The sequence below is a fragment of the Neoarius graeffei genome, chromosome 4 (assembly GCF_027579695.1).
Source record: "Neoarius graeffei isolate fNeoGra1 chromosome 4, fNeoGra1.pri, whole genome shotgun sequence".
Lineage (NCBI taxonomy): Eukaryota > Metazoa > Chordata > Actinopteri > Siluriformes > Ariidae > Neoarius > Neoarius graeffei.
The window spans coordinates 86,009,575-86,153,753 of record NC_083572.1 but is presented as its reverse complement, the minus strand read 5'-3'; the positions used below and the strand labels follow the sequence as shown (position 1 = coordinate 86,153,753).

At 41.7% G+C, this 144,179-nt stretch overlaps 2 protein-coding genes across 4 annotated transcripts in view; one reads left to right on the top strand and one right to left on the bottom strand.

The window, feature by feature from the left end:
- The window catches only part of raver2 (ribonucleoprotein, PTB-binding 2), a 271,860-nt gene extending 248,375 nt beyond the window's left edge, over positions 1 to 23,485 (top strand). For all 3 annotated transcript variants that reach the window (XM_060919929.1, XM_060919928.1, XM_060919927.1), the window contains 4 exons: positions 4,887 to 4,988; positions 9,732 to 9,854; positions 15,630 to 15,821; positions 19,984 to 23,485. In XM_060919929.1, coding sequence (XP_060775912.1) covers positions 4,887 to 4,988; positions 9,732 to 9,854; positions 15,630 to 15,821; positions 19,984 to 20,115 — 549 coding nt within the window. In that variant the 3' untranslated portion in view covers positions 20,116 to 23,485. The remainder of the gene's footprint in view (positions 1 to 4,886; positions 4,989 to 9,731; positions 9,855 to 15,629; positions 15,822 to 19,983) is intronic.
- A 6,013-nt stretch (positions 23,486 to 29,498) lies between these two features.
- jak1 (Janus kinase 1) lies at positions 29,499 to 142,341 on the bottom strand. The gene is made up of 24 exons (XM_060919926.1): positions 142,118 to 142,341; positions 125,058 to 125,263; positions 107,441 to 107,564; positions 96,065 to 96,206; positions 95,550 to 95,713; positions 82,093 to 82,441; positions 80,911 to 81,093; positions 80,517 to 80,674; positions 80,247 to 80,361; positions 75,841 to 76,039; positions 70,855 to 70,964; positions 67,302 to 67,457; positions 67,118 to 67,205; positions 65,902 to 66,029; positions 63,242 to 63,377; positions 53,728 to 53,879; positions 53,464 to 53,614; positions 50,800 to 50,888; positions 50,527 to 50,719; positions 49,063 to 49,187; positions 47,662 to 47,834; positions 41,009 to 41,126; positions 35,655 to 35,765; positions 29,499 to 30,938 (listed from the first exon to the last, which is right to left on the bottom strand). Exons 2-24 carry the CDS (start codon positions 125,254 to 125,256, stop codon positions 30,834 to 30,836), a joined length of 3,468 nt encoding a protein of 1,155 aa, XP_060775909.1. The 5' UTR covers positions 125,257 to 125,263; positions 142,118 to 142,341; the 3' UTR covers positions 29,499 to 30,833.
- Between the last annotated feature and the right edge of the window lie 1,838 nt (positions 142,342 to 144,179).

The following is a 144,179-nucleotide window of genomic DNA, read 5'->3' as shown; positions in this document are numbered from 1 at the left end:
TGGCTGGAAGTGGGTGGACACATTGGGTGGAGTTAGCGAAAGTGGGTGGACGTCAGGTGATGTCATTAAGCAGCGCAAACAGTGACATCAGTGAGCTTTTAAGCGGTAGTCTCACGACCCGGATAGTAAACAATAAACATGGAGGACATGGAGTCGTTAGTGTTGCTGGTCTTGGTTCTGTGGCTTGTTGTCACCGACAACGCCAACAGATACTGGCAAGAGCGTATAGATGAGGCGAGGCGCATAAGGCTTCATAATTCTCGTAATTCTCCTTCTTCCGGGTTTGCGGTGTTTACAGATCCCAGCGTGCTCGCGGGGCGTGTGTGGGCATGTGAGGACACTCCTCCTCACCAATCAGTGCACAGGGGAGTGTCTGCTCACGCCCCCAACCTCACTCGGCTCGGTTTGGCTCGCTTCAGCCCCACTCCAAAACCGTGCGAGTTTTGGGGGCTAAGCAGGGCTGAAGCGAGCTGAGTCGTGCTGTTTTTTGGTAGTCGAAACGCGAGCCGTGTCGGGCTGAAGTGAGCTGAAAAAGGGTAGTGGAAAAGGGCCATTAGATATCAGTTCATATACCATGAGTAGAGAAAAAGAAAAATGGCAGAGCGTGTTGCTGAATCAACCGAGCACGAAATAAAAACTCTACTCAAAAATAAAACCCCCAAAATACAAAAAAGCAACAAAATATGGAATTAAAGTATTTGATGGTAAGAATGTATATCTTTTTATTTTTCAAGAATTATTATCGCATTTTTCACAAATTTCAACTGTCATTTCGCTGGTTTGTTTACATTCTAAGCGGAAATTATTTTGTAAGACGTTCTGTATAAAGTTTTTATTTATCGAATTTGCAAAAAATAAAAATGCCCTGTTTTCTCAAAATCCAGTGAATGTTGATAAAATAAAACAGTTATTCCACTCAATCTCATCGTACATGGCTTATAGCCAACTCGGTGCTACGTGCCTCGTCAGCTATCAGCTCATGTACGACTCGATTTCGTGAAATAACTGTTAAGTGTCCTACAAGAACTCTTGAGTTTAACAAAGTAAGTTTTTGTGTAAGCAAGCTCGTTAATGTCAACCTCAACTGATCAGCTTCAAGCTGCATACATGACAATGAATTATTGCAAATTTGAAAATATAGATTATTTGGTCAGGTTTAAATTGCTTATTTATTTCAATTACACACAACCACACACATTTAATGAGAAACTTAGTAATTAGCAATCCAAAAGAAATCCATAAATTAAAACGAATAAGTCTATTAGTTGTTCAAATAAAACAAAAACAAAGAGAGAGTCATCCTATAAAAGGAGTTACTGTGTGTGTGTGTCTCTCGTAGCTGATGTGCTGCCATGACTGAGCTGCATTATATCGGGATCAGACTACATGACATTTTTTGTCTTTCATGATGGTCACCATGTCAGAATGGCGCCATAAATTCTTGCCGTGTCTTGGTTGAGACACTGGCAACACCTATAAGTTTGACCTTAACCAATTATCGTTCATGTCCTCACGTGTCGTTGGGGAGGAGGGTCAAGAAATTGTCAATCAAGCTATCAAGGAACATGTTGTAGGAATTATCAAAAATATAAAAAAATATCTGACATGCTAGACTTTTCGTCAGGGTGTTGTGGGGTGCCCCAGATGCCACATCGCTGTTCTTTGATTGTGTCGCATTCCAAGGCCTGTATGTAGTTCCTAACATTCACGTTCAGGCTCGATACTGGAAATTTGCCTGTCATGACAAAATCATGGAGTCTGATCCCAGCATTAAAGCGAGATGGCCTTTCGATTTCATAAAATCTGTGAAATTTAGTTCCCTCTGAAATTTGGTCATTGGGATATATGATTATTTCTGTAATATCTCACAAAATATCAGGCCATTCTGTGGCTGGGAAGTTATTTAATTTGAGGAGATTCCTGAGTAAATAATGTGCATGAAATTGCGTGCTTTGCGCAGTTGGGCAGACAGAGGAAGTCCATGTGCGCATGCGCAGGTTTACTTTGACTGTGCACTGACACATCATTCTGTCGCTAAACGAACAGCTGATCACACCGAGGTGCTCGCTGACCGCCGATATTTATTAGTTTGGTCCTGCGTTTCTTTTCCTTCACAACATAATGTCTTTTCTTCTCGCTTTCCGTTACTGTAGTCGGTCTTTCACATTTCATTCGCACACTCACGTCCTCCATTTTTTTTTTCAAATTTGTATCCCACAATGCCTTGTGTGAACGGGGAAAGCCCATCAAGTAATGTATGACGTAGTATCTTGAATTGGGTCATGGTGAAGCAGGAAAAAATAGTGGCGAATTTAGGGCCACGTGGCCCTAAATTCATTAATTGTTCTATTTTGAAAAAAATAATAAAATTGGAAGTCTGTGATTTGAATTCAGTAACTTTCGGTCCACTAAACAAAAATAATTGGGTGTCGGGGAAAATTCTTTTTATGGACTAGACTTGGAAAAATCTGAAAGGCAGTCAAGCTTTAAAATAAGATTTATCTAAACTAAATCTGTCGATGAGATTTAGTTTTGTGGCTGAATCTAAGTGTAAATCAGCTGTGCCACATGTTGATAAATGTCCAAACATAGTAATTTATGGTAAATTGGCATTCATCAACATTTGCAAACGAGTACAAAGAAAACTCACAAACAATGCATTGTACAAAGATGTACCACCTCTTAGTGAAACCATCCGCAAGTGTAGATTGAGATTTGCAGGTCACTGTTGGAGAAAAAAGGATGACGTAGTTCACAAACTGGGTCGGCACGGTGGTATAGTGGTTAGCACTGTCACCTCACAGCAAGAAGGTCCGGGTTCGAGCCCCGTGGCCGGCGAGGGCCTTTCTGTGTGGAGTTTGCATGTTCTCCCCGTGTCCGCGTGGGTTTCCTCTGGGTGCTCCGGTTTCCCCCACAGTCCAAAGACATGCAGGTTAGGCTAACTGGTGACTCTAAATTGACCGTAGGTGTGAATGTGAGTGTGAATGGTTGTCTATGTGTCAGCCCTGTGATGACCTGGCGACTTGTGCAGGGTGTACCCCGCCTTTCGCCCATAGTCAGCTGGGATAGGCTCCAGCTTGCCTGCGACCCTGTAGAACAGGATAAAGCGGCTAGAGATAATGAGATGAGATGAGATATGACCTAAAACAACATCAGATTTTCACACAAGTCCTAAAAGTAGATAAAGAGAACCCAGTTAAACAAATGAGACAAGAATATTATACTTGGTCATTTATTTATTGAGGAAAATGATCCAATATTACATATCTGTGAGTGGCAAAAGTATGTGAACCTTTGCTTTCAGTATCTGGTGTGACCCCCTTGTGCAGCAATAACTGCAACTAAACGTTTCCGGTAACTGTTGATCAGTCCTGCACACCAGCTTGGAGGAATTTTAGCCCATTCCTCCGTACAGAACAGCTTCAACTCTGGGATGTTGGTGGGTTTCCTCACATGAACTGCTTGCTTCAGGTCCTTCCACAACATTTCCATTGGATTAAGGTCAGGACTTTGACTTGGCCATTCCAAAACATTAACTTTATTCTTCTTTAACCATTTTTGGTAGAACGACTTGTGTGCTTAGGGTCATCGTCTTGCTGCATTACCCACCTTTTCTTGAGATTCAGTTCATGGACAAATGTCCTGACATTTTCCTTTAGAATTCGCTGGTATAATTCAGAATTCATTGTTCCATCAATGATGGCAAGCCGTCCTGGCCCAGATGCAGCAAAACAGGCCCAAACCATGATACTACCACCACCATGTTTCACAGATGGGATAAGATTCTTATGCTGGAATGCAGTGTTTTCCTTTCTCCAAACATAATGCTTCTCATTTAAACCAAAAAGTTCTATTTTGGTCTCATCCGTCCACAAAACATTTTTCCAATAGCCTTCTGGCTTGTCCATGTGATCTTTAGCAAACCAGATGAGCAGCAATGTTCTTTTTGGAGAGCAGTGGCTTTCTCCTTGCAACCCTGCCATGCACACCATTGTTGTTCAGTGTTCTCCTGATGGTGGACTCATGAACATTAACATTAGCCAATGTGAGAGAGGCCTTCAGTTGCTTAGAAGTTACCCTGCGGTCCTTTGTGACCTCGCCAACTATTACACACCTTGCTCTTGGAGTGATCTTTGTTGGTCAACCACTCCTGTGGAGGGTAACAATGGTCTTGAATTTCCTCCATTTGTACACAATCTGTCTGACTGTGGATTGGTGGAATCCAAACTCTTTAGAGATGGTTTTGTAACCTTTTCCAGCCTGATGAGCATCAACGACACTTTTTCTGAGGTCCTCAGAAATCTCCTTTGTTCGTGCCGTGATACACTTCCACAAACGTGTTGTAAAGATCAGACTTTGATAGATCCCTGTTCTTTAAATAAAACAGGGTGCCCACTCACACCTGATTGTCATCCCATTGATTGAAAACACCTGACTCTAATTTCACCTTCAAATGAACTGCTAATCCTAGAGGTTCACATACTTTTGCCACTCACAGATATGTAATATTGGATCATTTTCCTGAATAAATAAATAAGCAAGTATAATGTTTTTGTCTCATTTGTTTAACTGGGTTCTCTTTATCTACTTTTAGAACTTGTGTGAAAATCTGATGTTGTTTTAGGTCATATTTATGCAGAAATATAGAAAATTCTAAAGGGTTCACAAGCTTTCAAGCGCCACTGTACTTGCAAGGTGGGGTACAAAGAAAATCATGTTTCTGAAATTTTTGTGAATCTGGTGGGAATTTTTAGTTTGTAGCAGCCTATGAAACAATTTACACACAACTTCACTAAAAGACTGATAAATGAGGCCCAGTGACCATGATGCTGCGGTGAGTGTGTAATTCACCTGGTGGCTTTGGTGTGTGTGTGTGTGTGTGGTAGGAGGCCATGCAGCAGTGGTACCAACATTATCAGGCACAGGGCTACAGTAACACTAACCAGGAGAGTACTGCAGCGACAGAGTACAACAAGGAACAAGCTCAGGTGAGCGCACGCACACACACACACACACACACAATATTAAAATTTTGTGCATGTGTTGTTGTTTTTTTGTGTGTGTGACTTGTTACCTCTTCCAACTTGTATTTTTGCCTTTGTTTGTTTGTTTTTGTCTGTTCCCAACGTAACTCAAAAAGTAGTGAAGGGATTTTGATGAAAATTTGAGGAATGGTGGTCCATGGGCCAGGGATTAGATTTTAATGCAAATCTGAATATGTGGCTTGGTGGAGGGATGCATTCTACTGAGTGTCCTAGTTTACTTGTGTTTGTATTATTGTAGCTACTGCTACACCTTCTCTTAACACAAATTTTGGCTCTTTTCTTTTTTAATTCTTTTCTCATGTGGAACTGTCAAATAGCATAAAGGAAAATACTGGTCCCCATAAATAAAACATGACCACACACACGTAGTCATTCTGGAATATTTGTTTTTCGTAGTTTTACTGGCGCTAAACACTGTAACCATGTTATTTCACCTCTCTCTCTTTATATACACTACTGTTCAAAAGTTTGGGGTCACTTTGAAATGTCCTTATTTTTGAAAGAAAAGCACTGTTCTTTTCAATGAAGATCACTTTAAACTAATCAGAAATCCACTCTATACATTGCTAATGTGGTAAATGACTATTCTAGCTGCAAATGTCTGGTTTTTGGTGCAATATCTCCATAGGTGTATAGAGGCCCATTTCCAGCAACTATCACTCCAGTGTTCTAATGGTACAATGTGTTTGCTCATTGCCTCAGAAGGCTAATGGAGGATTAGAAAACCCTTGTACAATCATGTTAGCACAGCTGAAAACAGTTGAGCTCTTTAGAGAAGCTATAAAACTGACCTTCCTTTGAGCAGATTGAGTTTCTGGAGCATCACATTTGTGGGGTCGATTAAATGCTCAAAATGGCCAGAAAAATGTCTTGACTATATTTTCTATTCATTTTACAACTTATGGTGGGAGATAAAAGTGTGACTTTTCATGGAAAACACAAAATTGTCTGGGTGACCGCAAACTTTTGAACGGTAGTGTGTGTGTGTGTATATATATATATAAAACCCAGTTTCCTCATGGGGACCAGCCAGATATCTCCACATGATGAAAAATTATCACATTCCTAGCATTTTAGGGGAATATCGGTCCCCACCAACACATGCAGACATACAAGTTCCAGCTCTGTTTTATTCTCATTTGAAGTGATGTCTCTAATAGAAAGAGTGTGGGATATGAATATTCTGTGAACACATTGCTGGCGGACTGATGCTTGTCTGAGACTTTCTTCCACTTCAGCTGATCTTTAGGATATGTTGCAGTGTTGTGTGCTCAGGTTGTAATTCTGTTCAGGAGTTTAGAACCTGTGATGGACTTTATAGCTGCCATTGAGACAAACTCTTGAGTCCTGACTTACAAAAGGTTTTGTGTTTGAATACATACAGTTTCGACAATACTCAAGGAATATGCAAGTTACAGACAGGGTCTATTGAGGGTTGTGTCTTTCAAATTAGAAAAACATAATAAATGCAGTTTGTGTGTTTGCCTTAATGAATAGGCTATTCATGCAAATAAATGATGCGCCTGTAGTCTGATTTATAGTAGCTGTGTGTGGAAATAATTTCAGCCGAAGAGCAGGTATTAAACTTGCTTAAGCCCATTTCTGCCATTTGAGATAACATATAACTTGATAAAGACTGTGACTAAAGTCACAGTAATTTGCGCTAGCTGTTACAAGCAAAGATGTCTAGTCACTGTATCCTATAGATCCAGAACGGTAAGAGATAGAGAATGACGCTTAGTGAGGAAAAGTTGTTCCCTGCCGCCCTGAACAAAATTTAAAAAAAAAAAAAACTGATTGAAAAAATCGACAGTTATAAGTGATTGAAAAAAAACCTGTTTTTCATGGATCATTCTGGATCAGTGATCCAGATCTGCACCAAAAGTCATAACAACATAATTCAGCCCAGAGGTATTCTTCATGTGAAATTTGGTGATTGGTTGAAAACTGAGGGAGAAATATCGTCCTAAAAACATTAGGATAATAATAATAATAATAATAATAATAATAATAACTAAATAGACACTGTGATTAAAGTCACAGTGATTTGTGCTAGCTCTTACAAACTGGGACATCTGGTCACCGTACCCTAGAGATCCGGAATGGTAAGAGATAGAGAATGATGCTTAGTGAGGAAAAAGTCCCGTTTTTCATAGGTCATTCCAGTTCGGTGATCCAGATCAGCACCAAAAGTCAGAGCAGCGTAATTCAGCCCAGAGATATTCTGCATGTGAAATTTGTTTATGATTGGTTGAAAACTGAGGGAAAATAGTGTCCTAAAAACAGGAGGATAATAATAAAGTATAAAGATCCTGAGTGAGAGCTACAATTTGCGCCAGCACTGCTTGCACAAATTAATGATTATTTTGTCAATATTTCTTGAAATTATGTCTCAGAATCACAATATTTCTCAAAGTACTTGACTTAATGTTACAGCAGTAATGTTGGTTTGGGTGGTACAATGGTGCATCAGGTAACGTTGCCACGACACAGGTCCGGAGTCCCCAGTTAAATTGTTAGCTCTGATTACTGCCTCTGCGGTGTTTTACATGTTCACATGGGCTTTCTCTGGGTTCTCCGGCTTCCTCCAGGTTTTCTGACTCCCTTCTACTCTACAAATACAGTGGTGCTTGAAAGTTTGTGAACCCTTTAGAATTTTCTATATTTCTGCATAAATATGACCTAAAACATCATCAGATTTTCACACAAGTCCTAAAAGTAGATAAAGAGAACCCAGTTAAACAAATGAGACAAAAATATTATACTGGGTCATTTATTTATTGAGGAAAATGATCCAATATTACATATCTGTGAGTGGCAAAAGTATGTGAACCTTTGTTTTCAGTATCTGGTGTGACCCCCTTGTGCAGCAATAACTGCAACTAAACGTTTCCGGTAACTGTTGATCAGTCCTGCACACCGGCTTGGAGGAATTTTAGCCCATTCCTCCGTACAGAACAGTTTCAACTCTGGGATGTTGGTGGGTTTCCTCACATGAACTGCTCGCTTCAGGTCCTTCCACAACATTTCGATTGGATTAAGGTCAGGACTTTGACTTGGCCATTCCAAAACATTAACTTTATTCTTCTTTAACCATTCTTTGGTAGAACGGCTTGTGCACTTAGGGTCGTTGTCTTGCTGCATGACCCACCTTCTCTTGAGATTCAGTTCATGGACAGATGTCCTGACATTTTCCTTTAGAATTCGCTGCTATAATTCAGAATTCATTGTTCGATCAATGATGGCAAGCCGTCTTGGCCCAGATGCAGCAAAACAGGCCCAAACCATGATACTACCACCACCATGTTTCACAGATGGGATAAGGTTCTTATGCAGGAATGCAGTGTTTTCCTTTTTCCAAACATAACGCTTCTCATTTAAACCAAAAAGTTCTATTGTGGTTTCATCTGTCCACAAAACATTTTTCCAATAGCCTTCCGGCTTGTCCACGTTATCTTTAGCAAACTGCAGACGAGCAGCAATGTTCTTTTTGGAGAGCAGTGGCTTTCTTCTTGCAACCCTGCCATGCACACCATTGTTGTTCAGTGTTCTCCTGATGGTGGACTCATGAACATTAACATTAGCCACTGTGAGAGAGGCCTTCAGTTGCTTAGAAGTTACCCTGGGGTCCTTTGTGACCTCGCCAACTATTATATGCCATGCTCTTGAAGTGATCTTTGTTGGTTGACCACTCCTGGGGAGGGTAACAATGGTCTTGAATTTCCTCCATTTGTACACAATCTGTCTGACTGTGGATTGTTGGAGTCCGAACTCTTTAGAGATGGTTTTGTAACCTTTTCCAGCCTGATGAGCATCAACAACGCTTTTTCTGAGGTCCTCAGAAATCTCCTTTGTTCGTGCCATGATACACTTCCACAAACATGTGTTGTGAAGATCAGACTTTGATAGATCCCTGTTCTTTAAATAAAACAGGGCACCCACTCACACCTGATTGTCATCCCATTGATTGAAAACACCTGACTCTAATTTCACCTTCAAATTAACTGCTAATCCTAGAGGTTCACATACTTTTGCCACTCACAGATATGTAATATTGGATCATTTTCCTCAATAAATAAATGACCAAGGATAATATTTTTGTCTCATTTGTTTAACTGGGCTCTCTTTATCTACTTTTAGAACTTGTGTGAAAATCTGATGATGTTTTAGGTCATATTTATGCAGAAATATAGAAAATTCTAAAGCGTTCGCAAACTTTCAAGCACCACTGCACTTGCAAACAGATTGGCTAGGCTAAATTGCCCCAGGTGTGTGTATGCGCATGGTGCCCTGTGATGGACTAACGTCCTGTCTGGGGTGAATTCTCTCATCTTGCACCCAGTGTTACATGGTTAGGCTCTACTGAGCCCTACAGCACTCTACTGCGACCCTGACACTGATGATGAATGAAGGATTGGTTTTGTGTTGGTTTCAAATTACATACAGTATAATAGCATTCAAAGAACCTGTGAAAACGTTTACTTTCAGTGCCACGTGGAGGCCGCAAGCAGTCAGGGACACCACTGTGGAGGGGGGGGACAGTGACTATCCAGGAGCACTAAGTGAAGGGGGTCCTAAATTGCAGAAATCCGACCAACTCATAGACTGTTCTGCCTATAGTGCCTGCTTATCAAACAATTCACAGGAGAATAGAGTCAAGTCTAAACCTCTCTCTCTCTCTCTCAGGCTGTGGTCACGTCTTCATATGGAGACTACACTTCTTACATGCAGGCTGTCACTCAGTACTATTCTCAGACTCAGATAAGCCAAGCTGCTGCACCCGGATACCAGCAGAGAGACCTCAGCAAGGTATATTTTATATATACACACGCACAACACACACTGTACTGCATCCCACTATAGCCTAAAGCAAAATAGCTCCTCGCACTAGAAGTAGTTTGCTCAGATATGAGAATGGTAGAGAAGATCAGTGCGCATTCTGCAAAACTAAAAAGCTTTAGTGATTACAGTTCCACACGTCCTGTGTTCTGTATGAGCTCTCAACAAATTGCAAGTCTACTAGAGCCTGTGAAGCACAGCCAGGAGGTCCTGATTTTTATTTTTTTATTTTTTTATTTTGTGGCAGGAAAACACAGTCCAGCGTTATCAAAGTTATTACATTTATGATTGGGCTCTTCTAGTTTTATACACTGATTAGCCATAACATTAAAACCACCTGCCTAATATTGTGTAACCCTTGTGCCACCAAAATAGCTCTGATCCGTTGAGGCATGGACCACAAGACCTCTGAAACTGTGCTGGGGTATCTGGAACCAGCTGATCCTTTAAGTCCTGTAAGTTGTGAAGTGGGGCCTCCATGGATCGGACTTGTTTGTCCAGTACATCCTACAGATGCTCCATTGGATTGAGATCTGGGTAATTTGGAGGCCAGGTCAACACCACCTTAAACCATTCTTGAACATTTTTTGCAGTGTGGCAGGACGCATTTATCCTGCTGAAAGACACCACTGGCATTACTGTATGTTGACATGGTGTACTTAGTCTGCAACAATGTTTAGGTGGGTGGTATGTGTCAAAGTAACATCCATATGAATGCCAGGACCCAAGGTTTCCCAGCAGAACATTGCCCAGAGCATCATACTGCCTCCGACGACTTGCCTTCTTCCCATCGTGTATCATCTCTTCCCCAGGGAAGCGCTGCACATGCTCATCCACATGATGTAAAAGAAAACATGATTCATCAGACCAGGCCACCTTCTTCCATTGCTCCATGGTCCAGTTCTGATGCCCATGTGCCCAATGTAGGCACTCTCAACAGTGGGCATGGGCACTCTGACTGGTCTGCAGCTACTCCGCCCCATACGTAGCAAGCTATGATGCACTGTGTGTTCTGACACTTTTCTATCATAGCCAGCTTTAACTTTTTCAGCACTTTGTGCTATGGTAGCTCTTTTGTGGGATTGGATCAGACAGGCTAGCCTTCACTCCCAATGCACATCAGTGAGCCTTGGGCGCCCATGACCCTGTCACTCATTCACCGGTTGTCCTTCCTTGGACCACTTTTGGTAGGTACTAACCTCTGCATACCAGGAACACCCCATAAGACGTGCTGTTTTGGAGATGCACTGACCCAGTCATCTAATCATCACAATTTGGCACTTGTCAGAGTTGCTCAGATCCTTATGCTTGCCCATTTTTCCTGCTTTCAACACATCAAATTTGAGAGCTGACTTGCTGCTGCCTAAGATATACACACACACAGGATATGAGCAATCGCACACTCTGATTGGCTACTCTACTACTAGGCTATCAGCTCATATACAGTGGTGCTTGAAAGTTTGTGAACCCTTTAGAATAGTCTACATTTCTGCATAAATATGACCCAAAACATCATCAGATTTTCACACAAGTCCTAAAAGTAGATAAAGAGAACCCAGTTAAACAAATGAGACAAAAATATTATCCTTGGTCATTTATTTATTGAGGAAAATGATCCAATATTACATATCTGTGAGTGGCAAAAGTATGTGAACCTCTAGGATTAGCAGTTAATTTGAAGGTGAAATTAGAGTCAGGTGTTTTCAATCAATGGGATGACAATCAGGTGTGAGTGGGCACCCTGTTTTATTTAAAGAACAGGGATCTATCAAAGTCTGATCTTCACAACACGTGTTTGTGGAAGTGTATCATGGCACGAACAAAGGAGATTTCTGAGGACCTCAGAAAAAGCGTTGTTGATGCTCATCAGGCTGGAAAAGGTTACAAAACCATCTCTAAAGAGTTTGGACTCCACCAATCCACAGTCAGACAGCTTGTGTACAAATGGAGGAAATTCAAGACCATTGTTACCCTCCCCAGGAGTGGTTGACCAACAAAGATCACTCCAAGAACAAGGTGTGTAATAGTTGGCGAGGTCACAAAGGACCCCAGGGTAACTTCTAAGCAACTGAAGGCCTCTCTCACATTGGCTAATGTTAATGTTCATGAGTCCACCATCAGGAGAACACTGAACAACAATGGTGTGTATGGCAGGGTTGCAAGGAGAAAGCCACTGCTCTCCAAAAAGAACATTGCTGCTCATCTGCAGTTTGCTAAAGATCACGTGGACAAGCCAGAAGGCTATTGGAAAAATGTTTTATGGACAGATGAGACAAAAATAGAACTTTTTGGTTTAAATGAGAAGTGTTATGTTTGGAGAAAGGAAAACACTGCATTCCAGCATAAGAACCTTATCCCATCTGTGAAACATCATGGTTTGGGCCTGTTTTGCTGCATCTGGGCCAGGACAGCTTGCCCTCATTGATGGAACAATGAACTCTGAATTATACCAGCGAATTCTAAAGGAAAATGTCAGGACATCTGTCCATGAACTGAATCTCAAGAGAAGGTGGGTCATGCAGCAAGACAACGACCCAAAGCACACAAGTCATTCTACCAAAGAATAGTTAAAGAAGAATAAAGTTAATGTTTTGGAATGGCCAAGTCAAAGTCCTGATCTTAATCCAATGGAAATGTTGTGGAAGGACCTGAAGCGAGCAGTTCATATGAGGAAACCCACCAACATCCCAGAGTTGTAGCTGTTCTGTACGGAGGAATGGGCTAAAATTCCTCCAAGCTGGTGTGCAGGACTGATCAACAGTTACAAGAAATGTTTAGTTGCAGTTATTGCTGCACAAGGGGGTCACACCAGATACTGAAAGCAAAGGTTCACATACTTTTGCCACTCACAGATATGTAATATTGGATCATTTTCTTCAATAAATAAATGACCAAGTATAATATTTTTGTCTCATTTGTTTCACTGGGTTCTCTTTATCTACTTTTAGGACTTGTGTGAAAATCTGATGATGTTTTAGGTCATATTTACGCAGAAATATAGAAAATTCTAAAGGGTTCACAAACTTTCAAGCACCACTGTACCGTGAGTAGAGAAAAATAAAATGGCATAGCACATCAAGTCAGATATATCACTTTGTTTTCAAGTATTTAAAAGAAACAGAAATAGCTAAAAGAAAATGTCCTTGCAGTTGTTATTTCTGTTTCTATTTTAAACACCTGGTGACAAATAGAAGGACAGAAAACTGTATAGATGCTGATATGTCTGACAATGAATCACTATCTTTATTTTGTAACGAGGTCGGCCGACTGGTTGTTAAAGGAAGAAAATTAAGCTCATGTTTGAAGTTTAAATGTTAAGTGCTCTTGAAAAGAGACCTAAGACATTAAGACCTTTTGATGTCCTTGCACTGTGTGTGTGTGTGTGTGTGTGTGTGTGTGTGTGTGTGTGTGTGTGTGTGTGTGTGTGTGTGTGTGTGTGTGTGTGTGATACACCTGATAACATAGAAAGGAAAAAAGAAAAACATTTATACTTTTTTTCTTACACTGGAAGTCGCCCAAGCCCCCAGCAGAACATGCTTGGCAAACTGATCTTATGTCATTCTTTAACGGAGAACTGAAATTTTTAAACTTGTTTTCTTTCTTAATTAACGTGTTATTCAATTACGTTTTCAGTTTTAGTAACCTTATATCGTGACTCATATTGGCAACTAATTGCAATTAAATATTATACTTATCGGCCTATTCGGTTTTTAGCCATGTTGAATTGAGTTCGTTTGGTCCACGGCAGGCGTCGCTTATCCGCGCGATCTTCACGAGACTTGTGCGAGACTTTGAAACGTGAAGTGTCAGCCAGGTGTCAGTGCCGCCATTTTGAAAACTGTTTTCCAAACGAAATATTGCACAAAAACGAGTTTAAATGACGATTACTGCCTACTTTTTTCAAACTTTCCTGATTGCTATCAAAACAAACAAAACTTCCGGCTTGATTACATCAGCATTCGAAAGAGGGCGCGCGCGTCTTTTGACAACGTTGGCAGATGTCGGTCACTTTCCCTGTGTCTGACATCGCTCCCTACTCACTATATAGGGCACTATATAGTGAGGACGCCATTTTGTAGTGCTGTCCGAAACCTTATTGTGCACTAAAAGTATCCCACAATGCATCACGAAAAGTAGTGTACAACCGATGGTCACTAACCAAAGCAATATATCCCATCATGCATTGCGGTCACGCTGAAAGAAATCAAATTAAAAGCCTCAAATTTGATTTAATAAAAGGTCGCGGCAAAGAAGAAAGTATTCAGCCTTGATTTAAAAAAACTGAAAGATGCAGGTACTTTGTATTGATTAATGTGGGACATACGCTCAGTATAATATGGATTTATCACAAAAATACATGCACATATTTATTATTCTGAAAACCCACCAGCTGCCTGATCCGGCACGTTTTAATTGTGTGACAGTAATGACGTAAATGCCAGCGCGACGGACTAGTGTCCGAAAGCGTTTTTTCGTTTTACCGATGAGCTCACGATATAGTCCTCTATATAGTAATTCCCTATATAGGGAGTAGTGAACGAGTGAGCGATTTCAGACACAGGGTTTGATTTCCGCTGTACGTTTTACTTCTGCCCTACGAAGTCTCGCACAGGTCTCGGTGACTCTCGTTTACGGCCATCGCTTTGACATATGGACTGATATATTACAGAGCATATTTCAAACACTCATAACTTGCTATAGCAGTGACACAATAGCTATCAAGTCTCATCTCATCTCATTATCTCTAGCTGCTTTATCCTGTTCTACAGGGTCGCAGGCAAGCTGGAGCCTATCCCAGCTGACTACGGGCGAAAGGCGGGGTACACCCTGGACAAGTCGCCAGGTCATCACAGGGCTGACACATAGACACAGACAACCATTCACACTCACATTCACACCTACGGTCAATTTAGAGTCACCAGTTAACCTAACCTGCATGTCTGGGGAGAACATGCAAACTCCGCACAGAAAGGCCCTCGCCGGCCACGGGGCTCGAACCCGGACCTTCTTGCTGTGAGGCAACAGCGCTAACCACTACACCACCGTGCTGCCCTAGCTATCAAGTATGCATTCCTATATTTAATAAAATGAAAGAAATAGAATTTTGATAATAAAAAAATTGCCTTCAGTTCTCCTTTAAACTGGAAAAGATCACATTTTCTCTTAGAGGGTCGACTGAGAAGTTTTGCATGATGTGGCAGCCTCTCCTCTCCTATTGTGATAAAAGATCTACAGCTCCCATCAGTTAGGGGGAAACATTTCCATCATTTTTTTGTATCCAGCTGAACATTTACATGAGCAGAATTATTTAAGGAACCAGAAATTATATATGCTGACTACAGGATATGCTTTGCATGCTTTGACACGTTAATTCATAAAAGTGGACCAGCCTGGGTTGTGAGAGAGGGTGGGTTTTCATTTTCGGTGTTATTTTTTTTATTGTCTCTCTGTTTTGCATAAATGTAAAACTGGACATGATTATACTTGCCGTGAGATGCTTTGTGATATGAAGTGATGTCCTAATAAAACAAATTTATTAAAAAAAAAAAGAAAAGAAAGGAGTTAAATGCACTTTGTTCTTTGTAAAATATTTCAGACTATATGACGCATTCTACAGGCAACTGGATATTGCGTAAGACAGCACTGGGAAAAAGCTTTTTACATTTTTTAAAATTCTTTTCAAAATCGCTTGACGTGAATTGTAGAGTTTTCTCTCTCTCTCTCTCTCTCTCTCTCTCTCTCTAGGAGCTGGAGGTCATAAAGCCACCCATGGTTTCACCTCTGACTCTGAATGGTGCTGCCCCGCCCATCCTGCCCACCTACAGTGCCCTGCCAATCATGCCTGGCTTCATCACCCCTACACACGCTCACGCACCGAGCGCCGTCACACACACACACAGTGCGCACAGCATGACAGACTGGAGCCAGTATTACTATGTGAGTGTGTGCATGCGTGTGCCGACCCTCACGCTCTGCCAACACGTCTGTAGGGTTAATTGTCAGGGTTGTAGAGACGGTGCAGTGAGACAGAGAGACATTGAGAAGACATTCTATGGAGGACTAAAGCTGATTCGTTCGTCTGAAACAGGCTCCTGAAAGATCTCGACGTGTTTGTGCACAATTTTTTTCAGTGTGTAAGTTTCTCTCGTCTTTGCGCTTTTGCATTAAAGCAGCTCAGCAGGAGTCTGGAGCTAGTTCAGGTCGGGGGGGATTTGTTTCCTAAATCTCTTCACGACATCTTTGTCTTATTTGTGATATCTTTCCATCACTCTGTCCATCTCTGTCCCTATCACTCCCTCTCTCTCCATCACTCCTTCTATTCCTGTCCATCACTGCGTCTGTCATTCTCTGCCACTCCCTCTCTCTCCGTCACCCCTCGATTTCTGTCCATCACTGCGTCTGTCATTCTCTGCCACTCCCTCTCTCTCCGTCACCCCCTCGATTTCTGTCCATCACTGCGTCTGTCATTCTCTGCCATTCCCTCTCTCTCCATCACCCCTTCGATTTCTGTCCATCACTGCATCTGTCATTCTCTGCCACTCCCTCTCTCTCATCACCCCCTCGATTTCTGTCCATCACTGCATCTGTCATTCTCTGCCACTCCCTCTCTCTCCGTCACCCCTTCGATTTCTGTCCATCACTGCATCTGTCATTCTCTGCCACTCCCTCTCTCTCCGTCACCCCCTCGATTTCTGTCCATCACTGCGTCTGTCATTCTCTGCCACTCCCTCTCTCTCATCACCCCCTCGATTTCTGTCCATCACTGCGTCTGTCATTCTCTGCCACTCCCTCTCTCTCCATCACCCCCTCGATTTCTGTCCATCACTGCGTCTGTCATTCTCTGCCACTCCCTCTCTCTCTGTCACCCCTCGATTTCTGTCCATCACTGCGTCTGTCATTCTCTGCCACTCCCTCTCTCTCCGTCACCCCCTCGATTTCTGTCCATCACTGCGTCTGTCATTCTCTGCCACTCCCTCTCTCTCCGTCACCCCCTCGATTTCTGTCCATCACTGCGTCTGTCATTCTCTGCCACTCCCTCTCTCTCCGTCACCCCCTCGATTTCTGTCCATCACTGCGTCTGTCATTCTCTGCCACTCCCTCTCTCTCCGTCACCCCCTCGATTTCTGTCCATCACTGCGTCTGTCATTCTCTGCCACTCCCTCTCTCTCCTTCACCCCTCGATTTCTGTCCATCACTGCGTCTGTCATTCTCTACCACTCCCTCTCTCTCCTTCACCCCCTCGATTTCTGTCCATCACTGCGTCTGTCATTCTCTGCCACTCCCTCTCTCTCCATCACCCCTCGATTTCTGTCCATCACTGCGTCTGTCATTCTCTGCCACTCCCTCTCTCTCCATCACCCCCTCGATTTCTGTCCATCACTGCGTCTATCTTTCTCTGCCACTCCCTCTCTCTCCATCACCCCCTCGATTTCTGTCCATCACTGCGTCTGTCATTCTCTGCCACTCCCTCTCTCTCCATCACCCCTCGATTTCTGTCCATCACTGCGTCTGTCATTCTCTGCCACTCCCTCTCTCTCCGTCACCCCTCGATTTCTGTCCATCACTGCGTCTGTCATTCTCTGCCACTCCCTCTCTCTCCGTCACCCCCTCGATTTCTGTCCATCACTGCGTCTGTCATTCTCTGCCACTCCCTCTCTCTCCGTCACCCCCTCGATTTCTGTCCATCACTGTGTCTGTCATTCTCTGCCACTCCCTCTCTCTCCGTCACCCCCTCGATTTCTGTCCATCACTGCGTCTGTCATTCTCTGCCACTCCCTCTCTCTCATCACCCCCTCGATTTCTGTCCATCACTGCGTCTGTCATTCTCTGCCACTCCCTCTCTCTCCATCACCCCTCGATTTCTGTCCATCACTGCGTCTGTCATTCTCTGCCACTCCCTCTCTCTCCATCACCCCCTCGATTTCTGTCCATCACTGCGTCTATCTTTCTCTGCCACTCCCTCTCTCTCCATCACCCCCTCGATTTCTGTCCATCACTGCGTCTGTCATTCTCTGCCACTCCCTCTCTCTCCGTCACCCCTCGATTTCTGTCCATCACTGCGTCTGTCATTCTCTGCCACTCCCTCTCTCTCCTTCACCCCCTCGATTTCTGTCCATCACTGCGTCTGTCATTCTCTGCCACTCCCTCTCTCTCCTTCACCCCCTCGATTTCTGTCCATCACTGCATCTGTCATTCTCTGCCACTCCCTCTCTCTCCATCACCCCTCGATTTCTGTCCATCACTGCATCTGTCATTCTCTACCACTCCCTCTCTCTCCTTCACCCCCTCGATTTCTGTCCATCACTGCGTCTGTCATTCTCTGCCACTCCCTCTCTCTCCGTCACCCCCTCGATTTCTGTCCATCACTGCGTCTGTCATTCTCTACCACTCCCTCTCTCTTCTTCACCCCCTCGATTTCTGTCCATCACTGCGTCTGTCATTCTCTGCCACTCCCTCTCTCTCCATCACCCCCTCGATTTCTGTCCATCACTCTATCATTCTCTACCACTCCCTCTATCTCTGTCCATCACTCCGTCTATCATTATCTACCACTCCTTCTGTCTCTCCATCAGTCTGTCCCCATCACTCCCTCTATCATTATATACCACTCCCTTTATCTGTCCATCACTCCCTCTATGTCTGTCCCCATCCCTCTCTCTACCTTTCTCCATCACTCCCTCTATATCTCTCTATCACTGTCTATCTCTCTCCATCATTCCCTCTATCTCTGTCCCATCACTCCCTCTATCATTCTCTATCACTCCCTCTATCTCTCTCCATCATTCCATCTATCATTCTTGACCACTCCCTCTATCTCTCCATCACTCCCTTTATTCCTGTCCATCACGCCGTCTATCATTATCTACCACTCCCTGTATCTCTCCATCACTCCCTTTATTTCTGTCCATCACTCCATCATTCTCTACCACTCCCTCTATCTCTCCATCACTCCCTTTATTCCTGTCCATCACTCCCTTTATCTCTCCATCACTCCCTTTATTCCTGTCCATCACCCCGTCTATCATTATCTACCACTCCCTCTATCTCTCCATCACTCCCTTTATTCCTGTCCATCACTCCATCTATCATTATCTACCATTCCCTCTATCTCTCCATCACCCCCTCTGTCCCCATCCCTCTATCTTTCTCCATCACTCCCTCTATATCTCTCCATCACTATCCATCTCTGTCCCCATCTCCCTGTCATTCTCCATCACTCTATTTCTCTCCATCATTCCCTTTATCTCTGTCCCATCACTCCCTTTATCATTCTCTATCACTCTATCTCTCTCCATCATTTCATCTATCATTCTTGACCACTCCCTCTCTCTCCATCACTCCCTCTATTTCTCTCCAACAGTCTATCTCTGTCCCCATCACTCCCTCTATCACTGTCCCCATCACTCCCTCTATCTCTGTCCCCATCACTCCCTCCATCACTTCCTCTATCTCTGTCCCCATCACTCCCTCTATCACTTCCTCTATCTCTGTCCCCATCACTCCCTCCATCACTTCCTCTATCTCTGTCCCCATCACTCCCTCTATCACTTCCTCTATCTCTGTCCCATCACTCCCTCTATCACTTCCTCTATCTCTGTCCCATCACTCCCTCTATCACTTCCTCTATCTCTGTCCCATCACTCCCTCTATCACTCCCTCTATCACTTCCTCTATCTCTGTTCCCATCACTCCCCCTCGCTCCCTCCCTCTGTCTGTGTATCTCTTGCTCAGTAATGAGGTTTCTAATGCAGTAGTCATTGTTTGCATAAAACAGCTGGAAACAGGGAAGAATACAGTGAGCAGGTTTGTGTGTTAAACCCTGATCCTGGAACAGCACTTTATTCCGGACGAGCAGAAATACATTTTACTACAGAAATAAATGCACGAGATTCAGATCTTACCAGGATGCACTTCGGATACGACACGATGCATGACATAACCTAATGTAAATGAGGTGTGTGTGTGTGTGTGTGTGTATAAAAAACCCACTTTATCTCTCCATCTATCTCTATATCCATCTCTCTTCTTACTGCCTCTCTGTCTTCCTGTGTCCCTCTCCCTCTTTGTTTTTCTGTCTCATTCTCTCTGTCTCTCTCAGGCTCGAGGACAGAAGCGAGAATATCCCACGCTGGCAGTACAGGAAGTGACGTCAGAGGGGCCTTACGTAGGCCAGCACTCGCAGGGTCTGGGTGGCCAATATGCTGACTACTTCAAAAAGAAGAGGATTTAGAACACACACACACACACACACAATATTACAGAGTGTTTTTGTAGTGCATTGTTGTTGTCCAGTCGAAGCCTTAACTCTGCACTCTGTGTGTAAGAGTGCTGACATTTAACGTGTGCGAACGTTAAAGGTCTGGATGTTCTCAGGCCTGTTTTATTCTGGGCTGCAGACCAGGCGCCTTTTTTGTAACTCACACACACACACACACACACACACACACACAAAGGCCAGTGTAACAAGAGGCCGCTGTGCTTTAATAATAGTGAACCGTTCTGACTTTGCTCTTCTTATCACCTTGTCTTTCCCCCAGATGAAGCACTTCGCTGCTCCTGGGCGTGCACGTGTGTGTGTTGTGTGTGCAAGAGGTTAAGGGCTGAAAAAGACAGAGCTGTCCTCAGAGGATTCGCCTTTCAAAATGGATGTCGCTTCAAATAGTTAGACCTGTTTGGTACAGATGTACAAATGTGATCTATTGTAAATACTTCTCTCTCTCAGTCTGTTCTGGTTAACAAAGGGGCCAAAAATTCACAAACACACGGCTCTACTAGGGTCAGAAACGAAAAGTTCTCTGGGCTGTTCGGGTTTCTAGGAATGATTTCTGTACAGAAATATGTATTAATATCACAATGTTCACTTTTACAGTTGTGTGCAAAAGTTTGGGCATCCCTCGCTACACAAATGTTATTGATTTATTTTTTTGAAGTAAACACAAACTCTGTAGCAAGCAAATTATTTCAATCACATTCTGCAAAGGTTAATGCACATTTACTTTATATTTGATGATTTTAAAAAAATTGAATAGTAATTGTGGTATACAGGTTTGGACTATCTACTAAAGCAACACCCCATTTGGCAGCCAGCACAGTTTACAAACACTTTTTGTCACCAGCTGGTGGTCTTTCTGTTCTTACTGTTGGAATTTTCACCCACTCTTCCTTGCAGAACTCTTCTACGTCTGAGATATGCTTGGGCCATGTTGCTTGCACGGCATGTTGAAGATCTTCCCACAGCTTTTCAATGATCGAAGAGATACATACGCTTCAGTTTGCATTTCTTGAAGAAGGTCATGGTTGTACATTTTGGATCTTTGTTTTCTTTGCAGAGATTTACTGGAATCCGTTCTTCCATCTACATTCACAATGTTTCCTGTGCTACGCAACACCAAACCATAAGAGATCCACCCTAGTGCTTAATAATGCTTGTGATTTGTTTCCAAAATGCCTCTGACATATCATTATGTTGTTTTGCGTACTTCAGACCTTCACTTTTGCAGCGAGGTCACAGGTAAGGTTTCTGATGACTCTTCCGTGCAGATCATGTTTGTCCAAGTTATTTCATGCATTTCTTCCCAGAATATGGGCAGCCCTTTCTAAAAGGTGTCGTCTTCTAACAGATCTTACCTTGACTTCCTTTTAACTGACATTGCTTTTGGACATGTCAGTAGAACTTGGAGCTGGAAGCACTGTGCTCTCATTGTACAGTATATCGGCATCAATTCGATTCATTTTCAAATTCTCAGTCAGCCGCTTAGAGCAGCCCGTGGTTATTGAGTGTTAGCACAAGGATCGAAGAATCAGAGGATTTATTATTAATGAGTCAGTTAATGAGTCCAGTAAGTTCTGACAGGGGCGTAGCTAGGATTTTTCAAAGGGGGGTGCGTGTCACACACTGACTGGCAGCCTGAGTACATATCCGCAGGTTTGTAAATGAAAAAATATATTGAATACATTTGAGAAACTAGCGCGGTCTTTGCATCGTTCTTTCATCTCATGTTGCGAGCTGTTGAGATGTCGGACAATGATTAGGCCAAATCAGCTTTATCCGGCAGTGTATGGATAGCGGCTCGACATCTTACCCTAGTCAACCGATTCAGATCTCTCTATTCTTGTTGTCTTACTGCCAGTGGTGTGCACAGACATTTTGGGGGGCAAGTGCTCTGGGGGGAAAAAAGGGCACTTTTTTGCGCATGTGGAACACCTTATTATAAAAGTCTGAGATTTAACCCTCCTCTTGTGTTCAGGTCGCCACTGACCCGTTTTAGTTTTTAAAGGTGTAAAACAACCACTTAATGTTAATTTATTACATCAAGGCTTTTTGACTTTGCCAGGAATCTCTAGTTGAACAAAATAGAAAAAGAAATTTTTGTTTTCCTAAATCTGAAAATGGTCTAGCAAAAAATATAATACTTATGTGCAGTTGTTTCTGTATGCGACGGGCTACTTCACGACAAAATAATTACAGCTTGGGCTTAGAGGGCAAACAATACATTTTCACTCGATTCATGTGTTACCTGGCTGGTGGGGCAGGGGAAGAGCTGACTGACTGCCCGATGTGTTGTCTGCGCTACGACAAGGCCGTGGCTTCCAGGACGCTATGCTGCTGCAACCTCACATTGAATGCACTGCACGCTTGTTCACGTGACAGAGCAAGAGAGACAGAGGTCCGGTGTGTGCGGAGGGGGCACACATCGGGACATTATTTTCACACGCTTTTAATGCCGCGGCTTTTCTAAAAGATCATGTCGACATTGGCCTCAGTAAACTGTAAAAAAAAAAAAAAAAAATTCAAAAGGGCACTTTTTTGGGGGGGCGTCATGGCTCAGGTGGATAAGGCGCCATACCATAAATCCGGGGACCCGGGTTCGATTCCGACCTGAGGTCATTTCCCGATCCCTCCCCGTCTCTCTTTCCCACTCATTTCCTGTCTCTACACTGTCCTATCCAATAAAGGTGCAAAAAGCCCAAAAAATATCTTTAAAAAAAAAAAAAAGGCACTTTTTTGGACAGAGGGCAGAGGGGCAGGTGCTTGAGCACCACCTCATGTCTATCTGTGCACGCCACTGCTTACTGCTCATCGACCAAAATGTTTCTAAGTAAAAGGCGTCAATGTCGATCGCTCTGCCATAGTGCATTCTTCCACGTTTTCTTGATGTTGTGTTCTAGAAACGGCACACGAAAACTAGCTTCAAAGCCACAAAATGCAACTTTGATGGAAAAAAATCTATAATAAATTGCTTACCTCTCTTCACGTCGAAAGAAGGAGGAAAGTTTCGCTTGTTTTGACATGGCGAATTATTAACACGAGGAAATACTCGCAATAATTTGCAACTAAAAAGACTGCAGCTGGGCGGCATGGTGGTGTAGTGGTTAGCGCTGTCGCCTCACAGCAAGAAGGTCCGGGTTCGAGCCCCGTGGCCGGCGAGGGCCTTTCTGTGCGGAGTTTGCATGTTCTCCCCATGTCCGCGTGGGTTTCCTCCGGGTGCTCCGGTTTCCCCCACAGTCCAGAGACATGCAGGTTAGGTTAACTGGTGACTCTAAATTGACCGTAGGTGTGAATGTGAGTGTGAATGGTTGTCTGTGTCTATGTGTCAGCCCTGTGATGACCTGGCGACTTGTCCAGGGTGTACCCCGCCTTTCGCCCGTAGTCAGCTGGGATAGGCTCCAGCTTGCCTGCGGCCCTGTAGAACAGGATAAAGCGGCTAGAGATAATGAGATGAGATGACGACTGCAGCTACACTGGCAGCTTGACCATGCTTTCTCGTGCAATCATGTTGCGTTTGTGCAGAACTGGGTTTTTGCACCCAAACCACAGGAAGGTTAGAGAAACCCTAATGAGGCTGAGGTGACAATCTATTTTTTTTTTAAATGTTAGAAAAATTTCAGTGCCCGCTTTTCTAATATTCTTATGTGGCTATTGAAAAAATGTATGGTCTGAAGGGGGGGGAGGCAGGGATGCCCAAATCTTTTCATACAACTATATTCCTATATTGTCTCATAAAGGTATTTCAAGAAAAAAAAATACATATTCTAGGCAGAATAAAGTCTTAAATTCAAAATCATTATTCGGTCTTGTAGTACCATAAAAAAAAAAAAAAAAGCCCAAGCAAACCTTAAAAGCCATAATTAAAATGAAAATTTATCGTTGCAGTTTTTTTTTCTTCTTGAAAGCACTATTTGTTGCTGATTCATTCATCTGGACTAATCCTTACCTAAAAGAAATGTCTGGGTCACTGTATATAGTGCTGTAAATATAGGAAAAATCAGCCATTTTACTGAGGAGCCTTAATACAGGCCGAGCTCACATTCGAGCAGATAACTAAAACACAGCCTCAACACGGGCCGTGCCCCAGGTTAAAGGCAATAAAGTGTAAGATCTTTCTGTTGAGCTGTGTGTATGTGTATATGTACATGTGTACACTCTGCTCTCTGCAGGCTCCAGTTCCAGGGTGGACTTTTTTTTTTTTTCTTGTCCCACTGAGACGGAAATCTTTACCTGCCATTCTCTGACACAGCAATAGGAATATTGCTCATAGTATCAACTGTAATAATGATGTGATGCTGCTGGGAGAGTGTGTGTGTGTGTGTGTGTGTGTGTGTGTGTAATGGGTATTAGTTCAGTAGCTTTGATATAGTGTACTTGCTCTCGCGCTGATACCTTAATGCTGTGTAAAGGGCAGTGCATACATCTGTGTGTGTGTGAGAGAGAGAGAGAGAGAGAGAGAAAGAGATATTACTGTACCATATGAGTGTAATAATAACACTGATTGGGGATAAGTGCTTCTCTTTACAGCTCCTTCATTGGGAGAATTGTTTTTGTAAATTATATTTAACCACATTTGAACGTCTCAAAGCCATAGTGCTTTTCAGTGTGTGGGTGTGTGTGGGGGTGTGTAGGTGTGTGGATTGTCTGCTAAAGGCAATGCTCAGAAATGGTTCACCTTTTTGTTGCATAACATGGAGTGTACAGGCTTTTCCTGCTTTAGTCAGCCATGTAGAATAAGGCTGTGTATTTTATTTATACTCAGTGATTGGATTGACTCGCTCAATGTCCTCACCCTCTCCGGAAGCCATTGTGTGTGTGTGTGTGTGTGTGTGAGAGAGAGAGACAATGAATATGTGCACTCTGTGCAATGAGTAGTGCTAAAACCTGCTGAGGATGGTAACACATGCTGGCTTTGGACAGCGCAGAGTTGTGAAACAGTTGTTAAGCTTGATATGATTTTTTTTTCCCCCTTCCCTTCATGTTCAGTATCTGTAGCATATAATCACATTTACGCTCGATTATGTGCATTAAAGTTCCCTTAACTAGCAACATTAATTAAAGCTAGACGGCCTTTCGTTTTCATAAAATCGGTGAAATTTAGTTCCGTCTGAAATGTGGTCATTGTGATGTATGTTTATTTCTGTAATATTTCACAAAATATCAGGCCATTCTGTGGCTGGGAAGTGATTTAATTTGAGGAGATTCCCGAGCAAATAATGCGCATGAAATCGCTCGCGTCGCGCAGTCAAGCAGACAGAGGAAGTCCGTGTGTCTGCGCATGCGCAGGTTTACCTTGACCGTGCACTGACAGTTCCATCATTCTGTCGCTAAACGAACAGCTGATCGCACCGAGGTGCTCGCTGACCGCCGAGATTTATTAGTTTGGTCCTGCGTTTCCTTTCCTTCGCAACATAACGTCTTTTCTTCTCACTTTCCGTTACTGTAGTCGGTCTTTCACGTTTCATTCGCACACTCACGTGTGCCATTTTTCTCTCCTGTTTCAAATTTCTATCCCACAATGCCTTGCGTGAACAGGGAAAGCCCACCATGTGATGCATGATGTAGTATCTTGAGTTGGGTCATGGTGAAGCAGGAAAAAATAGCTGAGAATTTAGAGCCATGTGGCCTTAAATTCATAATTTTTTCTATTTAAAAATAATAATAAAATTGGAAGTCTGTGATTTGAATTCAGTAGCTTTCGGTCCACTAAACAAAAATAATTGGGTGTCAGGGAGAATTCTTTTTATGCCCTAGACTTGAAAAATCTGAAAGGCGGTCTAGCTTTAAAACTAACAAACCATGAACATCAGTACATTACTTGAAGCTTGTTTAAATGTTAATGAAATCCACATACATTGGCTAACATTTATTCAGGCTATGACTCATAAATCTACATCCATTATTTAAAAAAAATCTTAGTTACAGAACGATCCTAAATGTTGCTAAAATTCCCGAATGCTGGTCTCCAGGTGTAAATATTGGTGCTTGCTTTAGCCTCCGTTCATTGCCATATGATAAAGGTGACATTAAAGGTGACATATGATCCCCCAGCTGACACAGTTCCCTGAAGTCGTAATGAAATGTCTGTAACATGCTTTGGTTAAAATACCACAAGGATAAAACGCCACAGCACCTTCTCACCCTGTCTAAACAGCCCTGTTCAGGACGGCCGACTTGAGTCCTGATCCTTTAAGTGATAATGAACCATTGCAGACTCCATCCCCCCTCCGCCGGCCAATCACGTAGCACTTTCCTCATGAATATTCATTTGCAAAAGCATTTCTCAGTCCATGAGTGAAGATACTCAGATGAAAGGGCAGTATAATTCTAATGAATAGACATAATGCTTGTGATATAGAAAGGGGAGCCGAACCTGAATGGCTCATGTTTCCTGAAATATGCAGCCCAAAACAAAAGTGACTGGGTGTTTTATTTCAGAGTTTGTGGGTCGGTAGGCTCCAGATACCTAAATGTATACGCACAAGCACTGAAAAAGTGAGTTTTTCATTATATGTCCCCTTTAAGATGTTCACATTGATTGTTACGGGCTTCATTTCACGTATCGTACTAATATATAAACTGCGAGTTGGCCTAGTGGTTAGCGTGTCCACCTTTCGATCAGGAGATCGCGAGTTCTACTCATGGTCGGGTCATATCATCATCAAAATGGTATCTGGCAAGGCACATATATGTAATACAGATGTGAGTGGGGAGTCAAACTCTCGCGGTTACCAGAGAACCAGCCCCCCACTGTAACGCTAGCTGTATGGAGCACTTGCATGTGACGTCACAGCCGATCCAGATTGTGACAGACGCCATCTTGTCGGTCAAACGCCATATTCCGCCTTCTACTTCTGGTTCTACTTCTACCTTTTCTTCTGGAAAACCCTACTATATACAATTCTACTACAACGGCTGCGACTACAAGCTCTCGCTACCTGTGCACGTTTTTTGTGTGTATTTTTGCGTGTTGTTCGTCTGTACCGGACTTCAATATCGACTACAACCGTATGGACTTACTGGACATTGGTTTCCAGCAGAAAATGACGGTTTGTAGCGATTTCTATCGCATGCACAACATTCCGGACGAGAAAAAAAAAAAAACATTCCGGACGAGATAGTGAGACCAGCGGGGCCTCCGTGGATTGTTATCGGAAGCAAAGCGAAGGAGGCGGCGCCAGGAGCGGAAGCCAAAGCGAGGCTGCAGAGCCGGCCTGTTGACTAAGCTCAGAAAACAGCCACTCAAATCTCCACTGCTAAGCCTCTACCTCTCCAACGCCAGATCCATGTAAACAAGACGGACGATTTGGAATTATAGCTGGAATTACCTTATTCTATTCTATAATCGGCTGGTCAGTGCTATACTCAATACTTAAGTGAATACTTAAGAACCCATCCAATGAGGATTCTTGTTTACAAGATGCCACATCTGAGTCGCTGACAAATCCTGAATTTCTGTAAAGAAAACTGTCCAGAGATTTATAAGCACGCAGTGCTTCACCACTGAACAGCGAGGGAAAATTAATGAGGTAATTATACACGTCTGGGTATTCCGCTGGCAGTTCAAAATCCGGTCGTGAAAACTCCGTCCGGTAAGCCATAAGGGTCACAAATCTGTAGGTCGTTTATTTTAGACATATATCTAGTTATCTGTTCATTAGAAAAATGAGCCGTGTAGTCCGTCAGTTGAAATTGATCCATTCTGTACACGAGTGCAGCAGTATTCAGCGGTGTTTTTGACCGACAAGATGGCGGTTGTGTACTTTCCGGTCACGTGACTGCAAGATCTCTATAGGCGCAAGGCCGAGGGCTGTAGAAGCGGGGTTCGGTGCCGCCCAGTGCACCTAAGGGCCTGGATAGTACTGGGACGGGAAACTGCCTGGGAAGACCAGGTCCTGGAACGGGAAAGACTTTGACTTTTTGACTAATATATAAATCTAACTAATAGAAACATTAATGTGTTCTTGCGTAAGTTCATGGTTTTGTTCAGTGTAATGTCAGTTAAGGGAACCTTCATGTCAAAGTTTTCAATCATTTCCCAGCCCTACTCAGTATACAGAACAGTACTGAATCATTTGGAAGAAAAGAAAACTTCAGGATTCCTTTAAGGACGAAAGGGAAAGCGATTTTTTTTTCCTTGGCATGTTTCTACGTAAGAATTTATACCACAGTGCTGTTGAATTCTCTAATCTGATTGGTGTAGATTCATTTTTAACGTGGCTTAAATCACAGGTTTATATCTTGGTGTTAAAACAAGCGTGTTATCATTTCTCCAGTAGGATACAATACAGTCTAACGTGTTGCCATTTTACAAAGAAAAATATTTATTTGTTGATATAGTGACGCACCTGTAAGAAAAAATATTGTTTATTTACGGAAGGAGCCTCCAGTGCCAGTGTGCTTTATAATACTCAGTCAGTGTCACGAGAAAGGCTTTGCTCGTTTCAGTAAGCTGTGTTTTTTTCTTATCTCTTAAAAAACAGAGCGATAGTGGTGAGGGAACGACTGTTTATAATTCCTTTAACACAAGCGATAACAGGAAGTAACTCTAAATGGTTAAAAAGTACGTTGTATTATTAATTAATACATAGAAATTTGTACTCGTGAGGCAAGAAACACTTCAGGAAGGGCTGTTGTGGGAAAATAAGCATCACACCACTTAGTCTTTGATTACTTTCCTAGAACAGCGCACCCTGACGTTTTCAGACTTCTATAGTTGCTTGTCCGGTCTGTATTTTCAGTGTTCAGCTCACTCGTGCGTTCCAGTCTCTGACGGCTTTGTCTCCAACCCGAGCACTGCTGATCCCACCTCGGCAGGAATTATTAAAGCACACTTACTGTACTTACCTCGTCACAGAGCTTACTTACTGGTTACGCTGCCATTCTCACACACTACACCTGCTGTCAGCACCAGTGCGTGAAGGCTTTACAGTCGGCCCCTGCGCTTTAGAAGTCTAGTTGAGGTTGTTGATTAGTAGATGAGGGGGTTTCTGCTGTGCCTGTTCATGTTGAATGTAAAGTTCATCCATTAGACTTGTTGTATTTCTTATCATTTTGAGATATATTATATATATATATATATATATATATATATATATATATAAAAATTCAGTAATTAATTTTTTCTCACCTGGAATTCAGATTTTGCAATATTTTATATCCAAATTATATTGATATTGCTTTCTGTGACTAAGCTATTTTTAGGTACGGTGGAATTTAAGCATGCCTTTACTCCTCTGTACCTTTTAAATCCTTTTTTCCACCCTTTTTAGTAGGTCTGAGCTGTGTGTGTTATACGTTTTAAATAGTAGTAAAGAAAATAAGTCAATTTAACTTATAGTCTATTTATGTACATTTTTTTCTTTATTGGATACTATGTCTTATTCTGGAGAAAAAAAAATAGTTTTTCCTTTCTTTTTTTTTGAGCATAAAGAATTGTTTTACATTCCGCAATAAAGAGAAGGAGCTGTGCTGCCTGTCTGTTCCCTGCTGAGTTTCTCTCCCACACTACGCCATCTTGTTGCCTTTCACGCAGCCCTGTACTGTTGCCTTGCAGTGTGTCAGCGTTAGCAGAAAGGACAAACTGAATGAATATTTACACAATGCACTCTAACAACAGAAAATAAAAACGAAACATTTACCCAGAAGATGAGAAAATAGTTCACTTACAACGAGAATACATCTTTAACAATGCATACTGGCCCTGATATATATTTTGCTTTTAATTTCTGTAGATACAAATGATTGATAAAATATTCAGGCTCATCCGTTTCCAGATTTAAAACGCTCTTTTAGTTTATGTAAGATTTGAGCAAGAATACATGTCTTACTAGATATACGGTAAATAAGGTGACATTCTGTAATCTCTACTGTCCTCTAGTGCCTACTGTAGGCGTTTAATGTCCCTCAAAAAATACTGCTTTCCGCATTCCAAGCTTCATGTCCTTTTCATTGGCTGAAGAGAAAAGGGAACTGCCTGAGAAATAAAAATCATATGAAACCACAGGACCAAGTGCTGTTCCAGAACGTTCCGTGGAAAAGGAGGAACGTTCTCCCAACCCTGTGTCTCCGTGCAGAAGTGCCAGCTGCAAAACTGACTTCGCAAATCTACCTTGTGGCAGCGCTCACTTCCTGTAGCTGTTCTTTCTCTCGCTGGACATGTGACATGCACTGACACACTTCAGCAAACAACATCCTGCATTGCATGAATACGCGAACTCGCACTGCGGAAACTGTAGAACAAATAGCTGTGTATGCACGATAGTTTCAAAAAGTACATTAAGAATATAAAATGGCATTTGAACACAAATAAATTCGGCGCAGACACTGATCTGGGTAGAGGATTTGGTGCAGGGTTACGTTTAACAGAACAGACAGCCTGGAGGTGTAGGCTCATGCTTGCAAAGTCGTCGCGAGTGATGTAGGTGCTGCTTCGTGCCCTGTGGTTGACTGATGATGTCACTTTGCATCGTGACGGCACTCTGTGGTAATACCGTGGCGCGCGCACAGTATGTGAGGAAAACAACAGAACACAACGTGTGAAAGCTCCTTCTGGACAAATCGGTGGAAAATGTTCTCCTCAAGTCTGCTTTGCATTAAAAAAAAAGTTGACCGTTGCGATCCCTTGCACTGTCTCTGGTTCAGGCAGGTGGAGTGTGTAATGCAGCCGATTTCCATGGTTACATGCCGTCACCGAGCATTTGCTGAAAAGCAGCGATGAGACCTTTGAAGTCGATCCTTTTGTCAGGTGTGCTCTCCCAGCACCGCCTCATTAAAGCGTACACCTGAAACAAAAAAGAGATGTAAGGGGTAATTCTTCAGCAGAGAGGCCAAAATTAAGAAATTATTAACATTGCCTGAACTTGTCAGCTCAGTGATAATGCTAAAGCATAGAATCCAAGGCAAAATGGACTGAAAACCATATTTAAAAATCATCAATTATAGCGACGTCGCTTCAGAAAAATCTTGGTTTAAATTTTAAGAAATGAAAGTTCAGTTTCTTTTCTGACGCAATTCCGTTACTGGTTTTTCTTTCCTTGTAAAAGGTTTTGCGTTCAGAGTTAAACATGGTCAATTTTTCGATGCTTTTTTTTTAAAGGGGTACCAAATATAATATATACAGTTGTTGATGTGACAAAGTAACGTATTCTTAAGTATTCCATCAAATTTATATACTAGAAAACAACGAAATATCTTGGTAATTGTAAATATAATACTTTATACGCTAAACCGCACAAGAGTCGCCATTTTTAAAAGACCGTGACGTCAGCGCTACCCACTGCACTAGCGGAACTCTCCGAAATAGAGGAGAGAAGCGTGTAATCATGGCGTCGGGCGCATCAAGTGAAAGCGACAGCTCTGTCGAATCATACGAAGAGATCCCACAAGACACACTGCAAGCAGGTTATGGCTTAGAAGGGTACCAGTTTGAACCTAGGAGAGGTACTCTCGACTCCGGTGATGAAATAAGAGAAGAAAACTCGGATGACGGCAAGGATGAGACCAGGCCCGGCGCCAGGAACAGTTTACTAAGGGGGCAATTAGAAATCGCAAGGGGGCAAATATTTTTCATATAGTGTGTAGTAGTGATGGCGGTCTGACAACGTGTTTCTTTTTTTTAAAGATATTTTTGGGGGCTTTTTTCACCTTTATTGGATAGGACAGTGTAGAGACAGGGACAGGAAATGAGTGGGAGAGAGAGACGGGGAGGGATCGGGAAATGACTTCGGGTCGGAATCGAACCCGGGTCCCCGGATTTATGGTATGGCGCCTTATCCACCTGAGCCACGACGCCCCCCTGACAACGTGTTTCAAACAATTAACTGCGCCAACCACAAAACCACGGCCCCGAAGGTTGCTTTAGTCCGGGAAAATCATGTGACATATTACCAGGGCAGTTGCGCTTTATCAACCCCCGTGCCCACCTGTTAACCCTCCCCTCCGATTTTCTCACAGACACGCGTTACAACCGGAAAGATGCCAAACATAAAACAACACACACAAACCTACAGGCAAGTCCTTTACATTTAAAATACATACAAATAGCTCCGCGGCATGAAAACAAAACGTCAATGCAAGTCTAAGGTACTTGGCTCGGCAGCCAAAATCATAATTTAAAAAAATCAACAGACCCCGCGGCTGCACCAGTAATAGCCTTCCTGACTCGCACCGAGTCAACGCTAACCACTTAATCCGCGATCCCAGTTTAGGCGTGTAGGGGACAAAACACTCTGAAGTGATGAATTTTCGCCCCCGCTGCATGGAGGGTGACGTCAACGACACATATTCTTACGCTATTTGTGCACAAAGCGGACCATATATGAACACATACACCGACATAAACGGAGATAAACTTAGCCTACAAAGAAAGAAAATGGATTCACAATATTGTGATTGAATTCGTTTAATTCGGTGGGGGAAAGACTACTCCCGTAAACTGACTGCATATTGCAGAGACAGTGCACTTGTAAGTGTAGACTACATGTAAACCCCCCGCCCGCCCGCCCGCACGACCCCTCCCCCTGTCCTTATCACAGGTCTGTGTGTGCGCGGCTGTGTCAGCATTTCACACATACACCCACAATAACAATTAAGAAAACAATTAAGTGATCTGAGTCTCCATTGAGGGGGCGGGGCTGTAGCCACGAGAGGGCGACGCCCCCATTCGCCCCCCCCACGGTGCCAGGCCTGGATGAGACTGATGCTGACCATGGGCATGGCGAGCGTGGGGCAGAGCGTCTGCGTGCAGGTGACACGGCGTGGTGCTCGTGCGGAAAATGTAACGTGGAGTTGCTCACGAGTCCAGCAGAATTTATTTGCTGCAATGAGATAGGCGCCACCCGTGGACTTGTGAAATCGTCGCAAGAGGCAGAAACAGGTATTTCACACGTGCTATTCCCAACCTCAATGAGCCAACACAACTGGGCACATACATACGTCATGAGTGTTACGCAGAGAAAATGAACGTGCATTCTGATTGGATAAAATTAATATCATGGCGGGCTGTTCAAACTGCGGAAATAGTTTGCTCGAGCTACTTTCAAAACACTATAACTTTCCAACCTTAGAACAAAAAACTTTTGCAAGTCTTGAATAAGGTTCGTTAATGTGTTTTATTGTTATATTTACTCGATATATTGCCCTCTGTTCCCCTTTAAGGTCAAAAGACACCCCATACAGTGTGGAAAATTTGTATTTAAAGCTAGACGGCCTTTCGAGTTCATAAAATCGGTGAAATTTAGTTCCGTCTGAAATTTGGTCATTGTGATGATATATGTTAATTTCTGTAATATCTCACAAAATATCAGGCCATTCTGTGGCCGGGACGTTATTTAATTTGAGGAGATTCCCGAGCAAATAATGTGCATGAAATCGCTCACTTTGCGCAGTCAGGCAGACAGAGGAAGTCCGTGTGTCTGTGCATGCGCACGTTTACTTTTGACCGTGCACTGACAGTTCCATCATTCCGTCGCTAAACGAACAGCTGATCGCACCGAGGTGCTCGCTGACTGCCTATTATTTATTAGTTTGGTCCTGCGTTTCCTTTCCTTCGTATAAAACATAACGTCTTTTCTTCTCGCTTTCCGTTACTGTAGTCGGTCTTTCACGTTTCATTCGCACACTCACGTCCTCTGTTGTTCTCTCCTGTTTCAGATTTGTACCCCACAATGCCTTGTGCGAACAGGGAAAGCCCACCACATCATGCATGACGTAGTATCTTGTATTGGGTCATGGTGAAGCAGGAAAAAATAGCGGAGCATTTCAGGCCATGTGGCCCTAAATTCATTAATTGTTCTATTTTTTTTAAAAGCCCTAATAAAATTGGAAGTCTGTGATTTGAATTCAGTAGCTTTCGCTCCACTAAACAAAAATAATTGGGTGTCGGGGAAAATTCTTTTTATGACCTAGACTTGAAAAATCTGAAAGGTGGTCTAGCTTTAATACCATTATCTTGAGTACTGCAACTAAAAAAGTTACTACATTTTACTGAGTGTAATTTCATTACCGAAGAACTACCCTTATCAAAAATCTGATGCATTAAAATAAAATATAATAAAATGATCTTTAATCTGCAGGTTGTCTGAAAAATCAGGGACCAATGACTGACAGGAAAACTACATATACTGTACATAACTGTGTATTTATTATTTACAGCATATGTGCTACATGTTCACCCTTACGCTCCGTGCAGCTTCTCAGCCGCTGCGCTTGTTTGGGGGGATTTTACTGAACATAATGCATCGGTTTCTGACTTTTTGGACACCATGTATAAACTAACTGAAATAAAAAGTTGTTTTTTTTTTAAAAAAAAAAAAAGAAAAAAAAGAAAATGTGTGTGTGTTATTTTTCTGTGCCACATTTCTATGACTGTGTTGTAATTTACACAGAAGATTGCACTTTGGTACAACTGAAGGCCATTCACCCTCAAACACATGACACAATGGTGTTAAATATTTGCACAACTTTCGTCTTTTTTTTTTCCCCCACATCACAGCCCTTTACACTAAGCCAGATGGCTATTTCTGGCAATGTATCATAAATAAATTAAATAAAATATACGTTTTTAAAAGGGCTCAGCACTGACAATTTCCTTTATGCTGTTTTTCATCCAGAGCTTTTTGGGCTTTGACACTTGACCTGACGTTGAACTGTCCTTAGTGTGAGTTATAAAAAAAAAAAAAAAAAAAAAACTCAATTTCACAAGGTTTCCACTGCATCAGGGGAAAAAAAAAAAAACAAAAATTCAGAGCATCACTGCAGGATGCTGTGATGAGCAGCAGTCTTGATGAATTTCCTTTTTAAAAATCTAACTGTTTTTTTTTTCCATTTAAAATATCTTGGTCATTGTGAACACTTAAAAAGTGCATGTCTGGTTTGTAAGAATGACTTACTGTGTGCTGTGGAATGAGAATGAAATACTAAATAATAATCTCTTCAAAAATAAAAATTATTACTTTTTTAAACTGTTATTTTTAATTGCAGACGGCACGGTGGTGTAGTGGTTAGCGCTGTCGCCTCACAGCAAGAAGGTCCGGGTTCGATCCCCGTGGCCGGCGAGGGCCTTTCTGTGCGGAGTTTGCATGTTCTCCCCGTGTCCGCGTGGGTTTCCTCTGGGTGCTCCGGTTTCCCCCACAGTCCAAAGACATGCAGGTTAGGTTAACTGGTGACTCTAAATTGACCGTAGGTGTGAATGTGAGTGTGAATGGTTGTCTGTGTCTATGTGTCAGCCCTGTGATGACCTGGCGACTTGTCCAGGGTGTACCCCGCCTTTCGCCCGTAGTCAGCTGGGATAGGCTCCAGCTTGCCTGCGACCCTGTAGAACAGGATAAAGCGGCTAGAGATAATGAGATGAGATGAGATTTTTAATTGCAAAATATACACACATTGCCATCTGACTGATCCGAAGCAACAGAGACACGACTGAGGACGTCTCTCTTTCAACATTTCTGCATTTCATAGTCCTCCTACACCGGCTGATCTGTGTGTGGTAAATGTTTTACCTTGTCTGAGCAGATCTCTGGCTTAGGCAATCGTTTCCCCTCCTCCAGAACCCTGACCAATCTGGTGACGGTCATCTGGCCTTGGGTTGGTCCAATCATTTTGAGGAAGACCTGATAGGGACAGAACAGAACTTTAGCTGGGTGTCAAATGATAAACGAGACTTCATCTGTCTGCCAGCTTTGCTGCACTTTTTCAATAATCAATATTATTTTCAGAAACAAAACACTCTCCATACTTTCTCCAGAGGGGATTGTGTGGGTACCACTGCGAACACACTTTGGGCAAGACATCTGCCACCTTGGGCACAGACTGGTACCATCTGGCAGAGAGCGAGTGAGCCTCCGCTCGGTCTCGCTGAACAACAAGCTCTTTCATTAGCAATGGACAGTAGAGCAGTGTTTCACTCCATGAAAGGCCGAGTTCAACCAAATCTCTACATAACTCTCACACCTTTCATTCGATCAAAGCTTAGATTCTTTACTGGACAGTTCGTTACTGAGAAAAGGAATAAAATGTGGGCCTTTGGGTGATTGTTTCTTTACAGACACAGGAAATGTGGCTTGACAAGTTGCACTGAAGTTCCAATAACATCACATCGCTAAGTGTTTTATCCCTCTTATATCACAGCAATTCGGCAATATGGGTGGTGTAGTGGTTAGTAGGGGTGTGCAAAAATATCGATACGGCGATATATCGCGATACTTTGTCTTCCGATTCAATATCGATACTCAAAATTTGAATATCGATATTTTTTCAAATAATAAAATCATGTTTCAGACGGGTTGTAAATCCAGTACGACTTCCGCACCTCCGCTCCGCGAGGTGTCGCTGTGCCGCTACCTCACTGCAAGGCACTCTTCGTCTTCTCTTTTTTCCCCGGCGGTTGCAGTGAGGGAAAAAAAACAGGCAAGCATGGCTGTTAACATAAACCTAGAGACGCCGCCGAACTTTAAGGCAGATGTTTGGAGGCACTTTGGATTCCAAAGGAAAGGAGAAAAAAAAACAGTGAGCCGGACAAAGAGAATGCACTTTGCAAAACCTGTTTCGCTCCAATTAAATTAAGATGCTCCAATTAAGATGCCCACTGCACTTTTCAATGTGTTTCAGACAGTGTGTTGTTCCTGCAAAATAAGCACAAGTTAAATGTTCTCAGGTATATGTTCTCAAGTTTACAAAGAACAAATTGATATTAGTGTTAGCACTGAAATGCATGTGCAGTCTGCAGTGCAAGTTTTAAGTTTTCATAAAACAATTTGATTCTGCTTGTTAAGCAGCACTGATGTGTCCATGCTTACAGAAAAGTTGATAATACTAGCACAGAAATGGGAATTTTCTGTATGTTGTAGTGAAGCAACTCTTGGTTTTGCCAGCAGTGGAATAGAGACAAATATATGTCTGGCAAGAGTGTGTAGTTATGTATGTGAAATGTAATTTTACAGTGGTCAATTAATTCTGATTTTCTTCAGTGACACAGATATCGTGATGTGGTTGAAATTTCTTGCAATATATCGATTATCGCAGAATCGCTGTACCGTGATAATATTGTTATCGTGAGCAAAATATCGCCATAGTATCGTATCGTGAGGTATCTGGTGATATCCAGCCCTAGTGGTTAGCACTGTCGCCTCACAGCAAGGAGGTTCTGGGTTCGAGCCCGGCGACCGGTGAGGGCTTTTCTGTGTGGAGTTTGCATGTTCTCGCCGTGTCTGTGTGGGTTTCCTCCACAGTCCAAAGACATGCGGTTAGGTTAATACAGGATGGCCTTGGGCTGAGGTGCGCTTGAGCGAGGCACCTAACTCCCAACTGCTCCCCGGGCGCTGTTAGCACGGCTGCCCACTGCTCTGGGTATGTGTGTGCGCTCATTGCTCACGTGTGTGTGTGTTCACTGCTACAGATGGGTTAAATGCAGAGAGGAATTTCACAAGCGTGTGATGAATAAAGTTGTTCTTCTTCAATGATGATTATTTTTTATTAAAGAACTAGACACATTTTTGTCCTTTAATAGTTCTCTTCTTTCAGCTGCTCTCATTAGGTGTCGCCACAGTGGATCATTTGGATCTGCGTATTTGATTTGGCACTGGATGCCTTTAATAGTTTACATTTAATGTTGTAAATCATTCCCGTCATCAATTATGCTATAACATTTACAAACAGCCGGCACTACTGTCAAAACTGTGATGTTATAGAAAATAAGTCCAAACCTTCCGGGCAATCAGATTTGAAAATTAAACAGTACTGTGGTACAAAAAAAGTGTGTCTATGAGACAGGTGTCAGTCAGGTGAAATTTCCCAATAATGTTTTCAGAGTGAAACCTACAAACAAAACTGCCTTAAAATATCACTGGCTGCAAAACCTCTCCAAAAGTGCATATGTAGGCTGTTTTAAGGCTGGTCACAACAACATGACTGGCATTATGCTTCCAATACTCCATTACTCAGATTTCTGAGTGAGATGAAAGTGGAGCAAAGAAAAAAACCCTGAACTTTTGAAAGTCAAACTAAGATATTGGGAGGGGGCAACGTCCCCCGAAAATATTTTAATAACATAACACGCAAAACCCTGCATTCTAGTGCTTATTTTCACTAAAACAAGTTATAACTTTTAAGCCTTTTTCTTTCATGTACATTCATGATTAACATGTCAAAAATATCAAATTTAATTCCCCTAGTTAATGAGTAATTTTCAGGAGCGCATTTAGAAAACGCAGTGATTTTCCTGCTACACAGTTCATTACTTTGAAAAAAATCAGACAGTTGAAGGTAAACTCAGCAAAATCCGTTAAAAAGTAAAGGTCTGTAAGAGTTTCTAAAGCTTTCAGGTTTCAATATTGGGGACATCGAGCCTCGTTTATCAATCTTTTAGTAGAGTTGTGCGTTTGCAGAAGCTAAAGTGAACTAAACATTTCCAATTCAGATTTATGCGAGTTGAAGACAATTGTTTACATTAGTTCGTATTGTCTGTAAATTTAAACACACCAATGAATAACAAATTTCTCATGTAAATCAGGGGTGTAGGGTGTGTGTGTGTGTCACACACTGACTGGCAGCCTGAGTACATCATGTAACAAAAAATAAATTACCATTGCTAGTTTTAGGCAGCTTAGAAACCGGCTCTTCCATTATTGCTGTTTCTCCCACGTTTTCTTGATGTTGTGTTCTAGAAACGGCACTAAAACTTAGCTTCGAAGCCACAAAATGCAACTTTGATGAAAAAAATATATATATAATAAATTGCTGACCTCTCTTCACGTCAAAAGAAGGAGGAAAGTTTTGCTTGTTTTGACATGGCGAATTATTAACACAAGAGGAAATACTCGTAACTCGCAACTAAAAAGACTGCAGCTACGCTGGCAGCTTGAACATGCTTTCTAGTGCGATTGTGTTGCGCTTGCGCAGAACGGTGTCAGTCCTGCACGCCTTAGCTCGTGCACCTGAAGGCGCGCCTTGCGTGCGCACCTAACGAGCTCCGGCACGCGTGCCGTTAACAAAGAACACCTGTCTTTAATCAATGAACTATGTTTGGGCTATTTAAGGACCGCGCCCAGGCAAGGACGATGCGAAGTATCACGCCGCGTCTAGGAACGCGAAAAATCCCAAAAATAAATTTCTCCATTCGGGAAACCGGAGATTTTCAAGAGTTTTGTCAAATATCCGGATTTCCGGGTAAATCCGGAAGACTTTCATCTCTGCTGAGTGTCTTTCAGTCGTCATTTAGGTCATGTCTGCATAAATATGTGCACACTGAAATATAGAGTGCAATATATATATATATATATATATATATATATATATATATATATACATACACACACACACACACACACACACACACATGGATTAAAGCAAAAAAAAATTATTTGACTGAAAATTTACGGGGGGGGGGGTGTTTTGGGTGGATTTCGATGAAATTCTGAGAATGGTTAACTTAGAACTGATAACTTTATTATCAATTAATTAATGGATTAATATATTCAATTTATTGCACTCTCTTTCCATTGCTTCCATATATTATTTTTTGTGGCAAACCACACAAATGCAAGCGCCTGGAATGTTTAGTTTTTTGCACCATGAACTAAATGGCTTTCCGTTTTCACCTATTTCGTACAGCCAAGCCCACCTCCACTTGTTTTTTACACCTTTATCGATGGCAGACACATCAGTGCCTTCTTTCATGTAAAGCGCATCCATGCTGCCGAAACCAGAATGACATGCTCCTCTATGCTCGACGTCAATACAGAAAAAAGTTTGGATCTTCGCTTATATTAAAATTAAAATTATAATTTGACCTTACTTTGTGTTGAATACGACTTCAAAAACAATTCAAGATTTTATTAAGAGAAATATTGTGGCCAACACGAGTGTTAAGTTACCTAAAAGATCGCATGAAGTTGGCTGCTATCTACTTTGCATTCATTCTCATTTTCCTCCATCATTTCATAGGCCAGAAACAGATGTTTTGACGTAATTTAACTTAGTAGGCTATGATTATTATTTAACCGTAGTCTTCTAGACATTTTGACTGTTTGGGGCATTGAACGCTGGTGTATGATTTTCAGGGAATAAAGTTTAGCGCATGTCGGAACATCATTGCGCTCGCAGCCTCCAACTCCTCAAACGTCCTTTAAATTGTGATATAACGTAGGCTATAAGGCACGGCTCTAACATACCTTACACATTGGCCTAACGAAAATAATAATTGTTGGGGCGTCTGCTGATTTGTTAGCTATAAATTTAGGTCTAATTACTTCTGACAGTCTGCAAGCATTGCACCGTCGGGTCTTCAAGTCTGGCTGAAGCAGAGGAGCGGGCTTTCCGGGGTTTATTTTTTAACATGCTCTATTTCTATATGTCCAGGTTTGAACTAAGTCATTTTGGCAAGATTTAATTTAATACAAAACAGAAATGGTCAGACACAAGCACGCCAAGCACATGGGAATGTATTTTGCCAATTTTGACAGCGCATGTTTTTTTAATGCCGCACCGTAGACAGCGAACGTTTAAACATGATCAAACATAGGAAATGAACGACACAAAGCATGGCTCAAAAACAAAAAAAGAAGTTAAATAAACCCTGCTGATAGTTGATGGTGTTGCAACACATCAGTGTTATAACCCAATCTCTACCCAACCACCCGGCATTTTAATTCTCCTCGGATCAGCACCGACCTCACATTTGGCCTTGGGAGAGTTCAGCTGACGGAAATCCGTCACACGACGGAAAACTTTTATATATATATATATATATATTCAAAATGTTGGGATGTAAAATCTGGACTTCACTCTTCACCCCTAATGAGCTCATGGGCTGTGAATCCTTCAACCTGGGCACATCAAAGTTTAACAGACTGCTTACCGACATGGGGCTGCATGAGGTATCGCAGTAGGTCAGGAGCTCGTACATGGTGACTCCAAATGACCAGACATCTGACGCTCTGTAGAATTTACAGTGGACCAGGCATTCTGGAGCATACCTAAAACATGCAGAGAGAGACATACTGTAACACACACGATCACTGCTAATACGCCATGACAGACAGCTCCAACAGTGTGAGCCGTATGGCCACAACCCTAATCAATCAGAAGCTTAAACACTCCGTACACACACGGAACACGCAAACTGAAAAGGCTTTCACAGAAATCTGTCAGAGGTAGACAGACTGTGCATACAAGGGGTGGTTTAGTTAAATAAAGTTAATTTTATATCTAAATATTTTTTAGATATTTTGTAGTTATTGAGTGCGTTTCAATAAGCATAGCAGCAGTTCAGTTATTTTAATCTTGAATTAGCAATACATTTGGGTGAAGGACTGGTCCTGCACTTTCTTGACTGCTATTATAGTATCCCTGTGGGTAAATTAAACTAAATTGATCAATATAATATTAATATAATGATAATAGTTCATCTAATATATTTTAACGCCCAGGAAATAATTAAAATGGTTATGATTATACAAGTATTTGGATCAATTATTATTGTTTTATCAGGGCACTTGGTTAAAGTGCATATCACGGGTAAATTCAGGAGCAAGATCAGTGTAATTCTCCTATTTTATATTAAACTTTGGTCAAATATCTGTCACATTTTGCATTTTGTGCAAATTTTTTACCCTGCGCAATACCAGAAAAATTCAGTTGAAATCAAGCCATTTTTTTTTTTTTTTTTTTTTTTAGATATTTTTTTTGGGCTTTTTGCACCTTTATTGGATAGGACAGTGTAGAGACAGGAAATGAGCGGGAGAGAGACGGGAAGGGATCGGGAAATGACCTCGGGCCGGAATCGAACCCGGGTCGCCCGCATTCATGGTATGGCGCCTTAACCACCTGAGCCACGACGCCCCCGAAATCAAGCCATTTGAGGAGAATTTGTCCGCCTCTGAAAAAGCTTGGCATTTGGATTTCCCGGCAAACACTGATTTTCGTGACGTTGTGACATATCGCTTGGGCAGTGACATCCCCGTGGTTGTTGCTAAAACCGGTGACGTTCCTTTCCGTCCCGGGTTTTAGTAATTGCCTGAGTCGAGCAGTAATGGCGGAGTACTCCGTATGGAGAAAATGGAGAATGAGTGGAGCAGCCATCTGATTTCTCCACTGGATATTGCTGCCATCTCGCCCTTACGTGGAAGAAGCGAATGAACAGAGAACTGAACGAACAACTGAAAGTCAGATTGTTTTGAAACAATCAGCCACAAGATCGGCCTTCAAGAAGTGAGAACACAGACGGGTAAGCTCCGACTCTCATTTGGATACAAAACAACAAAAACTCGTTGTTTACCTGCATTTAGATCAATACATGTAGCTTGTATTGTGTGTTTAAGTTACCGGTATAAGATTATTTAATTCGCTTCAGAATGTGATTGTCTCAGTTCATCTGATTATTTAATTAGCCTTTTACGTTTTATCAGTGAAAATGCATGCATGTACATGTGTGTTGCATACGTTATAACACCTATCCTGTTTTAATGAGAGTCAACCCACAATCATCTCATTATCTCTAGCTGCTTTATCCTGTTCTACAGGGTCGCAGGCGAGCTGGAGCCTATCCCAGCTGACTACGGGCGAAAGGCGGGGTACACCCTGGACAAGTCGCCAGGTCATCACAGGGCTGACACATAGACACAGACAACCATTCACACTCACATTCACACCTACGGTCAATTTAGAGTCACCAGTTAACCTAACCTGCATGTCTTTGGACTGTGGGGGAAACCCGAGCACCCGGAGGAAACCCACGCGGACACGGGGAGAACATGCAAACTCCGCACAGAAAGGCCCTCGCCGGCCACGGGGCTCGAACCCGGACCTTCTTGCTGTGAGGCGACAGCGCTAACCACTACACCACCGTGCCGCCCAACCCACAATCAATGAAGTCAAATCAGTCTTAGTTGAGCAAGCCGGTAACGGTATTTCTTACTTTCACCATAAATTTTTATTTATATGACTTTGGTCTATAGCTGTCAAAGTCCTCGGTCTTAAAACCGGTTACCGCTGTGATGTCACACACTCAGGGCTGGCTGGCTCAGCGGGGCAGCTCGAACGCCAACTTTGTGGTTGATTTTAACTCTCGCAAATATATTTTTTATTCCCATTTATGCAGCATACAAGAGTCAAGGACGGAGATACTATCCACTCAGAAATGTATTTAAAAATAAAAGTTCTGCGTATCTCCTTTAAGACTTCAGTCCTGATGTACACCTAAAACTTACACACCACAACACACAGTGCTGCTTTCTGAAACAAAAATCCCCAGGCATGACATTTTTTTTTTTTTCACTGACTTTATGTGGACACAGGGAGTAGTGCATACCCAAGCCACAATTTCACTATTCAAATAACCTGTGCACATTCCTCATATGTACACATGGCAATTATATGTACTTATTGACTGAGTGGGAGGAACAGACAGGAAAATATTTGGCTCGAGGTCATGCCATACAGACCGAGCGCAGTGAGGTCCGTACAAATAAGCAAGAGCCAAATATTTTCCCATTCTGGTACGACCGAACCCAGCCATTAAGCATTTTATCATATGACCTTTTTTTTTTTTTTTTAAACTAACATACACCATGTTAAACAATGAACAACGGTGTGCGGATGTTTATCTTACTGTTGTTGTCGTGGTAGTGTTGAATAGCAGTGTGAAACGTAAGACTGTCAGACGAAAGAACTCTCTCTTTCCCGCCACCATCAGACTCCTGAACAGCTGACAGGAGTCTATAACCATGGACTACATCCCTGTAAACTGTCCTTGACTATTTACATCTGTTTGCACATATTTGCACATAACTGCCCTTTTTTGCTGCTACATCCAATCATTGCCTTATTTTTGTATCATGCTGCCTATTTTGCACTACATTTACCTTTATTTTATACTATACTGTGGGGTTTTTCTTTTGCTTTTACTTTGCACTACATTGCCTTTACTTTGTATTATTTCTTCCGCCTATTTACAGTACCAGTCAAAAGTTTGGAAACACCTTCAGATTCGATGTTTTTTTCTTTATTTTAATTAACTAAAAGACACTTCGTGTCTTAAAGGTCTGATGACACGTTTTTGACATCTTTGGAGATGTTTTATAACATACCGTAAAAAGTAATTCCCGATGATTCATATATTAATTCACGAAGGCGCCTATTTTACAAGTTATGATAAAAAACGCGGCTATTTGAGCAAATTTGACGGGGCTGCAGCACCCAGGAGACAAATGAGGAGGAGGGGCTATATGACGTCAGCGAAAGAATCTTCCTCCTCACTTACCAGTTTGTTGTTGATGCGACAGGTGTTCAGTTTGTCATTATTAGTATTATTATTATACTATATATACATATAGTTATTATGCCTTCGCGTTGTGTTGCCGGCTTTTGCTCCAAAACCCACAAGGATGGGGTAAGTTTATTCAAGTTTCCCAGAGATCCCGAGCTGCATGCGAAGTGGGTGAAGCAAGTCAGGCGCACTCGTGACAAGTGGGAGCCCTCACCAACATCCATCCTGTGCTCTGAACACTTCGATTTGGATTGTTTTGACACCCTTCCCAGATTAAAAGAATCTCTTGGGTGTGCAGTTCAGCACAAACGTGTGTTACTACCATCAGCAGTGCCTACAGTATTCCGGAGGGGGTCTACTAGTAGCTATGCCGGATCCAGCAGTCGCCTGGGACAAGGCGACTCCTCCAAAGACAGTCCAACTGTCAGAACATGTGTTGAGAAACGACATAAGATAAAGGTACGTAGAGCTATAGAGTGCTCCGACATGATGCTAAAAATAGTAACACTGCGGTCTGCGCGGCCATCTTGGAAGTGACTCGCTCCAGAGCGCTCAGAGAGTACACATCATAGAGTACACATTCATGATAATCATAAATGTAATCATAAAGTCGGCGTGATATCAGTCATGTATTTGCTTGTGAAAGCTTGTGGCTTTCATGTAACTGCCGCCTAGCAACGAGAGGCAAAGGGTAAAGAGGGTAGGCTATCATAGATTCTATTCGGAAGAGATCAATACATGATTGCTTAAAAATTAGGTATTTTAACAATTTGCATCTGTTTTGTGATTATCGTGACACTTGTGTGTTCTATAGAACTGTATGTCTTATCAGCACATCGAGGATCTTCCACCGGAGGCTTTAGCAAGTACTCGTAGCAACACTGCACTTTACCCTTTGCCGTGCGTTGTTAGGGAACGGTAGCAAGTACCCCGATGACCGACTTCAAGAATATGTAGAAAAAATTTAGAAATGATACTTTCCAAAAGTCATTTGAGCTTAGTGTATTGCATTTCCATTTATATTGTAGGTTCTTGCTGATGTTTTTGCGGAGTATGACGCAGCTGCTGAATCAGAAGCTGCAGAGTTTGTATGTACTAGTTGTGAACATTCACATTATTATCAATCTCATTTATTTAAAATCAGATAAAATCATGCCATCATGATCACTGCTTAAAGTACCAGTATTTGGTTGTTCTTTTGTTCAGAGGAAGAGCTAGCACTAGAGAGTTCACCGGCGTTTTCATGCGCCATTTCCATTGAGTAGAACCAGAGTAGAACAGCCGGTGAACCGCAGCGTGTTCTTCCGCTGACGTCACAGCATGGCCGCGAACCACGGACCCAGTTTTCTTGCGCTGTGCAATTAAAAGTTGGATATTCGCGTAACAACAGCTTCTTTTCACGTAATTATAACAGAAATCTAACATGTTTGCCATGTTGTATAGTTTATTTAAGAAATTGCATAGAGTCATGTTCGTGTCATCAGACCTTTAAAGTAATGACTGACTTATTTCTCTTTACTTAGTTGAGTGGTTCTTGACATAATATGGATTACTACAGTTGTCGAACAGGGCTATTTGTTGTATTTTTATTATTTACTCTTTACTGATTGATGGTGTCAAATGCATTAAGGCGGCAAGAAATTCCATTTTTGACAAGACACACCTGTTAATTGAGAAGCATTCCAGGTGACTACCTCATGAAGCTGGTTCAGATAATGCCAATAGTGTGCAAAGCTGTTATCAAGGTAAATAGTGACGACTTTGAAAAATCTAAAAGATGAAACGTTGGTTTTTTAACACTTTTTTGTTTGCCATATAATTCCATATGTTCCATATGTTATTTCATAGTTTTGATGAGTTCAGTATTATTCTACAATGCAGGAAAGAAACTTAAAAAATAAAAACATTGAATTTGAAGGCGTTTCCAAACTTTTGACTGGTACTGTATTTATTTGTATTTGTAATTGGCATTCATGGTGGACAGCAAACTACGAATTTCATTGTGCAAGAGGACATGTCCTTACTGTAGATATGACAGTAAACACTTTGAACTTGAATACTGCGCAAAAAGGAAGACAAAGCATCAGGTTTGGAGTCTAAATTTCCTTTTTTCTTCGCTTGTATATAGAAACTACATAGCAAGTTGTCTAGCTCCTTAGAGGGGATAACTTATGTCTCTTTCCTCCTTAACTTCATCAAGAAATCTTTTGAAAATGTTCATGTCGTATTTATTTATTTATTTATTTATTTATTTACAGTGTTTTCTTTTTGTTGTCCTTGTCTCATGGATGCAAACGGCACACCTTTTGGTGGATGCTGCCTTTTTCACGGCTGTCTGGGGGACTTGTGTGAATCGTGCAGATCCGATGAGTTTTTTTTCTTTGGGGGGGGGCGGCGTTGGAGTGTCTGATTATAATTTCATCAGAGTAAATTCTGTATTAAAATTACTAAATAAGCAAATGCCGTTAGTCCATGAAACATAGGAAGTATAAGTATGAGAAGAAAACAGTAAATCAGAAAGCTGCGCACGTAAAGCCAATTACGTAACTTACGTTGGACTGATGGAAATCCTTGCGCGTGCAGTGAAGTGCAGCCAGCAGCAGATAATAGCGCGCAGCCAATTGGCATTACGTGAGCAGCTTTCTGATTTACTGTTTTCTTCTCATACTTATACTTCCTATGTTTCATGGATTGTAACGGCATTTGCTTATTTAGTAATTTTAATACAGAATTTACTCTGATGAAATTATAATCAGACACTCCAATCCCCCCCCCCAAAAAAAATCATTGGATCTGCACGATTCACACAAGTCCCCCAGACAGCCGTGAAAAAGGCGGCATCCGCCAAAAGGCGTGCCGTTTGCATCCATGTTGTCTAAACAAGTGAATTTCTTCACTCGAAAATACCTTTTTCTTTTTTCATTTTTTTTAACAATTTCAGCTTGTTCAGTTAGGTCTGTCTGATAAATCATCTGGATAATAAAATTCACTTTCACTGTGCTCAGCTGAGTTGCTCATTTTTCAAAGTAACAATTCAGAGCAAAATGAAAACGGCGGAAGTGAGAGAAAAGGGTCCGGGGCCGCATATGGCTTTTTCAGGACCGGATTCAAAAATCCGTATCTGCCCAGTCGTGTGGCTTTTCCCAATGGTTTCATTAAGAGAGAGCGCGCGTGCGGGTCCGCATGAGTCGTATGATAAATGACTTTATGGCCCATGATTTTTCCGTATCATCATAAGAGCTTACCAAAACACAGGGCTGTCCAGGTCATCTTTCACTGTGTAGTAGCCTTCGTTGTCTTTAATGCTTTTAGTCAGGCCAAAGTCTCCAATCTTCACTGTGCTCTCGTTCTCCACCAGGACGTTCCGAGCAGCCAGGTCTCGGTGGATGTAGTTCCGAGAGCCCAGATAATCCATACCCTGAATTAGACAAAGGCAAGTTAGGAAAAAGGTTAAGGTGTCAGTAGAAAATGTTTTAAGACTGTTATAGCCTAGTAGATTTGACTGGTAGTATATGTACTATATACTAGCTACACTGTACTACTAAACTGTGACCTGATTTACATTACTTCATTAGTTTGTATTCCTTTGTAGTAATTTCCAAATACAGGAAACGTGCTCAGTTAAAAGTTGACTGCCATCAGATTCTATTCTGACTGTTGCACCGAATGACTTTTTGCCCAAAAATCTGTTTTCACAAATTGTGACTTCCAGCTCCAAAAGATAGAACTCACAAACACACTAAGAGGCTGTCCACACGGCAACGGATTCAGGTGACTCTGATAAAATTGTTTATCGTTTCGGCCTGGCGTCCACACGGCACCGGCGATCTGGGTGCCCCAAAACGATATTTTTTGAGAACGGGTTCCAGAGTGGAAAAATCTGTCAACGGTGCCGTTGCGAAGTCGTCTGGATGAGTAGAACGGATTTGTTTACGATGACGTCACAAGCACATGACTAGAACAAGCAGCACTCTCGCTGTTTTGTATGAACCACTGCATTGCATTCACTTTTGTATACAGCTTTTCTTTTAAATAAACAAGTAACTGAACCATTTCTTGAATTTCTTTTTTTATTGGATAAGACTGCTTTTCAAAATGTTCACACACAATATAAAAAGTTATATAAATTATATAAAAATGCTTTTCAAAATGTTCACACACAATAAGAAAATTAAGTTATATAAAACTATGCACACTAATAAAACTAATTTGTACACACAGAAGGCACGATTTCCTCGCGTAGTCGCAGCCATCTTCTTCTTCTTGTTGTTGTGTGCTTGTTCCTGTGAGTGCTTCACGCCGGGTAGAGGAAGGGGTTTATGCGCATGCGTCCTGCTTCTTCTATTGTTCTGGTGTCTCCGATGGGACCGTCTTACAGCGCACGTAGAGGTGTGGCATGTGTATTGCATCGTTTTCAGCAAGCGTTGCGTTGCCATATGTACCTGATATTTTACTGATCCGTTGCCCATGTGGACGCGATTTTTTTTTAATAAAATCTCGTTGCCGTTGTCGTGTGGATGTAGCCTAAATATGGTCATGTGGCCTGAAGAAACCATAACTGTGGCTTAACATTAATTCCCACAGTGGATGTGGCACTCTAGAAGGTTAAACAGCTCTCGTGTCTGAGAGGTATTAGAGTCCCTGACCTGGCAGATTTGGACAGCGTAGCTTAGCAGGGTCTTCAGATTGGTCTGCAGTTTGTTTCTGGGCAAATATTCCTTCAGACTGCCTGCTGGTAAATACTCCATAATGAGTTTGATGGATCTGCCACCTAAAACAAAGCAAAGGCGTAAAGAAAGGCTTCATAAACTTCATGCACTTTATGCTTTTATACAATGGTTTTTCACGTTTAACAATTAGAGATGAAAGTGGAGCAAAGAAAAAAACCCTGAACTTTTGAAAGTCAAACTAAGATATTGGGAGGGGGGCAACGTCCCCAGAAAATATTTTAATAACATAACACGCAAAACCCTGCATTCTAGTGCTTATTTTCACTAAAACAAGTTATAACTTTTAAGCCTTTTTCTTTCATGTACATTCATGATTAACATGTCAAAAATATCAAATTTAATTCCCCTAGTTAATGAGTAATTTTCAGGAGCGCATTTAGAAAACGCGGTGATTTTCCTGCTACACAGTTCATTACTTTGAAAAAAATCAGACAGTTGAAGGTAAACTCAGCAAAATCCGTTAAAAAGTAAAGGTCTGTTAGAGTTTCTAAAGCTTTCAGGTTTCAATGTTGGGGACATCGAGCCTCGTTTATCAATCTTTTAGTAGAGTTGTGCGTTTGCAGAAGCTAAAGTGAACTAAACATTTCCAATTCAGATTTATGCGAGTTGAAGACAATTATTTACATTAGTTCGTATTGTCTGTAAATTTAAACACACCAATGAATAACAAATTTCTCATGTAAATCAGGGCCGTAGCTAGGGTTTTTCAGGTGTGTGTCACACACTGACTGGCAGCCTGAGTGCATTATGTAACAAAAAATAAATTGCCATTGCTAGTTTTAGGCAGCTTAGAAACCAGCTCTTCCATTATTGCTGTTTCTCCCACGTTTTCTTGATGTTGTGTTCTAGAAACGGCACTAAAACTTAGCTTTGAAACCACAAAATGCAACTTTGATGGAAAAAATACATAATAAATTGCTTACCTCTCTTCACGTTGACAGAAGGAGGAAAGTTTTGCTTGTTTTGGCATGGCGAATTATTAACACAAGAGGAAATACTCGTAATTCGCAACTAAAAAGACTGCAGCTACGCTGGCAGCTTGAACATGCTGTCTAGTGCGATTGTGTTGTGCTTGTGCAGAACGGTGTCAGTCCTGCGCGCCTTAGCTCGTGCACCTGAAGGCATGCCTTGCGTGCGCACCTAACGAGCTCTGGCACGCGCGCCGTTAACAAAGAACACCTGTCTTTAATCAATGAACTATGTTTGGGCTATTTAAGGACTGCGCCCAGACAAGGACGATGTGAAGTATCACGCCGCGTCTAGGAACGCGAAAAATCCGAAAAATTAATTTCTCCATTTGGGAAATCCAAAATACTTTCATCTATAAACAATAAAACGCATCCTGATAATGAAATAAGTGTGTTGGTTTGGATTCAGTACCTTCCTCCTGGCAGATGCCTTTGTATTTGACAATGTTCTCATGGTAGAGCTCTCTCAGGATGTCAATTTCACACCACAGATTGCCACTTTGCTCTTCTCGGCTCTCTGGTTTCAGGGACTTTACTGCCACCAGCTCTCCTGTCCGATCTCCGCGTGGGTCATATCGGCACAGCTCCACCTTTCCAAAATGCCCCTGTCACACACACACACACCAAAATTACTTCATTTTACCTGACACAAATGTCACTATCAGAGGTACAGAAGGGAAATTACCTCTCCCAGGTCTCTGATTTTCTTGAGGAATCTCTTCTCAAACACCGTGGGGTCAACCTCTAAGGTGGGTACAGGCTTAATAGAGGGATCTACAAACAAGACACAAGACACATAATGGATTAAGATTCAGAATCATATACACTACCAGCTAAAACTCTGGAAACACCAGCTCACTGAACGCGTTTCTTAATTTTTTACCATTTTCTTGACATTATCAAATGACACAGGATTATACAGTGACCAAGAAAGTATTAGAAAAATACAGTATACAACTATTTTGTACGTTAAATTTTAACAGCATTTGTGATGAAGCTCATCACACTCTTGTGAAAACACATTGTGGTTCAGAAATAAATTTATGCATGAGAATTAACATCGCTATTTACATTTGTCTTCAAGACAATTAAAGAAAAAAAACGTTCAGTCTAGCATGTCCAAACTTTTGACTGGTAGTGACAGAGGTGGACAAAGAACCCAACTTCATTACTTAAGTCAGAGTACAGATCCCGCTGGTCAAACATTACTCCAGTACAAGTGAAAGTTGTCCAGTCAAATTTTTACTTAAGTACTGAAGTACTTGCTTTTAAAAATACTTAAGTATTAAAAGTAAATTTTCTATCAACGCATCATTGTATTATTGCCACAACGCTGAAAAAACCTAATGCTGTTACCAAAGACAGAAATGGGAATTCACAAAATGAACGCATGCTGTGCCATCATGGTGGTTTAACGTTAAGCTAGCTAGTCAGTGAAACTCCACCTCACATGCTAGCAAACTCTTTTCAAACTCGAAATCATATTGGGTACCTAACGTTACTAGAAAAGAAATATTTCTACATTCTGGGTTTTTTTGGCAAGATTACGCTAAAATGTTTTTCTGAAAGGACTTCAGACAAGTTAACATTATTCATATTAGCGTAACTCCGTTTTTACATGCTAACTAATGGTGTCCAAGTTAACTAGCTACGTGTTAACATTAGCCGTGGACAAGGCTACGGCAACGTGGTGGGAAAATCCATAGAAAGTCATGTGACTAACCAGACTGCATAGCTATTGCAACGTTATCGCTAGCTCTAAAAGCACAAACAACTTCGTTGCAAGCTTTCTCTTGGAATAAAACGTTTATATACCTCAATATGCTCCCGCAGGTTGGACGGCGAGGTTTTGTAGGCTGTGATGTGGTTTGTTTTCGGCAAACAAAGCAAACATTTAAAACGAAACGAATCTTTAATCCTTTCAGAAAACTGAAACGTGGGTTCTAGGTATGGCCATGGGTGCGTGCGTTCCCCAGAAGAACCGCCTCCTTCCATTCTGCCATCAGCTGACCGTGGTAAATAACACTGCTGAGAAACCACGGAACTTGATTTTATACAGTCTATGGATGTGACGTGACCCTAGTGATTACTGAGAGGCTGTCTCAGTGTCACCTGCGAAAAAACCATCATGTTTTAGAAGAAAACATAAACTTTCAAAGCTGCTTCATAGAAACGAGGGTCTTGATAGAAATGTAGTGGAGTGAAAAGTACGATATTTGCCTTTCAAATGCAGTGAAGTTACAGTCGTAAGTTTCCAAAAAAAATAAAAAATACTCAAGTAAATGTACTTCGGGGGCGTCGTGGCTCAGGTGCATAAGGCGCCATACCATGAATCCGGGGACCCGGGTTCGATTCCGACCTGAGGTAATTTCCCGATCCCTCCCCGTCTCTCTCTCCCGCTCATTTCCTGTCTCTAAACTGTCCTATCCAATACAGGTGAAAAAAGCCCAAAAAATATCTTTTTAAAAAAAAAGTACTTCATTACTGTCCACCTCTGGTACTGACTGTTTAAGAAAAGTATTTTTTTTTTTTTTTTTTTTACAGTTTCACTGAAATAAGAAATGGAATTTTTAGCATTACTACTCAATTTTGTAAATCTCATTTCAAACCACAAGGGGTCAGTGTTTTAAACAGCTGGAGGACGAGGAAAAACTTGAGTCACTAACAGGAATTCACACTCACTCCTCAAAATAAATATCCTTTGATATTTTACAGGAATAAAGTTTACCTCTCTTTTACCTCTGTTTAGGGAGTTATGAGTAAAGCCATAATGTTAAGAAGTAGAGTTAGCTCAGGAATTACTGTAGTTTAGTCCATTACAGCAACAGAGGATCAGGGGATTTTTCTAGGCTTGTGAAAATTTTTAAACATCACATGATTTCTGAAGGTCAGCACACTTTTCACTCATCTTCCCTATGTCAAAAAAAAAAAGTCTCAGGGTCTTGGTGTCACTTTATGTTTAGAACCTAGTGAAACAGGAAGTTGTAGATGACTGCTTACAAGTTCCTCAGGTTACCTTAATAAAGTAAAAATCAAAATGGAAGCAAGCTTCAGTTACACTTTGTTCAAATAACAGTGAGACATGCCTTTGGTATTATTAATAAGGATAATATTCCTTAGAATAAATTTACTTCAATTAATGATATTTCTCTCATCTTCAGTGGGATTAATCTAATAAACCAAACCAATCTAATAAAAAAAAAAATTTAAGCTATCTTTACCAAGGGTGCCAATAACTTTGGAGTATTTTCCCCACAGTACTCTGAATCTACTAATTAACTTTCGTTTTCATGCAGTCGAGCTCACCAATAGCCTAATAATTGGTTAATTTGTCGTGAGCAGGTCTTACTCTGTTTTTCCACCATGTCAATGTCTCGGACGATGGCCCTGAAGAAGGGTCTTTGGTGAGGGTCGTAGGTCATGCAGTGGGTCATGAGATTGGCAAGCTCCTCGCAGTCTGGTGTGGCTAAGTGACACTGAGCTGCGTAGAACCTCTCCTTCTGCTCAGAGAGAGAGAGAAAACCCCACAACAACAGGGCTAAACAGTGAGAAAACTTTCCAATAGCCTGGGTATATTTCTGTGTATATAGAGCATTTGCCTGTGTGTGTTTACCTCGGTGAGTTTCTTGTCTTTCAGAGGAATTTCTCCGTTATAGCATATCTCCCACAGAGTTGTGCCAAAGCCCCATTTATCTGCTGCTACACTCAGGTTAGTGGTATCCTGTACACATTCAGGAGCGATCCATGGAATCCTGTCCACGCACTCTGTACAAGTACAAACAGGCACAGTTTATTATGTCAACAATTTGTTACAATCACCCTGGAAATTGGCGTTTCCCTTGAAAATAAGTGTAACAACGGACAGAAATGGAAGATTAGCAATTAAAAAAAAAAATCCTCTATTGTAGGCAACAGAGCTGTAACTAGCAACAATAATGCTGGTTTCACCCAATTTGTACAAGCAGCTGCTAGAAAGTGAATTAACTCATCTCATCTCATTATCTCTAGCCGCTTTATCCTGTTCTACAGGGTCGCAGGCAAGCTGGAGCCTATCCCAGCTGACTACGGGCGAAAGGGGGGTACACCCTGGACAAGTCGCCAGGTCATCACAGGGCTGACACATAGACACAGACAACCATTCACACTCACATTCACACCTACGGTCAATTTAGAGTCACCAGTTAACCTAACCTGCATGTCTTTGGACTGTGGGGGAAACCGGAGCACCCGGAGGAAACCCACACGGACACGGGGAGAACATGCAAACTCCGCACAGAAAGGCCCTCGCCGGCCACGGGGCTCGAACTCGGACCTTCTTGCTGTGAGGCGACAGCGCTAACCACTACACCACCGTGTCGCCCCGTGAATTAACTCACTATAAATAATTTTTAAAATACATGTCATATCATTTAACATAACATGCTTATCATCCTGTCTCTCTCTTTTTTTTTTTTTAAATAAAATAATCAGGTCAGTTGCGACGTGTCCAGGGTGTACCCCGCCTTTCGCCCGTAGTCAGCTGGGATAGGCTCCAGCTTGCCTGCGACCCTGTAGAACAGGATAAAGCGGCTACAGATAATGAGATGAGATAATCAGGTCAGGAAGTTTTATATAAGATCTCATGACTACTAAAATTAACAATTTCTCCATTTTGGATCTTTTGTGCTGCAATGCCAGGCCTTTCAGAGATTCATACAGCCACACTAATCGACCAGGCAAATTTAGGTGTCAAAGTTCACCAAAGGTGTGACATTCTGCAGACAAAACAATAATAGTACATTTTTTTAAAAATTATATAATTTATTTCAAATTTCAAAAGCAGCATGCAAATGTTACAAAGGCGCAGCTCAGACTTGTGTACGTACGTACATTAATAATCCATACCTGCCAACCTTGGAAAAAAATTTTGAGTAGCAACTTATCGTGGCGGTGCAGCGCAGCACGGCGTGAGGTCAGGCACATTTGCTGATCAGTATTGATTGTAATGAGTGAGCATGTGAACAATGTATTACTAAGCACAGAGTTCCCACTCACCACCATATCTAGTTATTCAACATACAAGCAGACTATGAAGAAAACAAGAACTCTTAATGAAAAGGCATGAATATATTTCCAATGCTTTCACCAAGACATTTGGCACAAGGCAACTGTGCCCCAAAAATATGTCCTTTATACAGACCTTAAACTTAAAGATAAGGGATAAATGTACTGCCTTTGGCATATTGTGTCTTAAATACATTGGGAATTATAAACAACAAAGAATCCCAAATAGCATGCTATGTCCCTTTTGACATTTAGCATTATATTGTATAGATAACAGAAAAACCAAAGGGCTATAGCCTATGTCTTTTAAAACAGACGCCCGCAGTCTGCAAAACACACACACACACACTAAATCCTTTTTTCATAAATTTAGTTTTGACCATAAAAGAGATTCTGTTGCTCCTCGCTACACTAAACATCGAAAGTGAATATTCCAGAGTACCTATATAAATATATTTTTTTCAATATTAATATTTAGTAAATGCAAACTGATAACCACACTTACAGAAAAACTTACTGAAAATAAATTATAGGCTACTCTGGCCTATCCAATAACATAGCCTTTATAATATTCACTGACCTGGCCTAATTTGGAAAAAAATAATGGCCTATGTATATAAATGCAAGCATTTCTATGTTAGCAATATTATTACCTGTATTTCCTTGATGGTTAATGTCAAAATCATAATTGCACACTGTGCAAAACGCATGATTAGGCAGTTTAGAGGGGCGGAGGCATGGCCATTGATCTTGATACTTCGTTAGGAACTTCTGAGGGGCATAGACTCGCTTCTTTTTAGATTTGCTAACCTCTCTCTGTCAGTATCCTCATCTGACGTCATGTGTATTATTAACTGCAAGGCACGCACATACACAAAACACACATCATCCACTACACGCACTTACGTGAAAACACTTCGTGCGCTGCTCATTGAATCTCACATGCACGAGTAGCCTAGTTCAGAAGATTTTAACGCGTCTATCGATTGACTGGATGGAAACGTCAGTAGGCTACTAGATTTTCACTTTAGGCTATGCAATATTTTTTGGATTGAGAAGCCTGGGTCAAATATCAAAACAAGCTGGAACAAATATTTCCTTCAGATAAGGCGGAACACTGCGCTTTGAACTCTGACGTTAGAACGGTTGTCCTTGCTTTATTCACAATACCCTTGCCCTGCCCATTTACCTTCAAAACGGTGTTTAGCACCGTCCTCCCTTGTAAAACCAGTCACAGTATGAAGATCGACCGAGAGGGATGAAAATCAATGTCGTTACTTTCGTTTTGACGGCTCCTCGGCTCTCCGCTTCGCCTCATAGCCTAGGCCTATTTGAAGAGTTTAAAACTAGCGCTGTGATTGGTCGAAGTCTTCTTTTCTCTACAGGTTGCTGGTCAATGCGGTTACACCCACAGACGAGTTGCCTAGTGCGCGAACGCACAGACAGTTGAACCGGAATATTAAAGATCTTTCTAGAGGTCTGCGCTGGACAGAATTTTCAGTCCCGCTCCCGCAAAGAATGATGATTTTCAGTCCCGCTCCCACCTGCCATATTTTGTCCCGCTCCCAAATCCCGCATGATGCAGACGTTCGCGTTATTTCTCACGAAAGTTCTTGTCATTGGCTTGGGGAATTAAACATGCTGAGCTTAGCTGAGCTCTCCACTGACCGATCCTTCACCTAGCGCACGGAGCGAGGGTGCGCGTTGCCAGGCGGCATGCGCAGCTGAGGCTTTACAGAGATACCCAACACACCTACCAAAATCTACAGTGGATATTAAGAATATTGTACATAGCTTATATGTCACTCCTCACATTTACATTCTAGGAAATACAAGTAGGCCTATAAGAAATTAATATAATTTAAAGACACAGCGTGATGGTGCCCCGCCCCCTACTTTGAGTGGATTTGAGCATAAATATCTACAGCTCACGTTCAGGGCTGCGTTTCCCAAACAACCAACCAAGTTAGCATTAAACCAATATGGTACGATGCAAGTTTGAACTAACTAACATCCAAAAAACGACTGTTTCCCAAAGCTGTAGTACCAACTTGGTCTGAACCAAGTTGATTTGAACCAACACAGTTCAAACCACGATGTTTTCAGATGTGTTCGGATGGTCTCGTTTATTGTCGGAATTCAGAGAAACAACCCGAAGTTGGCTGACAGTGCGAACGGCATTTCACCATTAAATGACCGTTAAGCCAAATTTGGTGCGTCCATAATCTTCCCCTGATGCTTGCAACTTGGTGTAGATGTTCATTTAGACTAATATAAAATTGCAATACCCCTCATTTGGAAATCACGTGTAAACAAAAGGCATCTCCATAAATTAAAGCATCATATACTAGTTTTGGCTATAAGGCTATTTGCCCTGATTAAAAATAGCTAAGCAAACTGCTGTGAGATGGCACAGATAACGTTATGTAGATCTACATGTTGTGTATTTATAGGTGGCATTGTTAGGTTTATTGTAAGTTTATTGTTTAGACGTTGACATTCTGCTGACACATTCCAAGTTGAGCGCTGCATGCGCTCATGATTGACAGCTCTCACTTTGATTGACAGCTCTCACTTTGCGCACTCGCACTCCCACTTTCTTTTTAAAGCAGCACTTCTGAAGCACTGTGAGCTTCACCAGAGGAGCTCTGCTCTTCTGCCACGATCGGAGATCTCAAACACGGAAGAGCGGAAAGGAATCGGAAACGTACGCGAGATTAGACCACATCCGCAAATTTAGGCATCTTAAAATGTTTTTATTAATGCCAAATAAAATATCCAGCACAAATTATATATGATAGACATAAATTAATAATTTATAAATTTTATTTTAAACACGTTTTTAGTTAGCGGGACTGCAGCTTATCACCTCCCCCTCCCGCCCAAAATAAGCTTTCAAAATTTGCCCCGCGCCGCACTGCTTTGCGTTGGGTCCCGCGGGAGTGCAGAGCTCTACTTTGAACTCAAAGCCATCAATGGCTTTTTGCGTATTTTGAAGTGTTAAATCGTAGCAGCGTAGTTTGATGTCTAAATGCGTATCTGCTACGCAAAATGCGTAAAGGTTGGCAGGTCTGATAATCTAAAATTTGGCTGGATATATATACACACACACACACACAATAAAACTATACAGAAATCCGAAATTGTGTTAAAAAAAATCAGAATATGTAAACCTATAAATAAAAGATTTTTAAAAAATCAAAACCTATCCTAATTTAGAGCTTAAAAAGTCAAAAACAAAATAAGTAACTTGAAGTTATTTGTTCGGCCATATTCTCTCATATAATGTCTACATTATTAATATCGAAAGTCCTTCTAATTGTTCTTGATCCTGTCGAACAGAGTAGAGCCGAGTGAAGAAGCCGCCCTCAGCCGTGACACCGTACTCGCATAGTCCTCGCCCTTTTTAATTGCTAGTAGCTCGGCAAGTCTGTTGTGGTACTTTTTACATTCCTCCACCATTCCACCTGTTGTGCTGAATACCAGTGGTGTCAACGTACCTGGCTCGATTTCCACAACCATGCTAGCATACTGGCATTTGTTTTCATTCTTGTGTTGTCGGTAGGCTTGCTTGGGGCTCAGGTCTCTGTATGAGCCTGCATTTGGGTGACACACCTGGATGTCAAAGAAAACCCGTGAGCATGGATGTCTAATTGAGCAAAGGGCTCTGTTTGCGCACCCGTTCAGGCTTTGTCCTGTAATCTCCTGCAGTACCGGTTCTATTTCAACATCATTACACACCATTTTTAACATCTCTGCCTCTGAATCACAGCTTTCATTATGGCACTGGATGATAAAAACCGGCCTGCCGGCAAATCATTGCATGATCTGCCTTGAGCAAGTCCCCACATACGAATGTTTTTGGTACGTCGGAGAATTCCCAATTATATCTAAGCTTAAATGGCGTCCCTGAATTCTCGCTCGTTTAAACTGAAGTCCAGGTTCTTGATAGGGATCACCCGTAACCAGTTCGATGCACCCTTCTCCGAGTATTAATCATCTCATCTCATCTCATTATCTCTAGCCGCTTTATCCTTCTACAGGGTCTCAGGCAAGCTGGAGCCTATCCCAGCTGACTACGGGCGAAAGGCGGGGTACACCCTGGACAAGTCGCCAGGTCATCACAGGGCTGACACATAGACACAGACAACCATTCACACTCACATTCACACCTACGGTCAATTTAGAGTCACCAGTTAACCTAACCTGCATGTCTTTGGACTGTGGGGGAAACTGGAGCACCCGGAGGAAACCCACGCGGACACGGGGAGAACATGCAAACTCCGCACAGAAAGGCCCTCGCCGGCCACGGGGCTCGAACCCGGACCTTCTTGCTGTGAGGCGACAGCGCTAACCACTACACCACCGTGCCGCCCAGTATTAATCATAATAATTATTAATAATAATAATAATAATAACAAGGAGAGTGCTCTGAGAGCACAATATCTCCTGCTAGCAACTATATCTATGCTATAAGGCCATAACTCTGGTAAAATGCGACTGAATTGAACGAAATTACAATATGTGTATTATTAACATATAACAAAGAATCCAGTCAAGTTTCGTGAAATTCCTCCACAAATTGTGAGAGGAGTTGATTTCAGAAGGAAAACACACTCATGAAATTGTCAAAGTATAATTTCGTTAATCAAAGGCTGTAACTCTGGTAAAAATGACCGAATGTAACAAAATTACAATATGCATATTACCAACATATAACAAAGAATTCTGTCAAGTTTCGTGAAATTCCTCCAAAAACTGTGAGAGGAGTTGATTTCAGAAGGTGAGTACCCTTCCCAGGACGGACGGACGGACGGATGGAAATCACCACGACATAATCCCCCTTCGGGCCTTTCGGGCAGTGGGGGATTTATAAAAAAAAAAAAAAAAAAGAACAAAAAAAAACCTCTTTTCCCATCAGTCAAACAAAACCTGGTTCGGAAGCCCAACTGTAATACTAGAAGAGTATTACAGTTTTCGCAAAAAGTGTGCAATTTGTTTAGTTTCCTTTTGGACTGAAAGAAAGGCCCTGTTTACAGCATTGCATTTCAAGCTCTCAGCATTCTGCTCCTGTCTCTCACAAACACACAAAACCAGTCTTTCCTCGAAGAGTGCTGTTTGGGAGGAGCATTTTGGGTCACGGTGGTTGAGTATCAAGTAGCTGGATGAGGGCCAGCAGAATTCCTGTTACACAAATCTGTTCCCTCACATTCCACAACTGCAGCACACATCTTCATCGTGTATGCAACAGAACACACGCCACGTTAATCTGTCGCATGGGCGTCGGTCATAAAACAAAAACCGACATTAGCTTTACGGTGTGTTAATATGAGATATGTGCAGCAGGTAACTGTATTTAACAGTATGTAAGAGATCTGTAGCCCTCAAGGTAATAATGTTGTTCATCTGTCATATCGACGACGATCACTTTGTCATCCTAGGGCTGGGAGGTTGGCCTGTGAGTCCTCAGGTGGCTGATTAGGCCAATCCGGGCGCGAAAAGTCTTGTTGCAGTGTGGACAGGGGAGGTGGGTGATATCATCTGGAGGGGTTCTGCTGCGCTCCTTCCTGGCCTGTCTCTTCTGTTGAGCTGTGGCAATGCGTGATTCCTCATGGATGACAGCTCTCTGACGGGTTAGGTGTCGCCATTCGGGTCGGTCAGTGGGATTTTGTTCCCATGTGTTGAAGTCTATTCCAAAGTTTTCAAAGAAGCTTTCAGTGAGTCTTTGAAGCGCTTTTTCTGACCAACACGGAGCCGGGCACCTTTTTCAAGTTCACAGTAGAATAATAGCTATAATAATTTAAAGCTAGCTGTATGTTTCACGGGGTGGGACGGTGGTGTAGTGGTTAGCGCTGTTGCCTCACAGCAAGAAGGTCCTGGGTTCGAACCCAGCGACCGGCGAGGTCCTTTCTGTGTGGAGTTTGCATGTTCTCCCTGTGTCTGCATGGGTTTCCTCCGGGTTCTCCGGTTTCCCCCACAGTCCAAAGAACATGCAGGTTAGGCTAATTGGTGGTTCTAAATTGACCGTAGGTGTGAATGGTTCTGTGTCAGCCCTGCGATGATCTGGCGACTTGTCCAGGGTGTACCCCGCCTCTCGCCCATAGCCAGCTGGGATAGGCTCCAGCATGCCCGCGACCCTGCACAGGATAAGCGGCTACAGATAATGGATGGATGTTTCACACTTTTACGCTGTTTGGGTTTAAATAAATAAACAAACACATACTTAAGAGCCTTTGTTTGGATAATTTCTGCAGTGATTGATTAATACAGGGCTTTTCAAAGAACGTACCCAGAGTTCTTCGGGGGGGGCGCAACGTGAGGAAAAATAAACCAGAATAAGTTACTATTGCGGACATTTAGCGAACTTCAGCTAGCCTTTGCCGGAGACAAAATGGATCGATTTTTAGTACCTAAAGCTACAGTGAGTGAGGAGACAGAGTCTGGGCCAAGCAAAAAAACAGAGCCTCCAGGATGTTGCGATTTGCAACTTCAACGCAAATTCAACCAATCCCCGCGAATTCAGGGCGGTGTTGCAATTATATCCAATCACCGCAACTTTCCCGCAAATTTGACCAATCATTGGCGTCGTCTTGAGGTGACGTCGACAAACTACCTTCCGCCTTACTTCCGTGTATACGTTCAAGAGAAGCAGCATGCGCGCAGTGTTGCCAGATTGGGCGGTTTCAATTGCATTTTGGCAGGTTTTGAACATATTTTGGGCTGGAAAACGTCAGCAGTATCTGGCAACACTGCATGTGCGAGTCAGTGTTTATACAGGCTTAAATTCTGCTGAAAGTGTGTTATGTTTACAGTGAAGGACTGTGTGCACTTTACATTATTTTTTTACTTAATACAAGAAATTAATGGATGCCAACATTTTTGCCAAAATGGTATTTTATTTTCCATTGTTCAGGCAGCTTCAGCATCATAATGTGAGATTCTGTTCAAATTGTTTTTTTTCTTCTATGAAGCCTGAGCCATTTATTTTATTAGTTTATAATTATTGTTTAATTTAGTCTTCAGGAGAGACTGCCTGCACACAGTACTAGTATTAATAGTTTTTTTTCTTACATGAAAGCTGAGGCATTTATATTATATTTTAAGGTAACTTCATGTTGTGCTGTGAGGTTCTCTGCACTTTAACTTTTGAACCAACAGGTGCATTTGGATAAGTAAAGCCGATTTTTCTGCATTTTTGTAGTCCTGGTAATCTTTTATATTGGTAAAGTTGTTTATAGGACCATTTCTCAGTGTCTTTGTTTTTTAATCAATAGTTTTTCAGTAATAACTTAATATTTAACATATCACTTAATTTTAATCACAAAAAGAGAAAATCGCAACAATTTCTCGCAACTTTCACTTCCTCCCGCAATGTAATCGCAACAAAAACCTAAAAAAAACCACCGCAACTTTCATCGCAATTTTTTGGAAAACCCCCGCAACATCAGACATTTTAGCCCGCAACAATCACAAAAAAGGCCCGCGGAATCCTGGGGGGGACTGAAAAAAGAAGGAAGTATGACCACGATTATTTAAAGTTTGGATTTTCATGGACTGGATCTGAAGATGCTCCACTGCCACAGTGTGTTGTCTGCCAAGAGGTGCTAGCTAACGATGCTATGAGATGTTTAAAATGTGTAAAACAAGATGTTTTAAAAAGCACAGATGTTTAAAATGTGAAAAATAAAAAATAAAAATGTGTGTACAACAACCATTTTTTAAAAATACGAATGGAACATTAAGTATAGCAACAACAAAAATTGTAAGGGGGGCGCTGTTGTTTATTTGCTCTCCGAGGGGGGGCTGACTCTCCCACACTTGGAAAACCCCTGGATTAATACATTTCAGCTGGCAACAATTCTTTTAACCCTAACTGATGCAGTGAGTAGTTTCTCATTTCTTGAACAACCATGTCAGAAGATGTGTCCGGTGGTTGTGGAAAAGACGTTACTGTGTTTCAGCAGGGTCAGAAGCCTTGGAACCCAATGTAGCCAGCTCAGCATGACATTTGTTTTAGGCCTTTTAGTTCATATACACAATGATACATGAATAATTTGTCATATGAGGAACGGCGAGGCACTTACCCTCTCGGGTTAGCACGGTGATGGGGATGCCAGGGTCACTAAGCTTGATGAAGGGACCGCCGTCGCTGTCCAGTCCGTCTCGAGCCAAAAGAATGTTCTTAGCACAAACATACCCATGCACAAGCTTCTTATCCTCCTACAGGACACACAAACACAACAGTTAATTCAGTAAGCTAACACAGATCAGGTCAAAGCAAAAAAAAAAACCACACAAATTTGACAAAGCTGGAAGTTATAACAACAGTTCCTCATATTATAAGTTAATCCACAAGTATAGCGATGAGAGGAGGGAGGTCATTTTTTAAAAACAGCATGAGCGTGCAGTACATTTGTTTTCTGTTCCGTATTATAAAAGACATGACAAATCATATGAAAACGACATGCAAAGGGTAAGACGTAGTCTGGCTAACGCGACAAAGCTCTACAAGCTATTGGTCTGGCCAAGATATTAAGCCCAACCGTTTCCCAGAGCCCGTGGTTGACCCGCCTCCCTGAAATGCCTCAGTTTGCTACTGGTCGAAGCCAGAAAAGGCTGTGACGAAGCTTAAACCAATCACATCACTCTTTCCTCTGACGTATGTGACGCGACGGGGCTAACTGGTAGATTAAACTCTTACCGAAGCCGGTCGGGAGCAAGGCGAAAACGTCCTTCCTTTCAATAAATACCTCCAGGGCTGCTCTTTGCTCCGTTTTCAATGAGAACTTCCCGTTGAATGCTTTCAATACAGCATCTATGCGTAATAGATGCGGAAGCGTGAATGAAGCGCTTCCGGCATAGATTCTGTAAACAATCTATGGCTTCTGGTCGCAGTTCTACTACGTCACTGCCTTGAACACGCCTCTACCCAGGGCCGTTGGAGATGCTCAAAGTTGATTGGTTCCCGATTTTTCGGGAGCTTGGAAGAGCTGTAGATAGCTTGCCTGGCCAGACTAAGCTCGCAACAGGCCCTCGTGTTGCGTCACGCTTAGGATGGGCGGGCCCAGGCTAGGTAAGACGCATTTTGTTTCACATAAGGACAACAGGGAATGGAAATCATAACCATAGCATGATGTATTTCCAAGTGAAAAAAAAAATAAAAATCACAGTCTTTAAGCCGGACAGGACATTAAATAACGACACGACATGAATCAGCAAATGTAAAATGTGATTCATCTTCAGTAATTGCTTTATTCTGGTCAGGGTCCTGGTGAATCTGGAGCCTATTCCGGAAATACTGGGCGTAAGTCCATTACAGGGCACCATGTGTACACGCGCATACACACACCCCTTCACCCCGAGGGGAAATTTAGTCATCACTGGCACAATTTTTGAGTGTTGGGAGGAAACCACAGACCTTGGAGTAAACTTCATGAGCTCAGGATTGAACCGGTGATCCGGAAGCTGTGATTCGTCAACGCTACCCACTGCACCACCAACTACCAGATAAAATTATTGGCTAATATTTTTTTCCGCTGCCCATGAGAGGTGACTTGGTGACTGGATAAAATACTCAATAATTCTGATAGATGATGATGAAAAAAGAATGAACCAAAAGTAATGTGCGTAACATAAAGAGGGACAATAACTAAGGAAAAATGTTCAGATTTCAACTTCAATAAACACCGTGTGAAAAAGCAGCATCTGTATTTTCCGTTATGCAGAGGAATTGCTTAAAAAAAAAAGCAGAATTGCACCAAAAAAGGAGAAAAAAATGATCAAACACCCACTACTGCTGCACTGAGATTAAGACGAAGGAAATTAATAAGTTTTGTATGAAGACTGTCTCAAACATGTTGAGAATTTTAGATAACACTGCCTACACATGGACACTTCCATCCCACACTGCACCCACCACCAGTGTCTGAAAGATAGCATTTAAAAATAGTAATGGGCTTTCCATTAAATAAGTAAAACTTGATTTACTAGGAACAGCCCGGTTTGCTTGTGAAAAAATGTATTTTTGCAAAAAAACAAAAAATGACTGCAATTGCCCACTGTAATGACAGGAACTTTAATCAAGGACAAAGCGGGACGTCCTGGAGGTTCCTGATCTCATGCTCATCTCTCATTCTCATTATCTGTAGCCGCTTTATCCTGTTCTACAGGGTCGCAGGCAAGCTGGAGCCTATCCCAGCTGACTACGGGCGAAAGGCGGGGTACACCCTGGACAAGTCACCAGGTCATCACAGGGCTGACACATAGACACAGACAACCATTCACACTCACATTCACACCTACGCTCAATTTAGAGTCACCAGTTAACCTAACCTGCATGTCTTTGGACTGTGGAGGAAACCGGAGCACCCGGAGGAAACCCACGCGGACACGGGGAGAACATGCAAACTCCGCACAGAAAGGCCCTCGCCGGCCACGGGGCTCGAACCCGGACCTTCTTGCTGTGAGGTGACAGCGCTAACTACTACACCACCGTGACGCCCTGATCTCATGCTTATTACCAATAATTCTTTTAACCAACAGGTTTGGGCATCTTATGGTTTCATTTACAAAAAGAAACAGATAGTCTCTGGAGTTGGGAAACATCTTTTTGCCCGTTTTCTCCCATACTTAACAGAGATGTGATTACTCTGTTAAATTATTGTCATGATGTCAACCATGGCTGCACTTGACCAAAAGCGTTATACATGTTAGTGTTTTATTCGACAATTCAGTATGTGTTTACCAGATAACTGAGGGCGCTTGCCAGCTGTTTGGCCACCTGGAACTTCCAGGAAGTGCTGAGAGGAACAGTCTCTCTGCGCATGAACAGATCAAGAGGACCCAACTGCACAAACTCCTCCACCATAATATCTAGATGAAGACAGACAGAATAAGACTCAACCTTTATTAGGCTGAAATCATACAGAAAATACACACCCTTTTCATTCCTCTTACACACCCACACACACTTGTTTTGCCTCCAGGCTACTTGTGTTTTTCAGGAAGTACAACTTTAATTCAGGTTATATCAGTTCATTTTCCAATAAAAACACATTTGATTGTATAAGAGTGTTATCACTTTACACAATTAGAGATTTTTATTGGGCTAAAACTGCTTCCAAAAAAGGAAAACGGCTTCAGTAGATAACCAGAAACAATTATAAACTGTCATTAAAAAAAAAACAAAAAAACAACTATACACACACAGACAGCCAAACACACAAACAAACAGACAGACAGACACACAGACAGATGCACACACAAAGACAGACACTCACACACACACAGACACAAACAGACAGACACACACACACAGACACGCACGCGCGCACACACACAGACAGACACACACACAGACACGCACACAGAGACACAGACAGACACAGACACTCACAGACACACAGACACACAAAGACAGACACACACAGACACGCGTGCACACAGACACACACATACAAACAGACAGACACACATGCACACACACACACACACACACACACACACACACACGCACACAGAGAGACACAAACAGACACACACAGACAGACACACACAGACAGACAGACACACACACACGCGTGCACACAGACACACACACATACAGACAGACACACGCACAGACACACGCGCGTGCACACAGACACACACACACAAACAGACAGACACACGCACAGACACACGCGCGTGCACACAGACACACACACATACAAACAGACAGACACACGCACAGACACACGCGCGTGCACACAGACACACACACATACAAACAGACAGACACACGCACAGACACACGCGCGTGCACACAGACACACACACATACAAACAGACAGACATGCACAGACACACGCGCGTGCACACAGACACACACACATACAAACAGACAGACACATGCACAGACACAGACACACACACACACACACACAGACAGACAGACACACAGACAAATGTGCTGTACTCACTCTCCTGGTGACGTACACACACTCCATATAGCAAGGCAATGTGTTTGTGTGAGACCTGTCGCATCATGCTGGCTGTCTCAAAGAAGGCCTAGAGACCAAGTGAGAGAAGGAGGTTCATTTAATAACATGGGACAGAGAGACAGGATGAGAGAGACCGACAGAGAGGGAGGCGAGTCATTCTCACCAGAGATATGTCCCTGTGTCCAGAGCCGAGCACTTTCAGCACCACCTTCACCTCCTGGGATGCGTAGTAGCCCCCCAAATCATCCTCATCCTCACTTTTCATCTTCAGCACACCTGCATAGATGTTGGTTCTGGTGCCCAGACCCAAGTGTTCTCCCTAAACACCAGACCAACAAAATTAGCCGTTGATTTCTGCAGAAATCACTCAGTGCAGTTACAAAGCAAATGTAAAAATGATTTTAAAAACCGAGGCAAAATAAATGCTCCACTGTGTGCTGCGCAGTCCCATGTGAATATGCTAAAACGTGGCAGGTAAAATAGTGTATTAACTAGTTATTTTCTTATTGCCGTTTTGCAGTGGCCTTTATTTTAGTGTTTCCGCACACAGTGGAGTGCCATTATAACACAGTAGCTGGGATTCAAAGAATCTGACCGCGTTATGAGTGAATCCGTGTTATAGCGGTATGGAAAATCCGGCATGGCTCAAGTAGAAAACATTCTAGACTATGTATGTTATTTAAATAAATTTTATTTGCATGTATATACATATATAAAATTCATTCTTTACAAAACTTGTTTTTTCTATCGTGACATCCTATGTTTGCACTGCAAGGTATTAAAAATACAAGTTTTGGCTTGCTCTGAACAATTATGAGCATACTTCTCGCCAGCATAGTAGCACTGCCAAGTTAATTATATTGTTATAAAATAACAATAGCAGTGAGAAGACCATGGACAATCATGTAATAATTAACGTCATGTAATAACAAGTAAACTAGAAGTGTTCAAAGAAGAGAACAGTGATTATCGTGCAACGAGCACAGTTCAGCCATAGCGCATAACATTAGCGAAGAAGTCTGTAACTTTAGTTTGTTGAAATCTCATGCGGGCCTGTAGTCGGACCAAACGAAGCATGTTTCGTAGCTGCGTGACGTCCACCGTAGAAGGACCACTGCATTCAAACCATTTTAACACATTTTCAAGTAACTCTTCTTCCGAGTCTGAGACTGCTGAGTTCTCGAATGCAGCTGCATAAACTTAAATTTAAATTCTGGGAGCCATGAGCTGACCCTGTTACAACGGTTTTTGTGTAATAGCGATCCGTATTATAACGGCACTCCACTGTACCTGCTGTTTGCACACTTTATACATTGCACACACAGCACATACACTTCCACCCAGATTAATGGATAATTTATGAATTATGCATCCATATTCTTGGATACTGAAAGTTTATTTTTCTGCCCTGTGTATAGTTTGTACGTGCATTTTTTTTTGTATATAATATTTAGCAGATGTTACATGTTCATACATGTCCAGTATTTTGTTAGTGAACCTACCACAAGAATTTCAGTACAGTGGTGCTTGAAAGTTTGTGAACCCTTTAGAATTTTCGATATTTCTGCATAAATATGGCCTAAAACATCATCAGATTTTCACACAAGTCCTAAAAGTAGATAAAGAGAACCCAGTTAAACAAATGAGACAAAAATAACTTACTTGGTCATTTATTTATTGAGGAAAATGATCCAATAGTACATATCTGTGAGTGGCAAAAGTATGTGAACCTTTGCTTTCAGTATCTGGTGTGACCCCCTTGTGCAGCAATAACTGCAACTAAACGTTTCTGGTAACTGTTGATCAGTCCTGCACACCGGCTTGGAGGAATTTTAGCCCATTCCTCCGTACAGAACAGCTTCAGCTCTGGGATGTTGGTGGGTTTCCTCACATGAACTGCTCGCTTCAGGTCCTTCCACAACACTTCCATTGGATTAAGGTCAGGACTTTGACTTGGCCATTCCAAAACATTAACTTTATTCTTCTTTAACCATTCTTTGGTAGAACGACTTGTGTGCTTAGGGTCGTTGTCTTGCTGCATGACCCACCTTCTCTTGAGATTCAGTTCATGGACAGATGTCCTGACACTTTCCTTCAGAATTTGCTGGTATAATTCAGAATTCATTGTTCCATCAATGATGGCAAGCCGTCCTGGCCCAGATGCAGCAAAACAGGCCCAAACCATGATACTACCACCACCATGTTTCACAGATGGGATAAGGTTCTTATGCTGGAATGCAGCGTTTTCCTTTCTCCAAACATAACGTTTCTCATTTAAACCAAAAAGTTCTATTTTGGTCTCATCCATCCACAAAACATTTTTCCAATAGCCTTCTGGCTTGTCCACATGATCTTTAGCAAACTGCAGATGAGCAGCAATGTTCTTTTTGGAGAGCAGTGGCTTTCTCCTTCCAACCCTGCCATGCACACCATTGTTGTTCAGTGCTCTCCTGATGGTGGACTCATGAACATTAACATTAGCCAATGTGAGAGAGGCCTTCAGTTGCTTAGAAGTTACCCTGGGGCCCTTTGTGACCTCGCCGACTATCACACGCCTTGCTCTTGGAGTGATCTTTGTTGGTCGACCACTCCTGGGGAGGGTAACAATGGTCTTGAGTTTCCTCCATTTATACACAATCTGTCTGACTGTGGATTGGTGGAGTCCAAACTCTTTAGAGATGGTTTTGTAACCTTTTCCAGCCTGATGAGCATCAACAACGCTTTTTCTGAGCTCCTCAGAAATCTCCTTTGTTCGTGCCATGATACACTTCCACAAACGTGTTGTGAAGATCAGACTTTGATAGATCCCTGTTCTTTAAATAAAACAGGGTGCCCACTCACACCTGATTGTCATCCCATTGATGGAAAACACCTGACTCTAATTTCACCTTCAAATTAACTGCTAATCCTAGAGATTCACATACTTTTGCCACTCACAGATATATAATATTGGGTCATTTTCCTGAATAAATAAATGACCAAGTATAATATCTTTGTCTCATTTGTTTAACTGGGTTCTCTTTATCTACTTTTAGGACTTGTGTGAAAATCTGATGTTGTTTTAGGTCATATTTATGCAGAAATATAGAAAATTCTAAAGGGTTCACAAACTTTCAAGCACCACTGCATATACATTTTCCATGTGTCAACTGCTCAAATGACAAATAAAAGACTCTGACTTTGTTCTTGATCCCAAAAAGACTTCTTTTCATCAGTACACACCTCAATGCACCTAGGCAAAAAAACAAACAAGCCGACAATCCATTCCTCCACGTCAGATCTTGCCTCAGCTGAATAGTACTGTTGAAAGCATGTTATCTTTACAGCACTGATATGCATCACATCACTGTCATACATATAAAGTAAATTCTTTTACGTGGAATGTCGACGTTTTTCTGTATCATCAAAGAAGAACAGAAAAACAACAGACATGGCTCATGCTCTACAGCTGCGAAAAAACAGGTTTGTTGAGCGATAGTCTGAAAAATAACCTCTATACGATATGACAGAAATCCTTGATGATGAGGGACAACTTTAATTCATGTCCATCTCACTACACTGCAATACAGTGATCTGAAGAAGTCGTCAGACCTGTCCTTCAAGGTAAAACATAACCTCACATTAATTGAGCTTGAGGATGCTGCAAAACACTGTGATGTCCTATATAATGTATGGTTATGGTTCATAGTGTATAACGTAGAGGTGCATGGTTGTACCTGGACAATCTCCTCTTTAAGGATGCGGTGGAAGCTCAGCTGGCTGACTTGAGGCTGTTTCTGTGGGACGGGCTCTCTGTCCGAGGTCAGCACCAAAAGGTTGGAAACCTCTGAAAGACAGAGTGAAAAAGGCCTGTGATCGGTGAAGAAGGAACAGTGTAAGCTCCTTGACTGGTCTCAATATGCAGCTTGATTGGTCTCTGCCTAGGAAGTGTGAAGAGTAATAATCCAAATCAAATTATAAGAGCGTGCGAGTTTGCACAAGTGTGCGAGGCACGTGGAAATAGTTAAAATAAACTCTTGTAAATCTGCAAGAAACCTATTCAGAACGAGTTAGTGTATTTATATCAGGTCGGCCTGTGGTTAGCTTGCGTGTACGTGGGCGACTCTACTATGCACTGCTGTCATAAACGTCTGTGTGTGTGCGCGCGCGTGCGCGCATGTGTGTGTTTTCGTTCTACAGTGGTTGCCTGCAGGAGGAGGAAGTCATCTGGTGTCACAGAATACATATAAAATATAAACACTGCATGTTTGTCTTTAAGGGATGGCAGGGAAAGACACTTTATACTCCAGCTCTCTGTGCATCTTATATGCATGTGTTTTGCAACATTCGATTCTTTTTTTTTTTTTGGATTAAATTACATTGGAAAATATGTTCCATACACACGCTTGCTTTAGTACCTGAAGGCAGGGCAAAATGTTTCACAACAAGCCTTTCTGAGATCAAGAGACAAGAGCTGAACAACAACGGAAACCACATTTACCACGATTCCTGCCTGACACTAATGTCTCAGCATGTACTCTTACGGCATGGAGATGTAAACAAAACGGCATGGCCGCCACATACTATTTTGCTTTTTTGGCCTCAACTTGGTTGAATGTTTGGATAAATGTATTTCTGTGTGTGTGTGTGTGTGTGTGAAGAAGGCTTTATTTGTCACATCTGCATGAAATTCCTCCTCTATATTTAAACACACATGCACGCACAAGTAAGCAAGAAGCGCACACACACACACACACACACAGAGCAGTGGGCAGCTATACTACAGCACCCGGGGAGCACTTGGAGGTTAGGTGCCTTGCTCAAGGGCACTTTAGCCATGATACAGACTGAGGGGGAAAGTGTTGTCCATTCCTCCACCTCCCCTCACTTTTCCCTGTCGGTCCTGGGAATCGAACCAGCAACCGTTTGGTCCCTCTGGACCCTTTCTCTAACCTTCAGGCCACAGCTGCCCCCCCAGCGTGTTTCTGCATCTCTCATGTGTGTATGTGTCTCCATGTGTGCATGATACAGAGGGAGGGAGAAAGTGCTGTTCATTCACTCACCTCCCCTCACTGTCTCCTGCCGGTCCCGGGAATCGAACCGACGACCATTTTGTCCCTCTCTCTAACCTTCAGGCCACAGCTGCCCCCCAGTGTGTGTCTGCATCTCTCACATGTGTGTGTGTGTGTCTCCGTGTGCCACTCTGTATACGCATGTCTCAGTTTGTGTGTCTCTGTCTACAAGTTTCTCCATGTCTGTATCAGCGGCTGACTAATTAGCCTGGCCAGTTCTTTAGACCAGTATCAATCATTTTATGGTAATCAGTCAGTCGATCAGCCTGCAAGCATGGCTGATTAATAAAACTGCTTGAATTTTTTGGTTTCGTAGGACACGAAAACTAGAAACGGTTGCCATTTTCATCACTAGTCTCGAAAAGAAAATACTTAGCCCAAGTAAAAACTGAATTTATCTGATTTTAAGGAGTTTAATGTTTTTGCACAAATCCTTCACATGCACTCTCCACACATGCTCACATATGCATGCACTCTCAACGGGCAACCATAATTGCTAAAATCTGTGCTCATAAATAAAAACAAAAATTCAAATGCTGCTAGTCCACGAATGATGTCATTGCAGCAGATATAATAATAATCATCTCATCTCATCATCTCTAGCCGCTTTATCCTGTTCTACAGGGTCGCAGGCAAGCTGGAGCCTATCCCAGCTGACTACGGGCGAAAGGCGGGGTACACCCTGGACAAGTCGACAGGTCATCACAGGGCTGACACATAGACACAGACAACCATTCACACTCACATTCACACCTACGCTCAATTTAGAGTCACCAGTTAACCTAACCTGACTGTCTTTGGACTGTGGGGGAAACCGGAGCACCCGGAGGAAACCCACGCGGACAACATGCAAACTCCGCACAGAAAGGCCCTCGCCGGCCACGGGGCTCAAACCCGGACCTTCTTGCTGTGAGGCGACAGCGCTAACCACTACACCACCGTGCCGCATAATAAGTACAATTTATATAGCGCCTTTCTCAAAACCCAAGGTCGCTTTACAATTATAGGGAGGGGGAAAAAAAAAAGTCCACCAAATAAAGGTCAGGATGTCATTCCAATGGTGTAGCAGCCACGGTCCCACCAAAAGGTGCATGAAAACAAGTCCCACACCGCCAGCACAGCCGCCGGGCAACATCACTCGGAGCACCACGACATGGATCCATAAAGCGAGCACAGACGCACCGCCATGCAGAGCGCTGGTATGTCCCAAACCGCTTGCACAGCCGCCGCGACGCCACCGAGCAACATCGCTTGGCACATCACGCCAAGCACTAAAGCACCGCTGCACAGAGCGCTGGACAACCTCGATGTTAAAGGAGTACGCCACCCCCAGGTGAAATTGAGTCAGTCCCTAGAGTTGGATGAGTGAGCGAAAGCGTTTTGTAGCCGACCCAGCCATTGCCCTGATCTAGAAACGCCCCGGTTAGCTTTAGCTTAGCGTAGTCGCTGTAATCCGGCGTGTCCAGCTAGCATGTCGTTGCAGAAGTGAATCAAATAACTCAAGATTTTTTATAATTATTTCTCATGACCTGTACATTCACATCGAGTACACATATCAATGCAAATTAACACGAAGGGATTTACTAGACCAATTTATATCTGGAACTATTTTCGGCCACAGCACAGGCAAAGCACCGCTGCAGGCGCAAAGACACCACGCAGCACCTGAAAACCCTCAACAAAATAGTTCCAGATATAAATTGGTCTAGTAAATCCCTTTGTGTTAATTTGCATTGATATGTGTACTCGATGTGAATGTACAGGTCATGAGAAATAATTATAAAAAATCTTGAGTTATTTGATTCACTTTTGCAACGACATGCTAGCTGGACACGCCGGATTACAGCGACTACGCTAAGCTAAAGCTAACCAGGGCGTTTCTAGATCAGGGCAATGGCTGGGTCGGCTACAAAACGCTTTCGCTCACTCATCCAACTCTAGGGACTGCAGGGACTGACTCAATTTCACCTGGGGGTGGCGTACTCCTTTAAAATGAGCAACAAGCTCACTGCAGTCCATAGCGAGGAGCACAGGCATCACCCACGGCGAACCGAGGCCTGGAGGGAACCGACGCCCAAAACTGGGTCTGGAGCCACAGCACAACCAGCGGACAAAAACGCTCAAACAAAAACAAACATCAAACTACAAAAAAAAAAAAAAGAGAAAAATAAAAAGCTCCGTTCAAGCGGCACGGTGGTGTAGTGGTTCGCACTGTCGCCTCACAGCAAGAAGGTTCTGGGTTCAAGCCCAGCAGCCGGCGAAGGCCTTTCTGTGTGGAGTTTGCATGTTCTCCCCGTGTCTGCGTGGGTTTCCTCCTCCACAGTCCAAAGACTAATTGGTGGCTCTAAATTGACCGTGAGTGTGAACGGTTGTGTGTCTTTCTGTGTCAGCCCTGCGATGACCTGGCGACTTGTCCAGGGTGTACCCCGCCTCTCGCCCATACTCAGCCGGGATAGGCTCCAGCTTGCCCGCGACCCTGCACAGGATAAGCGGCTACAGATAATGGATGGATGGAAGCTCCGTTCAAAAGTTAAGCAAGTGTACGGTGATTCCCTTTGTTATTATACTGTTTGACGGTATCTGGAGGGGGCTTATAAAGGGCGTCATATTAGCCATTTGCCTCCTGATTCAAATATCAGCACTGACCACATAATCAAGTGTAGTGCATAAAGTTTCCAGAGAAGCAGGATGTTTCGGATGAATACACATCAACTGTGCAAGCAAAGCGCTCCTAATCCTGTAGTGAACCAAGCAGCAGTTTGATACAGTATGTAATCCTTGTACACGGGCAACAGCAGCAGCAGCGACAGAGTTCATCTTTCAGTCTCTCTGAAGGAAGCTAAAGGTCTTTGTGGGCCTGGACCCACCTGTGCCACAAGCACAACTTATTAATGGGAGCAGTTCCACCAGGCATGTTATTACAGAAACACTGGGAGGCTGCAGTGAGGTGCGACTGTGTAAGCCTGACTGTGTAGAAGACCCACCATGCACCCATGACATTTCAGAACATGTGCTAAACTTGCATGTGAGTGAATAATTATTATTATTATTAAACACAGGGGCGGCACGGTGGTGTAGTGGTTAGCGCCGTCGCCTCACAGCAAGAAGGTCCAGGTTTGAGCCCTGTGGCTGGCGAGGGCCTTTCTGTGTGGAGTTTGTATGTTCTCCCCGTGTCCACATGGGTTTCCTCCGGGTGCTCCGGTTTCCCCCACAGTCCAAAGACATGCAGGTTAGGTTAACTGGTGACTCTAAATTGACCGTAGGTGTGAATGTGAGTGTGAATGGTTGTCTGTGTCTATGTGTCAGCCCTGTGATGACCTGGCGACTTGTCCAGGGTGTACCCCGCCTTTCACCCGTAGTCAGCTGGGATAGGCTCCAGCTTGCCTGCGGCCCTGTAGAACAGGATAAAGCGGCTAGAGATAATGAGATGAGATGAGATTATTAAACACGAGGCATATGTTGAATGTGCCAGTGTGGATACGGAGTCAATTTTTTTTTTGTCCTGTTGATGTACCCAAGGTCACAGCCTTTTCATCAGCAATGCTGTACCTGCCTGGATATAAATCATCAGGCTTAACAGCTGTCACTGTTCTTGAGTGCTCATGGCTGCAAAGTGTCGTGTCAGAGTGATCACGTGTGGACGCGCCGTACCTCGGGGCTGCGGAGGACAGCAGCGGCGCAGCTGAAAGCGCAGGTTCTCTGTGCGGAGGCTCTGACCCTGCAGGTGCTCCAGCAACTCTTTTAGACTCCTCCTGAAGGTTTCGGTCCCAAAAAGCCTGTAGCCCTGAGAGTTCACCTCGATCTGGAAGTTCTTATACTGAGGAACAGGCCTGGACTGGCACAAGTCCAGCTGAGCGAGAGAAGAAAGAAGGAACAGAAAGGGATGCACAAAAACACCATAATTGGACTTTATAATGCTGCCACCAAATTTGGAGTTTGATCTAACATTCAGATCACTCAACAGTGCAAGAGACGTATGCTTTACATTATTTTCTCTCGACTGACTCCATGCACTCTAAATTTTTATTGGTTGACCAGTAATTGCAAAAATGCAGTCAACCAATCTACTTTCCAATAGATAAGCAAAAACTGATAAACGGCACTGATAAACGATGTCTCAGTTTAGAGGCTATTTTACTAGCGCATTATCAATCCTCACAATCAGCAGTCTGAGGCTACAAATTACATTTCCAGCTTCAATGCTTTTTAAGGCTACACTGCTAACAACGAAAGCAAACCAAAAAAAAAAAAATCATCCCAATAAAAGAGCAAAATAAGAAATCTCTGTATCATATCAGACTATTTAAGGATGCACAAATTCTTTAAAGCTAGACTGCCTTTCAGATTTTTCCAAGTGAAGGTCATAAAAAGAATTTTCCCTGACACCCATTTATTTTTGTTTAGTGGACTGAAAGCTACTGAATTCGAATCACAGACTTCCAATTTTATTAGGGTTTTTTACAAATTAGAACAATTAATGAATTAAGGCCACATGTCCCTAAATTCTCCGCTATTTTTTCCTACTTCACCATGACGCAATACCAGATACTACGTGGTGGGCTTTCCCTGTTCGCGCAAGGCATTGTGGGATACAAATTTGAAACAGGAGAGAAAAATGTCGGACGTCAGTGTGCGGATGAAACGTGCACTGCAAAAAACTGAATTTGAGGAGAAAATTCCTTAATACTAGTGAAGTTATCTTGCTGCATGGACAGACCATTTTACCTGATAAGACATCCTGGAATAAGTTGGTTACAATCTAGAACTAGTTTTAATAATCTCAGAGTTGGCGTCTTGTATTCTCCTACACTGCAAAAATGATATCAAGTTAGAATATCTTGAAAATAGTTGAAATGATCGAGCATTTCCTATTAAAAAAAATACAAGACGCCAACTCTGAGATTATTAAAACTAGTTCTAGATTGTAACCAACTTATTCCAAGATGTCTTGTCAGGTAAAATGATCTGTCCATGCAGCAAGATAACTTCACTAGTATTAAAGAATTTTCTCCTCAAATTCAGTTTTTTGCAGTGTGGAAGACCGACTACAGTAACGGAAAGCGAGAAGAAAAGACGTTATGTTGCGAAGGAAAGGAAACGCAGGACCAAACTAATAAATATCGGCGGTCAGCGAGCAGCTCGGTGTGATCGGCTGTTCGTTTAGCGACAGAATGATGGAACGGTCAGCGCACGGTCAAAGGTAAACCTGTAGATGGCAGTAATGCAACACTGTGGATGCCGGCTGCGGTAAAACCCAAAAGAAGAAGAAGGTAAACCTGCGCATGCGCACATGGACTTCCTCTGCGTGAAATGAGCGATTTTATGCACATTATTTGCTAGCGAATCCTCTCAAATTAAATAACTTCCCAGGCACAGAATGGCCTGATATTTTTGTGAGATATTACAGAAATAAACATGTATCACAATTTCAGAGGGAACTAAATTTCCCCGATTTTATGAAACCGAAAGGCCGTCTAGCTTTAATAGTACGTTAGGCTGGTATGTGCATGTATTTAAACGAATGGCTAATTTGCAGGTGGGATGGTATTAGTTCTTCATGCAGAGAGCCACTTTGGTACCTGACTGTGAAACAGTCCATATGCACTTGTTGAACATCCAAAACCACTCGAAAACCATGGCATTGGCAAGCATTTCTTTCTATAGAATGGCCTGGGTTTTTTACACATTGCAGAAATAATCGTACAACACAATGACCAAATTTCAGATGGAACTAAATTTCACTGATTTAATGAAATCGAAAGGCAGTCTAGCTTTAAATGCGCTCATGTGGATGACAAAATTCACAATGCAAGGATTTTTTTTTTTTTTAATTAAGCTTTAAATGACAGCAAAAACATAACTGTTGGGTTAATCAAATTCCTTTCAGGAGCACACCTCGACACTTAACCATAAACGTGACTTGGAAGTGCCGTTAAAGTAATTCAATTGACTGCAAAATTGGTTTAATCTGGCCTGAAAAGTTTTAATTAAGCCTCCTTTCTTTACCGTTTGCCTCACTTTTTTTCCCCTCTGCCCTGATTAGTCGACATCCCCACATCAGCCACTAGTGAACGTGCTGGTTGAGTAATCTATAGACCCCTTCGCAGTAAACGTCATTCATACAAAAGCGGAAATTGCGCGCGCAGCCTGGACCCAAAAAAGACTCAGAAATGCCTAGTTGTTGTGTTGTCGGGTGTCAGAATTGTAGCAGTGATGGGGTTAAAATGTTCAGAATTCCAGCAGGATCTCACCCATTCCAAAAAAATCGCCGAGGTCTATGGCTACAAGCCATCAAACGTGTAGACTGGGATGAAAGCACTATCAAAAATGTGCGGGTTTGCAGCGCCCACTTCATCACAGGTAAGATCAGGCTATTTATTAAATCTTTTTTATTCTTTCTAGTCTTCGTTTATTGATGTAGCAAAATACTTTGGTAACGTTTGTCTGATTAGCTGGGTCATAGTTACACAATGTAATGAATATTGTTAGCATGTTAACTTAGCTTTGCGTGCAATTTTGTTTGTAGGAGAGGTCTCGCTTGACTCAAGCAGTCCAGATTTTGTGCCATCATTATTTGTGTATGCCGAAAATCACAATTTTAAAGCAAGGATGGAAAGGTAAAATTGTGTGCCCTCACTCTAAATGCCAACTTACGTTGACTGCTCTAACCTAGCTCCCGCCCCGTTCAGTTTCATTTCTGCTCTCTGCCTCTCGCTTTTTACGCAGCTCTGATTTCTCTTAGCTGCACTCTTTACACTATCATTCCTTTCATGCCATTCCCTCCTGCAAATTGCTGTTTAGTGTTGGTATTTGCTGTTGTAGCTAAAGCCACATTGCCATCACATCACTGGCATAATTTGATTAAAACAAAATGAATATGAATGTCCCATTGTTAATCAAGTTGTACATGCCCGCACATAACATAATCTCTCTCTCTGTTTGTGCCATGCCCCAAAGGGCCTAGACGAACCCAAACGTCCAATCTATAATTTTTCCTCGTATGCGAGCAGTGTCCCAGACTGTTCTCGGTGTTGCTTTTGGAAAATTGTCCAGGAAAGTTTTACGTTGTCTGCCCCTTGCGCGTTTTCCCGTGATTTTCCCCGAAAGGGCAAGGTCCTCCAATTGCTGCTTTCGAATCACGTGGCCGACGAAACTGGTCTGTCGGCGTTCGATCGTACGTAGAAGCTGCCGTTCTTGCTGGATCCTGTTGAGTACCTCGTCGTTGGTGACTCGATCGATATAGGAGATTCTCAACATGCGTCTGTAGAGCCACATTTCTGTAGCCTCAATGTTGCGCCGGGTTTCGGCAGTGAAAGTCCATGCCTCGCAGCCATACAAAAGTACTGACCAAACGTAGCATTTAAGAAGACGAACTCTGGTTGGCACTGAAAGTGAGCGATCTGCGAGGATTGGCCGTAGGCGATCGAACGAATCCTTCGCTAGAGTGATACGCCGACGGATTTCCTTCTTACTTCGACCATCCGAGGTGACTAGAGCGCCGAGGTAAATAAATTGGGAGACTTGTTCAATCGGGACAGTGACGAGTTTGAGCGAGCAGACCGGTTCTGGTGTTGACTTTGAGATGACCATGGTTTTTGTCTTAACATAACAATCATATGCGTCTAAAGACTTGTAGGCACGAAGTTTTTCGTGGGTGTACACTGAAGTCTTGTCAATAAGGTACGAGTATATATCTGGCCATTGTATACCAGGGAACTTACTAACATCGTCCGTCCACTCTTTAATAAATGCGGATCCGGTAGGCGATGTCCACTTGTTAGAGTTAACTTATTTATGTAGCATTCTCGATCTTGTAACGACAATTGTTTGGCATAATCTGACAGCTCATAATGCCGGTCTATGGGCAGCGCCATTGTTTCTGAGTCCAGGCTGCGCGCGCATCCTAGCAGCGGTCGGTTTGTTTACAAACATGCGAAGGGGTCTATTCAACCTCTACCATACAGTGCAGTTTTAAATAAACATAATAATAAAATCATTTATACTCCAAACTATATATTTTCTTCTTCACCATGAATAACTATATATATATGGACTACCTCCATGCAGACGACAGTCATGATGATATAATCATAGTCTGTACAGCTCCATCGCAGGACATAGGAGCCCTCTTCATTGCCCTCCTGCCTCAGTTTGTGAATGGCATACTCCGTGCTGTACACAGAATTAACATGCAGGAGATTAAAACCACTGATACACGATGATATCTGCAACCACATACGCTAACAGTGATGATGTTTTAAAAGCTTTTTTTTTTTAAGGAAAGCACAGTCTGAGATGACTGGTGTATGGATGGATGTATACTGTACCAGATGGGTCCGTGGCAGCCGTTCTGCAGATTCTGGACCACAGAAGAAGGCGCTACCTCAGTGCACAGGTAGTGATGGGCATCTACAGTCAGTCTGAAATATCCATCCACCAAAGCAGCAAAAGCCAGAGCCTCTTCACGATAGCCCAAATGCAGCTCCTGCACAACAAGATGACGACCAGTGTATCCATATCGATTACACACAAACGGATATGAACAACATCTACAACGGCTCCGAAATAGAATTATATAATAAACCAGCGCACAAAAGGCAAGAGTGGTACTGCACGTGCACACGTTTCTGTTCGTTACGAAATGCACAGAGAACACCGTCGACTGGCAAAACTGGCTGTTATCCTACAGCGCTATCACCGATATAAACATGGCTCATTTACCATGGTTTTGTTGTCCTGTCTGTATATGGTGACGCCAGCCTCTTTTGTGACGATGTGAGTGATCTCATAAAAGTCAGAGAAGAGGGTCCATCCGTTGCTGGCATCGTTCTTTTTGTCGTTCTTCTGTTTGCAGTCAGTCCTTGTCTTCCGTGATTTACTTTTGTCTTTGAGACTCAGACCATTCTGTTCAGGAAGTAGTACAAAAAATAACGGTTGGCAAACTTTACTTGAGAATGGCAAGAACAGAACATTGTAGGGGAGAGGAAGAAAAAAAAAAGGGATTAGAACTCGGTGGAATGTGAATACAGGCCTTACAGAAATCCTCACTCTTAAAGGAACAGTCCACCGTATTTCCATAATGAAATATGCTCTTATCTGAATTGAGACGAGCTGCTCCGTACCTCTCCGAGCTTTGCGCGACCTCCCAGTCAGTCAGACGCAGTCAGACGCGCGGTCACTCCTGTTAGCAATGTAGCTAGGCTCAGTATGGCCAATGGTATTTTTTGGGGCTGTAGTTAGATGCGACCAAACTCTTCCGCGTTTTTCCTGTTTACATAGGTTTATATGACCAGTGATATGAAACAAGTTCAGTTACACAAATTGAAACGTAGCGATTTTCTATGCTATGGAAAGTCCGCACTATAATGACAGGCGTACTAACACCTTCTGTGCGCTTCGGCAGCGCATTGATACGGAGCTCAGATATCAACGCGCTGCCGAAGCACGCAGAAGGTGTTAGTACGCCTGTCATTATAGTGCGGACTTTCCATAGCATAGAAAATCGCTACGTTTCAATTTGTGTAACTGAACTTGTTTCATGTCACTGGTCATATAAACCTATGTAAACAGGAAAAACGCGGAAGAGTTTGGTCGCATCTAACTACATCCCCAAAAAATACCGTTGGCCATACTGAGCCTAGCTACATTGCTAACAGGAGTGACAGCGCGTCTGACTGCGTCTGACTGACTGGGAGGTCGCACAAAGCTCGGAGAGGTACGGAGCAGCTCGTCTCAATTCAGATAAGAGCATATTTCATTATGGAAGTACGGTGGACTGTTCCTTTAAGGGGTGCCAATAATTCTAGAGTTCATTGTAAGTAATACGAAAAGGGTTCTTTAATCTCTTTCTCAACTTGTATTCGATATGTAATCTACATTCACGTGCTCTATGGCGTCACTCACCTGCTGAAACTTCTTCCTCCATGAGATGCCAGTTGTGCCACACACCTGCACTTCGTAAACCTGTGCCTCATCCCCCATGCTGGGTGTGTGTGTAGGTGAGACCTCACCCTCCCCACACACGTGCAGGCTTTTAGGTTGCACCGTTTCACAGCCCAAGCCCCAAGTCAGCGTCTCCAGTGTGGAGAGGTATTTCACCTTCAGGTCGTACAGGGTGATGTTACTGTCCCGGATGGTCTTGCTGTTGAACTCATTAAGGAAGTTCTTAAAAACGTTGCTGATGCGCATGCGAGTCAGGAAGCTGCGCTGCTTAATGGTGCGGTTGAGGCTCTCAGGAATAAAACGCTTGTAGCTGAGAGAGGAAGGAAGGAAGAAGAGCAAGAGGATGAATGTTAGAAACAAAGTCAGATGGAAAACAGGAAGTGAGATGTTGCTTTGATTCCTTTGTAGTAGTTTTTATAAATTATAGTGGCTTACAGTATGTGTGCAAAATAAGTTTTCCCAATATCCCAATATCTAGAAGCGATAAGAACCGAAAATAAATTTTAGCATCTGAAATGTTTCGGATCTCACTGCATTCTTATATATTATACTTTGAAAGCTTATTTAAGCTTACTGCCTTAACTCCATTGACACAAAGTAAAGTACAGGCAAATCTAGAACACTGAAATTTCAGACTCCTGCTTGTCATACTTTTTTTTTTTAAAGAATTTTTGCTGTGTACTTCAGCAGTTCTAGTTGATTTTTCAGTTATTATTTTACTATATCCTGCAAGTTGGCCTAGTGGTTAGCGTGTCCACCTCTCGAGCGGGAGATCGTGAGTTCTACTCGCAGTCGGGTCATACCAAAGACCATCATAAAAATGGTACCTACCATAGATTTACATAGAAGACTAGATGCCTCGTCCCCGCTGCCCGTCAACGAAGTCGAACGTCCGCACATGGCGGCCATCTTACCTCAGACAGCTGGCTTACCCATTACATTGTGTTGGTAGCGGTATGTACTTTTCAGATGACCGTAACGTCCTCAAATTTCAATCGATATTCAAACGGTTTGGTTTGTTATTAAAAAAAAAAACTAACGGAAGTATGTATTTATGATATTAATGATGAATAATCATTTTATGTTTTAAAAAAATACACATACCTTGGCGAAAATATTTCAGTATACTACAGACTGTAAGACAGGATGCATGCTGAAACTCCTATGCTGTGAGAAGCCTAAAGGCCAATTTATGCTGACAACCCAGTCCTCGCAGATAGTGTCGCAGACAGCGTCTGCGTAGCCCCCACACCTTCGCAGACGCTCTGCGCGCACCTCCCAAAAATTGTGACCACCGCAGACAGCGTCGCAGACAAGAGGGCTCTGATTGGTCCACTCTACATCCGCTGTACACGCACTTCCGCTTCCCTACTTTCCCGGTTTGGTTTGTTTTCACGACCGGCATTTTTAAAAACATGAGCGAAGATGGAGCAGCACGAAGAGCGCTTGATTGAGGAAGTGAGGAAGTACGTACATCTATACGACTCCAGTTCTAGTCATTATAAGTAACCGGAGGATAAACACTCCACTAACCACACCCACCAACTACTCCTAGCGACTTCGCGCCCCCTATAACATCGCGCACGCCTTTACTCCCCGCTCAACGATAAATTACAACTGTCTGCAAAAAGCTATCTGCGAAAGCCTTGTCGCAAGAGCATGCAGAGGCCTTAACACTGCATACTTATGGAAAACTGCGGCCTTAGGACAAATAACCATATAATTTATTTCCAATTTTTAGTGAAAATATTTTTACATGTGATAGGGCCGTAGGGGAAGCTAAAGTTAAATAAACAGCTTACTCACTTCTGAAACTTCAGAAATACTTCATCCACCTCAAAAAACTAATGCACTCACATCATAGCATAATAACAAATGTAAACTCACATCATAGCATAATAACAAATGCACTGCCCGAGTAAGTAATAGTATAAAACAGTGACAGCGACTCACGGTAGTTTGTGACAAAAAAAAGCACTTAATTAATCACATGTGGTTATACTTCCAAGGATAAAAAGATATCTTTACATTTACAAAAAGAACATTCAAAGCTGATTATCATGTCAAAGTCAATATATGTTAGCACAGAAGATTGAAATTTCATTTGACTAGGCTCCAGTGTGCAGTTAAAATAAAACTAAACATACTGATATAAACATCTACAATTAAAACACACACATCATCTTGTCATCAAAGTCAGTACTTTGATTTCCTGTAAATCATAATGTGAGTGCTGGGCTGGGCTGTGCTTGCGTAAGTCTTCATACCCCTTGTCTGTGGTAAGATGGCCGCCCTGTGCGGACGTTCTGGAATACGCGGTGAGGAATCTAGTCTTCTATGTAAATCTATGGTACCTACTGCCATCTGGCAAGGCACGCTGCAATACAGATGTGAGTGGGGAGTCAAACTCTCGGGGTTACCAGAGGACCAGCCCCCACTGTAACCCTGGCTATGTAACAGGCAAGAGGCAGAGGGCTACGGAAACGGAGATTGGCGCCACATGGCGTGGGAAGGACTTTGATTTTGATTTGATTTTATTATAGACAATTATTTTTAATTATGCCTCCTGTCACCGTGGTTCATTACTGTGAAATGCCCTGAAATTACAAAGTTATTAACTAAGACACACCAGAAATAATATCAAACTTCAACAAAAGACTCAAGAAAACCTTCCCCGAAATGTCCAAGTGCAGCGCACATGACAGGACTGATAACATTAAAAGGCTGCGCTGCAAAAATGCACATCTCTAGTATCTAAGATAGAAAAGCCAGATATGTCAATCACTACAAAGATGAGCCTGCATTGTTCTCAAACTTTCCAGAGGTGGACAGTAACGAAGTACATTTACTTGAGTGCTGTACTTAAGTACACTTTTTGAGTATCTGTACTTTACTTGAGTATTTTTATTTTTTTTGGAAACTTACGACTGTAACTTCACTACAATTGAAAGGCAAATATCGTACTTTTCACTCCACTACATTTCTGTCAAGACCCTCGTTACTTGTTGCTAAGAAGCAGCTTTGAAAGTGGATTTTTTTTCTTTTCTTTTCTAAAACATGATTGGTTTTTTCGCAGGTGACACTGAGACAGTAATCACTAGGGTCAAGTCACGTCCATAAACTGGATAAAATCAAGTTCGGTGATTTCTCAGCAGCGTTATTTAACATGATCAGTTGATGACAGAATGGAAGGAGGCGGTTCTTCTGGGGGATTCTGGGCGATGTACTCATGGCCATACCTAGAACCCATGTTTCAGTTTTCTGAAAGGAATAAAGAGTCGTTTCATTTTAAATGTTTCCTTTGTTTGCCGAAAACAAACCACATCACGGCCTACAAAAACTCGCCGTTCGACCTGCGGGAGCATACTGACGTATATAAACGTTTTATTCCAAGAGAAAGCTTGCAACAAAGTTGTTTGTGCTTTTAGAGCTAGCGATAATGTTGCAATAGCTATGCAGTCTGGTTAGCCAAATGACTTTCTATGGATGTGCCCGCCAAGTTGCCGTAGCCTTGTCCACGGCTAACGTTAACACGTAGCTAGTTAAATTGGACACTGTTAGTTAGCATGTAAAAACGGAGTTACGCTAACATGAATAACATTAACTTATCTGAAGTCCTTCCAGAAAAGTTTTAGCATAATCTTGCCAAAAAAACAGAATGTAGAAATATTTCTTTTCTAGTAGCGTTAGCTACCCAATATGATTTCAAGTTTGAAAAGCATTTGCTAGCATGTCAGATGGAGTTTCATTGACTAGCTAGCTTAAAGCATATACGCAGAACCATGGCCTCACTTTCGTTTATAAATGCCTTGAGACCTCAAGAATGGCACAGGAATAGTTTCAAGCGTTACCAATAAATCTAATATAGTAATTTTTACGATTAAAGTGATTTATATAGGTAGAGGTCTGAGTGAATGACCTTGACGTCCGTAACGTCACAGCAGGAAGTCTATCGGTCTCATCGCCATTTCCGCTATACTAAAACACAGAGCTGACTGCAACTCCGATCTCCATTTTGAGCTAATTTATCGCTATGCCATACAGATGTGTTGCTCGCCGGTGCAGCAACACGACAGAAGGTGGATTTACGTTGCATTCGTGGCCCAAGAATGTTCAAACTACAAAGATTTGGACGCGTTTTGCGAGAAGTTCACGGGCACATTGGGTGCCTACGAAGTGGTCTCTCCTCTGCTCTGCACATTTTACTGAAGACTCGTACGAGACCTCTGATCTGTTGAGGAGCGTTGGCTATAAGCCTGTATTGAAAGAGGGTGCAGTACCAACAATTAAAGGAAAAGAAAACTACAAGAAGAGGAAAGTATTTATTTATTTATTAAAAAGGAAAGTAAGTTCAGTTGCACCAGTTCTCCCGGAGTGTGAGCTGAGGGTTGCTGTTAAAACCCGGAATGGAACAGGACATGACATATCATCGCTCGGGCAGTGACATCCCTGTGGTTGTTGCTAAAGCCGGTGACATTCTGTCCCGTCCCGGGTTTTAGTAATTGCCTGAGCCGAGCAGTAATGGCGGAGTACACAGTATGGAGAAAATGGAGAATGAGTGGAGCAGCCGTCTGATTTCTCCACTGGATATTGCTGCCATCTCGCCCTTACGTGGATGAAGCAAATGAACGGAGAACTGAACGAACAACTGAAAGTCAGATTGTTTCAAAACAATCAGCCACAAGATCGGCCTTCAAGAAGTGAGAACAGACGGGTAAGCTCCGACTCTCATTTGGATACAAAACAACAACAAAAACAACACGTTGTTTACCTGCATTTAGATCAATACATGTAACTTGTATTGTGTGTTTAAGTTACCGGTATAAGATTATTTAATTTGCTTCAGAATGTGATTGTCTCAGTTCATCTGATTATTTAATGAGCCTTTTACGTTTTATCAGTGAAAATGCATGCATGTATATGTGTGTTGCATAAGTTATAACAACTATGCTATTTTAATGAGAGTCAACCCACAATCAATGAAATCAAATCAGTCTTAGTTGAGCAAGTCGATAACGGTATTTCATACTTTCACCATACATTTTTATTTATATGACTTTAGTTTATAGCTGTCAAAGTCCTTGGCCTTAAAACCGGTTATCGCGGTGACGTCACGCACTCAGGGCTGGCTGGCTCAGCGGGGCAGCTCGAACGCCAACTTTGCGGTCGATTTTAACTCTCAAATATATATATATACATTTTTATTCCCATTTATGCAGCATACAAGAGTCAAGGATGGAGATACTATCCACTCAGAAATGTATTTAAAAATAAAGGTTCTGTGTATCTGCTTTAACGTTAAACCACCATGATGGCACACAGCATGTGTTTATTTTGTGAATTCACATTTCTGTCTGGGCGGCACGGTGGTGTAGTGGTTAGCGCTGTCGCCTCACAGCAAGAAGGTCCAGGTTCGAGCCCCGGGGCCGGCGAGGGCCTTTCTGTGTGGAGTTTGCATGTTCTCCCCATGTCCGCGTGGGTTTCCTCCGGGTGCTCCGGTTTCCCCCACAGTCCAAAGACATGCAGGTTAGGTTAACTGGTGACTCTAAATTGACCGTAGGTGTGACCGTGAGTGTGAATGGTTGTCTGTGTCTATGTGTCAGCCCTGTGATGACCTGGCGACTTGTCCAGGGTGTACCCCGCCTTTCGCCCGTAGTCAGCTGGGATAGGCTCCAGATTGCCTGCGACCCTGTAGAACAGGATAAAGCGGCTAGAGATAATGAGATGAGATGAGACATTTCTGTCTTTGGTAATGGCGTTAGGTTTTGTAAGCGTTGTGGCAATAATACAACGATGCGTTGACAGAAAATGTACTTTTAATACTTAAGTATTTTTAAAAGCAAGTACTTCAGTACTTAAGTAAAAATTTGACTGGACAACTTTCACTTGTATCGGAGTAACATTTGACCAGCGGGATCTGTACTTTGACTTCAGTAATGAAGTTGGGTTCTTTGTCCACCTCTGAACATTTCATTAACATGACACACAAACGTACGTACATCAACACCTACAAAAACCGGGCGGAGAAAACTGCAGACAATCCGGTATGCTATCTCATCAGCTAAAACTAGTGAAAGTACTACCATCAACTGGAACGCGTTCACTCGTCTATACTCGTGATGCAGATCAACACTGCAACGCTACAGTCAACATTTTGATTACAGAAACATTTTGGTCTAAGAAACTGCTTGAGAGCTTAAGAGAATTATGACAGAAATATGCTCTGTATATCATTTATGCTGAATTATAGTTAACTGTACAGGCTTTGAGAGGAACTGAAGATGAAATAAATCAGAAGCGCTCCCTCATTAATAATAATAAAACCGCAGTCACATATGTGGCCGGTCCACCCAGATAAATTCACATTTGCCTCCGCATTTCATTTTTAATCCTTTCAAAGAATACCTTGTTTCTAGTTTGGCAGCGACATGAACGAGGCTCAAAGTCAGCATGAGAATGAAAGGAAAGGAAAGGAAAGTGTGGTGGAGAGAAGGGAGGGGTAATGCTATAGAAAGTAGAAGCAAGCTTTTATGCACTTTATTACATCGGGTGTGGTTCATTTCGGGTGTGGCTCAACACAATGAGTACACGAGGAATACAGTATTCTTTGATGTGTTGTTTTGCATTGGTTTACTCTTGTATATGTATCAATGCTGACCGTCAAATTATTATAAACTTGTTTTTGCGACTGTATATGATCGCAGAGCTTGATTCAACAAAAGGGTGCATTATCTCCTATTTTTTTTAACCCTATTTTCTCCCAGTTTGGCCATCCTAGCTAGCTAGCTCTCTCTCTCCCTTATCACCCAACAGCTACCAACCATGAGGGCTTCCGCCGAGACACATGAAGCCATTGCATCTTTTCGAATTGCTGCTCATACTATGTCACAGGGCAGCTGAATGCACTCGGAGCTCTCCTCTACATACAGGAGCTCACGGCTGTCTACAACTGGCTAGTGACAGCGAAGAGAGTAACACAATCCCTCCTATGAGGACAGCACGGCTGATTTTGTTCCCTTTTGCTCTCCCAACCACAGAGGCTGCAGCATTATTACCCTGTGGCAGGTAAAAATTGCATGAAGTTCAGATACAGCTCCCCAGTTACCATGCTAATGAAATACTTTAATAATAATAATAATAATAATAATAATAATAATGGCGGCACGGTGGTGTAGTGGTTAGCGCTGTCGCCTCACAGCAAGAAGGTCCTGGGTTCGAGCCCCGGGGCCGGCAAGGGCCTTTCTGTGCGGAGTTTGCATGTTCTCCCCGTGTCCGCGTGGGTTTCCTCCGGGTGCTCCGGTTTCCCCCACAGTCCAAAGACATGCAGGTTAGGTTAACTGGTGACTCTAAATTGACCGTAGGTGTGAATGTGAGTGTGAATGGTTGTCTGTGTGTCAGCCCTGTGATGACCTGGCGACTTGTCCAGGGTGTACCCCGCCTTTCGCCCGTAGTCAGCTGGGATAGGCTCCAGCTTGCCTGCGACCCTGTAGAAGGATAAAGCGGCTAGAGATAATGAGATGAGATGAGATAATAATAATAATAGCGCAATGCATTTTCAAGAGGTAAAAGGAATAATACCAATTCAGATCGATATTCCATGTTGCCAAAGATATGCGGCGGCACTCTGAATGCTCTTTCAGCTGCATCAGACCGAGCAGCGCTCGAGCTATTAGTTCATGCTCCTCTTTATCAGGCACTGATAAAGATTGCAATGATTTATAATTCCACTATCCATAAGAGTCTGGTTCCTCTCAAAGTTTCAGTCTCGTGTTCTTTCGGGGAGTTTTTCCTTGCCACTGTCACTTGCTTGTTCATTAGGGATCCAAATCTGTATACAGATTTTTGTAAAGCTGCTTTGTGACTATGTCTATTGTGGAAATAAGTGCAATACAAATAAAACTGAATTGAACTAAAAAAAAAAAAAAAAGTGTTCTTGATAAACCTGCAGATTTGTTTCTATCAGTAGTTTTAGTCTTGCTTAAGAGTTGTTTTTGTTCTTTTTCTTTTCTACTGCGACACGCATGTGTTTCAAATTTTACCTACATTACATCAGGGTTGTGAGACCTGGAGGATTTCACTTTGCTCCCATGCATTATAAGGCAGCTCCACCTCTGATTCGCAGCTATTGTGTGAGATTTAGCTTATTAAAATACAATTACTGGGAAGGATTATTTATTTGAGAAAGACTGCGGAGCGAATCGGGAACGCTGATTTAACACAAATTCCTAAAAACAAAAACAAAGCAAAAATAAATGGCTTGATAAAATGGAGTAAATGACTTAAATCTGAGCCAACCATCATTAAATTAAAAAAAAAAGAAAAAACGAAGCAATATTTACTCGGTTTCACAAAACCTTAGGAAGTTTGTATTTAAAGTGTCAAATGTTATTGAAATTGTTGTTTCATTAACAGTTGTTACTTAGTTATCTGAGGATTACTTATTTTCGGCATCTTTCCTTATATTTTTTCTATAGTTGCAACTAGTCTTATGGCTTGAATATAATTTGAGACAGTATAAAAGTATAAGCCTGTGGCTTCTTTTTAAATACTGTCTCACCATTAGAGATGATATACATTTGAATTACATTTAATTTTAATTACTGATTCACTGATTCATATTAGAAATTTTATTTTATATATATGTGTGTGTGTAAAAATATGTATGTATGAATGTATGTATGTGTATATGTATGTGGCTATGTATGTATATCATGGTTTTCCCCAAATCGTTTTAGCGTATCAGGCCCGATACACTTGCTCTGCCTGCCGATACGCTTAGTCACTTTAGTTAAAATCCAATACGCTTAGATTTATACCGATACATTAAATTTCCTACCCACAAGTAACTAGATACATAGGAGAGCAAATAACAGAACCCTTTACATCTCATCTCATTATCTCTAGCCGCTTTATCCTGTTCTACAGGGCCGCAGGCGAGCTGGAGCCTATCCCAGCTGACTACGGGCGAAAGGCGGGGTACACCCTGGACAAGTCGCCAGGTCATCACAGGGCTGACACATAGACACAGACAACCATTCACACTCACATTCACACCTACGCTCAATTTAGAGTCACCAGTTAACCTAACCTGCATGTCTTTGGACTGTGGGGGAAACCGGAGCGCCCGGAGGAAACCCACGCGGACACGGGGAGAACATGCAAACTCCGCACAGAAAGGCCCTCGCCAGCCCCGGGGCTCGAACCCGGACCTTCTTGCTGTGAGGTGACAGCTCTAACCACTACACCAACGTGCCGCCCGAACCATTTACATATTGATTGATATTTGTGTTAAACAAGCGGTCTTTTTTTCCCCAGTGTTTGTGTTGATTCTGTCAAAGTAATATGTCCGCATGGCATGATGTTCAGCTTAAATCTTTCACATCCCACCCTTCCCCTGTCACTTCAGGTGCGCCCCAGGGCTCTGTCCTGGGGCCCCTCCTTTTCATCATTTATCTCCTTCCCCTTGGCAACATCTTCCGTAAATATAATATCAGTTTCCACTGCTATGCGGATGACACCCAGCTCTACCTCTCCAGTAAACCCACTTCCAACCTCCCACCCTCCTCCCTTACTGACTGCCTAGCAGAAATAAAAACCTGGTTCCCCTCCAACTTCCTCAAACTACACAGTGACAAAACTGAGGTTCTCCTCATTGGCACCAAATTGTCATTATCCAAAATTGACAGTTCCTCTCTTTATATTGACAATTGCTCCGTCTCCCCCTCCCCACAGGTTAAGAGTCTGGGTGTCATCCTTGACAGCACTCTTTCCTTCCAATCCCATATTAATAACATTACCCGGTCTGCGTATTTCCATTTACACAATTTCAACCGTCTCCGCCCCTCCTTTACTCCCCATGCCACTGCTATTCTTGTCCACAGCCTCGTCACTTCTCGTCTGGATTACTGCAACTCCCTCCTCTCTGGTCTCCCTCACAAATCTGTCCATAACATCCAACTGGTCCAGAATTCAGCTGCCCGCATCATCACCAGAACCCCCTCCATCCACCACATCACGCCCATCCTGCAGCAGCTCCACTGGCTCCCAGTCAAGTTTCGAATTGAATTCAAAACCCTTCTGTTAACTTTCAAGGCCATCCACAACCTCGCTCCCCCATATCTGTCCGATCTCCTCCACGTTGCCACTCCCTCTCATTCCCTCAGATCTTCTTCTTCCATCCACTTGACTGTCCCCTCCGCCCGTCTCACCACCATGGGGAGCAGAGCTTTCAGCCGCTCTGCTCCCCGGCTTTGGAACTCATTACCTCCCGAACTTAGAAATATCAACTCCCTTCCACATTTCAAATCCTCACTCAAAACACACCTGTTCAAACTTGCTTTTCAACTTTAAATCACTGCACTGTCAAATTTTTAATTGTAACTTGTTTTAATGTTTTTTTTTCTTTTTGTAATTTTAATGTGTATTTTATGGTTTGTCTTTCATTTTTGTACGGTGTCCTTGGGTGCTAGAAAGGCGCCTTTAAATAAAATGTATTATTATTATTATTATTATTATTATTATGTAAACAAACTGTAATCTGTTGGCTGTGTCAAGATCATGTGTTCAAACCGTCCAATAAAAATATCGAAAGAAAACGTCAGACATCCCGGAAGTTTCCGATTCATTATAAGCGATCTCATTGGCTGCCGATGTCATCCCGCACCAGACAGACAAAGCCGACTGATTTTAATCACAAAAGTTTGACCTGGTCTATCATTCATGAATGTGTTTATAAGTACATAATCTTTCTGCAAACTTAAACGTATGAATTAAGTTTTCTTTTCCTTTAAATGTTTTAATCTTAATCTAGTCCATTTAATAAAGTGCCAAAATTTAAACTTGCCTTACTTTTCTTTTCAGTGTATCTTAGTTATACATATATTAGGGTAATTGCATCAGAAACATTCTAAATCATTACAGTTATAGTAATACAGCAACTTATTTTAAGGTGGCAGGTCTTAGGTTCAGATCCCTTTGTGATCAACAGGAGGTCATGATGATCGATTCTCTTCACTGGGTTGCATAAGATGGAGCAAACCACTGTTCATATTTTCATGCACATTTTAATTACAACACTACTTGATCATAGAGAATTAAGGAATCCCCGTAGATTTTCAATCTATCATATACCTCAGTAATCGATAACCAAACAGTTTAACTTGCATGTTGAACTTTAAGGTGAAATTTCAAATGTGTATACATTACATTAATACTATTTAGGTCAGAAATCATTGAAACACTGGTAAACTCTATCCTATAATCATGTATCTAAAGCCTCTGAGACCCTGAAAATGCACCTGAGAGCATCTATTTTCAAAAAATAGTTTCATTTTGCGCCATTGGCGCTCAATTGTCTGTGTATCATCATGCCAGAATTTAGGGCTTTAATTTTTTTTCTGGGGAAAACACTGTATTTGTATATATGTACAACCCTGATTCCAAAAATGTTGGGACAAAGTACAAATTGTAAATAAAAACGGAATGCAATGATGTGGAAGTTTCAAAATTCCATATTTTATTCAGAATAGAACATAGATGACATATCAAATGTTTAAACTGAGAAAATGTATCATTTAAAGAGAAAAATTAGGTGATTTTAAATTTCATGACAACAACACATCTCAAAAAAGTTGGGACAAGGCCATGTTTCCCACTGTGAGACATCCCCTTTTCTCTTTACAACAGTCTGTAAACGTCTGGGGACTGAGGAGACAAGTTGCTCAAGTTTAGGGATAGGAATGTTAACCCATTCTTGTCTAATGTAGGATTCTAGTTGCTCAACTGTCTTAGGTCTTTTTTGTCGTAGCTTCCGTTTTATGATGCGCCAAATGTTTTCTATGGGTGAAAGATCTGGACTGCAGGCTGGCCAGTTCAGTACCCGGACCCTTCTTCTACGCAGCCATGATGCTGTAATTGATGCAGTATGTGGTTTGGCATTGTCATGTTGGAAAATGCAAGGTCTTCCCTGAAAGAGACGTCGTCTGGATGGGAGCATATGTTGCTCTAGAACCTGGATATACCTTTCAGCATTGATGGTGTCTTTCCAGATGTGTAAGCTGCCCATGCCACACGCACTAATGCAACCCCATACCATCAGAGATGTAGGCTTCTGAACTGAGCGCCGATAACAACTTGGGTCGTCCTTCTCCTCTTTAGTCCGAATGACACGGCGTCCCTGATTTCCATAAAGAACTTCAAATTTTGATTCGTCTGACCACAGAACAGTTTTCCACTTTGCCACAGTCCATTTTAAATGAGCCTTGGCCCAGAGAAGACGTCTGCGCTTCTGGATCGTGTTTAAATACGGCTTCTTCTTTGAACTATAGAGTTTTAGCTGGCAATGGCAGATGGCACGGTGAATTGTGTTCACAGATAATGTTCTCTGGAAATATTCCTGAGCCCATTTTGTGATTTCCAATACAGAAGCATACCTGTATGTGATGCAGTGCCGTCTAAGGGCCCGAAGATCACGGGCACCCAGTATGGTTTTCCGGCCTTGACCCTTACGCACAGAGATTCTTCCAGATTCTCTGAATCTTTTGATGATATTATGCACTGTAGATGATGATATGTTCAAACTCTTTGCAATTTTACACTGTCGAACTCCTTTCTGATATTGCTCCACTATTTGTCGGCGCAGAATTAGGGGGATTGGTGATCCTCTTCCCATCTTTACTTCTGAGAGCCGCTGCCACTCCAAGATGCTCTTTTTATACCCAGTCATGTTAATGACCTATTGCCAATTGACCTAATGAGTTGCAATTTGGTCCTCCAGCTGTTCCTTTTTTGTACCTTTAACTTTTCCAGCCTCTTATTGCCCCTGTCCCAACTTTTTTGAGATGTGTTGCTGTCATGAAATTTCAAATGAGCCAATATTTGGCATGAAATTTCAAAATGTCTCACTTTCGACATTTGATATGTTGTCTATGTTCTATTGTGAATACAATATCAGTTTTTGAGATTTGTAAATTATTGCATTCCATTTTTATTGACAATTTGTACTTTGTCCCAACTTTTTTGGAATCGGGGTTGTATGTATGTATGCGTGTGTGTACATTATATATGTTATATTTGCATTATCATTTATACATAATGAACTTTAATTCTATTTTTTATTCTTGTAATTTTTGTTAATTTTGCCTTAGATATCATGGCAATGTGTAAATAATGTAATATATCTACATTGGTTGTAAATTCAATTCAATTCAATTCAGTTCAACTTTGAGTAATTGTAACCCCAATAATTTTAATGCACACATTAAACTGATGTGAAATTAATGACGCTTGCAGTTAGAAAGTTCTGGAAAGCAGCTCTAAATATTACAGTGGTGAATCATTTGTAAAATACATCATTTTTAACAGACCGTATGCTCGGATACCATATGTGATGTGAATTTGTACTGTGCATGAGGTGTCACCTGGTTTCAGCCCCTGATCCTGACAGAGGCAGGTTGTTGCTCTTGGCATGATGAGTAATGGCGAGGACAGCCATGCCCAGGCACTCATTCTCTATCTCGTGCAGTTCTGCCTCATTCTGAGGGACACGGACTGGCGCCAATCCCCTCAGAAAGTCATACTGTCCCTGCAAACACAGGACAGAACTCTCTTATTTACACCGTTACAGGATAGGCTCCAGCTTGCATGCGACCCTGTAGAACAGGATAAAGCGGCTAGAGATAATGAGATAATGAGACTTCAACGAATAACATTCAGACATTCAAAAACCACCCTGAAAACAAATACCCTGAAATTTGACCATTATCAAACATGTTAGATAATAATTAAGTAGCTACTGCTCTGAAAGCATGACAGATGATTTGAATAACCACCCAACCACAATGTTCAGAACTGTTTATTGTACTAACGTATGCTTCCACACCCAAGCAGTTAATTCAATAGGGTAGTGAACTTCTTTTTTTTTTTTGGATCTCACCTGAGCAAAAAGGTAATCCAGGGAGGCAGCATCAAGCAATGGTGTTCCTTCAGGGCCTTTAGCTCCCTTCTGTTTGTTTAAAGAATGGCGCCACACAGGAGACTCGCTCTCAGAAGTTCCGTGCCAGTTTGTGAAATAAAACCTATTGGGGAGCGAGACAATGTTTGAGAGTACATTTGCATACGTGTGCATGGACAAAAAGCATCAAGGCTTCAATATAACTGTTGCTATCATGTTGGTGGCATGTCTGAAACAGAAATGCACACATGAGAGGTACAGTAATAGAAGGACTCGATTTTTTAGCAGGCAGGAACCTCTTTAAGTGGGGGGAAAAAAAGATGGAGAAGCCCGAAAATACAGTTTTATTTTATAAATATATCTATTGACAAAAATTAGACATGCTATTTAAATGTGTAGTGTAATATTTACAGTCACTGGATATGAGTAATCGCGCGCGCTGATCGGCTACTCTACTACTAGGCTATCAGCACATATACTGTGAGTAGAGTTGCTGAACCAACCGAGGATGAAATAAAAACTGCTTGAAAACAAAACCCAAAAAAAATACAAAAAAAAAAAGCAACAAAATATGGAATAAAAGTATTTGATGGTAAGAACATATCTGTTTTTATTTTTCACGAATTATTATTATTGCATTTTTCACAAATTGCTACTGTCATTTCACCGGTTTTACATTCCAAGCAGAAATGACTGTCAGACGTTTTGTATAAAATTTTTATTTATCGAATGTGCAAAAAATAAAAAATGTTCTGTTTCTCAAAATCCAGTAAATGTGGATAAAATAAAACAGTCGTTCCACTCAATCTCGTCGTGCATGGCTTTTAGCCAACTCGGCTATCAGCTCATGTACGACTCAGGCCCTGTCCACACGGCAACGGATTCAGGTGAATCCGATAAAATTTTTTATCGTTTCGACCTGCCGTCCACACGGCACCGGCGTTTTGGGTGCCCCAAAATGGTATTTTTTGAGAACGGTTTCCAGAGTGGAAAAATCTTAGCCTAGCAAACTAGACCCATCCGCCTAGCGGCCAAAAATATTTTTACCTAGCGAGTGGGTCTAGCCTCGCACCATATAAACAAACACCCCGGGCATCAAATCGTGCCCGCCAATCACAACGCAAGGTTTTTGTTTGGATTCTTTGGGCGGGCTTTTGCAGGAGTGACGACAAAGCTGCGCGACGCTGGAGAAAGCACAACAAGAAAGATGGCTACGGCTAGTGAACAGCGCGCGTTTGACTCCGCTTTGGAATCAGTTTTAGAAGAATTAGACTTGGAGTTTTCGTTGAAACATGAGCAGGAAGAGGCTCTCCGCTCATTCCTTTTCAAGAAGGACGTTTTCGCTGTTTTGCCGACCAGCTATGGCAAAAGTCTGATCTACCAGCTGGCTCCGCTCGTAGCCAAAAGGATGGGGCTAGTTTGTGCAGTACGAAGAATTAATAAACAGCTTTGAAACATTACTTTTTGATTGTTTCTTATTTTCCCATTATTGTAAATTTAAGGGAAATTATTTCACCAAACACCACTAAATAAAAACTCTCAAAAACAGTTTAAGCAAACCCTTGAAAAACACTTGAAAAAAAATAAGTTATGTGGTACAGACTCCAAACTTGTGGTCATTATCTCCAAACTTCTTAAAGTGCCATTCCACCATTGGATGTATTCTTTGGCATAAAATACAATATATTTTATGACAACATGACTAGACAGAGAAATCTTTTAGCTTCAAAATGATATATCGAACATAATTTTTTGACAACGACAAGTATATTAATTTTGTGACCAAAGTCACCTACCCTTTTAATTTCCGCGCGGTAGTGAAACGTGATGTCATCGGCAGGTTCCCCTTCTTGTGTACCACGTCACGTGTGACGTGGCACAGATTATCAGCAATGGCGGATAGAATGAGATTGTCAGCTTCGGAAAAGAAGCGAAGGAAAATAGCAAGTGATGCCCAAAGGAGACGGTCGATGGTGAATATCGGCACAGCAATCGACAAGTGGAAATCGTGTTCTATCCACCATTGCTGATAATCTGTGCCACGTCACACGTGACGTGGTACACAAGAAGGGGAACCTGCCGATGACATCACGTTTCACTACCGCGCGGAAATTAAAAGGGTAGGTGACTTTGGTCGCAAAATTAATATACTTGTCGTTGTCAAAAAATTATGTTCGATATATCATTTTGAAGCTAAAAGATTTCTCTGTCTAGTCATGTTGTCATAAAATATATTGTATTTTATGCCAAAGAATACATCCAATGGTGGAATGGCACTTTAATATCTAGAACCTGTTTATTAATTAATACGCATTTTGAAAAATTATTTATTTCAAGGCCTCCCCCACTGCTTTCTGTCGCTCTGACTACGTCACAGTCACTGTTGCGCTGATTGGTCAGAGCGTTGGCCTATACGCACAGAGACAGTTTGAAAGACAGCGGGTTGTTCCACCCCAACCCGTCGGAAATGTCTACGGATCGAGGCCAGACTAAATATTCACATTTAGTCTGGCTTACCAGGCTAGAAAAATCTGGCAACGGTGCCGTTGCGAAGTCGTCTGGATGAGTAGAACGGATTTGTTTACGATGACGTCACAACCACATGACTAGAACAAGCAGCACTCACTCATTCATGCCGGGTAGAAGAAGGGGTTTATGCGCATGCGTCCTACTTCTTCTATTGTTCTGGTGCCTCCGATGGGACCGTCTTACAGCGCACGTAGAGGTGTGGCATGTGTATTGCATCGTTTTCAGCAAGCGTTGCGTTGCCATATGTACCTGATATTTTACTGATCCGTTGCCCATGTCGACGCGATATTTTTTTTACCCGCTAAAAAAAAACAACTCGTTGCCGTTGTCGTGTGGATGTAGCCTTAGTTTCATGGAATAACTGTTAAATACCATAAATGGTTATTTTGTTGGACCTTTCCACTCACAGATCACATTGCATTACATTCAATTTGGCATTATTAACAGGCTTACTTATTGTTTTTTTCCCCAATTTTTTTTTTTAAATTCAATACAAGTGACCAGCTAGCCAGACTAATACCCACAGTACCAGTCAAAAGTTTGGACACCCCTTCTAATTCAACGTTTTTTCTTTATTTTTATTCATTAAAACTCACTTCATGTCTTAAAGTAATGATGGATGTCGTTTCTCTTTACTTAGCTGAGCGCTTCTTGACATAATATGGATTACTACAGTTGTGGAATAGGGCTGTTTACTGTATTTTTATTATTTACTATTTGATCTCAAACTCATTGAGAAGGCAAGAAATTCTACGAATTAACTTTAGACGAGTCAGACCTGTTAACTGAAAAGCATTCCAGGTGACTATCTCATGAAGCTGGTTGAGATGATGCCGATAGTGTGCAAAGCGTCATCAAGGTAAACGCTGGATACTTTGAAGAATCTAAAATATGAAACGTATTTTGTTTTTAACACTTTTTTGTTTACCACATCATTCCATCTATGTTCCAGACGTTATTTCGTAGTTTTGATGTCTTCAGTACTGTTCTACAATGTAGAAAACAGTCAAAATACAGAAAGAGGCACATATTAATGAATAGGCATGTCCAAACTTTTGACTGGTGCTGTATGTGAACTCATCTCATCTCATTATCTCTAGCTGCTTTATCCTGTTCTACAGGGTCGCAGGCAAGCTGGAGCCTATCCCAGCTGACTACGGGCGAAAGGCGGGGTACACCCTGGACAAGTCGCCAGGTCATCACAGGGCTGACACATAGACACGGACAACCATTCACACTCACATTCACACCTACGCTCAATTTAGAGTCACCAGTTAACCTAACCTGCATGTCTTTGGACTGTGGGGGAAACCGGAGCACCCGGAGGAAACCCACGCGGACACGGGGAGAACATGCAAACTCCGCACAGAAAGGCCCTCGCCGGCCACGGGGCTCGAACCCGGACCTTCTTGCTGTGAGGCGACAGCGCTAACTACTACACCACCGTGCCACTCGTATGTGAACTCAATAATAATAATAATACTTTGATAATGATGGCTTGTGATTTCCACCACTGTTAATAAATAAATATAAATAAATAAAAATAAAAAATCTTGGCCTGCTTATGGTCCCCGGACTGCACTTTAAAAACCGTGGCATTAATGCACTTTAGCAATACAGTATATAACACAAAAATTGTTTACACATGTTTTTAACCCTATGGCAAATAACACGACCAAACAGTCACACAAAACAGCATCCCTGGACTCATGGGTCATTTATTTCATACAGCGTGGTGCAGCGATGTATTTGGCAGTCATATAAAAACACAGGGACTCATCCAGTGTTGTCTGTAAATACTCAGGGTGAGCACACCACAGAAGTGCCATATGAGTAGAGAATCATGGTAAACAGGAAGTAACACATTTTTAAAAAGCCACAGCGGAAGAGAGTAAGTGCAAAAGGTGACCATAACCTGTTTGCGTGCACAACAGGTACACTACGCGCAGGGAGAACGTGGTTCCAAACCCACGACTCACTCTTATCTTAGTTTCAGTGCTCAAAAGGGAAAATAAAGGGGGAATTTTAGGACTTTATACTGCCTGAGCCACTTCTCCATTCTACACCGTGACGATCTCTATTATGGGATGTCAAAAGGCAGGACAGGCTGACCTAAAGCATTTCTTCTTTTTCTTTCAGTAGAAAGAATTTTACAGAACTAAGCAATCTTTTCGGCCAGCAAATAATAAAACGATTCGATGCAGAACAGTTTTCTATAAACACAATGACCACTTTAATGAACTCAAGGCTGGAAACACCAACAGGATAAATAACCCATGTGGTTATATCCATATTTTTTTAAAAAAACATTGATATAACCTTGGTATACGAAAAGAGCCTGTCTCTAAAAGTTTTTGACATTCTTTTCAAAGGAAACTTAACCAATACTATTAAACCAGAAAGCTACACTCTACACGTGGAAAAGCGTTAGCTAAAAAAGCAAAAACTTTCACTAATGCATCATTAATATTTGTTTTATTTGTGGGGCGGCACGGTGGTATAGTGGTTAGCGCTGTTGCCTCACAGCAAGAAGGTCCGGGTTCGAGCCCCGTGGCCGGCGAGGGCCTTTCTGTGCGGAGTTTGCATGTTCTCCCCGTGTCCGCGTTGGTTTCCTCCGGGTGCTCCGGTTTCCCCCACAGTCCAAAGACATGCAGGTTAGGTTAACTGGTGACTCTAAATTGACCGTAGGTGTGAATGTGAGTATGAATGGTTGTCTGTGTCTATGTGTCAGCCCTGTGATGACCTGGCGACTTGTCCAGGGTGTACCCCGCCTTTCACCCGTAGTCAGCTGGGATAGGCTCCAGCTCGCCTGCGACCCTGTAGAACAGGCTAAAGCAGCTAGAGATAATGAGATGAGATCAGATGTATATTTGTCATTAATATTTGTACTGGTTATGTCATTTACAAATAAAGTTTAATCCAGAAAGCCAAAATCCATTCTGATAATCCAATACCAGCTTTCACCACCTCCACCCACTCAACCCAACTCCTCCATATCAGCCCACAGATATGATGAGACTGGATGACGTGGTCAATGTGACCGTGAACAAATAGTCCACGTATACCTTTTTGTCCATGGAACAGTTCATTGGCTCACAATGTTGTGCAAGGTCTTGCAAAAGCCTCTCAGTCATATTTGCCCCGTGTGATAGCCGTATCAATGACAGATAGCAGGTAATGACTGCATTTTCTGTAGCCTTTATCAGCGCATGCTGGATCATCCAAATCGTCATTCTACCACCTAAAATGACCAGCACAAAGGAGTCCAAAACAATCGTAAAATTCATAGTGGGAATGCAAGACTTAGGATCGGTTACTGTGAGGATGTCCGAGCTTTTAATGGTCATGAAATTGTGAGCGCAACCAAACTATTGCCAGAGAACATTCTGCACCAAGCACTAAATTAAAACTGAAGTGAACCATCACCAAATGGAGACTGAATACAATCTCACACTGCTTATCAAATGTCAACAAATGGTTAATATCAGTCACACCCCACACATTTATTCATCGGTCAACAACTTTAAATAACATTCCAGAGGTTTGCTTTCAGAACTTTATCCAGTTCACTGCTCTCACTTCTGTGCAGACTTAACATTCCTCTATGAGAACCACGCTTCAAACTGGGCTCTGGGAAACATCAGACCCCCAGAAATCCATGATGCGTACTGACCCAGACTGTATCACATTACCGTAGTGGAAATTACTATCAATTAGCATCAAGTTCATTAGAGTTACTATATCAAAGATGTAAAGGGTTTCTCTCTGGGGGGAGGAGAGGTAACAGGAGGACAGAGGACGGGAAGGAGCAGTAGCCTAGCCTAACAATAAGCAATACTGGACAATGTGCAATATAATGTGCAATACTTCTCCTGCTGGCCCCTTTTTTTCTCCCCCCTTCCTCTCTTCCCCATATCTTATTCTTTTTATATTTGTATATGTAAATACTTAATTTATCTAGAAGTTTTTTCTCTATTTTCTCATCTCATCTCATTATCTCTAGCCGCTTTATCCTGTTCTACAGGGTCGCAAGCAAGCTGGAGCCTATCCCAGCTGACTACGGGCGAAAGGCGGGGTACACCCTGGACAAGTCGCCAGGTCATCACAGGGCTGACACAGAGACACAGACAACCATTCACACTCACATTCACACCTACGGTCAATTTAGAGTCACCAGTTAACCTAACCTGCATGTCTTTGGACTGTGGGGGAAACCGGAGCACCCGGAGGAAACCCACGCGGACACGGGGAGAACATGCAAACTCCGCACAAAAAGACCCTCGCCGGCCACGGGGCTCGAACCCGGACCTTCTTGCTGTGAGGCGACAGCGCTAACCACTACACCACCGTGCCGCCTTTCTCTATTTTCTATTCTCTATTTATCCTGTAATGATGCTGCTGGAATCTTAATTTCCCTGAGGGAACCCACCCAAAGGGATCAATAAAGTTCTCATCTCATCTCATCTCATTATCTCTAGCCGCTTTATCCTTCTACAGGGTCGCAGGCAAGCTGGAGTCTATCCCAGCTGACTACGGGCGAAAGGCGGGGTACACCCTGGACAAGTCGCCAGGTCATCACAGGGCTGACACATAGACACAGACAACCATTCACACTCACATTCACACCTACGGTCAATTTAGAGTCACCAGTTAACCTAACCTGCATGTCTTTGGACTGTGGGGGAAACCGGAGCACCCGGAGGAAACCCACGCGGACACGGGGAGAACATGCAAACTCCGCACAGAAAGGCCCTCGCCGGCCACGGGGCTCGAACCCAGGACCTTCTTGCTGTGAGGCGACAGCGCTAACCACTACACCACCGTGCCGCCCCTCAATAAAGTTCTATCTAATCAAATCAAAAACACATAGTCTAATTGCAGTTGCAATAAAACAACAAAGTGCTGCTAATACGAAACTGTTTCAACTCGACATCAGTGGAAAGTTTCGGAATAAAAAGCTCTTCTAGCTTGAATTGATTTATACTGTTCTTAAAATGAACTCTGTGCTGTAATTATAAAGAGGACGTTGGAAATCATTTCACCCCCGGATGCAAAAAGTTTGGATCAGACTATTTTCACTGCATAGAGTTGTGAGCGTTATCTTTGAATATTTTCATTCTGAATTAAGCTGATGCTTTGCCGCTCTCACACCTCATGGAACCATGGAATTAATTCCATGCGAGTCCTCAAACCTTTCACAGCCAGGGATCCATTTAGGTGTACCAAAAACAATTTGACAGACTTATTAGATAAACTATCAAAATATTAGGCACATTATTTAAATGTGGACAGTAATATACTCAGCAGACAATAAGAGCCTTTAGGCCAGACGTGGGCATTTTACGGCCCGCGGGCCGCATCCGGCCCTTTGGTTCATTCTGACCGGCCCGCGTAAGGTTAATTAGAAATTACAAAATAAACGTATTTTCTAATTTTACCTCATGCATGGACTGAATGTGCATTGCTTTTATTTTGAAGTTGTGTTCAACAAAAACGCAATGCGCGCGACATGAACATGACATGAAATCCCACGAAACCTAATCCCGCGAATTTGTCCAGACCAACCACAAACTTGTACGTCATCCTTCAAACGGTCCAGCCAATCACATAGTGTGACGTCACCAGCAGGCGCCGGAGCCCGAGCCGATCTGTAGATCTGATTCCTACACCGAATCGACTGATGATCATCTGTCAGCTGTGCTTCGCATCTCCACCTCAGACATTCAACCTGACTCTGATGCACTCGTTAAAGACCAACAGAGACTAGATTTCTCTCACTGAACAAATAAAAAACTGAAAAACATCAAATGAAGTGATTAGACTACAAATGTGGGCATCATTATTATAATATTATGTATCTTGCTTGATATTTGGAGTAGAAAGACAATATTGTGATGTCTTTATTGTGTTTTGGGCTGAATGTGACTGAAAAAAAAAGTACAAACGTTCACGTTTTGTTAACCATTGTTTTGGGAAATTTGACTGAATAAATGACATTTTTTGTAAGGCAACCTCGTTTTTTCCAGACTCTTACCAGTCTTAGCAGCTTGTAAAAACAATGTTATTTATTGCTTTATATAAAAGAAATACACTTAATATTATGCAGAATTTAGTTCAGCCTTTTGGTCCGGCCCTCCACAAAATTTTCTGTTTCTCATGTGGCCCCATGGAAAAAATAATTGCCCACCCCTGCTTTAGGCTGTTTATTTTTAAGTAATGATCTCGTGCATCATGTTATTGTTCTTTCAGCTGCTCCTGTTAACAGTCGCCACAGCGGATCATCTTTCTCTGCCACGCCAACCACCTGCATGTCCTCCCTCACCACATCCATAACCCTCCTCTTTGGCCTTCCTCTTTTCCTCTTGCCTGGCAGCTCAATCTTCAGCATCGTTCCCACAGTATACTCCGGATCTCTCCTCTGCACATGTCCAAACCACCTCAAGCTCATCTCTCTTGCTTTGTCTCCAAACCGTCTAGGCTGGGCTGTCTCTCTAATATACTCCAGTCCCCCCAGGATTCCGCGGGCCTTTTTTGTGATTGTTGCGGGCTAAAATGTCTGATGTTGCGGGGGGTTTCCAAAAAATTGCGATGAAAGTTGCGGTGTTTTTTAGGTTTCTGTTGCGATTACATTGCGGGAGGAAGTGAAAGTTGCGAGAAATTGTTGCGATTTTCTCTTTTTGTGATAAAAATTGAGTGATATGTTAAATATTAAGTTACTACTGAAAAACTATTGATTAAAAAAACAAAGACACTGAGAAATGGTCCTATAAACAACTTTACCAATATAAAAGATTACCAGGACTACAAAAATGCAGAAAAATAGGCTTTACTTATCCAAATGCACCTGTTGGTTCAAAAGTTAAAGTGCAGAGAACCTCACAGCACAACATGAAGTTACCTTAAAATATAATATAAATGCATCAGCTTTCATGTAAGAAAAAAAAAACTATTAATACTAGTACTGTGTGCAGGCAGTCTCTCCTGAAGACTAAATTAAACAATAATTATAAACTAATAAAATAAATGGCTCAGGCTTCATAGAAGAAAAAAAAACAATTTGAACAGAATCTCACAGTATGATGCTGAAGCTGCCTGAACAATGGAAAATAAAATACCATTTTGGCAAAAATGTTGGCATCCATTAATTTCTTGTATTAAGTAAAAAAAAAATAAAGTGCACACAGTCCTTCACTGTAAACATAACACACTTTCAGTAACAGAATTTAAGCCTATATAAACACTGACTCGCACATGCTGCTTCTCTTGAACGGAAACACAGAAGTAAGCAGTGTTGCCAGATACTGCTGACGTTTTCCAGCCTAAAATATGTTCAAAACCCGCCAAAATGCACTTGAAACCCCCCAACTGGGTGGGAACCCACCCAATCTGGCAACACTGGAAGTAAGGCGGAAGGTAGTTTGTCGACGTCACCTCAAGACGACGCCAACGATTGGTCAAATTTGCGGGAAAGCTGCGGTGATTGGATGCAATTGCAACACCGCCCTGAATTCGCAGGGATTGGTTGAATTTGCAAATCGCAACATCGCGAAATCCTGGAGGGTCTGATACTCGCTCCTCATCCTGTCCATCTTCCTCACTCCCAATGCCAATCTTCACATCTTTAACCCTGCCGCCTCCAGCTCCGTCTCCTGTCTTTTCATCAGTGCCACGGTCTCCAACCAAGACAACATGGCTCATTTTGTAAAACCTTCACTTTTGCTGATACCCTCCTGTTGCAAATCACTCCTGACACTCTTCTCCACCCCCTCCACCCTGCCTGCACTCTTTTCTTCGCCTTTCTTCCACACTCCCCATTGCTTAATGTTAAGGTAATGAAAACAAGGGAAACTAGATAGAACTCGACGCCAGCGGCGTTGATGGGGATGCCTCCGCCCGGTAGACTACACGCTTTATTAAGTTGTGATTTGGGTATGGACATTTGACCTCACAGTAATCTTGACCTGGTGAAATTACTTGTATCAGCCTTGGAGATATTGTGTTCACAAGGTTTTCAGACAGACATTTGACCTCACAGTGACCTTGACCTTAGACCTTTTGATCTCAAAATCTAATCAGTTCATGTTTGTCCCGAAGCGCAGAAATGGTGAAAGTTTGGTGAAATTCCTTTCATCAGCCTTTGAGATATTGCGTTCACAAGGTTTCGGGACGGACGGACACACGGACGGACGAACAACCCAAAAACATAATGCCTCCTGCAGCTTACGGTGGCGGAGACATAATAAAAACAGATACGTTCTTATCATCAAATACTTTCAGTCCATATTTTGTTGCTTTCTTTTTTGTATTTTTGGGGGTTTTGTTTTCAAGCAGAACTTTTATTTTGACCTCCGTTGGTTCAGCAACACGTATATCAGCTCATATATCATGAGTAGAGTATTTTGTTTTACTCTACTCATGGTATATGAGCTGATAGTCTAGTAGTAGAGTAGCCAATCAGAGCGCGCAATTGCTCATATCCAGTGAATGTGGATAGAATGATTAACAATTATTTGCTGATATTCACTGAGCCTGAGGCGGATAATTGTTTAAGTATAAATACACAGGTGATTATTTCAAAAAATAAAAAAAAAGATTGTATTTAAAAAAAAACAACAACATTTATTTCAAACCGCAAAAGCAACATGCAAATGTGATAACAGCATGGCGCAGGTTTGTGTCACTTATCTACACCGACTCACATAAAATACTTTGTTTTGAAACCGATAATATAAATCACAAGTCCACCTTATCTTTGAATAGTTTTAGACCATTCTGACCAGCATTAAAGAGCATTATATACCGTCAATAACAGACACTTTGTTTTCTTACCTCATGCGGTAGTGAAGCTTAATACTGGTGTCTTCAGTGATCTTGAATACATGATTGGGTGCATACCAGAGATCCTGACTCTCTTCATACAGGGCAAACAGGTTATGGCACAGGGGTGAAATACCTACAACAGTAACACATACGGCAATTAGAAGATGACACCAGATGACACTCAAATTCCCTCATAATTTCTTATTTTTTATATACCAGGGCTCGACATTAAGGACTGCCCGATTGCCCAGGGCAAGTGGGATATGTCCCTGACATGCCCAACCGGGCAAGTTGGAATGAGCATATATTATGAACTAGCACCACAAAAATTAGGCTTTTTGATCTTTTATTTCAGTTCCTAAAAGCGTCCCTCGCTACGTATCCACCAGTATGTCTTGGCTGTTTTCTTAGTCTCGGTTTCATTTACTGCTTTGCAAGTTATTTTATATACCCCCACTGTTGTAGTATGCGACGCGTACTGTTTATAGACCCCTTGTGCATGACGTCATGCATCACGTGATAATTACAGCTGGGGTCAGACAGACACCGTCTTTCAGACAAGCAAGGCTTAATCTGTCTTCAGTATGGTTAATTTTTGTGCTATTTTTGCTTGTTCAAACAGAGAAATAGATAAAAGGCATTACCGTCTCCCCGCTATCAAGAAAAATGTTAACAAATAGAAGCAAATGCTTCAAGAACAATGAGGAAATGAGTGGTTAAAGAATACGACGAGAGGAGCTCAGCTGACAACTCCAGGGAAATTCACGATTGTATTTATAATGCATTTTACAAAAACAGAAAGTCAGAAGTGAGGATGGAAGAGTTTGCTGAAGAATCTTGTTTCATTGTTTTTCTGCTCACATTCGAGTTAGCTCCTTCATGAAAGTGTTCGATTTTCTTACAGGGGAAGCCGCGTCCTTATTCGACACAGAAAACCCAGATTGGTTTCAAACAACTCGGGCATAAAAAAACTCAACAAGGAGCGACGCGAGTGATAAATCCTGAAAGAACAGAACAGATTAAGAGCAGAGAGAGCTGGAGCTTTGTTTCTGTTATCAGAGGAACCCAGTCCTGTGCAAAATATTTATATATCGTTGAGTTGTTAATAGAGTCAGTGCACTTGAGAAAAGCAGTGCACAAATCTAGAAAAAGGACAGTTAATAATTTCTTCATACTGCAAATGATTTGTCTCATTCGTCAAAATTCACCAAACAATAGAATGCAAGGTATGACATGGACAAACGAAATCACCACCGCCTCCTTGGGTGCGTTCGCTTTACTTTCACACTGTTCTTGTTTAACCGGAAGCCAGTGTGCTATGAGGCTACTATATGTAGCTATATATATGAGACACTGATATATGACTTAACTCTAAAAGTCCAACAAGGAAACAAGTGAAGTACATATACTTCCCTAATTGCGGGGGCGTCGTGGCTCAGGTGGCTAAGGCGCCATACCATAAATCCAGGGACCCGGGTTCGATTCCGACCCGAGGTCATTTCCCGATCCCTCCCCGTCTCTCTCTCCCGCTCATTTCCTGTCCTGTCTCTACACTGTCCTATCCAATAAAGGTGACAAAAAGCCCAAAAAAAATCTTTAAAAAAAATAAAAATAAATAAATAAATTAAAAAAAAAAAAACTTCCCTAATTGAATAACCCTTTTAAACAACAACCTACCTGTAAGTAAACTGAACGCACCCAAGCAGGCAGTGACCATTTTACCGGTCCACGTCATACCTTGGGTTCTATTGGGTGGTGAATTCTGATCGGCTCATATCATGAAAATCCGACAGAAAGCGCACAAATCTATGAGAAGGAAATTCGCCAGCACACAAAGCAGTCTGAGCGTGAGCAGGAGCTATTTGAGAGGAATGGAGGGGGGGGGGGATAAACAGTACAAAACCTGAACCTGACATGAATAAACACTGCTCTCAAACTGCAAGACCACACTCTTGATTAAAGATAGGAATAAAACTCTATAAAACAGATTTGAAAAGGCAGCAACTCAGGCTACAATGATTATTCTGATTATGAAAATGTATTGACAGGGGTTTTTATATTCAACTAGTCATTTAATTACCCAAAAACAGAAATGTTAGGAAAAACATTCAACACAGTGTGCAATACTGACAATACCGTACCACCCAAAATTGCGCTCTTTTCAGGCGCAATACTGACGAGAAAGTTTTAAACAACACAAAAACATGTTGACAAATTTCACTTGCACCATCTTGCTTAGACAAGAAGAGCAGAATTGAGCCAATCTGAAGAAGAGAGGTTTAATATTGTTTCATGCTCAGTTCATGCAAACATGTCGGATGCATAACAAGCGTGACAGCCTTCTCTCTCTCTCACTAGCAGACAGAACAAAGAGCGGAACAAAACAAGCAAAACTAAAAGCACACGTTCACTCAAAAAAAAAGAAAAAAATGCACAGTACAATGCATTTCTATTCAAAAGGCACTTTACCTTTCATAGCAGCACAAACACTGAAAATGAAGCAGCCAAAGCTCTTGCGTGATGAGTGAAATGTACTAAACATTATAGCTTCAAATAACATTTTATTCAAGGGCTCGATTATTATTATTATTATTATTTTAAATAGTAATAAAATAAATGCAGCAATTTTAAAGTTTAATGAGGCTGGTTAAGTTTAGTGCTTAACCTGTTTAATTGTGGCTTGTTAAGATTAAAGTCGGTGAACAGGTAGGTGATTTAGTACAGTTTACAGAAAGAGCAAGAGAGAAAGATCTGTTTAAATACACAAATTTCAAGCTGCTTCTTTATTTATTTAAAATAAAATTCCTTATCAAATCCCTTATAATTTCACTTGGCTGTCATTGCAATAGGGGATAATTATTAACGATTAGCATGAGAGGAGAAAGTCAGTAGAGTAACAAGATGTCAAATGTTAACTTGTTTCTCACGGTTTTCCTAAACAGTTAAAAACAAGAGTCATCAGGAGATGGCATACCCCCCCCCCCCCCATATGAAACCCCACTCCAAATTTTCCCAAGTTGAATTGGTTGCCATGGCAATACGGAAAAAATAAAAATCACAGAAATCCCAAAATGTCAAAAGGCACAACTCTTCTAGTCACTTAACATAACTGTCAGGTTTTGTGAAAAAAAATTCAGAATAGTTTTTGAGTTATGCTCTGGAAACTAAAATGTTTACAGGCAGACAGACAGAGCGATAGCTATAATCCCCCGCATTATATGCCGGGCGGATAAAATGAAATTAGAAGAGCACTCTGTAGAGAGCGCACCTCTGCCAAACCATCTGGATTTGCATCAAAATTTGAAATCAACTGTTCATTGGCCCATGGCTCACCTTTCCTCAAAATTTCATCAAAATCTGTTCATTACTTTTAGAGTTATGTTGGGAACAAACAAACGGAGGCGGAAACATAACTTCCTCTCATGCAGTGGTAACAAAAATGGCAAATGGTATTTGTTACAACCGTTCTCATTTACAAGCCACATTTAGACCAATTAGTTGATTATGTTTTCATTAATTCACATGAATAATCAATTATTAAAATGTTAGGTTTAGTGCAGCCCAAGATGTTACTTCACTTGTGGTTTAGATATGTGCAAAAGAGAAACATATGATTATATATAGATTTCAGAACAGGGCGGCACGGTGGTGTAGTGGTTAGCACTGTCGCCTCACAGCAAGAAGGTTCTGGGTTCGAGCCCAGTGGCCAACGAGGGCCTTTCTGTGCTAACCTGGGCCCGCCCATCCTAAGTGTGACGCAACACGGGGGCCTGTTGCGAACTTAGTCTGGCAAGGCAAGCTATTTCCAGCTCTTCCAAGCTCCCGAAAAATTGGGAGCCAATCAACTTTGAGCACCTCCAACGGCCCTGGGTAGAGGCGTGTTCAAGGCAGTGACGTAGTAGAACTGCGACCGGAAGCCATAGATTGTTTACAGAATCTATGCCGGAAGCGCTTCATTCACTAGAAACATTACGAACAGGGAGCAGCGGCAAGCCTTTGACACAGCGGTAGGTGCTGTATTGAAAATATTCAACGGGAAGTTCTCACTGAAAACGGAGCAAAGAGCAGCCCTGGAGGTATTTATTGAAAGGAAGGACGTTTTCGCCTTGCTCCCGACCGGCTTCGGTAAGAGTTTAATCTACCAGTTAGCCCCACTGGTAGCCAAATCAATGGGGCTCAGCGAGAATCCTATCGTTGTGGTCGTCTCGCCTTTGATCGCGCTATTATCGTCCTCTTCAGCTCCTCCTTCTTCTTCCTGTTACTCAAGCAGTTTCCGTCGCGTCACATGCGTCAGAGGAAAGAGTGATGAGATTGGTTTAAGCTTCGTCACAGCCTTTTCTGGCTTCGACCAGTAGCAAACTGAGGCATTTCAGGGAGGCGGGTCAACCACGCGCTTTGGGAAACGGTTGGGCTTAATATCTATGCCAGACCAATGCTTGCAGAGCTTTGAAGTTGCGTTAGCCAGACTATTTCTGTGCGGAGTTTGCATGTTCTCCCCGTGTCCGCGTGGGTTTCCTCCGGATGCTCCGGTTTCCTCCACAGTCCAAAGACATGCAGGTTAGGTTAACTGGTGACTCTAAATTGACCGTAGGTGTGAATGTGAGTGTGAATGGTTGTCTGTGTCTATGTGTCAGCCCTGTGATGACCTGGCGACTTGTCCAGGGTGTACCCCGCCTCTCGCCCGTAGTCAGCTGGGATAGTCTCCAGCTTGCCTGCGACCCTGTAGAAGGATAAGCGGCTACAGATAATGGATGGATGGATTTCAGAACTATATGTATTTATATATATATAAAATGTGACCATGTGAAAGGTTTTCCCAGGCTGAAGCACACTGCCTGAATTTGAACTGTATGTTAATCAAAGTTGTACAGAATAAACACTGACTCAAACACGACATGACGGTTGTGTGACTAAGATGTTCAGAGTGCGCTTTCCACAGAGCCTGTCTTCTCACATTTCATGTACAGTGTTTAGTCGGCATGTATGCTAAAACACAAGCGGTTTCATGGCCACTTGTAAAGTCAACAATGTTTTTCTAAAACGTTCTTGCATAAATTTCCTTTTCCTCTCTTACTACCCAGCCCAACTCGCAGTTTTGGCCTCAGCACAACTTAGAGGAAATCCTCAGTCTGACTGCACAGCTCGGCAGCCATTTTGTCTTCAAGTACTGATTGGCAGCCAAAAACACACATTCCATTCCACTTAGATATCAGGGATGAAACTGCACTGCATGGAATAAAACGACAAACATCTAAACAGAAACTAGAACAAACTGCTGCCTTTACATAATGTCATTTGTATGACAGAACGATTCTCACAAACCTACAATCCAGACTCAAATTTAGTGTCTTCGATTTGCAATATCTATTTCCATATGCAAATCTGGATCTGGGGTTCGTAAATAATTTAACGATGTCCTGTTGTGCTTGTGTGTGGAAGTTATGCAGGATTTAATGAGCAGAAATACACAAGGCTGAAATGAATGAGTAGTCCTGATATGACAGGTCCAGGAAAAAAAAAAAAAAAGTGTGTTTAGTAATTAGCAAAACAGCGCAATTACTAGATTAATTTTGAATTTCTGATAAAATTGTTTAAAAATGTGCAGAAAAAACAATACTTAAATCACTTAATCCAGGCGACAAATTTCAAATAATTAAACTAAACAAATAAATTTTAAAGATTTTTTTTTAAAAAGTCACGTGAAATTGTCCGTCTAGGTATAATTGTATCATTTATTTATCAAATGAGTGGTAAAGGTCATACAGAACATGTTTTATCAGCCAAGTTTCAAGACAGGGATGAAGAAAGAATTAATTATCTTACTTTACATAGTCAGCAAGTTACAGGTGACTCATTTTATAAATGTGCAGTTTATTTCTTAATTCCACTTTCAGGTGTTTCAGACAACAGACAGCTGTGTGATTTTGACAGTCTGCGATCGTCTGCGTCAGATCCGTAATGCTATACCGCGCTTGGTAACAGACACAGCAGAGCAAATAGTTTAACACTATATTTACTGTTAACTCTTAATTCATTGCGTTTGCTGGAAATGTTCCGTCTGCCAAACTGTCACGTTTACCTGAAAACGAAAATGAAATGTAACACCTCTAAACGTTAAGTGCTCTAGAGCAGGGGTTTTCAAGCTTTTCTGCTTTAAGGCCCATCTATTCATACTTGTAATGAGTCGGGGCCCATTAAAAAAAAAATCCCCAATTATTTTGGCTCATCTATTGTATTACAATCTAATAATCTACTGTAAAGTGTATTAATGAGATGCAACATCACTCCCTGTTACAGATGGGAGTCCAGGAATTAAATAAATGCAGTAAAAACAAACTGTTTTAATTGTAGGTATTGTATTTAAAACTGTCTGGATGTGCCAGAAGCCAAACCATGCATGCAGGGCATTCTCAGCCAAAAGGGATTAATGATCCAAAAGTGGAGTCTGGTCCATTAACACAAGAACTTATTGCCATGTTTGTGTTCAGCAAACAAGCAAGACATTAAAGCCAAGACGTACACTCAAAAGAAGTGGATACAGAAACCACTCAATGGGATTAGATCCTTACACGCGAACAAAGAAGGATTTTTCCTAGGAGTTGGAAAATTATCCATCTCAAACTACCTGGTGCTGCAGACATCGTTCTACACGGACAAACCTGGAACAGCATGAAGGCGTACGATTTTTTATATGTGGCTGGGTTAAAGATCTGAGGATCAAGAAACTACTGCCCCTTTTCCACCAAAGCAGTTCCAGGGCTGGTTCGGGGCCAGTGCTTAGTTTGGAACCGGGTTTTCTGTTTCCACTGACAAAGAACTGGCTCTGGGGCCAGAAAAACTGGTTCCAGGCTAGCACCAGCTCTTTGCTGGGCCAGAGGAAAGAACCGCTTACGTCAGCGGGGGGGCGGAGTTGTTAAGACCAACAATAATAGCAAGACCGCGAAAGGTCGCCATTTTTAAGCGATGAGAAGCAGCAGCTGTACAAACGCGAAGTCATCCATTATTGTTGTTGCTGCTTCTTCTTCTCCGTGTTGTTGTTGCTTCGATGTTCGCGCCAAGGTTTATGCAAACGCAGCGACGTAACTGACGTATACAGCGACGTAATGACGTGACTCCCCTTAGCACCGTGAGCTATGGAAAAGCAAACTGGTTCTCAGCTGGCTCGCAAGTTGAACGAGTTGTGAACCAGCACTGGCCCCGAACCAGCCCTGGAACTGATTTGGTGGAAAAGGGGTATACTTGTACCCATCGCAAAACATCGCAAGCTGTAGTGTGACTGTAGCTTAATGAGGCGGACGTGACGTCGGATGCAACCCAGCGATTGTACCCAACTACGAGTAAAAATTAGCTTCAACTTGGAAAAAAAAAATTCCCGGCTCACTAGATGGCACGTGGGCCGTGGCCCATCAGTGGTTGAAAAACACTGCTCTAGTCTACAGACTTTAAATGGTAGAATAGTGAAACAAGAACAAACTTCAATTTGATGAATTGAATTCACTGTTAAAGATTTTAACAAATGTCCCGTCTTATTTGTGGGGTAAAATTACAGCATTTACTGATCATATACAAGCCTCTTTATGCAATGCTTCTCACACTAGCAAACAAGTGCTACAAACTTTAAAAAACAAACAAACAAGCAAACGCACGTAACCGAAACAAGTTCAATTATTTCTTTAGGCAACAGCTGGAACACCAGTGCTGTAATCCAATACAGCACCAATTCCTGCTTGAAGTAAATTTACTAAAGATATCATCTTCAGAAGACTTGTCATGTAAAAAAGCAAAAAAAAACAAAACAAAAAAACAATCTTGGCCAGTCTATAATAAATGCATGTCTCCAAATCTATAAATCCCCTGAGCACAATTACGCAGGAAATGATAACCCAATAAAAAGGAATTCAGCTGTAATCTCATACAAATCCATTGCATCAAGAGAATGTTATTGGGACGGAAGACCTTCAGTTCAATGCAATGAACAAAAACCTGCCAGTTTCCAGACTTTCACTAAAAGGCAAGCTCAAACCAAGCAAATACTGCGTATTATATAAATCTGATTGCTCAAAAGTGGAATAATGTTCTACAAACAGCAGATATCAATGCACTCTTTCAGAGTTTAACAAAGATAAAAACGTGCATTCACTGCCAAGGATTTAATAAGATTACAGGAAGCAAAAACCTAAATCCAACATAACTGCAAGTGAAAATAATCACAATCAAAATCACTCGACGTTGTTCCATAGTGAACATGTTTAACCGGTGAATAACATTATTTTTCTGTTCAAGTGTGACTTTAATAAAGTCAAACCTAAACATTTTCCCAATAGGTCTAAAGTCGTCACTTCCTAGACGCCTGGCGCAGGAACATATCCCCTCTAGCAGGTTTATGTGTGACAACAGGAAATTCTGTGAAGAAAATATTTTTCTGGTGAGTCTGCACACAACAAATCGCACGGCAAGGCAGAAAGATGCTCTGAAAATGTTAACAACAAACTCATGGTTCTGGTTAAATGCATTTTTGGTTTTGTCTTCCTATAAGCAGATTAGGCTATCATATGTAAAGATGCTGTAGGGTATTAACTACTCTTTTATATCTTTCTAACTGGGTTCCAACCAAAGAGAGGGCGTGGAACCCTGGAGAAGGAATATAAACTGATCATTTCTGTTCAGAACAAACCCACATGAAAAATACATCATTTCTAATCCCTGATCATTGGTAAAGCAGTCTGTAAAAGTACTGTTTTATTAAACATTTATGGAAGGAGTCTCCAGTAGAGCCAAGTAAAGCTGGTCCGGTTAGGTTTTCCACTGCAACGCATTTCTCTTTCAAGACAGAGAGAATAAAACAGAGATGCTGGTGAAGGAGCAAATACTGATAGCTGCTATACCGTAAATGACAACGGGCAGGGATCCCAGGAGTAATTGAAAAAAATAGAGGAATGTAAGAAACTATCAGCAGGGGTCAAGGGGGCTGCAAGCCCCCTGAAGCTGTTGAGATTTTAACATTTAAAGATGCTATAGAACACATTTTTTTACATAGATTTAACATAGAAAAGCAACAGAATTTAACAATAATGTGTATCTATTTGATGGCATATTTTGTAATCAATGACATAAGTGGCAAAAAAAATTTATTTAGCTATAAAAATTAGATGAAAATGTAGCTTTGAAGAATATACTTCTTCTGGGGGCGTCGTGGCTCGGGTGGATAAGGCGCCATACCATAAATCCGGGGACCTGGGTTCGATTCCGACCCGAGGTCATTTCCCGATCCCTCCCTGTCTCTCTCTACCACTCATTTCCTGTCTCTACACTGTCCTATCCAATAAAGGTGAAAAAAGCCCAAAACAAATCTTTAAAAAAAAGAATATACTTCTTCTAACCCGGACACTGTTCCGCTATCTCTTTTATGGACGATATCTTTTTTCCACGACACATTCAGGGCTGTGAAATTGTAAATAAGAAATCCGAGGAAAGGGGGGGGGTCTGGGGGGCACAGCCCCCCGGCATAAGCCGGGGGTCTGAGGCCCGCAGGGCCCCAGACACCAAGCCATTTTAGGTGTTATATGGTGTATTCTGAGCATTTCCTGCAAGTAAAAAATTGATCTCAACAAGTAAATATTTGACTAGTCTTGGTCTTCATTTTGCCATATAAAATACCTATCAACAGTTTTCTCTTTTAAAATGAAAGATCCATGTAAAATACCTTGAAATATCTAATAAGTGCCTATGTATTTTATCTCTTAATCAAAATAAAAGTTAAAAAAATGTGTAAATAATTTAAAGAAACGTTAATTAAAGAAAACTTTGATAGGCCTTTCAAAATGACTTTGTGAAAAATCATGCTCAATATTTAAGTGAGAGATACCTGTTGTCTTCCAAATTACACTTAATTCTTGTATTATGTCCTGGCTTTTTCCAAGAGTCTGTCACAATGTCTCTTGTCTACAGAGCAAAAGTTAAAAAAAAATAATGTTTCTTATCTAATATATTATTTACATCTTTTCTTTTACTTCTGGCTCCTTCTATTCCTCTTTGCATCACTCCCAGCTATTTCTTTCAATTCATCTTTCACTAAGGCTATTAGTTATTAGTTCTATAGTATTTGCATTCCTCTATTAAAGCTATTTACAAGATGTTCATAGTCTGTCAAACAGCATCTAATGAAAGTCTTTTAATTTTCTTTTCTTTAACACCATCTCTTTCAGTTTTGCAAACTTGTTCTTTTTCATCTTTTCCTTCAGTCTGTCTGTGTGTTCTTTTCTAGCCCTCTTTGCATCTCTCTCAAACACCTCCTTAGCTTTCCTTTTTGATTGCATCTTATCTATGTCTGATCTTACACCCTATAAGTACAAAATTCACGTACGCGGTGCCAGGTCACGCAATAGCTATTTTTAGCTCTGTCATGCACGAGTCGCAGTCAAGACGTGTTCCACGCTCAGCTGGCATAAAACTCCGCAAGTCCGGCTGTATTGAGCCGCCGGTCTCGTGCAAGGCGATTAAAACCGACTAGACCCCCCCCAATGATTTAATGCAAAAATAGACGTTTTGTGAAGATGATATTTTTCGCGACAGAATCCGCGGAAATTTCACAGCCCTGCATATTGAATTAAGTACAACGCATTAGAAACAAAAGCACGAACGGAGTTAAAACACATTTTCTAGCAAATGGGTGCAGCCATATTGTTTTCTCGTTCTATCGCGTACAGTCTCGCGGTATTTACATCAATTTAACTTCCGAGTGTTCCCGAATGCCAACGAGAACAAACGAAGCTGACAAAAACATCGCTAAACAAGCAAACCAAATCAGAACGTATTCTGCTGGTCATTTTACTTAAACAAACATATTTTTAACGGATATACAAGAGATTTTAAAAAAAAAAAAAAAAAAACACCACCACTTTGGCTAGAAAAATAGCGGAATTCCGCTAAATAGCGGGTGTCTGGGATCCCTGAACAGGAACCAACCAGGTTTAAGGACTTTCCATAACATTAAATGTAACAAACCAACAATCAAAAATTATAATTGGATTTTAAACAAGGGGCGGCACGGTGGTGCAGTGGTTAGCACTGTCGCCTCACAGCAAGAAGGTCCGGGTTCGAGCCCCGTGGCCGGTGAGGGCCTTTCTGTGTGGAGTTTGCATGTTCTCCCCGTGTCCGCGTGGGTTTCCTCCGGGTGCTCCGGTTTCCCCCACAGTCCAAAGACATGCAGGTTAGGTTAACTGGTGGCTCTAAATTGACCGTAGGTGTGAATGTGAGTGTGAATGGTTGTCTGTGTCTATGTGTCAGCCCTGTGATGACCTGGCGACTTGTCCAGGGTGTACCCCGCCTTTCGCCCGTAGTCAGCTGGGATAGGCTCCAGCTTGCCTGCGACCCTGTAGAACAGGATAAAGCGGCTAGAGATAATGAGATGAGATTTTAAACAAAATCTGTTGAGCAAAATCTCCTCAATCTTTCCCTCCTACTCCATTCCTATGTTACAAAATCCCTCTTATCTAACACACTTTCACTTCTGTCTACGGAACAGATCCTGCAGAGTCTCTTCTCCAGCAATCCTACCACCTGCCAACTGGATCCTGTGCCTTTCTTTCATGATGCTTTTGATGAGCTCAACTCAATAGACCTCCTCTCTTTTTTCACTTCAATCATAAACAACCCCTTAAAGGTCTGATGACACGAACATGACTCTATGCAATTTCTTAAATAAACTATACAACATGGCAAACATGTTAGATTTCTGTTATAATTACGTGAAAAGAAGCTGTTGTTACACAAATATCCAACTTTTAATTGCACAGCGCAAGAAAACTGGGTCCGTGGCTCGCGGCCATGCTGTGACGTCAGCGGAAGAACACGCTGCGGTTCACTGGCTGTTCTACTCTGGTTCTACTCAATGGAAATGGCGCATGAAAACGCCGGTGAACTCTCTAGTGCTAGCTCTTCCTCTTCTGGGAGTCTAGAATTGTGTTGATCTCTTCCGAATAGAATCTATGATAGTCTACCCTCTTTACCCTTTGCCTCTCGTTGCTAGGCGGCAGTTACATGAAAGCCGCAAGCTTTCACAAGCAAATACATGGCTGATATCACGCCGACTTTATGATTACATTTATGATTATCATGTAGAATCTATAGCTCTATGTACCTTTATCTTATGTCGTTTCACAACACATGTTCTGACAGGAGGACTGTCTTTGGATCCGGCATAGCTACTAGTAGACCCCCTCCGGAATACTGCCAGTGTTGCCAGATTGGGAGGAATCCCGCCCAGTTGGGCGGTTTCAAGTGCATTTTGGTGGGTTTTGAACATATTTTGGGCTGGAAAACGTCAGCAGTATCTGTTGCCAGATACTGCTGACGTTTTCCAGCCCAAAATATGTTCAAAACCCACCAAAATGCACTTGAAACCGCTCAACTGGGCGGGAAACCTCCCAATCTGGCAACACTGTGTAGGCACTGCTGATGGTAGTAACACATGTTTGTGCTGAACTGAACACCCAAGAGATTCTTTTAAGCTGGGAAGGGTGTCAAAACAATCCAAATCGAAGTGTTCAGAGCACAGGACGGATGTTGGTGAGGGCTCCCACTTGTCACGAGTGCGCCTGACTTGCTTCACCCACTTCGCATGCAGCTCGGGATCTCTGGGAAACTTGAATAAACTTACCCCATCCTTGTAGGTTTTGGAGCAAAAGCCGGCAACACAACGCGAAGGCATAATAACTATATATATAATGTATAATAATAATACTAATAATGACAAACTGAACACCTGTCGCATCAACAACAAACTGGTAAGTTAGGAGGAAGGTTCTTTCGCTGACGTCATATAGCCCCTCCTCCTCTTTCGTCTCCTGGGTGCTGCAGCCCCGTCAAATTTACCCAAATAGCCGCGTTTTTTATTATAACTTGTAAAATAGGCGCCTTCGTGAATTAATATATGGATCATCGGGAATTACTTTTTATGTTATAAAACATCGCCAAAGATGTCAAAAACGTGTCATCAGCACTTTAACATTTGGTCATGTACTGACAGTCTTCAAGACAGCAAGGGTTACACCCATGAAAAAGCCCAATGCCATAGTATCACTTCTCTCTTTTCTTTCTCAAATTCTTGAAAATGCTGTTTACAACTAATTCTCTCTCCATCTTACCCAGGAAGGGCTCTGAGGTCCTAACTGGCTGATGCAACCAAAGTTGCATACTCGACAAAAACTGCCCTTGCACCTGTTTATGCTGTTACATCAACAAAAAGTCCTCATCCTCCTTGACCTTTCAGCATCCGTCAACACTTTCAATTACAAGACTCTCCTGTCCATCCCCAAACTTTTTGAAATAAGTGGCGCAGCATCAGGTGACATGGAGGGAATCCATACCTGCAGGGCTCGACATTAAGGACTGCCCGATTGCCCGGGGCAAGTGAAACATGTATTCTGGCAAGTGGGATATGTCCCCGACATGCCCAACTGGGCAAGTTGGAATGTGCATATATTATGAACTAGCACCACAAAAATCAGGCTTTCTGATATTTTATTTCAGTTCCTAAAAGCGTCCCTCACTACGTATCCGCCAGTATGTCTTGGCTGTTTTCTTAGTCTCGGTTTCATTTACTGCTTTGCAAGTTATTTTATATACCACCGCTGTTGTAGTATGCTATGCGTACTGTTTATAGACCCCTTGTGCATGACATCATGCATCATGTGATAATTACAGCTGGGGTCAGACAGACACCGTCTTTCAGACAAGCAAGGCTTAATCTGTTTTCAGTATGGTTCATTTTTGTGCTATTTTTGCTTGTTCAAACAGAGAAATAAATAAAAGGCATTATCGTCTCCCCGCTATCAAGAAAAATGTTAACAAATAGAAGCAAATGCTTCAAGAACAATGAGGAAATGAGTGGTTAAAGAATACGACGAGAGGAGCTCAGCCTGACAACTCCAGGGAAATTCACGATTGTATTTAAAATGTATTTTACAAAAACAAAGTCCAAAGTGAGGATGGAAGAATTTGCTTAAGAATCTCATTTTATTTTTTCTGCTCGCATTCGAGTTAGCTCCTTCATGAAAGTGTTTGATTTTCTTACAGGTGAAGCCGCTTCCTTATTCAACACAAAAAACCCAGATTGGTTTCAAACAACTCGGGCATATAAAACTCAACAAGGAGCGACGCGAGTGATAAATCCTGAAAGAACAGAACAGATTGAGGCCGAATCCCATTTCACCCCTTGGACCAACCCCTTGGCCCTTCCCCTCCATTTTGCGCGTTCATGTGAAGGGGTAGGGGTATCCCAATCCCAGTTAACGCGGAGGGGTAGGGGAAGGCGTAGGGCTTCTGTACCCCTCCAAACGGAGATTTTCCTGGAGCTGACTCCGAACGAAGGGGTTTGAGTGATTTCCCACAATGCCATGCGGATTTCAGCGAGATTTCATGCGGATTTCAGAAAGATGGCGGTTCCCGCGGCGAAAGATTGTCATAAATGTATTTTCTCTATTATTTACGTGTTTTAAGTTGTTATCCAGAGGAAGCACGCCGCTTGATTCGCTTTCGAGCTGAGAATGAGCAGCGATTTCTGAAATCCAAGCTGCTGCTAAAAAGCTTTGGGAGTGAGTATTGTTTTCGGTTGCTTGACTGCGTACGTTTTGTTCTGTTATTCTCGCTTTTATTGTTTACATGAGTGTTCTGACACCTCATTCTGTCGGATGTGGTGCACGAAGCGCCAAAGATATCCCATTCAGTGGTGTTAGTTAACAAATCACACCCTGCCAGCAGAGAGTTCTGGCTCTGACTGTAGCAGCTGGTCGCAGCCAATGACGCATTTGGTCGCGTTTTGCTAACATAAACGCTGACGGAGGTACGTGATGACGTATGCGATCGTTGAAGGGCTATCCCAATACGTAAGGGTTGAATTTCAAGCCCTATCCCTTGTAGCTCAGTTTCAAGGGGAAGGGCCAAGGGGAAGGGGGAGGGGAAGGGGGAGGGGTAGAAATTAGAATTGGGATTGGGCCTAAGAGCAGAGAGAGCTGGAGCTTTGTTTCTGTTATCAGAGGAACCCAGTCCTGTGCAAAATATTTATTTATCAGGGTGTTTTTTTTTTTGTTATATCATCTCTAGGTTAAAAAAAAAAAAAACGCACTGCATCATGACAGACCGGCTGCACTGATTCAGTTACAGGTTGCCAGGTCTGTATAAAGCACCCACAACCTACACACTAAATAATTTTAAACTCAACATTATCCTGTCTGTCATTATGCAGCGAGGGGTTTGTTTGTTTTTAAACCTAGAGGTGGATGATATAACAAAAAAAAAATATATATATATATATAAATATTCTCAAACACAGTACTGTTCAAAAGTCTTGGCACCCTATTGTTTTCTTCATACAGACTTTGTTATAGATTTCTATTTTATGATTTCTACATTATTGAGTAATGAACCTACAGTCTGAGAAAGTTCTACACAAGCACACTGAACTTTACAACAGCTGCATGCATGTGAAATGGAAATAAATCGACTAAGGCAGGAAAAACTATTTTGGATAAAATCGTTATTGTCTGTTACAAGTAAAAGTAAAAACCAAATAACCAAACTTGATGATAAATGTAATCAATAACCAAACTTCAATTCAATGTGTGATCTTCATTTCATGTTGCAATTCAAAATTATTCTATGGTTTTCCTAAAAAAATAAAATAAATAAAAAAGTAGTACTCGTAAAATAGGAGGAAAGTGATAGTATTGGGGGGCAAGTGGAAATTAACTCCCACTCCCCCCCCCCGGATAAGTGGGTTTAAAAGTTAATGTCGAGCCCTGACCTGCTCTATGCAGACACTTCACTGGTATCCCACAAGGCTCAGTGCTGTGTCCTCTTCTGCTCTCTCTCTGTACCCATGCTCTGTGACATCATATCCTCAGACACAGGCTTACATTCAACCACTATGCCAATGACTCATCTACTCAGATACTTCTGTATCTGCACAGATATGTAGATGCGTGTCTGGTAGATAACATTTCAATGGAGGAAACTAAATCGCAGAAAAAAAAAAAACCCCAAGCTGCTGTATCTCCCCGGAGATGCATCTCTGTGTCACGAACTTGTGTTCTCCTTGTACAACTCTCAGCTTACACCACCTGACAATGCATACAACCTTGGAGGTATTCCTAAATAAACAACTTGCTTCATATTACTAACCTGACTTAGTCATGCAAGGTTCGCCTTTACAAGAAGAGGATGATCTGGCCATTTCTATCCACAGAGGCCACTTGTGTTTGTGCAGTCCCTTTTCTTCTCAAGACTCTAATACTAATACCCTCTAATATTGCATCTTGCTCCTGACTCCAGAATGCAGCTGCAAGAATAGTTTGCAACCTCCCCAAGTTCTGCCACATGACACCATTGCTGCGTGCTCTCCATTGACTTCCTGGAGCTGCCCACATCAGATTTGATGCTTGCCAACAAAGCCAAAAACAGAGCCCCACCTACCTGAAGATACTCATCACACTGTGTGCTGCATGATACTCCCGTTGAGTCTATAAGCTCAACTGGACCAAGACTCTTCTTTGTCCTGGTACCCAAGTGATAGAATGGTCTTCCCCAACTGTCCAAACAGCTGAGACAATGGTCGTCTTTGAATGAAAACTGAAGACCTACCTCTTCACCAAGCACTTGTCTGTTTCCTTTTCATGTTCTACTAACTTCCAACAGGGCTTTTAGCTTGGTGGTATTATTAGACCTTCCCCTACTGAACTTTCATTAGGATCCTGCAAGACCTTTGATAAGTTTCTCTAATGTAAATAATACGTCCTTTACAGCTAGATAGACTTCTGTGTTCAAGAATGTCCTTTAACTTAATTTAATTTAATTAATTACAATAACTCTTAGCTAAGAGTAGCTCATGGTCTCGTAAATATGTTACTCCTTATTGCAGGAATTTTAAGAAATTTTCGGTTTGCAAGATATTTAATTGCCTGATCATGTGAAAGTTTACATGCATTCACAGTCTGGCAGATTGTTTATTTTGCTCATCTTTAGTGTTGCCGTGCAGTGATATCTGGTCCTCGTTTGCATAGGCAAGGTTCTCAACTCATCTGCTTTACACTACTCTCATCCTACAACCCTCGAAGCAAAATTTGCATTTGCTTCTATGCAGAATGAACAGGATGCAAGACTTCGTTTTGTTGCATTGTGAATGCACCATTACAGATAGTTCAAAGGATTCCTAAGTCTCAAATCATCAACAACAACAACTGCTATCCTTGATTAACAGGCCAACTGAATTATTGTGCACAATAAGATTTTTGCTGAGTAGGGCTTCTGGGTTTTAGAATCACAAGCAAATCAGTTTTGCTAAGCTACAATTTACAGTGATCATTTTAAACTACATGTAAAACAATTTACTGCCTAACATGAAGGATTTAAGTGTTGCGATGGCTCGATGGCACAGTACGAGTCTTGGTTGACATTAAAAAACACTATCATAAAAGGTCCAGTCTTTTAACTTCACACTGGCAGAGGTTTTTTTTTTAAGAAAATCTGGTGAATGTTTTTTCTGAGCACCCATAAGCAAGTTATAGATTCGTTGGCATCTAGCATGGCTAGACACTGCTGTATGCGCGCGTGTGTGTGTGTGTGTACTCACGACATCTCTTGGCAGCCTCCACACACAAGTCCTCGGCAGTATGACAGTCTTTAAAGTACTCAAGTTGGTGGGTGTCAGGCAGGTAGAAGTGGATCTCGAGGCCTCTCATGATGGCAGGGATGGCCAAGTCCACCTTCTTCTGTTTCTTCATCTTCCCACACAGCTGCCTGCCCAGCTCCATGACTACTAACTTTGGCATTCAGACACTGCAGCAGAGAGACAGACAGAGAGAGAGAGCAACAGACAACAGAGAGACAGAGAGGGAGACAGACAGAGAGAAAGAGAGACAAAGAGAGAAAGCGACAGAGAGAGAGAGAGAAACAGAGAAAACAACAGAGAGAGAGACAGCGACAGAGAAAGCAACAAAGAGAGAAAGCGACAGAGAGAGACAGAGAGAGCGAGACAGAGACAGAAAACACAGAGAGAGAGAGAGAGAGAGAGAAACAGAGAAAACAACAAAGAGAGAAAACAGAAAGAGAAACAAAAAACAACAGAGAAAACGACAGAGAAAACGACAGAGAGACAGAGAAAACAGAGAAAACGACAGAGAAAACGACAGAGAGACAGAGAAAACAGAAAGAGAGAGAAAACAGAGAGAAAACGACAGTGACAGAGAAAACAGAGCGAGAGACAGAGAAAACAACAGAGCGAAAGAGAGAGAATGACAGAGAAAGAGAAAACAGAGAGAGAAACAGAAAACAACAGAGCGAGAGACAGAAAACAACAGAGCGAGAGAGAGAGAGAGAACAACAGAGAAGGAGAAAACAGAAAGCGACAGAGAGAGAGAAAAACAGAAAACAACAGAGAAAGAGATTGACAGAAAACAGAGAGAAAGTGACAGAGAGAGACAGACAGAGAGGGAGAAAGCGACAGGGAGATGGAGACAAACACATTAGAGATGGAGTCAGTCACTTATAAACGATGATGGCTATTAGCTACTATTAAATTTATATAATTGAATAATTTTCTTAGCATGTACATTATTATTATTATTATTATTATTATTATCATCATCATCACTAAAGCTTAGTAGAAATAAAGCGGGTGACTGGACACACCCTCTGCAAATAGATCAATACTACGCAATGAATAGATTTTTTTGCTCCCTCAAGTAATAACTATAATTGGCTGGTGATGACTGCGAGACAGCTGGAGTTCATGAACAGGCTTACGTTAATCTCTTGGGTTTTGACACTGGTGCATTAATTAATTAATAAGCTCCCAAATCATATTTTTAACTGTTTGGTTGGTTAACTGGCTGCATACTGAGGTTGTACCGTCTTCAGCTTCTGGATCAGAGCCTCGTATAAAAGAATACCGAAGGTAAAATGCAAAAGAGGGCAGTTTGATTTGAAAAGAAATAATCGTGAAATGGAAAAAAACCTTTAGTTCTTAAACTGCGTTCAAGGTTATGGGGGGGGGGGGGGGGGGGGGGGGGGGGGGTTCATGGTCAAGGACAACAAAACTGTAGCTGCAGCTCCATGGTATAGGCGAGTGCAAACAGAAACAGTACTTCCAACTGACCAATTTGTGTGTCATGTGACAGTGGTTTGAGAGGAAAGAACCTTTTTCCGCTTGTAATTTAGATTCAAACAATAGCCATTTCCTCTGATGGGATGAGTGCTAGAGTTAAATCCATGTTCTTTAACAGTTATCTGATACATCAAGCTAGAGTATAGTCAGTCAGTCAGTCAGTTATAACTTGTCAATATGCTGAAGTGCAGAAACGCTGTCTGTATTTATCCTCAGCTTTTTTCTTTAATCATAATAAAACACCTTAGTCATATTAAGCAATAGCTTAAAGATCTCTATACAAATATGATCACAGCCACTTCAGAGCAAAAACCACATAAAACAGCCATTACAGGATCACAGTAATATATGAAACTGGCTAACAAGTGACCAGGATTTTAAAAAAAGACAAGCTGACGTGCAGAAACAAAACAAACTGGAGAAGCTGCTGGTGTGAAAATTTGATGTGAACGGATTCTGAGTGAAGGGTCATGACCTTCCCCGTGTCCGAAATCGCTCACTCGTTCCCTACATAGGGAATTACTATATAGAGGACTATATCGTGGGGCGGCACGGTGGTGTAGTGGTTAGCGGTGTCGCCTCACAGCAAGAAGGTCCGGGTTCGAGCCCCATGGCCGGCGAGGGCCTTTCTGTGTGGAGTTTGCATGTTCTCCCCGTGGGTTTCCTCCGGGTGCTCCGGTTTCCCCCACAGTCCAAAGACATGCAGGTTAGGTTAACTGGTGACTCTAAGGCTACGTTCACACTGCAGGCTGAAGTGACTCAAATCCAATCTTTTCGCCCATATGTGACCTGTATCCGATCTTTTATTGACAATATGAACGACACAGATCCGAGTTTTTCAAATCCGACCCAGGCCGTTTGGATATGTGGTGCTAATTCCGATTCCTATCCGCTCTTTTCATATGCGACTTCAGTCTGAACCGCCAGGTCGCATTCATCCGACTTACACGTCATCAACAAGCCACAAACGTCACTATTCTGCGCTGAAGTAGGCGGCGGGTCTCTCAAAAAAGTTACAACAACATGGCGCATAATCACGGGCGCAGATAGAGGGTGGGACGAGTCATATTTAAATTCACCTCGTTCGGTCCCCCCCACTTATAGGGAGGAAAAAACGTCTATGCTGTCTTTCTTTGCATAAGGCAAATCTCACGGAAAAATCAAAAGACTAATTACCATTCGGTTTATTGAGGTGCACGGCAGTGTATACATAGTTGCAACAACTCACATAAAACAAAACAAAGACTGATATTCGGTTGGTTGAGCTGCGCGGACTGCACAGGTTGCGAGCTCGAGCTTGGTTGCTATGGTTACTAACAACAAGTTTGACAGGCATATCGGGGTTGGTTTGCTGGCAGCTTTGTCCCCCCCAGTTCAAAAAACGTATCTGTGCCCCTGCGCATGACATCAATGCCAGGGATGCTTCGGGCTGTGAAGGTTCTGAATCTTCTCAATGGAAGGACGCAGAGGTTAGGGAGCTGATTTCCATTTGGGGGGATGCAGCTATTCAAGCTAGATTGGATGAGTCATACCGCAACCGGGCAATTTTACTTCCGTAAACACTGGCCATGCTCACTGCGTGTGACGTCGTCGTATCCTGCAGTGCGCATGCGGAACACTTTTAGGTCGCTTTTCGTTCATACTGAGGATCACATACAAGTCGCGTATATTTGTTAATGTGAACGACCTCACAAAAAAATCGGATTTCACAAAAAAATCGGAATTGAACATTAAGCCTTGCAGTGTGAACGTAGCGTAAATTGAGCGTAGGTGTGAATGTGAGTGTGAATGGTTGTCTGTGTCTATGTGTCAGCCCTGTGATGACCTGGCGACTTGTCCAGGGTGTACCCCGCCTTTCGCCCGTAGTCAGCTGGGATAGGCTCCAGCTTGCCTGCGACCCTGTAGAAGGATAAAGCAGCTAGAGATAATGAGATGAGATGAGATGAGGACTATATCGTGAGCTCATTGGTAAAATGAAAAAAAAAAAAAACGCTTTTGGACACTACTCCGTCGCACCGGCATTTACGTCATTACTGTCGCACAATTAAAACGTGCCAGATCAGTCATCTGGTGGGTTTTCAAAATAATAAATAAATGCATGTATTTTTGTGATAAATCCATATTATACTGAGTAGGGATGTCCCGATCCGATCACGTGATCGGAAATCGGGCCCGATCACGTGGTTTCAGACTCGATCGGAATCGGGCATTACCTCCCGATCAGGGATCGGATATATATCTATATAATATATTCTCATTTTTAACACATCAATAGCTATGCGTTGGCACAGAGTGAGACCAGACCTCTTGTCTCAACACAGCAACATCAACGCGTGCAGCATGACATCACTTTGTAGCAGAGACGCTATTGGTTATTGGCTGCCTGTTGCCGGCGAAGTTGAACACGGAAGCAGTTCGAAGCGGAAAGCAAAGCATGTCTGCGGTGTGGCAGTATTTCAAAGTTGATGACAACATTGCCATTGCAAACTGTGAAATATGTAAAGCTGGAATTTCAAGGGGTGGACAGGAAAGGGCCGCATTTAATACAACAAACCTGATACGGCACCTGAAAAATAAACACCCGACACAATACAGCGAGTTTTTAGTGCTGTTGCAAACATGTTGGATGACAAAAACAGGCTCAAACCTGAAAGGGTAGAAATGCTTGTTTTCATCAAGAAAAACGTTCATTTCCTTAATTGAAATTACTGTATACCACTGTGAGATGCATTCTTAAAAGCAAATTACTGGCACTATGGCAGTTTTATTATTATTTTTTTTATTTGTTTACATTCCTGCCAGGTATTTAAAGGTTATGTTTTTAATTTATGTTATTTATTGTTCAAACTACCTCACGTAAGTGCTCTGTTTGCTAACGGAGTTGTTGGATGTTAAAATAAGGTGTTAAATTAAAAAAAATGAGGAACATCCTGGATCCGTTTCTTTCCTCGTCTTTATTATTTTTTATGGATTATAAGAAGTATCGGATCGGGACTCGGTATCGGCAGATACTCAAAATCAAATGATCGGTATCGGATCGGAGGGCAAAAAAACCTGATCGGGACATCCCTAATACTGAGTGTATATCCCACATTAATCAATACAAAGTACCTGCATCTTTCAGTTTTTTTTTTAAATCAAGGCTAAATACTTCTTTGCCGCTGCCTTTTATTAAATCAAATTTGAGACTTTTAATTTGATTTCTTTCAGCGCGACCGCAATGCATGATGGGATAGATTGCTTTGGTTAGTGACCATCAGTTGTACACTACTTTTCGTGATGCACTGTAGGATACTTTGAGTGCACTATATAGGGTGTAAACAATCCTCACTAAGGTTTCGGACAGCACTACAAAATGGCGTCCTTACTATACTACATAGTGCCCTATATAGTGACTAGCGAGCGATTTCGGACACAGGGCTTGTGTAACTGTCTCTGCAAACGGCATATATTGTAAAATAAGTATTGAATGCGTCAACATTTTTCTCAGTAAATATATTTCTGATGGGGCTATCGGCATGAAATTTTCACCAGATGTCGGTAACAACCCAACTAATTCACACACACAAAGAAATCAAAACATATATGTCCACAAATTAAGTGTAATAAAGTGGAATGACACAGGGAATAAGTATTGAACATGCTTACAAAAATTTATTTCATACTTAGTAGAGAAGCCTTTGTTGGTAATGGCAGCTTCAAGACGCCTCCTGTATGGAAAAACAAGTCGCATGCATTGCTCAGGTGTGATTCTCCCCTTTTAGTTGCGAGGTCGTAATTAGTTTTGCCGGAGTCCCTGCTTGTGCTCAGAGCAAAATGTATCCTGTTCCTACTCATCAGGTGACATTGGGCAATACCTAACAACCTGTGTTTTCTCTCTCTTTCTCTTCTACCCCCCACTCTGTCTGTCCCTCTGAGTTACATGTCAATCCTGAGATCGAGGTGCTGACCTCAGACCTGCCTGATCCATCCTGATGCCCTACGTCTGGTTGGAGTCTCATTACATAGCTCCTGTGAGGACGGCCCCGTATGGACAGTTGAAAGTCGCACGTGGAAGACGCTCTGGACACTTATGCCGCTTTTCCACTACAAACGCGGCTGAGTCGGGCTGAGCCGTGCCGTGCTGAGTCGGGCTGAGTGGGGCTGTTGGAGTTGCATTTCGACTACAACCGCGCTGAACCGTGCTGGATGGAAGTGGGTGGACACATTGGGTGGAGTTAGCGAAAGTGGGTGGACGTCAGGTGACGTCGTTAAGCAGCGCAAACAGTGACATCAGTGATCTTTTAAGCGGTAGTCTCACGACCCGGATAGTAAACAATAAACATGGAGGACATGGAGTCGTTAGTGTTGCTGGTCTTGGTGCTGTGGCTTGTTGTCACCGACAACGCGGACAGATACTGGCAAGAGCGTATAGATGAGGCGAGGCGCATAAGGCTTCAGAAATTCTCGTAATTCGTAATTCTTCTCCTTCCGGGTTTGCAGTGTTTACAGATCCCAGCGTGCTCGCGGGGCGTGTGTGGGCATGTGAGGACACTCCTCCTCACCAATCAGTGCACAGGGGAGTGTCTGCTCACGCCCCTAGCCCCACTCGGCTCGGTTTGGCTCGCTTCAGCCCCACTCCAAAACGGTGCGAGTTTTAGGGGTTAAGCAGGGCTGAAGCGAGCTGAGTTGTGCTGGTTTTTGGTAGGTTTTTGGTGAGCTGAAAAAGGGTAGTGGAAAAGGGCCATTACAGTAATGCTTTTATAGCTGAGGACTACAGTTGACTTGCTAACTTTAGGACTGCAGTTGTCATGAACAGTTTTGCACTCAAGATTCCATCAGTGAAGAGTTATAACATCAACGAAACTGACTTCATGTTAAAACTGTTATAATCACGTTGTCTGTTATCACCCAAACGAGGATGGGTTCCCTTTTGAGTCCGGTTCCTCTCGAGGTTTCTTCCTCATGTCGTCTGAGGGAGTTTTTCCTTGCCACCGTCGCCACAGGCTTGCTCATTGGGGATAGATTAGGGATAAAATTAGCTCATCTTTCAAGTCATTAAAATTCTGTAAAGCTGCTTTGCGACAACGTGTATTGTTAAAAGCGCTATAAAAATAAACTTGACTTGATTTTGGCCCATTCTTCCACACAAACTGTCTTCAAATCTTGAAGGTTCCGGGGGCCTCTTCTATGAACTCTGATCTTCAATTGGATTCAAGTCGGGTGATTGACTGGGCCGTCCTAGCAGCTTTATTTTCTTTCTCCGAAACCAACTGAGAGTTTCCTTGGCTGTGTGTTTGGGATCATTGTCTTGCTGAAATGTCCACCCTCGTTTCATCTTCAGCATCCTGGTAGATGGCAACAGATTCTTATCAAGAATGTCTCGGTACATTTCTCCATTCATCCTTCCTTCAATTATATGAAGTCTGCCAGTACCATATGCTGAAAAACAGCCCCACACCATGATGTTCCCACCTCCAAACTTCACTGTTGGTATGGTGTTTTCGGGGTGATGTTCAGTGCCATTTCTCCTCCAAACATGGCGTGTGCTATAACATCTAAAGAGTTCAATTTTGGTCTCACCTGACCAGACTAAATTCTCCCAGTATTTCATAGGCTTGTCCAAATGTTGTGCAGCAAACTTTAAATGAGCTTCAACATGCTTTTTCTTCAGCAATGGAGTCTTGCGCGATGAGTGTGCATCAAGGCCATAGCGGTTGAGTGCATTACTTATTGTGTTCTTTGAAACAACGGTCTTCATGAAGCTCTCCGTGAGTGGTCCTTAGCTCTTGGACAACTCTTCTGATTATTCTTTTGACTCCTCTGTCAGAAATTTTGCGAGGAGCACCTGGTCGTGACCGGTTTATGGTGAAATGATGTTCTTTCCACTTCCGGATAACAACGCCAACGGTGCTCACTGGAACATTCAGAAGTTTAGAAATACGTCTGTAACCAGTGCCGTCAGTATGTTGTGCAACAATAAGGTTGCGAAGGTTTTGCTTTTACCCATCATGAGATGCTTCTTGTGTGACACCTTGGTAATGAGAAACCTGGACTAAACCAGCTGATATTAATTTGCACTGATCGGGGGCAGGATCGCTTTCTAAATACTGACAGATTTCAGCGGGTTTCTTGGCTTTCTATACCTTTTTGCACCTCCTTTTCTTCATGTGTTCAATACTTATTCCCTGTGTCATTCCACTTTATTACACTTAATTTATGGACATACATGTTTTGATTTCTTTGTATGTGTGAATTAGTTGGGTTGTTGCCTGGTGAAAATTTCATGCCCATAGCCCCATCAGAAATATATTTACTGAGAAAAATGTTGACGCGTTCAATACTTACTTTCCTGGCTGTATAAACACTTCACCTGTCTCAGAGAGTACAGATGAATGAGTGAAGGTTTTCTAATTATTATTACGATTCGAATTATCAAATTAGTAATATTGAAAAAGCTTCAGCTATTTAGTACAGATCTGATCTCCTACATATTGATATTGAGCTTTTACATTTCTTCCACAATGGACAGAAACTACAACTCTGGATATTTTGAGAAAACGTCTTCATTTTTAAACATTATATGCTTTAAGCCACAAATGCATGGCGATACTGATATCAATAAAGGCTAGAAAATGAGTCATCTAGAAAAAACGATAATGACTTAGGTCAGTGTCCTCCTGACCCTCCTGATCTCAGAAAATCCAGACATCGAGTGCGTTGACATTCACAAGAACAATCAGATGTCCTTTTATCAGATTAAAGCCATTATCATGGTTATCATGGTGTAAAATATAGCATGAAGTACGAATTTTGTCATGTCCTTCTTTTTAGATGGGTTCAGGTATGAAGCAATGCAACTGCAGAAGTTCTCTCATTATTGACTCTCTGAGGACCCAAAGAAGGCAATTATTTTGCGCTTATCAGATTATTCTGTGTATGTAAATGTAGTTCTGGTGCTTATGAAAATCATTCAAGGCAACTTTGAATTGGAGTCACGACACATGCTATTATAAACACAACAGTGCATGTGTCCATGACACTATAACAGACAAATAACACTGTTGCGCTGATAGCTGATTTATACAAATGATGTAATTGAACAGGGACACTATTCATGCGCTATAAACAAGCTGAGTCTATATACGAGCCGACCTTCCGTGCGAGCGGCACTGGGTTTCATGGATTTATTGTGATGAATTTCCCTGTTCCTTTTTTAAATATTTTCTGCGAGCCTCGAGTTTTAACTTCCTCCTCAGTGCTACTTTCGCAGACGAAGCCAAACACTTAGAAAAGCAGAAGGGTTTTTTTGTTTTGTTTTTGCTTTCAAGCTACCATTCAAGCAACATCAAACAGAGGTTCACAAAGTGTTCTGGAGCCTGGGACCTATTGAAGAGTTAAAAAAAAAAAAATCCACACAGCAAATAATCATCACTGGTTCAGCACAAGCATAGACTTATTATACAAACACAATCAAATATAGGCACATTAATTAACTGTGTACAACAGAGATATACACTACGTTCAGACTGCAACCTGAAACGACCCATATCCGATTTGTTGTGAAATCCGATTTTTTTGTTAGGCCGTTCACATTACCAATTACATGAGACTTGTATGCGATCTCCAATATGAACGGAAAACGACCCAAAAGTGTCCCGCATGCGCAAATTGACACGTAATAAGCACATCTACGTAATACATAAACAAAAAAAAGCGCACTCTTCAAGTTTAATGATTTCTTTTTTGTTTGTTTAATTATCTGGTTAGTGTTAAAGTGTGAGGTCTCGTGTGTGTTTTTGTTTCTGAACTGAAATGAAAACGTGTAGCCTGGTAACGAGGGTTGACTCCTAAATGTCTCTCTAATTTCTATATAAGTGCACTACATGTTACTAGGAAGTAATGGATTTTTAAACTCTATATAGTGCACTCGAGCTTCAGTAGGCAGTCATTTGGGATACGGCCGCTGTATTACCAAACTCATCATTCAGGCTTAATAATTTGCACATATTTATTTCGTCATATTAATAAACTTTTTCTACATTTTTATAAATATTTATTTAGATTGTTTATAGCCAGCTGAATTCTGCAACTTCTCTCAGCGCTGGCTCAAGGTGCAGAAACACCAGTGCAGTTTGCTATGGAGATGAGGTGGTACAGGTGGTACCTGGCGATGTGGTACAGGATGGTTTAAGTTATAAATCAGTTATAGAAACTGTTTTGTTTACCGTATTTTCCAGACTATACGTCGCTCCGGAGTTTAAGTCGCATCAGCCAAAAAATGCATTACGAAGACGAAAAAAACATATATATGTCGCACCGGACTATAAGTCGCACTTTTTTGAAGGGTTATTCTATCCATAGAATCTGTGATTGTATCTGATAAGCGGCGCGTGGTTACTGCGCGACTGCATTGTTTATTTAATAAACGAACAGCTGAGCAGTGATAACGCGCCCTTTGCCCTGTAAGTAGCCTAGTCTGATTATTTTAAATATCTACTACTATCTTTAATACTATCACTATCGTTATTACTAATAGTCTATATTATTATTATAACTAATATTAGTAGCCTATTACTGATGCAGTAATCAGTTTGCTTTTAGAATATTTTTACCGGTAGGGCTTATTATCGCCCCATGGCTCTTTCATCTGTGTTATTAAAGCTGTAGTCATCATCGAGGAGTGTCATTCTTCATTTTTGTCGAATTTTATTTCATCAAATCAGAGGTCAAGTAGGCTATAGGTATATCATCTCCAAAGACAGGTACGGTAGTAAAAACAACCGTCTAGTGAAAAAAAAACAACAACAACCGCTTTTAAATCCCCTACTTAAATCCTTAAAATGAGTAATTTAACTCATGTCTTGTGTGATCTGATCTCCAATGGTGAAATAAACCGGTTGTGATGAGTACAGTCTGTTATTTTAGAAGATAAATGTAATATATAATTTAATATATAGACTAATAAAAATTAATATTTTATAATATAATATCACGACATATTACTGTCTGTAACTGTTTGTCACTAAAGCGTTTTCTAAGATCATAATGTCTGATATTATTATTATTATTATTATTATTATTATTATTATTATTTTACACACACAATAAGCGCATGTGCGTAAAGTTATAGTAAACCATCCCCCGCCTTTTTTTTTTTTTTTTGAGTCGCCGGACCCACCCACCTCCTGCGTTCTGGGACCTCCCACTTCACAAATTAAGCACTGCCTAAAATCACTACATAACTTATTTAAATAACTATAGGCCTATCATTAATAATAAAACACAGGTCAATCAAGTTTATCAAGCTGATGATTTCACTCCATATCAGCAAATCCATTGAATTCCTCATCCTCGGTGTCGCTTCTGAACAACTCTGCCTCCAGCGGCAGATGAAGCGCCGTTTCCTCTTCTTCTGCGTGGCTGTCGTCAGACTCAGCATCAGCTCCAGTTATTCCGCGGTGGAAAAAAAAAAAAACATATATACGTCGCACCGGAGTATAAGTCGCATGGCCAGCCGAACCATGAAAAAAAGTGCGACTTATAGTCCGAAAAATACGGTAATCAGGCTAACAGATAAACATCCAGGTCCCTACCAAATCCACCATTAGCTTGATCAATTCTATAAAAGTCTATTTAAATTCTGAAAACTGTACAAATGTTGTTGTTTTCCACCAAAGAGGCGGGATTAGCCAACGCAGAATAGTGACGTTTGTCTCTTGTTGATGACGTGTAGGTCGCATGAATGCGACCTGTCCGGTCAGACTGCAGTCGCATGTGAAAATATCGGATATGCATCGGATTTAGGACCACATATCCAAGCAGCCTGGGTCGCATGTGAAAAAATCGGATCTGTGTCATTCAGATTGTCAATAACAAATCGGATACAGGTCGCATATGGGAAAAAAAATCGGATATGGGTCGTTTCAGGGTGCAGTCTGAACGTAGTCATAGAGATGTAATTAATTTTTTTTAATGGTAAAATAGTTCATACTAGAAGGGCACTTGGTAGAGAGTATAGCTCAGCCAAGCCACATATTCAGATTTGCATCAAAATCTAATCAATTGTTCGTTGGCCCATGACCCAGCTTTTCTCAAAATTTTATCAAAATCCGTTCACGACTTTTTGAGTTATGTTGGGAACAAACAAACAGGTGAAAACATAACCTCCTCCAAAACAGTTGCCGGAGGTAATTATCGACACTTTTTCGGATATCCAACATGATTTGATCGTGTACTTTAAAAGCCCTGAAGAAAATCGAATGCAACATTCTCGCCCAAGTTCAAAATCGAATCCTGGTTGCTGGGGCCGTGACGCAGTGGTGTTATCTGCTCCACTATCGTCTTCTTTTTACTTCTTTTGGTCAGCGAGATTTGATAACATTAATGCTTTGTGAATTAATGTTACGGACACTCATGCGAAATAATCTGAACTAGTATCAGCAATTTAGCATAAGCGATGAAATCATATTTTGATGAGAAACTTAATTTTTAATAATATCACATGTAAAGAAATGCTGTCGACCAAAAATGGCTTAAAAATAATGAAATGAAATTAAATGTTTCGATATTAAAAAAAATACTATAAACAGCAGTAAGCCTTAATAAATGAAACAAAGTCAGTATTTGGTGCGAGACGACCCTTTGCTTTAAAAAAAAAATAGTAGTCTGAGGTCCAGTGAGTGCAGTTTTATGCGGAAATGAGCTGTAGGTTTTACTGAGCATCTTACAGAACCAGCCACAGTTCTTCTGGACACTTTGACTCTCACACTCGCTTCTTAATTTTGCACCAAAACCCAGTAGCCTTCATTATGTTTTCTTTTTTAATCTGAAAAGTGCTCTTTTATGGAATATGCTACTCAAATACAAACTTTTTTTTTTTTTGGAACATTTAATTTTGTGCTGGAAAACGAACGTTTGGACTCTAAAATGTTTTTGTACTGACTTGATAACGGAGAAGTCATAAAATAGAAATCAATAACAAAGTTTGTATGAAAAAATAGGGTGCCCAAGACTTTTGCACAGTACTGTGTGCACATTATATATATATATATATATATATATATATATATATATATATATATATATATATATATACACACACACATACCAACCACATATTCCCCTTTTCCAGCATATGCTTTCGACCCTTTAAAGTGACAGTAAAGCTTTCTGCATTGCACTATTCAGGTCTGCTGCCTAACTGAATGCAAGTAAACAGGCATGTTTGAGTTCACACTCTGGCGCATTAGGAAACGTGGCAGTGTTTACCAGGAGTGCAGTGTACACTTTCTACTAAGGTGCAAACATGAGCCTTGTTTGCCATTCATCCACATGCTCCATTATGTATTATTTATACCACAAAAACACATTAACATGCAGGTTAGTCACTGCATAAGGGTGGACAATGGGATGCTGTGACAGGGACAGCAGTTAAAGCTTTGAGTGATAGTACCAGTCAAAGGTTTGGACACATTCTAATTCAGTGGGTTTTCTTGATTTTTATTAATTAAAAGACACTTCATGTCTGAAAACAATGATGGATGTTGTTTCTCTTTACTTAGCTGAGCCGTTCTTGACATAATATGGATTACTACAGTTGTGGAACAGAGCGATTTACTGTATTTTTATTATTTACTGTTTGATCTCGGATGCATTATGGCGGCAAGAAATTGCACTAATTAACTTTAAACGAGGCACCTGTTAATTGAAAAGCGTTCCAGGTGACTACCTCATGAAGCTGGTTAAGACAACGCCAATAGTGTGCAAAACGTCATCAAGGTAAACGCTGACTACTTTCAAGAATCTAAAATATGAAACATATCTTGGTTTTTTTAACCCTTTTTTTTTTTATTTACCACATAATTCCACATACGTTCCAGATGTTATTTCATAGTTTTGATGTCTTCAGTTTTGTTGTACAATGTAGAAAATAGTCAAAACACCTATGAACGAGTAGAGTAGGAGCGTCCAAACTTCTGACCGCTACTGTACTGATCGGAAGGCTGGGACTTCAAATCCCAGCACTGACAAGCTCCTGCTGTTCTGCTCTTCAGCAAGACTCTTACTCCGGGCAACAGCTGTCTCATTTGTAAGCCACTTTAAATAAAAACATCAGCTAAATGAGTATACTGTAAATCAGGCAGTGAAAAAAGTTTGAATTATAAACTTAAAATGTAAACTAATCTATCTCTGTGACATTTTGTCACTTTCAGTCAACACCTCAGAGATGTTTTATCATTTCAGCTTGCATTTTCGGTCTTTATTTAAAGGAGAACTAAAGGCAAATTTTTTTATGATCAAAATTCTATTTTTCTCATTTTATTAAATATAGGAATGTGTTTTTGATAGCTATTTTGTCACTGCTATAGTGTTTGAAATATGCTATGTAATATATCAGTCCATATATCAAAGCGATGGCTGTAAGCGAGATTCGTTGAGACCATCGTAGGACGGAAGTAAAACGTTCAGCGGAAATCAAAGTGACCGACATCCGCCAACGTTGTCAAAAGAAGCGCGCGCCGTCTTTTGAATGCTGATGTAATCAAGCAGGAAGTTTTGTTTGTTTTGATAGCAATCAGGAAAGTATGAAAAAAGTAGGCAGTAATCGTCATTTAAACTCGTTTTTGTGCAATATTTCGTTTGGAAAACAGTTTTCAAAATGGCGGCACTGACACCTGGCTGACGCTTCACGTTTCGAAGTCTCGCACAAGTCTCATGAAGATCGTGCAGATAAGCGACGCCTGCCGTGGACCAAACGAACTAAAAACCGAATAGGCCGATAAGCATAATGTTCAATTGCAATTAGTTGCCAATACGAGTCACGATACAAGGTTACTAAAACCGAAAACGTAATTGAATAACACGTTAAGAGATAAAGCAAGTTTAAAAATGACTTCAGTTCCCCTTTAATGACACTGATGGCTGTTTAAACCTGTACCTGTTTCAAGTTTTTTGTTTAGATTTAATCAGGTGTGGTCCTACAAAATCACCTTTCATATATATTATTTGGATTGTACTAACAGTCATCTTTGATTAATCGTTAGAACACACTGATATTAAAACCAAGTTGACATTACTTAGCGTTACTGATACTTGGATTAAACCCATATTTAATGAAGCAAACCAATCCAACAGGCTAATAACTACTGGAGCTGAGGAATACAAATAACAAATCTGGGTTGGGATTTTCATGACAAATAACATTTCAAGAAATCACAGAGCTCCTGGCTGCACTTCCCCAGAGCCTACTTTATCGAAAATATTATTTATCCTCATGTTTTTTTTTCCTACTGACAAATAAAGGAAGATGAAAAAGGAAAGTTTGTTGGTGGAATCCTGCCACTGCTCGAGATGCTTACATGGCACCATTGTTCTCATTTCCTGTAGGCGTCGACACACAGAATGCTGCGAAAGCAAACCACGATCACGCTTTCACTCACGTCTCTACACCCTGAGATGCTTCTACAGGTTGACATCAGTTCTGTGTGTATGATTCACACATGCATACATGCGTGCGTGCAAAGTGACTTAAATGTCACCCTGTCTGAAGGGTCTTAATAGCAAGTGCTCTGGTGGTACAGCTTCAAGCTATACACTTTTTTCACAGGTTGTAAATTGGAAGCAATGTATCATCAGCACAAGGACTAAGACTGACTTCATCTGGCTTAACATCTTACACAGCTTCACAATCTCATTCTCAAAGGAAATGCTAAAGCGCCCGCACACACGCACACAGTCCCATACCATTACATTTTAATCGGCAGAAAATAATCCTTGTTGAAAAGTACTACAATTTTGCACTTTTAAGACGTTAAACAGTGCTCTCATAAACTCGTTTTCAATACGCACGCCTGCAAGTTCCTGAACTATTATCAGCAACTAAAATGACTGTTAGAAAGTAAGAAAAAAAAAAGTTTGCTGTGCGTTTCTAACAGTTGCCATGTTAACAATCTGAAATGACTAAGCTCTTGGGAGCTTTCCAGCCTTAGACATGATTTCCTTTAACCTGTTCCTGAAACCACTTTCTCTTTGGAAAAACAGAAACACAATTCAACTAAAACGTACAAGAGGAGAGGAAAAAAAGGCCAACAGCAAATTTTAAGACCAACGTCTCATTTAGAAGCATTTAAATAGTTGCACTGAGTGAACAAACAAACAGTCCGACATTATAAAACAGATCGCCTGTGAATACTTTTCAGCACAATCTGATAGAAAATGTGCATGACATGACAAGATTAGATTTGATTTAGTGACAAAAAAGACAATGTCGGGGAAAAGAAGAAGTGACTGACACAACTTAATGGCCACTGCGGAGCTCGTATTCAGAAAGCACGGCTAACCAAATCTGACCTTTAAGAATGTTAAAAATGAACAACCTACACTTAAATACATTTTAATTTAACCTATTTTATCACTGTCAGTAATATTATAGTACTAAAAACGAAAAAACCAGACGATCCATGTCAGGATTTTTTCCTCTTCGAAAGCTGAAGGAACACAGTGTTCTTCTTCACAGCTCCCATCTTATCTCTGTAGGGTGAGTTTAATCGATGACTATCGATGATTATTCATACATATTCAGTTTATTTCTAGGGAAAATTATTACTGAGGTAAACATTTCCACAGCTGATTCGTGTCCACGCCACCTGATTCTGCTGAAAGGCTGCACTTACTTTCATTAAAGCGTCTTTCTGTGTGTAATTATTTAACACTGCGACAAAAATTAATATCTTAGTATTTACAAAAGATTTTTATAGGCTATTATTTAATTTCTACCTACAAATTAGTTCGAGACTAAAACAAAAAGCTTTTAATTTTGATTTCATGAGGATAAAAAAGTAGGTTGTTCATTTGTCTGTTAATTACAATAAGTATCAAATAATTATAATTACATTTCCTGAATAGCTCGAATAAAATGCTTTTTTTTAATTGTGTTTTTATGAAAACTAGTCTAGTTATGTATACTTTGTCACTAAACAAAAACAAGACTGACTACTGAACAGTCACATAAAAAATGGCACCCCTGCTTGGTTAACTTTGTGTACGAGGAGCAGGTAGAACAGACTAAAACTACAAACAACATCGCTAGTTAGTTAGTTAGTTAGTTAAAGTGTTTAATAGGAATGGTGTTAGTTCATGACCAATTAGAACTCGTTCTCCAAAGACAAACTGTACACACCTGTCTTATAACACTGTTTTATAGCAGGCACATAACCCCGAACACCGAAATCACTCAGAGGAGCTGAATATTTGTCATTTAGCAAAGCTAGTCAGTCAGTTAGCTAGCTAGCTAGTTAGTCAGTCAGCTAGTTAGTTAGTTAGTTAGCTAGCTACCATAAACAAAGCCAGAATTAATATCCGACACCTCAAGCAGCGTACAAAACAATTTAAATATTTAAAAAAAACAACCCCTAGTTCACATAAACAAGCCGTTTTGGGTCAGAACCGACCACGGTGAGAGGAAAGTTAGCTCTGCAGCTAGCGACCCAGCTAAATCCGCTAAACAACACGAGCTAGTCTAGTTTAAAAGCTTTTCTCATTCTTACCAGGCAAGATAAAGTTACTTCCGTCCGATTTCAACCATCACCAAATACAGTGAAAACCTCTTCGTCTTCGGATTTGAAGGAATGTTTATTAATCTCGCGGTTAGAACTGATATTTTCCGTTGAAAGGGTTTAGTTTCGTTACAGACATAATGTCCGGTCGGTCCCGTCCTCAGCTGAACAAACCTTTCCTAGCACAGCGTCGAAAGATTCCCGAAAGTCGGGGTTTACCACGAAACGCGTTACTCGGCGCCTATTGGTTCAACAGCTTGTCGGTCAATTTTTAGACCAATCGAGTTGACATTGGGGTGGGTGTACAGCTACATCATTGAGCAGCAATAGATTCAGTCACGTTTAAGGCACCTTGATAGAGCTGAAGGCGGTGTGTGTGTGTGTGTGTGTGTGTGTGCATTATCATCTTTATTTATTTGCTACTATTCCAGTTTTACGGGTTGAAAACATATTTCAACGCGATCTCAAATCAAGGAATCAAGAATGTGATGGTAATTGGGATAAAAGTAAAATTATTAAGGCTCTTACAAAGTATTATGCAAAGCTATAATAATAATAATTATTATTATTAGCAGTAGTCGTAATTAATAGTAGTATTAATATTAGCAATAATCATCGGTGTTATTATTGGTAATAGTTACTAGTAGTAGTGGTAGTAATTAATAGTAGTATTAATATTAGTAATAATCATTAGTATCATTATTGGTAATAGTTACTATTATTATTATTTGTTCATTTTATCCCTTTATTACATAATTATAGCTTATTCACAACATGACTGACCTATCTGATGTTAATCACTATTACTTATTGCTTTAAAAACCACAAACTTCCAGGCATTTACAGTGGTATTAGTTGTTCATGGTTTAACATTGCTTAACTCAACTGCTTTTATTATTCTTTATCAAAATCAAACATCTGTATTGACTATTATTGTATCTAGTGATAAATAAATAAATAAACTTTGAAAAAAGAAGAACCCTTTATTCGTCACATGCACATTTCAAGCACAGTGAAATTCATCCTTTGTATTTAACCCATCTGAAAAAGTGAACACACACACACACACACACACACACTCAGAGCAGTGGGCAGCCACACCAGAGCGCCTGGGGAGCAGTCAGGGGTCAGGTACCGTACCTTGCTCAAGGGCACCTCAGCCCAAGGCCGCCCCACGTCAACCTAACTGCATGTCTTTGGATTGGATTCTGAAGTGTGTCTTCTGAAGAGTGCCTTGGATTCCTTCTTTTTTCAAAGGTTTTTACATTCTCTATACCAAAGAGCACCTTCAATTTTTTTTTATTTTTTATTCCTTTTTCATCAATTCCTGAGCACTTCGGATTTTGTCTCATCTTATGAAAATAAATAAATAAATAAATTTGTTAAACTTCATGATGTTTTTCTATCGCTACGATATAAAATTGAGCCCAAAATAATAATAAAGCCTGGTTTCTTGTTGAGAAGCAAGTTTATTGTTTCTCACGCCACCTTGTTGTGAAGAGTACAGCAGATCAACAGCCCAGTGCAATCCCAGTGTTGTTGTGTCCTGGTTAAGCCTAGGTCCTGTACAGCAAGGCAGCTCACATTTCACTGACGTGGATATTCGACAGACTGAAGAAGGCCTTTAAGACCAGGAGGTCTAGTCTGCCTTGCAAGGGAGGGACTTCCCGTCCTCACAATCAGACGAGTTGCCAGAAACTGTGGGCTGTAATTTCACAAGAAGCCTGGTGTGGCAGAGCACTTAGGGACGCTGGCGCAGATCAATAACCTATTGATTGAATGTATGCAGAGACTTGAACTATTCCCATCAGAAATAGGCTGAAATTCGCAGCTATAAATGCTGCCACATAGGTTAATATTATATAATCTTATGTCAGCATAAATAGATCAAATGTAATGTAGATACATAAATAATTTACATTGATTACAAAAATTGATGAGATGATGAAGACAGATGTGTGTGTGGTTGAGACACAGCAGCAGTAGTCTATATACAGTATGTAATGTGATAGATACACTAATGCACAATGACACAAACAGAAAGTGCTAAAGT

Bases quoted from the DNA above. Each gene is read 5' to 3' on its own strand.
- jak1 (XM_060919926.1), bottom strand. From the start codon at position 125,256: ATGCCAAAGTTAGTAGTCATGGAGCTGGGCAGGCAGCTGTGTGGGAAG. The intron at 70,965-75,840 runs GTACGGCGCGTC...TCTGTCTTTCAG, and splicing joins CTGTCCTCCGCAGCCCCGAG to AGGTTTCCAACCTTTTGGTG. The intron at 63,378-65,901 runs GTAAACACATAC...TGTGTCCTGTAG, and splicing joins CAAGCGCCCTCAGTTATCTG to GAGGATAAGAAGCTTGTGCA.